Below are 121,569 nucleotides of genomic sequence, written 5' to 3'. Positions count from 1 at the left end.
CCAACCAAGCCAACTAGTAATTATGAATGTGGGGCACTAATGGTCAATGAGTTTCCTTATACAAGATATTGAAATAATGTATGATAATCCATATGGATTTCTACTTCATGTTAATATTGGAGCTAAAAATGGAAGCTATATGGAATGCCATGATTGTAGGGAGCCATATATCCTTAAGATTGGTAATATGCAATTTCTGTGGATGGGATTTCACTTACTGAAGCTCATTGCTTTGTGTTGACATAAAGCAACATATCATTGCAAGTTCATAATTGAAGCATCATATGTACACATTCACAAGTTTTGAAAAATGAAGAACCATTGAACAAAATGGAAACTTCACTAGAAAATGACATGGAGATACAATGCAAATATATATCAAGTTAGAACCTTTCATACGACTCAAACAATTTACCACTTTCCAAGGGTCCTAATTTAATATAAATATAAATAATAGAATAAAAATATAAAATTAGGTCAAGTGATGAATAGCTAGAGTAACGATTGACCACTTCCAAGAGGTTCGAATGCCATGGTGGAATGCAAAGGGGCAATTGGGGGAGGTGTGTGTGTGTGTGTGTGTGTGTGTGTGTGTGTGTGTGTGTGTGTGTGTGTGTGTGTGTGTGTGTGTGTGTGTGTGTGTGTGTGTGTGTGTGTGTGTGTGTGTGTGTGTGTGTGTGTGTGTGTGTGTGTGTGTGTGTGTGTGTGTGTGTGTGTGTGTGTGTGTGTGTGTGTGTGTGTGTGTGTGTGTGTGTGTGTGTGTGTGTGTGTGTGTGTGTGTGTGTGTGTGTGTGTGTGCACGCACGCACGCAAGCGAGGGAGGGGGGAGTATAGGGCAAACATGAGTATAGGCCTACCCTGCAAGTATAAGACAAGATTATTGCTTTGAGAGAAAAGCTAAGGAAAATGTCTTTTGCCAAGGAAGAACTTGGAAGAGAGAGATACACTAAGAGCAAATGTTTTCTTGATTGTAGGACCCATGCTTGGGAGAGAGAGAGAGAGGGGGGGGGGGGGGGCAACGTTTTCTTTATTATAGAAGCCATATGAGAGAGAGAGAGAGATTGTGATGTCGCAGCCCCACTCACCCTTCAAGAAAGAACCATCTTTCTTTGTTGCATACCAAAACTCTTCTCCTTCTACCATATAAGCTCACGGGGCCTTCTTGTTGATTTGAGATTCCTAGAGTAAAGCTATAAATAATACATAGAGTACATGTAATAAAAATTACTCAAACATGTTAACTTTCTACCATTTGTCGAGAAAAACATAATTAAGAAAGATACACAAATTCCATTGGACATTTCTAAAATCAACCCATAAAGCAACTTGAACAACATTGTAGAAATGTACCCACATGAAAAATACTAAGGGCTCCATGCCTAGATTCTTCCATTGCTTTGCACCAATTTAGGTCAATACTTTGCACCCATGATAGTAACAATAGGGCACCTCAAATCCCAAGACATGCTTCATGCAACAAGAGGGTTCATAAAATGGCATTATATTTGGGTCTCTCTCTCTCTCTCTCTCTCTCTCTCTCTCTCTCTCTCTCTCTCTCTCTCTCTCTCTCTCTCTCTCTCTCTCTCTCTCTCTCTCTCTCTCTCTCTCTCTCTCTCTCTCTCTCTCTCTCTCTCTCTCTCTCTCTCTCTCTCTCTCTCTCTCTCTCTCTCTCTCTCTCGGAAGTGGTTGTTACTTGAGTTATCTTTATTTGTATTCTATATATATGAAATTAGAACCCAATATCACAAGGCTAGTGATTATACCTATATTGATATAAAAGAAGATGGTGAGAACCTTGACTTCAGTTACGTATTGTAGTTGTTATCATGCTTAGCCACTTGTCATCAATGTCAATGATAATAAGTGGATATTAATCCTAGCTAACCCTAGACCCAAATAAATATAAAACCACAATATTTAATTAGGTGTCATTAAATACATTGAAGATTACTTTTGGCCATCCTATTAAGGTAGAGTGTTTGTCTACTATAATAATGAGTGTTTCTCATATTTAGTTCAATCTACTCTTATAAAAAATGCCTCACATATTGGGCTTGGAAGTGATAGCCAAACACTTATTTTTATTCTATATATCAAATTAGAACCCTTGGAAAGTGTTCAATTGCCATTCAATATCGAAGAATAGGGAAATGAGAGGGCCTAGGATAATGATCCTTAACATGTTAGAAGTACAAGGAAATTTTTTCTAGAATTGGTTAAGTCCATATCATATTATGTGTTAAAGGTTGGTCATGAAACGATAAATTCTATTACTATGGTCAACATTGAAGTTGAGCCCAACAATACTGAACTAAGATCCAAGTTGTGTCCTAGTCAGCCATAGAAGAAATGTTTTGGTCTATGTATTCACATTGAAAGTAAACTATACATTAACTTTCTACCTAGCTAGGAACTTTTAGAATTATTATAGGGGCAGATGCATAAATGCCACATACTATAATCATGTACCTAAAGCTTATGTTCTTCCTTCTTGTATTATGAGATCAATTTAGAAGACAATCAGGCATGGATCATTTACCATCATTTTCAGATTCATCTAGCCAAACAGTACACTATCAAAGGAAAGTCCCTAAAAATAGCCAAGGTTACTAATAGAAAAGTTCACAAAGGTAGATGTATAGTGTACCCAAACATATGCTTAAGCACTAAAACTTCATTATTATATTTTAGGAATTAAGAAGATCAAGGCTCCATATGTAAGAATTTCTCTTGAAAACACAAATTCACTAATTACTACCGTATTTACAAAGTCTAGGTTTTCGATATACTACTTATGCTCAATGTTGCAATATGGGAACAATATGGGGTCACTTTAAATTCAAGCGCAACAAAAGGCGCAATAGCTACAAACCCATTAAAATTAGTAATAAGCTTGCAGTGTCTACTACAAAGTGTCCAGACCAACTGAGTAGTTGACTATCAAGTCTTATAAGGTATGTCTTTGAGTCCACAGCATTCCCCATGCAGGATCATTAAAAATATAAATTTTTATCAAACCAAAACACTAGTTGCTAGGACTCATACTTTTTATAAGATATAAACCTTCTTGTTATTAGGTTGCATACTAAGCTTGATGGTATAGAGGGAACACTACAATCCCTTAGTTATTACAAACATTATATTTTTAAAGTACCTTTGAGATAAATTCCTATAACCATATAAGCAAAGGCCATGTATTATTCTTCCCAATAATTATATCAATTCAGCTCAGATAACTAGCTCAAATAAATTGTTTATAACAGATTAGTAGCACAGTTCACATGTTTCAATTCAACTCATTTTATAATAGCAACGCTCACATTATGCCCAAATCCATCTGAAATCCTAGTACTTCAAAAAGAGCTTATTGCCCCAATTTATGTTCAAGTAATGCTAGACTTAGTAATTATATCACATGATCCAATTATGCCCATTAAAACCTAGGTAATTACTTGAAAATACCATAGAATTATTACATGCACTTTTGTTATTTCATAGGTACTTACAGCTATAAGAGAAATGCATCAATACATGTTGCTTGACTCAATATTTAGCACCATCTCAAATGCCACTATCCTAGTTTTTCATACAACATGCCAAAGTATTTCCACCCTACTAAAGACATAATCTTTTGAAAACGAAGGGAATCAAAAGGTGCAATAGCTACAAGCCCAACAAAAGAACTAATAATTATATTAAAACATAAACTATTTACTATGGTCAATATTGAAGTTGTGTCCCACAGTATTGAACTAACATCCAAGTTGTACCCAGCCATAGAACAATTGTTTAGGTCTGATGTATTCATGCTGAAATTAAACTATACATTAACTTTCTACCCAACCAAGATCTTTTAGAATTATCGTAGCCACATATGCATAAACTCCACATACTATAATCATGTACTTGTGGCTGATGTTTTGCTTTCTATAGTTAGGATTACTAATAGAAATGTTCATAAGGTAGATACATTACACTAGCAAAACTTGAGGGAACAATTCTATCACATTCCTTTGAGCTGGTTTTCTTCGTGAGTGAAAATATTATCTTTTCTTCTTCTAGATCCAAAAGGTTAGGATCAATAAGAGGAATAACTTTCATCTCAATAAACGTAGATGGATGAGGGATTAAAGAAAGTCCATTGACTTGCTATAGCTTATATACAATACTAGGTAAAGAAGAGATGTAGGACTCAAGGTCAAAGACATCTTCATAGCTGGGAAGAGATACCAAAAGCCTCATAAGATAGTCAACTAAAGAATTAGACTCTTTACTGGCTTTTACTAGGAGGGAATCCAAAGGTGTCATGTGAAAATCTAGGTCTTTAAAGTAGGTTGAATACCAATGGGTGATTGTTCAAGTTCTATGAGAATAATACCATAGTCCAATTTAGCCAATGAGGGGATCCAAGTGTTCTACATGTTTGACAAAAAAATGTTTAGAAAAAAACAAAAACTTCTAATCATAATTTATAACTTAAATATATATAATATTAACTTCCCTTCAAAAATTTGAACTATACATATTTAAGAATAAAGTATGGCAATATTACTTAGAAAAGAGACATCAAATTATACAATCGCTTAAGAGAAGTTTATATTGATAAGCAAATAAAAATCCAATAGTCTAATACAATCTCCCAAATTTTATCTCCATAGACAAAGTCTTGGGTAGCTACAATCATCACCGCCTAGTATTGCAAGGTTAGTAAATATACCTAGATCCATATAAAAGAAGATGGTGAGAACCTTTTGTTCTTATACATATTGTCCATGTTCTCATTCCTAACCACTTGTCATCAATGTCAACAATAACAAGTGGATACCAATCTTGGCTAACCCTAGACCTAGATAAATATAAAAACACAACATTTTTATTAGGCATAATTCAATACATCAAAAAATTCTTTTGGCCATCTTGCAAAGATAAAGGATTTTTCTACTAACATAGTGAGTTTCTCTCATATTTAGTTCAATCTACTCTTATAAAAAATGCCCAACATATGGGCCTTGGAACTAATAGCCAAACCATTATTTCTATTCTATATATCAAATTATTACCCCTAGGAAGTGTTCAATTGTTGCTCTTACCATTGACCACTTATGTCAATTTTATTTTACAATTATTGAAGAGTAGCAAAATGAGAGGGCCTAGGATATTGATCCTAAGCTCCAATCAAGTCAATTTAAGATGTAAGAATTTCCAAGAAATTTTTCATAAAATTATTTAAGTCAACCTAATTTGTTGTGTTAAAGAATTGTCATGAAAACATGAATTCTATCACTTTGGTCAATATTGAAGTTGTGCCCCATAGTATTCAACAAACATCCGAGTTGTACCCTAGTCAGCCATAGAACAAATAATTATGTATGTGTATTCATGTTAAAAGTAAACTATACATTACTTTCTACCTAGCCAAGAGCTTTTAGAATTATTATAGGGGTAGATGCATAAATTCTACATCCTATAATCATGTGCATGAGGCTTATCTTCTATCTTCTTGAATTATGAGATCAAATTAGAAGATAATCATGCATGCATTATTAATTACCATTTTCAAATTCATCTCATCAAGAAGTACACTACAAAAGGAAAGTCCCTAACAATGGTCAAGGTTACTAATAGACAACTTCACAGGGTAGATGTATTATACTAGCAAGGCTTGGGGGAACAATTCAGGAGACTCTATTAGACTTTATTGGATTTTTATCTACTTATCAATACAATTTTCTCTTAAATGATTGTATAATTTGATGCCACTTTTCCAAGTAATATGTCATACTTTATTTTAAATATATATAGTTCAAGTTTTGAAGGGAATTAGTTATATAACACGCACACACACACACACACACACACATCCATTATCCCTATCAACCTCTAGCCAAGTTAATAATATATATATTTAAGTTGTAAGGTATGTTGATATGAATGTTTGATTGTCAAAATTGGAGAACACTTAGATCCCTTCATTGGTAAAACTATGCTATGGTGCTATGGTCTTGATTTTCATAAGACACTTCTAGATTTTGAAACATGTGCTTTGGCTTACCAATCCCTTTCTACCCTTAGGGTTACTTCGATCAATGATTGGAATCACTCCTACTAAAAGCTTGTAAAGAGTCTAATGCTTTAATCGGCCATCTTACTAGGCTTTTGGTATCTCCTTCCAACATTAACTGTGAGGACTCCTATGAACACAATATTAGTGAGTTTGGGAATCTCCCAATTTCCATTTTTTGAATACTAAAAAGGTGGCACCCAGATAACATGCCCATAAGTTTCTCAAAACCATAGGATGTGACCTATCATTGGAAAGCGCTTGAAAAATGGAATCTATTGAGCTTAGACTGCTTGATTTGGAGTTATAGTGTTCAAGTTATGACAAATGAAAAGATTTGACCACATGTCCCAAACGTATGGGAAATTCCCATATTCCCCAATATGGTGTTTATGGCCTTGAGTTCTATATCTCTTATCTACCTGGTATTGTATATAAGCTATACCAAGTCAATGGTCTTTCTTTAATCCTCTTCCATCTATAGCTACTGATAGAAAATATATTCCTCTAATTGATCCTCACTAGAATTTTATTTTTATAGGGGGTAGCTACAATTAGCACCACTTGACGTTGGAAGGCTAGTAACTATACTTGCATCCATACAAAAGAAGATGGTGAGACCTTTGTCTTCTTATATGTATTGTAGGCATTATCATTCCTAGCCACATGTTTTCGATATCAACAATAACAAGTGGATACAAATCCTAGGTAAACCTTCACCCAAATCATTATACAAGCCTAGTATTTAATTAGGTGTAATGAAATACATCAAGGATTGCCTTTGTCCATCCTATGAAGGCAGAGCCTTTGTCTACTCACATAATGAATGTTTCTTGTATTTAGTTCAATCTACTCTTTTAAAAAATACCCTACATATTGGGCTTGGAACTAAGCCAAACCCTTATTTATATTCTATATGTCAAGTTCGATCCCCTGGGAACTAGTCAATTGTTACTCTTACTATTCAGCACTTAAGTAAACTTTATTTTATAGTTATTGAAGAGTAGAGAAGTGAGAGGGCCTAGGATATTGATCCTAAGGTTCAAAAAATTCAATTTAATATGTAAGAAATTTCATAAAAAATTTTGTAGAATTCGTTAGGTCAATCTAATTTTCTATGTTAAAGGTTGGTCATGAAAATCTAAATTCTATTACTATGGTCAATATTCAAGTTGTGCTCCACTATATTGAATTAACATCCGAGATGTGCCCTAGTCTGCCATAGTACATAAGTTTAGTCAAGACGTATTCATGTTGAAAGCAAAGTAACCTATACGTTAACTTTCTTCCCAACTGAAGAGCTTTTAGAATTATTATAGTGAAATATGCATAAATACCACTGTGCCTAAAGCTTATTTTCTTCCTTTTTGAATTGTGAGATCAATTTAGAAGACAATCATGCATGCATTACTAACCACCATTTTCAAATTCATTTGATTAAAAAGCACACTATAAAAGGAAAGTCCCTAGTGATAATTGTCAAGGTCACTAATAGACAAGTTCACATAGGGTAGATGTACAATGTACCCAAATGAATGTCTAAGTCCTACAACTTTTTTATTACAATTTAGGAATCAAGAATATCAAGACTCCATATGTAAGAATTTGTCTTGAAAACACATATTCACTAATTAAGTTTGGGTTTTAGATATGCTACTTATGCTCAATGTTGCAATATGGGGTCACTTCAAAATCAAGGATATCATAATATGCAACAACTACAAACCCACTAAAATTGGTAATAAGCTCGTAGTGTCTCCTACAAAGTACCCTTACCAACTAAGTAGTTGATGTCCAAGTCTTATCAAGTACGCCTTTAAGCCCATAGCATTTCCCAACTAGGATCATTAAAAAGATAAATTTCTATTAGACCTAAACGTTAGTTGGCCAAGACTCGCACTTTTTATCAGATATAATGCCACTCATTATTTAGATTGCATATTGTCCTGATGGTATAAAGGAAACATTGCGATCCGTAAGATACAACAAACATTTTTTTTAAAAAAATTACTATTGACAAGCAATATCATAAAATCCCATAACCATATAGATTGAGAGTAGGTATCTTTCTCACAATTATCATATCAATTTAGCATAATTTAGCTCAAATAACCAATTCATATAAATTGTTTATAACAAATCAGTAGCACTATTCACATGGTTCAATTTAACTCTGTTTGTAACAACCTAGATTTAACATTCACATTATGCCCACTATCCATCTAAAATCCTAATACTTTAGAAAGAGCTTGTTGCCCCAATTTATGTCCAAGTAATCCTAGATCAAAATAAAAATAAGTATTTTACTTCATAGTATCAAGGGCAGCTATCATTAGTTATAGTTATTATATCATGTGTTCCAATTAATCCCATTAATCACTCGACAATACCACAAAATCATTACATGTGCTTTTGTTATTACATAGGTACTTACAACTGCAAGAGAAATGCATTAGTACATGTTGACCAACTCAATATTCAGTGCCATCTAAAATGACAGTATCCAAGTGTGTCGTACAACATGCCAAAGTATTTCCACCCCACTAAGGACAAAATCTTCTAAAAATAAAGGCATCAAAATATGCAATAACTATAAGCCCAATAAAAGCAATTATAAGTTTATAGTGCTAAGTCTAGAAGTCATACTTCATTGACTCCTAATAAAATTCATGTTCAATGTCTAATCTGGTCTATCTTCAAACCCACAGTATTCATCCACCAGGATTAGTGTCCACACTATTACCTCTTGCCCCAATTAATGTAAAATAAATTTTAAAATATCAACCATGAGGTAATAACATAAAATAACTCACCATATAGAAACCATAAGTAGATATTATATGCCATTTTCTTTATATGATAGGATCCAATTAATCCCATTACACTCTAAATAATCACTTGACAATTTCATGGATTCAGTATATGGGATTTTTTTAGTATACAACTATTTATAGCTAAAAGTGATGCACAAATTCATGCAGCACAACTCTGTACATAATACCATCTAAAATGTCATTTCCCTAGCTATGCGAAAGTATTTCAAAATCACTAAAATGAGTACCTTCTAAAATTCAAGGGTATCAAAAGGTGCAATAGCTATTAGGATCAATGTTATAGTACTAAATCCAAAAGTGATATTGCAACGACTGCTAATAAGTGTTATGTCCAATGTCTAATCATGTATATTATCAAGCCCACATGATCCTTCCACCAAGATGATTCAAAAGACCAATGGCATAGATCCATTTGAACTTCTAGTATCCATGCTATTGTGACAATCATTAGAAATCCTAGTACTTTAATCATCACCTTCTCACCCCAATTTATGTCAAACCAATTATGAAAATGCCAATCATGATATGCAAGATATAAACAACTTACTGCATAGAAACCAAGGGTATATATCATATGTCATGATCCAATTGATCCATATAACTTAAATAACACAAATTCATATGAATTCTTGTTATTTCCCAAGTGTTTACAACCAGAAAAGTCACACATCAATATATGCAACACAGCTTGATGCTCAATATAATCTAAAATGCCAGTATCCTAGCTTGCCACACAACATGCCGCAATGTTGCATGCATAGTTGTTTCCAAGATGAACACATCCTCTTTTGCCAACATCACAAGTAGAGAACAACTCCCCATGCGGTAACATGAAATGATGCACCAAAATCCATAAGCTAGTTTTGAGACATGCCATTATCCATGGCAACCAAGAATGCATCACTAAAAGAGGATACAAAAAAAGCATCACCATCATTACTACCACATGTATTAATCTCCTCAATGTTTGCCTTGCACATCATCCTCATTTACTTTTTTGCCTTCTTGCTTGTTCTTCCACTTGTAGCATTTCTTTTTTCTGTGTCCCTTATTGTTATAGAAGTAGCATTCTACATCCTTTTTGCTACATAGCTTGCTTTTTGACTTGCCTATCACACAAGATTTCCCCTTGGCATTTGACCTTCCCCTTGCCTTCATAAGACCACCTACAAGTGCAAAGTTACTCATGCCAGTCCTAAAAGTATCCCAAGTCTCACACAAGGTAACACAAGAACATGGCCAATTTAATCATGAAAGACAATCTTCTAAGATATTAGTTAGCTAAAAATAGTGCTGAAATCATGGAGGTGATTAGACATTGAAGCTGCCTCCTTCATGCAGAGAGATCAATGAGCTTTTCAACCAAAAAACATGCGACATTGCTGTAGTGGGAGCTCAAGCTCATCCACTAAGACCAAAGGACCACTTATTGCTTCAAGCATTTCAAGTGAGCACAAATGGATATCTCTCACCTATCCAACTCACCTTCGATCCTACAGGGATGTAGTGAGCTTTACCTTGATGCCCAAATGAGTAGCCTCCTCCCTTAAGCAAACTGGTAGCTCCACGATTCGGGATGTGAGCTCAAGCAACCTCCTTAAGCCTCCACCTCCAAGCTCCATCCTCCATAGCTATGCACGAGACAAGAGAAGAGAAGAATAAGAGAGGAGATGATGGAGAGCTTCTTCTCCAAGATCCCTTGCCCTCACATACTCACTCCCTCATACTCTTACACTCCCTCTCTCAAGCACACACAAGCAAGCAAGAGGGAGAGAAGAAGAGAAGAAGGAGAGACCACTTTAGCCACACACCAAAGAATGAGGTTCTCATTCACTTTTTGAGTTTATATACAAGCCCCAAATCCCTTGGCACACATCCCCTTTTTTACATGACCGGCAGGCATCTTGACAAGGTCCTCTTTCTCTATGCCCTTCTAGTTGCCTTATCCCTTCACGTATATCCATTTTAGACTTTATAATTTGCACAAGAGGAAGCATGGTACTCTTATAAAATGAATTACATTGCGCTCTCTACTTTCCTTGCTAGGACCTTTTGTGTACATTGCTAGAATATTTAATGCACCTTGCTAGAATATTTGGTACTCTCCTATATTTTTTTTTTAGCTTGCCTTCTCTTTCACTTTTCTCGCTGGGAAGAATGAGCTTCTCTATTCACTTTTTGACTTGGTCTTCCTCTACTTCTTTTTGAGCTTTATGGTTCATAACATGTCTATAACATTACCCCCCTCCTAGACGAGTGCCAGCCCCATGGCACCTTTGCAGGTCTAAGCTGATGAGGGTTCGGTGATTCGAAGGGTGTGCATGGGGGTTGATGATGATAAGGCCTCATGAGGATTGGTCTTGGGGAGAAGCTGATCACATAATTAAGGTGGTGAAGGCTGAGAGTGGATTGAGTGGATGATGGAGCCTCTAGAGTTAATGGTTTGTATTTACCAGGGAAAGAAAATAAGGTGCAATACCTAGGGGGGATGTTTATATTATCATGGGGTGCATTGTGCTTATACTAGTGGAACTGGGAGTTGGGTCAAAGCCTAGGTTTTTTCCCACACTTGAGGACCCAATTTTTGCCTAAGGGTGGTGTGGTGAGTGTGGCTTAGGGAGACAAGTCTAACTAGAGGGTGACCTCCCTAGGTATGTCCTAGTATGCCGCAGGGCTAATTGGCCCAATGAAGCCAATTCCCCATTTCTTGAATGGTTTTCTTGCAATGATTGAACTTAGCTCCATTTTGTCCTTGCAAATGGGCACCTTGGTTCATTGGCACTCATCACAGTGCTTTACAATTCGTGGTGCATCTCAAAAAAGAGTAGGCCACCATAGTTAAGACTAGAATACCTTGCGGGCCATCGTGTCTCTGCTAAAGTGCCCTCTTACAATGCCACTGTGTGCTTCTGCATGCATCTCATGTTCACACACACATCTACGTAGCAAGCCATCTTGCCCTAACCTATAGAGTTGTCCTGCTATCAATTGATATAGTTGTATTTTAAGGATGAGTTTCCTAAGTCGGGCCTTCTCGATGGGTATTTTAGATAGTCCTTGCTCAAGCACTTAGACTATGTCGTCTATCCAATCTAGTATCAAGTCAGCTCTAAACAAGTCCCCTTTGCTAGACAAGTTAAACATATGCGTGTCAAGAAAGTCGTCTGTGATGCCCTATCTAGCGCTTCTCCTATGGGTATGAAAGACATATGGTCAGCCATGTAGTGCTGCTTCCCTTTGCATACAACCACAGAGAAGTCAAACTGTAGAAGCAAAAGTAACCATCGAGTAATGTGTCCCGTAGCACAGGGTTTGTTAACAAGATAAAGCAAGGCTTGATGGTCAACAAAAAAATGAAAGGTGTAGCCAAAAGGTAATGCCGAAATTTCCTTACAACAAACACCATGGCTAACCCTTCCCTCTCCATAGTGGAGTAGTTCATTTCAGCATCCATGAGTTCTTTGCTAGCAAAGCTCACTAGATAGTCTAAATTGTGTTCACCAGACTGGCACAACACAGCTCCCATGGCATACTTCGAGGTGTCAGTGTGAACGTAGAAGGTTATGGTCTAGTCTGGGGGCTCTTAGGATTGGTGTTATGGTTAGAGATTTTTTCAACGCTTTGTATGCACATTGACATTCCTTAGTCCATTCAAATATCACCAGCAATTTGTCCTATATGGCCTAGGAAGCAATGAATTGCCTTGTAATCGGTTGATGGTGGAAGATCGACGATAACCCTAACTTTCAAGAAGTTGGTGGCAATGACATTCTTTGAGACCACGTGTCCTAGGATGCATCTATGCTTTACCCAAAATTGCCACTTCAAGGGGTTCAACGAGATATGATACAGTCTACATCTTTCAAAGACTGCTCAGAGCTTGTCTAGGTGTTCCTTCCAATTAGAGTGGACACATAAATCGTCAACAAATACCTCTAACTCTCATCTAAGCATGTCTTTGAAAATGGTACACATGAGGCTCTGGAATGTGGCTGGTGCATTTGTTAACCTAAAGGGTATGACTATGTAGGCAAAGGTACCCCACTCAGTAGCAAATGCGATCTTGTGCCTATCATCTAGATGCAGTTACACCTGATTGTATCCAAAGAAGCTGTCCAAGAAACTCTAGGCCTCTTTACCAACCACCCTCTCAAGCATATGCTTAGTGTACGGCAGTAGATAATAGTCTCTTCGTGGTAACGTTGACTTTCTTGTAATTAACGCACACTCTAATCTTTCCATTCTTCTTCATTACAGTCATTATGGGTGACACTCAACCTATGTGCTTGATTTCATAAATGAATCTTGGTCTTAGTAGCTTGTCGATTTCCTCTTTGACAGCGTGAGCATGTTTGGGATTCATCAAATAATGGTCTATGCTTGACCAGCATAGCATCAGGCATCATCAGGATGTTATGAGTCACTACCCTAAATCTACCCTTTTCATCTCATCGAGGGACCAAGCAAATACATCTATGTACTCTCACAAGAGAGAAATAAGAATTGCTTCCTCTTCCGGTCAAGTTGTCAGCCAAAATAGGTCGGGGCATCTCCCCTTAGTTAGATTGACCTCCTTGACTTTGGTGGATCCTTCCATAGGCTCACTCACTTGCCCTTGTCTTTTGGCTCCTAGCAAGACCACTACCCTTTTGCCTTTCTTAAATCTTGTGAATCGTTTCGAAAGGTCTTGCAGCTTTCTCTACTCCTCAGCTTGCAAATCCCTAGGCTGTTTCCTTTTTTTCTCCTTCAACCTTCAATGCCTTTGGTGCGTTTGGTCTTAGGTGGTCGGGGTATCTCAAGATCAATGTCCGAGCTTACTTCTGCCCAGACCTCTCTGTCTTCGGTAGAAGAGGGAGTCTCTCCTAGAGGTCATAGCTCCGATGGCAATTCCGTTCTGAGTACTGGAGCGGCGCTTGGTTGGGCAAGACCTACTCATTCATAATCAATCGTTCCTATGTGCTCCAACCATGTGTGATCGCAATCCATTTACATGACTCCTTTCTTCATTCTAAAGATGCTCTTCTTCTATAGTTTGAAGTCTGTCCGTATTTGTTCAATCACATGCCCCTCAATGGCGTACTCTATCATGTCTCGATCTATTCTTTGCTCTTATTACTAGAGGAACGACAGTCTTTGTACTCATCATCTGAATTGTCCTCATCCAAGTGCTGGTCATCTCCTAAGTCTTGACACTGTGTTTCCTTGTCATTGGTGACTAAGACCCGATTGTACATCAAGTTTAGATCATGCACCTTGGTCCATCACCACTTGGGTTCATCCAAGAGATCCTTGAGTGGTTTAAGATTTGCGGTTGGGTTACCAGCTAATTTGTCTATCAGGTTCCCTAAGATCTCATGGAGATCTTGTTTGTTGTTTGGGACATCAAATGTGACAGAGGTAGGTCGCCCATGCGAGCTTCTAGCCATCATGTAGACTGGTATTGAGGGCCTGTCTCTGGGCTCACCAACTACCTTAGCAAATTGCTCATATTCCTCATTATCCAAGAATGGCAGATCGATTGTGGATAGCACATGCATCCAATTTCATTCATCTTCAAGGCAAGGGATATACTTGGTCAACGGCTTGTAAGATTTTCTAATCTGAGCGTCGCCCTTCCGCATAGCTAAGATGGTGTCTAGTTTGACTGGTGTAGTCTTCTAAGTATCCATATCCACTCTTACCACTATTGTCCGATAAACCAAGAAGCTTAGACCTTTCCCCTAGTCTTCTATGACTCGTGAATTGTGCATCCAAGGTTGGCCTAATAAGATGTTGTAGTCCACTCCCTTCATGACTATGAAGTCTATGGAGAACTTGACTCTTGCAATCTTTAATGGCCAATTCTTTAGCACTCCAGATGGATTTACTTTTTTTCCATTAGCCAATGTGACATTGAACCTAGCATCTTTGATAGATGGGTTACCCAAGCCTTGAGTATTGCATGGCTAAGCACACTAACTCTTGTCCCCGTGTCTGTAATCCCTTTCCATATGGTATCACCTAGAGCTAGGATCAGCAAGATTGTGTGCATCTTTGTGTCTTCCCAGAAAGCATTAACATGCAAGGACTTGGGCATTGAGTGCACACTCAACCTTGGTATTTGATGCACATCGTGGTCTTGCAAGTCAACGGCAGCTTGCTCTATTGATCCTTCCAGCCATTGCTTTAGGTCCTACCATAGCGTCAGATGTTGTCTAGGCAGGTCTCATAAGCTCAACGTTACAAGGGTGGTCACTAGCATCGTGAGAATATTGCTAGTAGCCGCTTGCTTCTCTCCTAATTCTGTGCTCCTTGGCCAATGGCTTTGAGAGGTTTGTTGGCCCGTAGTGTTCAAGCTCTGTTTAGGTGGCACAACGTGCAATGTAGATGTGTCTCTCGATCGTATGGGTGAGACTGGCATGCTTATACTACAGAGATCATCGATCTCGTCTTCTAATATGGGATCTACGTCCTTTAGGTGTTCTTGGGCTCCTTTTACCCACTCCTTGAATTTTTTTATGGCTTCGAGTTAGCGCTTGGGTTGGGATACTCCCCTACCTTAGCACTCCCTTTCTCAGCAATCTTTGGAGTAGATGTCTCTGCCTCAACAACAGTGACTTTCTTTCCAATAGGTAGTGTCGTTGCACTCTTAGTTTTCAGTGTGATCTTTGCTTCGCTTTTCTTCTTCCTTCACCTATCACTTTTCTTTTCAATCGAGGTTACATCGAGGTTCCTAGGCCCTAGCAATGATATGTCAGCTTGCTTTGTCTACACACGTCATAACTTGCAATGGGATGGGTGTGGCCTCCCCATTGAGTGTCTCGACACCAGTCCTAATGAAATTGATGGTACAACTGTTGAACTAGAGGATGGTTTCCCCCTAGGGCAATCAGCAAAGAGGTGGGTGATTCCACACTCAACACATCTGAGATCATCCTTATCTCAATTGACTTGCTCCCTCTTGGGGCAAAATGAAGAGATGTGTCTTGGGTGACCGAAAGTCCAACAAGAAATCAGCTCTTGGGTCTACCCTCCTAAGCCTCTACCTCTCCCTCTTTCTAATGCTATCACCGGGACTGGTTGATAGTCCATGAGAATTGGATTGCCCTCTTCGTCATATGAGACGTAAGGGTTCACATAAGGCTTCTCATCGTTCGGCTCCTCTACGTAGTGGACTAGAGCATCACTTGGTGGATGGATTACATAAGGTCCACGTGGCCTAGGTATGCATGTGCGATTGATCTCCATCCTAGGGATGATTGGCTTGGCATCATTAGGTTTCGGAAGGGCCAATGGGGCTCCTCTCCAAAAGAAATTCAGAGTCTTATTCTCTAGGTAAGGCTAGTTGTAAGGTTGTGAGTATGAGAGTCTCCTCGGCAATCTACAGTGCATGGCATCATGGCCGATCAAACCTACTACAACTAGCGCAAGGTTGGGACCTAGGGTCCTGACACTCAACTGGAATGTGGTTTTTGCAACAATACACGCATTGGACATGTGGGCGCATAGGTCTTCTCATCATCTCTTATAGTCTTGCTAGTTTCATTTTAATCCCTGCTAGCTCCTGGCTTGGGTTAGCACCCTTCTCTTTGTCTTGGTTGCTTGGGCCTGATTATTTGCTAGATGTTTTCACCCTTTCTGAGGTTCTAGATTTGGCTTTGTCTCGATTCAAGCTCCTAGAGCTTCTCTCCTTGAGTTGGTCGTCTAGTCGTATGGCCTCTTCAAAGACCCTAACTAGTGTGTCTCTCTGCAAGCTTCAATTGCTTGCCAAGGCCTTGTGGAGTTCCTCACTATGTATTATATTGATAAACACGGTGGACACTGCTCTCTCAATGGGTCATTTGTTAGGTGGGATTCTCTTATAGAGACTCCACACGTGAGTAACGTAGTCCCTGATGTCCTCTTTGTCCCTTTGGTTGACATTCATCAGCTGCACTATGAGATTATTGGAGTACCCAACCTTCGAGAATCTCTTAACGAAGAGACTCTTGAGGTTATTGAAATTGTTACACTCTGCAGCATCTAAGTTTTTGTGCCACGTCCTACCCTTATCACCTAAGCATAGGCCAAAAGCTTGCGAGCACTGAGCAAGATCAATGAGACCATTAGCCTCGCAGACCTACTCGAACTGCTCTATGAAACTATATGGGTCATTGCTCGGCTGGTATTTGTCTAGTTGTTTCGCAACTAGAAGGATTCTAGATTGGCTCTTAGAGCAATGGGTAACTCCTAGTCCTGCAAGCAATGATGTTGCTAGTGCTATTGCACTTTGTTCTACTACCGACGTTGTCAAGTGTTTTTTTGAAAACTGAAAACCCCTAGTCAAATTGTAGTTAGGTTTGATTTATGCTAGCTTAGTTGTTTGTGTGACAGTTTGTATTGTTGTTTCGTAGTTGGATTTCTTGTGTTTGTTTAGCCTAGGATTTGCTTTTGTCATTTTGTTTGATTTGTTGAGTGTGAAACTTGATAGCCTTGGTCGAGCTTGGTATTTTTTTGAATAGGATGAAGCTTGTGTTTGACAATAGCTACCGAATATTTTGGACAAGGTATGTTTTCTTGTCAAGACTTTTGCACATCACAAGGGATAATGGGTTCACGAGCACTTCACGTTGCACTTGTTGATGCATTGCACTCAGGGGTCGTCTCCTGTTCTTATCAAATACTTCCATGCCATGGGTTGGGATTATGCATGCTTTGCACCATCATTGAGCACTAGCATGGCATGAGGTCCGCTGCAACTATATGCAGTAAATTTTAGATGCACGCGCACATGAGAGAGCACTTGTCATTGAGCACGCACAATTCTTGCACACACTATTTGGGATGCTCATCACAAAGTTAGGAACCTCTGGTTGAGTGTGTAAGGAGGTTGGGTGAGTTAGAGGGTCGTGAAGGACACCACCAATTGTGAGATGGGTTGTTCTTATCTGGTCAACATCTTGAGGACCATCATTTTCTAGAGTGATTGTGAGATTTTTTGGATGGGTGGAGCGAAGTATATCATATCTTTTTGAAAAGAGTTGAGAGGTGAGGATAAAGAATTTTAAATTAATCAAGAAATTTTGTTTGCATTTTACATGACGCACGATCACATCTAGATAGGTTAGGCACGATTCTTCAATGCATACATTATTTTTGTGTGTAGCATCGATTGATTGGTTGCATATCATGGATCCAACATTGCATATTTTTTCAAATCATGTATACTTGTACACAAAGTTCATTTCAAAAAACCATATTCTTGTTAGGACACACTGCATAAAAAACAGGTTCATATCTAGAGAATGCTTATTTTGAAGACTCGAGGATCAAAGGAAAAGATCGTACGTTTTACATCATCAACAAGTATTTCTTGAAGAAAAAGAGGACATGTGTGCTGAAAATGTGTGCAATTACAAGAACAATAGGCCAAGGAAGGGAATAAGTCGTCCAAGATAAAAGATGGAGAAAAATGATGCGATTTACGAAAATCAGTATTTTTGCCCGATTTTGACAGATTTTTGTAATTCTGCCCGCGTGAGCTTGTCGACCGATACATTCCGATCGTTTTGAGTACCCGAACAACTATATTCGGAGTTCAAATGACGAAGTTATAATCCAAACAAGTTGCAAACAGGCATAAAGTAGAAAAAACGAAAATAGTGAAAAGCAGTAGAAAAGCAAAAGCCAAAAGCTGAAAGAAAAAAGCCTAATGTGTGTGAGTCTGGATAGAAAACTATATAAGGAGAGAACATTGAAGAGTTAAGGGCCTTCCCCCTTGATTACAATTGTATTTGGTGAGAGAGGAGAGTGGAGGGTCGCATGCTAGAGTGAGCTCTTGTCATGCCAATTTGGAAGTTGGAGCTTTTGGGTGTCAAAGTGTCGAGCATTGGCTTAAGGTTGTTAAGGTACGAGAATATATTTCTCTTGGTTTGATTTCGAATTATTGGTACTTCCATTGTGTGGTTGTGTGATGCTCTACCTGCATACGGGTTTTAAATTTTTTATGAGCTATAAGAGGCATTGTTTTTAGTCTTGTTTTGTGGTGTTTTATCAAATATCTGAAATTTTCAAATTGAGTTGTGTACTCGACAAAGTCAATTACCCCAACGGGCACTCCTTAACATCTCGCTATCGGGTTGTGAGTGAGGCTTGCTCTCGATCACCGCTCGCGTAACAACGTGTTGTCTATTAGTCACTTCGTGAGAAGATCGCTAAGCATTAAATCCACCTCTAGCACTCTTTCCCTCTCTGCATTTGGTCCTATTCGATTTCTATTTGCTAGGGCGGCTAACACGCGCTGGACTTCTCACATTTCTATTTGCTAGAGCTAACACCCGCGGACTTCTCACATTTCTATTTTCTAGGGCTAACACGTGCTAGACTTCTCACATTTCTATTTGCTAAGGCTAACAGGCACTGGACTTCTTGCATTTCTATGTCCTATCACAATCTCCTAGTCTGCTATTGCTGGTTGTATAAATCTTTTCTTCAACCAAATGTAAGTGAGAGAGATGCTTCAAAGGCATCTCAATTTTATTATCATATTTTGTCATCAACATTTTTAAAGGATATTCTTGAGAAAAATAAATTCAAAAAAGTAAAGAGACAATGCTTGGATTCTTTAATTAAGCATCACTCTTTGGATTTTGAGCTACTACAAAAGACTTTGGATAATATTAGTATTAGTCAAGATACATGTACACAAATTTTACAACTAATGTGAGTAAATATAAAGTAAGATCAACTATGTAATTGTTTACTCCCACCAATGTCATTTATAATGAAGATTATCAGATAAAGAGTTAATGATAAAATGATGGAGGTTTTAGGTGTGCCTTTCCAAATCAAGGCCAACTTCAAGAGCAAGAAGAAAGAGATTCTTTTCAATGAATTTAACAACATTTTTCTTGATCTGCCTGCCCTACAATGTTTGATTATCAAATTTCACAATTTGTCTCTAGAAGAGGCATAAGGAGTAGCTAGGTTAGTGATTAAACTTAATGATTAGTTTTTATGATTTTTCTTTAAAAGAGGCACGAGGAGTAGCCATGTTTGTGATTAAAATCTATGAAAGTGAGATTTTAAAGCATACAAATTTAGAAATAGTATCCATTATCTTGATGTATAAAGTAATTTCATTAAGTCATTGTAGTGATTCAATGCTATTTAGTATTCAATTTGAATATAACACCTAATGGTTAGGAGATTTTGAAGTAGACATAGAGGATTTTGATGTCAAACTTCAATACTTGATGTGATTAAGAGCCAACGAGCAGGAGAAGAGCTATTTGTCAAGGAATTTGGAAACTACAAGGTCGAATAGCATATAGCTAGTGATTTAAAAACACTTTGAAGCATGTACAACATGTTTAAAGGAGCAAACTTTAGATATCTTTGTCTATATTGCATGTCCCTAGCTGCACAACTAAGCTCAACCAACTAGAATAGAGTCCCCCCTCAGGCATATCAAAGACCCACAATTCAAGCCAATTTTAGATATCCATTTGGCCAATACTCATACATGTACACTTTATGCACTAATATAGGTTCAATCATTAAATATAATCAAGGAAAATCCCTACATACTACAATTAAGGATCATGTTGATAATGGATACTCTCGGAACAAAAAAGTCAAAGTTTGGAAAACACTAGATAAAATATTCTTTTATTATCATAAAATTGACTAGAAAGATGATGATCTCAAAGACTTTAAAGACCAATTGAATATTTTCAAAAAGACAATGACAAAAGCTTGGGGTAATCAACACTTTGACTCACTATATGGTAAGAAGTTCTTATGTTTGTATTGTAAGAAGTTACTATGTTTTTCATTGTCTAACTCATGTTAGATTTTTAACTAACTCTCTTTATTTTTTTACTTGTGCAACATATCATATGCAACCATGCTCCATATGTTATCAAACGATATGGAAGTCTATCTTTCTTGTCAACCCAAGGTATGGAAAAATCACATTATCAAGCAAGAAAAAAACACTTTAGGCACATAAGACATGGAAGAGGAAGAGTCAAATCAAATAATCTATTAGAGATATTTCAATGGTTTTATAAACAAAATTGGCATAAATTCAAGCTTAAAGATACAACCACATCGTGCAATACATCATCTTTGGCAAAAACCATACAAATGGCTACACAAAAAAGGAAAGAGGGATATCTAAACTCGAGCAAAGCAAAGATTTATAATATGGTTAGAAACTAAACAAAGAGAAGGCAAAAGATGGGTTTCAACAAACCCTTGATTCTTTATGATCTTTTATCATGTCTCTATTTGTAAAGGAATCCTTGGATTCATCCCACTCAAAAAGGACTTTAGATTTCAAAAAACCATGCTTTATGTAGCTTAGGAGAAGCTTCAAATATTTTGTATCTCTCACATGAGAGAGTAAATAGAAGCTAAGGACTTCAAAGTATCCAGCTCTAGATCCGCTATAACTAGGCATGTAGCCAAAAACCCTTATGGCTTCCTTCTCTACCGAAATTATCTTCTCCATTCCTCTATTGAAAACTTCAAATCCAATGACTTTGCAAATAGCTTTTAAAGCTATCATTGGTAACCCTCAAAACCTTGAGAATCTGTTGTGATAAATTACAACAGTTTGATTATTTAGGCCTCCAATATGGTGGCCAAGTCCTTGACTTTTTTAAAGCTTTAATAGTCTAGAGCCCTTGGCTCTTCCAAGAAAGTTATCAAGATCTTCAATTTCAATATGCATAAGAAACAAAAACGTTTTCTTTGTCATTTGATAAAAATTAAAGTCATTTATATTTACTACCTACTATTAAGCCTAAGAGATCTTAGAAATATCTTTAACACCTTTGGGTTTTTATCATCTTCAAGAAGGTTCTCATAATAGAGATTTATTGAGTTATTTAGCTTCTTCTTTAATAGCTATTTCAATGTGTCTTCATACCCCATGTCCTCAATGCCAAGACTCTTTTGCACCTCTAAGAACTCTTCTTCTGAGGGTAGCCCCTCCTTCTCATATTCCACAATCTCATTGATACATTTGTGCAATACCATGGAGCTATCTCAAAAATTCTCTCCCTCAACATCCAAAGCTGCTAATGAACATGGTTTATAGCTTATGAAATCCTTACCAATCTGAACCCATGTTGCTAGGATAGCTAAACAGTAATCTTCTCTCATATCAAAAAGATGTTGAATGTCATTGAGTAATACATATTTTTTTAGTTGATAAGGTAGGTAAGAAATGTAGGGACACAATCAAAGGGGCCTTCTTCAATCTTTGTACTCAATTCCATCTTCTCTTCTTCTACCTTTGTAATGTTCTAACTCTTGAATATAGCAGGATCAGAACCTACCGATTCTCACAACATCGTCTTAAAACATCTCTACCTTCTTTTTTCAACCTCCTTATCCATATATGCAACATCTTGTCCCTTGCTCTCTTGCCCTTTCTCTGAAGGAGAATCCTCCATATATTTGAAAAACACAAGAAAACCTATGTCTTTGTGAATCAAAAGACATTATTTTCATCCCTATGAAAAAGATAGTTTGTTTCATGCCTTCTAAACTCTTTGTCAATGAGATAATAGTTGGTAGTCATAGCTATCATAGGAGCATTGGTTGCTTAGATCACATCATTAAAATGAACATAATTATCAATTGTAAGAGACTATGCATATCCAGAATAGAACTCTATGTAGTCCCTAAGCTTCTCATCATGATCTCTTAATAGAAAATTAAAATTGATATTGAGCATCTCCCTAATGTACATAAATTTAGATGAGTTCTGTGTCTTCTATAGAAAATCAAGAAACCTGTCATCACAATTATCCTCAAACTCCTCTTGCTCCATTTCCTCAAGTGGTAGCTTTCTCTTTGACATCCCTAAACCTTGCAAAAGTAAAAAATATGAAATCATACCCCTTACAAGTCTTAAAAAAGTGAATTACCAAACTGTATGCCAAAAACCTAATCATTGATGTATGAAGCATGATTTTAGTAGCAGCCACCAGACACTAGGATAATTGAATGGTCATTTTATATGATAGCACATTGGTAAACTAAAAATTCTTATGTTATGCGCTCACTTATGACCAAAATCGATTTTTTTGTTAAGAATCGAAGGCGTGATGTATGAAATGCATTTTTATAAGCATGGAGTCAACCATACTACTAAATTTGTGTTTCATATGGCACATTCACATGCACTTTGACAAACCTAATGGTGGAATAAGACATAATAATAAGTGATATAATTGTAAGAAAAGATGAAATTTTTGTATTTTGTTTTATGTGAGTGTAGAAACAAGTTATTTTAGCCTCTTACCATGTTTGATTTGGTTATATACGGTTGCCTTTGCCTTGGTTAGAGCATAGGAGGGTCTAGCTTCTATTTGATGGAGATAGAAGAGATTACGGGTGAAAATGATTGATGATTGTGAGATGTTTCTTTTAAAGGACTCTCAAAAAGGCATTTAATATTAGAGTCGTTGTCATCAAAATTTGTGTTGAAAAGAACATTTCTCACCCTAAAAGGGGATTCTTAACGTTTTGTTATTTTTAAAGCTATTTTAGCAAGTGAGAACTCTTATTGGGCCTAGAAAAAGTGATTAATGAGCCCATGTTCTACCAAGTACAATGTTAATCAATAATTACAATGCTAACTCGAGATTTAAACCCAACCCCTTCAATAAAGAATTATTTTTATCTTCCCATTACAAGACAACCTCATTTGGAATATGGCAAGCTATTGAGATATAACAAGAGTACTCTAGCAAGATCAACCACCTCTATTGGAAGGAATACATACTCCAAAGTAAAATCTTTGGCAATTAGGTAGGTTTATAACATAAATCTATATTTTTGGATTCCTTTCTAACAAATTATCAGATTAAATATGATCGTGACTACTTAACTTCATCGTTATGCTGAAATGTGACATTCAATGCATATGACTTTCTCATGGCATATGAAACACGAGATTAGTTGCCCTCCTTCCAATTCCATTGACCTAGACTCATTTCGTATGTTTTCTTCTTGGTCCCTATCTCTGGTTGCTTGAAATTCTAATGTCGTATGAAGCACGAGATTACTTGCCCTCCTTCTGATTCCATTAACCTAGAATCACGTTTTATACATTTTTTTCTTGGTCTCTATCACCAATTGCTTGATATTATAATGTCATATGAAACACAAGAGTAGTTGCCTAGTCTCTAATTCCACTATAGTAAACTCATGTTTCATATGTTTTCTCTCTAGTCTCTATCTTTGATGGTAAAAGCTTTGCAGTCTAAGTGATTTGTGTGTACTTTGAAGCTCTATCGTGTGAACGCGAATTTAGTTATAGTGTTCATTGTTTCACCTATCTATTTTCATGTTTCATGCATTTTGTATTGGGTTTTTTTTATATGTCAAATGAAACATGATGTATATGCTTTCATGTTGGTGAATTAATCGATTTTTGTGTTTTATACATTGTTATTCAATTTATTGGTTGATCACTATTTTTCTTATCATGTTGTAGCAGTTGATTTTGTTGAGCTATGGCTAGAACTAAGGTTACTGCAAGAAAGGAGAAGGTTGACCCTAGGAACTTTACTAAGAAGATCCATCAATCCTCTAAGCTATCCAAGCCAGCAAAAAGGCATAAAAGGAGATTTTCACAAGGTGTAAGATGTCTTATGAAAATCAAGAAGACAATGAAAGCTCTTAAAAGAATAATGCAATTGCAAAGCTGCCATTCCAAAGAGTGGTCAAGGAGATATGTGATAGATATAGTCTTGATAGCTTTAGGTTAGACAAGGATTGGCCTTATTTGCATCCAAGAGGCTACAGAGACTTCTTGATTTAGTTTTTCCAGGATGCATACATCTGTGTTGGATGAGAAACTCTATTAGCATAATGGCATAAGTGCCATTAGTAAGTAGAAAAGGAGTTTGGCCAATTACCATCTTAAAAGTTGTGTGATAAGCCCATAGGGCTACCATAAGCTTCTTGTCCCAATTTGAACATGAGGCATAAACATAAAGAAAATCTTATTGGTAGACTCACCCTAGCCATTGGCTTATGGATAATAAGGAGAGGATTTGTAGTGATAATTATAAAGGTAAAGAGCAAATACTCAATAACCTCATTCCGAAAGTGAGTCCTTTGGTCACTAACTTACTCAATAGGGTAGCTGAAGCAAAAAATCACTTGCTTCCATAAGAACTTAGCCATGGTGCAGGTGTCATTATTGCATGTGGCTTATGTCTCAGCCCATTTGGTCATATAATTAGTTGCCACAATGATGTAGCATGCTTGCGAGTATTGAGCAACTGGAATGATAGGTTGTACAAAGTCAATGCCTCACTTTTCAAAGGATTGTTCATCAATGATAGGCGAGAGCTCCATCTTGCCCTTGCCAATTGGAATTTTAGTGTGCTGGTACTCATCACAATGCTTGACAAAACGTGCCACATCCTTGAACAAGGTGGGCCACCACAACTAGGACCACAAAACCTTGCAGGCTAGTCAAAATGGACTAGTAATGCCACCATGGGCTTCTTGAAGCACATGCTCAACTCATTTTCACACACACATCATTGAAGAAGACCATCTTGTCCTACTCAATAATGTTGATTAGCTACCATTTGATAGGGCTGGGTCTTAATTAACAAGCAAGTGAGATGGAGCCTTCTCAATGGGGCACTCAAGAATTCCATTTTCCAAGATAGCAAAAATATCATTTTCCATATGAGGCATGAGATCGGTCTTCAACAATTGGACCTCCTATTGAAGTCTAACAAGATGTGCATCAAGTAAGTTGTCATCTACACCAATTCCCTTTTCTCCACTTGTCAGTAAAGATATGTGATCAGCCATGTAATGTTGCTTTCCTTTGCGCACAACCACAGAGAAATCAAACTCAAGAAAAAGCAATAGCCGTTTGACTATTTGTCTTGTAGCACATGGCTTGTTCACACGATAAAGTAGGGCTTGATGATAAACAAAAAACGTGAAGGGAGTGGCAGGCAAATAAGGTCAAAATTTCTTAACTGCATAAATCATTGCTAAGTCTTCCCATTCATGGGTGGAATAATTCATTTCAGTCTAAGTGAATGCCTACTTGTAAAGATCACCAAAAAGTCCCACCAGGTTGGCATAAAACAGCTCCAATGGCAATTTTGGGTGCATCAATGTAAACATGGAACGTGATTATCCAATCTTGGGATTGTAAAATATGTATAAAAACAAGAGCCTTTTTCAAGGCCTCATTGGCTTCCTAATAGTTAGTAGTCCACTCCCAAAAATCAAGATCGTATAAAGTGGCATGGCAATAGCAACAGCATAGTTTAGAATAAAGCAACATAATATAGCCAGTATGCCTATGAAAGAAGTAAATGCCTTTTGGATTGGTGGGAGGTGACATGTTCTAGAATAATGCCATGCTTTACCCAGAATTGACATTTTAGCAAATTTAGGGATAACTAATATTGCCAACATCTTTCAAAGACAAGGTGAAGCTTGGCTAGTTGCTCGTCCCAACTAGGTATGAACATTTTAGTAGATTTAAGGATAGCTAATATTGCCAACATCTTTCAAAGACAAGGTGAAGCTTGGCTAGGTGCTCATCCCAACTGGGTATGAACACAAAATTCATTGACAAAAGCTTTCAACCACTTGCACAACATGTCCTTAAAGCTAGCACACATCAATCGTTGAAAGGTGGCAAGTGCATTAATCGGCCCAAATAGCATGAGAATGTAAACAAAGGCATCCCACTCTATGGTGGCAAAAGCAGTCTTATGCTGGTCATCTAGGTAAACTTGAACTTGATTATAACCAAAAATCCATCCAATAAGCTATAAGCATCCTTTTTGACCAATCTATCAATCATGTAATATGTATATGGCAACAAACAATGGTCTCGTTTGGTCATTCCATTGACTTTCTTATTGTTAACATATACTCTGATTTTACTATTTTTCTTGAGTATCATAACAATAGGGAATAACCAATTAGTATGCACAAACCCATAGATTAATCCTACCTTCTACAATTTATCTAATTCCTCCTTCACATGTTGAGCATATCAAGGATTCATGGGATAAGGTCTCTACTTGGTTGGTTTAGCATCTCACCCCACAAGGGAATGGTGTGAATGAGTACTTGAGGGGCATTCCTTTGAGATTTGTGTACTTACAAGCAAATACATCATGAAACTCATTGAATAATCATACGAGCACCTCCTCATCCTCCTTGCTTAGGTCCTCAGTGAATAAACACATGTTTAGATGTTTTCCTCTCTTTAGCAAGGTCAACTTCATTTACCCTAGTTGAGCCCTCAATAAAGTTGCTAGTTGCTCCTTGGAATTCACTGGCACCAAGCATAATGACTATCCCATCCCTTTTCTTGAACCTGATGAAGCATTTAGGGAGATCTTAAGTCTTGCATTAAGAGCATGCATCAGAATCTGGGTTCTTTGGGGCTTTCTTAAGATGCTTCCTTCTCAAATGGACTAGCAAGTTCATCTTAGAGCGCAAGGTTGGAGTGGGCTGAGGTATTTCAAGATCTAAGCCAATGCTAGCATCTAACTCAGAATCAAACTCTTGAAATGTCAGTGGAACATCAAGGGGTCGGTAATCTAAGGGTTTAGTAATGAAAAAATAATGTTGGAGGTTAGGTCAAATGTGTGGGACTCTAGCTAATTGTAACCCATGGGTTTTAGGTATTCCAACCATTCTAAGTCAGACTTGACACGGACAAGGCCAAGATCAATGAGCAATGAGGAATTTTTGAAGGATTTTTTGTCAACTACTATAATTTGCTCAATGGTCTGCCCATCAAAGTCATAATCCTCATTTCAGTCTATGCCACTCTCGTACACAATCAATTCATCATCAAAGTCACTTTCAATCTTCAATGTCAAAATCATCAAAAGGCATCATGGAGGCAAAAATATTATTGTGATAACCGAACACAAATTGATGGAGTGCAGTCCAATGCAATATGTGGCCTCAATCAAATCCTCAAAGGCTACTCTCCATAGTGGGAGAATTTTACATAGTTCTAATCTATCCCTATGTGCAAGAAAGCCTTTCTCTGCTTAAATATTTTCAATGGACCAACACGCATCATTACCAAGGTCACAAAAGGAAGGTCTTCTAGGGCATCAAGCATGTGAATGAGAGCATCCTTAAGTCCCTAATGACTTAGACGTTTGTTGGCTTCTTTGTACCCCCCTCCTGGGTAAGCAAAAGCTCCAAGGTGGCCTAAATATGAAGCCAGTCTTGCTCATCCTTAGGGCATGCACCATATTTGTTCAAGGGCTTCTATGTGGGGGGATAAAGGGTATCACCATGCAACAAGTGAGAAATAGTATCCTAGCCAACTAGTCTTCTAGTTATTGATTTCAATGCGCACTTCTCAATTCAGTTTCCCAAAAATACTAGACCATTGCCTCAAACTTCAATTGAATATTACGCATCTAGGGTTGACCAAGCAATAGGTCGTATTCAAATCCTTTCGTGAATACAAATGTGACAAAAAACTATATACCAACTACCTTCACACTAGTCAATCCTTCAACACACCCAAGGGAGGGACCTTAGAACCTCGTGGAGGTAGCAAGCCGCACTCTCTACCTCTTCCTGACATCATAATTAGAACTGATCTATAGTCCATAAGCATCCAATTTCCTTCCTTGTCATAAGAGACATAGGAATTGGTATAATCTTCATCCTAAGCAAGCTCTTCAACGTAGTGAGCTGGTGCATCACTAGAGGGGGGTGTTATGAGCAGGCCCGAAGGCTATGGGATGCCGGATGGGTTGATGTTAGCTTTAGTAGCTTCCAATATCTAATCTAGGGGAACATGTAGAGCCATTTGATGTGTCTTGGATAGGGGAGCCCTCAATTTGCATATGGTGCAACATAGGGGAGTCACCTAAATGATCTACATGTGGATGCCTCATAAGCCATTCACCCACAATTTGTGTAGGTCCTGCTCTGTTGAGAGCATTTAGATGGCAAGTGATTACGAACACAATGGATATACTTCACATTTTAGCGATACGATAAAACCTCTCAAAATGAATCAATCATTTTCAAGAGCTTTGTTGTTGTTTCATCACGTTAGGCATGAGATTTTGAGTTTGGGTGTTTCCTATCTCAAGTTTTCCTCTATTGGATTGAGAGTTAGATTCTAGACCTTTTCCTTTCTTGTCACGAATTCTCTCCTTGTAGATGTCTTCTATTCAGATTACTTCTTCTAAGACTCCATTAAGATTCATGCAATCAAGCAAAGAGTTGCTGGCCAACGCCTCATAGATCTTTTTGTCATGGAAACCCTAGATGAAAGCCTTTGTAACTGCTTTGGCGGCTACTTTTTTTGCTAGCAAAATTTGTTTTATAGCCCTCTCAATTTAGATGCATGATCTCCCATGCTCTATTCATCATGTTGATCTATGTTCATGAGGTAGACAAAATAAGAATGTCTCCATATATGCTTCTGTAAATCTCTTAATGAAGAGAGTCTTATGGGCTACAAAAGAAATCTTTTCAGCTACATTGAGGCCAGTAAACCAAGTATGGCCCTTTTGATCCCCACACAAAGCCCAACAACTTGAGCCTACACAGCATCTCCTAGAAGGTTATTGGCCTCACATCTTGCTCAAATTGCTCTGTGAAGTGGTATGGGTCATTTGCAACATGATACTTGTCAATTTTCTTGGCCACTAAGGTTACTTTGGCTTGGTCTCATTGAGCAAGAGTATTTCCCATCCTAGTCGCAATGTTTGGGCCATGTGAGCTCCTATGGTGAGTAAATCTGAGTGATCAAAGAGTATATCGAACAAGGTCTGTTACGGTGTTGATAAATGAGCCTAATGTTCTAACATTCAAAAGCATGTGCTATATCCTATCCAATTCAAATTTCATGTTTAAAGGTTCTTGCTTCGTATCCATTGTGTGTTCAAGGATCTTGTTGAAAGCACTAGTCCCTTGATATTTAAGGGCCATGAGTTTTGTTTCTAGGTCTGAGTGTGAGAGTCTAGCATAATCAAATTGGGCAGTTTGTTAGTAGTTGTCCAAGGACTCGTAGACATCTTTTCGAAAGAGAGCCTAGAAATGTTGCCTTCTCCTTTGTGCTAAGTTGGGGATCTAAAGTTTCTTGATTTAGAGAGGAGGCAAGAATTGTACGGAAGGGTTCGGGATTATGATTATGTTCCCTAGGAGGGAATTATCTTGCTATCTCCGCAAATGCATACACAAAATCAATTAGAGTCTCCACCATAGGTCTTGGGGTGCTAGGTTTACTTAGGGTTTAGACTAGAAATCATGGCAATGCAATTTTTGGTGTATTTGGTCTCAATGTTTTACCACCTACTTCTAAAGCCCTTAAAGCACTTTTCTTTCAATACATGATCTCAAAAGCCTATAAATCCTTAAGACACTTTGCAACACTTTGACTCCAAATTACACAAGAATGAGTTGTGCAAAAAGCAAGTATTCCTTGTTTCAAAAAAAAAGGTGCTTGTGTGAAGATAGACAATGTGGGGAAGAGTGTTATGAGGGAGGGAGCTAAGTGTAGTGGCCTAGGTGCAAATGAACTTTGAGGAGTGCAATGAACTTGATGAGTGAGCTTTGGTGCGAAGGAACGTATCCTAACCTAGGTGCAAAGGGAGTCTTAGTGCGAAAGAAAGCTAACCCTAGATGGGAAGGACCCTAAGTGTGAATGATTCTTTACTGCGAAGAAGCTCTAGGATAAGGGAACCCTTACGGTGAAGGAGCCCATGTGCGAAGGAACTTCAATGCGAAAGAACTCTAATGTGAAGGAACTAAGTGTGAAGGAACTCTAAGGCGAATAAACTTATCCTAACCTAGGTGTGGAGGAACTCCTAGTATGATCTAACCCTAGGTGTGAAGGAACTCTAGTGCAAAGGAACGCAAGTGCAAGGGAACTCTAATGTGAAGGAACTCTAGTGCAAAGAAACTCTAGGGTGAATGAACTTATCCTAACCTAGGTGCAAAGAAACTCTATTGCAAAGGAACTTGCATGTGAAGGAACTCTAGTGTGAAGGAGAGGCAAAGGAACGAAGTGGATGCATCCTAGGTAGTGCAAAGGGTGAGTGGTGCAAACCTAATGTAGGATAGTGCAAAGAGTAGGGTAACGCAAACTTAAATGTGTAAGGAATTGGGAGTGGATAGTGGTTGTGTATGTGTGGAAGTGAGGAGATGTAGGTGATGTGTGGGAATGAGAGGAGGTTGTGATGTGTTTAGGGTTATGTGTGTAGGTGAGGGATGGTTTGTGAGAGGAAGGGTTAATAATGTGTGGGAGTAAGGGGTTGATGTGTGGTAGTGAGAGGATAAGGATGATGTATAGAAGTCAGGGTTATGTGTGGGAGTTTGTGTTCTTGTAGTAAGAGAAGTTTATGTGAGTGGGATGAAGAGGGTGTTGTGTGTCATGTAGGGGGTAAGAATTTGTATGAGGGGCAAGTGTATAGGAGAGTAAGTCTTGTGTGTGTGTGTGTGTGTGTGTGTGTGTGTGTGTGTGTGTGTGTGTGAATGAGAAGGGTAGTGGGTAAGGGATATGCTAGTGTGTGTGAATGTGTGCAAAAGTTTGTGTAAATATGCGAAGCATGAAGATGTTTAGAGTGTGTGAATGAGGTGTGTGTTTGTGCAAAGGTTTTGGTGTGTGCAATGTAGGGAAGTAATGTTTGTGAAATGAGCTAGTCGAGGTGGATAAAATGTATGAGAGTGGTGGTGAGTTGTTTGTGTGTGAATGTGAATGTGTTTATGCATATGTGAGTGGGTTTTTTGTGTATGGAAGTGAATGTGTTTTGTGTGTGTGTGTGTGTGTGTGTGTAAGTTTGTGTGTGAATGTGCCTATGAAAGGAAAAAAGTAAAAAGAAGGAAAAAACAAAATTAAAAAATAACAATAAAAAGCGACTTACCTTACCAATCAGCCGCCGCCGGTAATGTGCACGCGATGTCGTCGCTAGCGCCCGCCAGCTGCCGATCACCCGCCGGCCCGCCAAGCTGTTACCGCCGCCGTCGCAGCTCCGCCCGCTAGACTCTCCACCAGCCAACCGCCCAGCACAAGGATGCTGCCGCCAAGGCAAAACACAGCAGCCACCGACCTAAAAGCCTACTGTCGTGGCTGCCAGATGCGTCGCCCAGATGAACGTAGTTGTTACCTTCTCCACACCCAACTGGTGGTTCACCCCTACTCCGCCGCCAGTCACATGCCATTCATCATCACCAGCGCCTGGAGCCTGCACGCAACCCCGCCCCCAACAAGTGAAACACCCACAGCTGTCCTATCTTCACGCCAGCCCAAACGCAGTTATACATGGTGGAAGACAACGCGTATCGCAACCACAGGGCACCTATTCGACCACTAGGACTCGACAGCACAGCAATCGATGCAATTCAGTCGGCGACACAAATTTCAGCACATCAACCTGTGACACAAATTTGGGCACAGTAGTCGATGCAATCTAGCACAGCACAGAAAGCAAGATAAGACGTGGATCAGAGATGGAAACGGCCTGGCGTAACCAAGAGAGTCGGCCCATGGATTGACAACTGCCATCGCCAATCCATAGTCCGAGACCGTAGCCTAAAACAATGGTTGGTGGGCGGTACTTGCATGGAGGGTAGGGGTCCTTTCCTCTCTTTGATACCTTAGCCTGGCAATCAGCCCCTTCTCAGTTTAAGGTGCGATGATGGGGAGGCTATTGCCTGGCAAATGCGTCTACAGGCCTGGATGACTCAGCTTATCACAAAAGTAATTAATAATGAAGCTTATCGAACCTGAGGGATCAAAAACCTTTAAAAGTACAAGTGCAACCTCCATCTGAATTCACAAAACCTTGTCTTTCTTTACCGTCTTTTCGGTTGAATAACAAGTAGCAAGGATGCATCATGGCTTAAACAACATCAAGGACTTGAGTTGAGTTTTATTGTGTTTTTCTTTTAGTATTTTGCATTTTTATGGCCTATAGTTTTGGAACAATTCTCTTCTAAAAATGACACCTTCAATCTCTCAATCACATCCACCAAGGTGTAAAATATCAACATACGACTTGTTAAAACAAGAAGGTTTGAGTTTTGTGTTTTACGTTTTGAGTTTTTGTGTCTTTTTCCTACTCTAACAATTCATATCTTCCTAGTCTCAATTCAATGAAGTGGTTCCGTTCAATTTGTCCTTTCTAACATAGCCACATGGGTTTTGGAGTATGCTAGCCACAAATGCGAACCCACCGATGCTATCCATGCTCATGCACAAACCTCCTATTCTATCACACGATAGGAGTGTGAGGCCCTCAATAGTTGCACCATCATCCTAGGTCCCAATAACGAAACCAAAATATTGGCTTAAACACAACAGTCGGGACATTGGACGATCTTATACTCTTTCGAAAGCTAAAACTCACTTTGGTGACAATCTATCACCTTGTCTCTCAACACTCCACTCTAACCAACCATGCATCAAACTCCCTCTACCCAAAAAAGCAAGAATACAAGACTAGCTTTGAGGTGTAACAAGCTCATCTATCTTACCTTCCCGTGTTGTAATGTGAAACCTTGAAGACTCAAAGATAGTTCCATGATCCAAGAATCACGATCCGATGTCACTCCTTCACATTCACCACCAAGCACATTAAGTCAGACTAGTAGAGAATAAGAGAAAAGCAAGAAAACAGAGAGGAGCTTCAACTTCCCTCTGTCCCTCGCCCAACACACCTCACTCTCTTTCTCTAAGTCACTCTCAAAAATGAAAGCAAGATGTTAAAATAGAAAGATTGAATGGTTACACTAACAGAACTTTCAAGACATAAATATGCCAAAAGGATAAATATTATTGAGACCTCCCATCCCTATATAGACACAAATTAGGGTTAGGATTAGATCACCTCTCTTGAGTGGGACCCCGTTTTAGGATTAGTGTTAGGATCTGCACTTCTTTTAAGATTTCAATAATTACAAACCAAGATTTGTACCCTCTTTTAAGCATCCTACCCCCTTTATGAGATCTACACTAGTCTTTCCTTGAAGCATACTTTATCCTTAGCCTATTTAGACCATGCCTATACTAATATTATGACAAATATACATGCATACCCTACACAACAATTGCAGTACATGAGAGAGTCCCCCCGACTCTCACATCCATGAGTATAATGTGATGTCCATAAAGTGCAACAATATTACACAAGTGCCTAAAATAATATAATGAAGCTTCATAAAATAATAATCCTTCCAAAAAATAGCCTCTATAGTTATGTTTTGATCTTTCAATTTAGCCTCTCCAAATACCATTTACAAGAGCGCATTTGACAAGCCTAATACGCATGGTATTAGAGCAAAACAATATGAACAAGTAACCAATAATTCATGGATGTGTTTACTTAATGTTTTGACTTGTAAGCTTAAGAGTGAAAGAGTTATAAATATCCTTTAAAAAACAACCTAAGTGATATGAACTTGGATTGACATGCACTTTTTGCAACCATGGATGATAGAAATCGATCTAGATATACAACCCAAGGGAGATGGCACAAGATATGGGCAAATGTCTTTTGTCTATTCAACCAATACCACATCACTTATTTATTTTATGTTTAGATAGGCAATATAAGTGTTTTGATACTCAATTCAAATATCTATTTTTAGAAAATTCACACGATTGGTCACCAAGTCCTTGAGATTTATTTTGTCTTTCAATAAGTAATCAAAATATGGAACCAAATCATCAAGAACTGACTTAATAGTTCCACAACCCCCAAGTCATTCATCAGATCAACGCTTTACAAAATAGCCACACGTCTACTAGACAAGGAAATTGCTAAAAAAATAGACATTATTCTTGAATGTACGCAAATATCCAACAAGCCTACAAAAGGCACTACAACAAAACCCATATGTAATGTTGTTTGGATACCACTCTGTTTTGTCTTGGGCACAAAACCGTATGTAATGTTGTTTGGATACCACTACAACAAAACTGTATATAGAGCACTTAAGATTTCAAAAGCACAAGCATTCTTGGCCACAATATGGTTTTAGTAGTTAAGAGGCCTTCTACTTGATATCTCACAAGAAACATGACAAACTTGACCAAGCAAATTCCTCATTATAGACTCCAATGATGTTTGATTCTTTCCAAAATACCATGCAGTGAGGCTTGAAGACTGGATCAATATTCATGGAAAAAAAAGCTTTAGTATTAAAATGACGTTCAGTGTTGAGCAAATTAATAATCTTGGTAAAAAGCCTAGAGATCTTTGGAGAAACTTTTTAACTTCAATATCTAGTGACTTCTAGGTCACTTTAGCTATAATATGACTTTAAAAACCTTCAAAATCTACGAAAAAATAATTGATGGTGAAGTTTTTCTATAGGCTTCTAAAAATGTGTTCCATAAACATAAGATTTGACCTTTGTTACCCATCCTTGTGAATGGTGGACTGCCAATTTGTGTGATATTAGAACATCGCCATGCAATTCCATCATCTTGAAGTTTCATCGGTCCAAGTAGTTGAGACTATCAAGTTGCAAAGAAGAGCATAGAACCGTGAGGAGGGGCCCTGTTGAATAGGTGGGCGACAAGGGGTGCTAGGATGTCTCTGGCATGTGATAGTGCTCTGCTACTAGTCCATCATGGTCCTGGGCCCAGGCGTTCCAGAGTCTATTGATGGTGCCGCAAACCATGGTCCATTGTTGTGTTGAAGAAAGTAGATGATGTAGGTCTGTCCTTTGGTGTTTCCAATAGTTTTCACCAAAAACTAGAAACGCCTCTGCATCACATGGGGTGATTTTTGGTTTTTGATTTTTGGTAAAAACCTTCTACCCCTTTTAGAACACAGCTGAGGTAGTTTCTCACTGAAAACCACATGTTATTATAGGAAAGGTCCCAAAACAAAGTCTCAGTCAAACCTTATTTTGGGTTAAGATCCCAATTTTTTGTATATTTTAATATACCAAGCCACCCCTCATGTGAACAGAACAGGTTTTCCTCGAAACCAGAAACCACTGAAAGAACTGGTTTCTAGGAAACCCCCGCACGAGAACAGTTTACTTTTACATTTTCTTTGACGAAAGATCAACAGTTCCAATCGCCAACACGGTTAGTTTGAGAATCACTTTTGCATCTACTTCTACATACATACTGAGTATCTGTAACCAATTTCCACCACCAGCACTACAAAACGCGTATCCTGTACTCCGGCAGTTACCACCTTACAAGAGAGCTGGCTGTGCGCTCTCATAGGTGTCCCCATTTAAGAGTTGGCAATGGTGCATGTACTTCCTGCCTCTGAATTGATCTTGTCTAGTTTACAGGACATCTTTGGGTCAGATTGGTAAAATCACCCTGTAATTGGCCTTGTAGTGCACTTCCAATCATATGTATGATAGCTTGGAAAGAGTCCTTACTCCAGAGAGACAGCCTTATCCAAGTGAATTGGGCACTCACTGGACCCACCTGCTTAACTTCCACCTTGAACAGTTGCCAAACATGACCTCTCTTCTGTAAGGTTCTCAGCTCCTTGCTTGCACCCTTCCTTTTGCTCATCACCCTATGTTGCCACACATCCTACAAGAACTGCTGTGCACTAACAACCTCAGGCATTTCTTTCGCAGCTATTGACATTGCCTTTTCTTCTTCAAGCCGCTTCATACGGTGTTCATCCATCCACTTCCAAAGCCTTTCATCTAGAATCCTCGTCTGCAAAAGCAAAGACCAAAAACATGCCAACAATAAAATGAATAATGCATCTCACACCTGCAGTTGAAGACAAAACTGGATAGATGTTCAAGCTCTTAATTACATGCATAGGTCGTGGAGCTCCGAAAGTGGCAAAACCACACTGCCCTGGCTTAAAGGTGACCCTTCCAGACAATGATATACCATGAATGCCCCAGCGACCTACGTACACAAGGGCACCATACTCATCGATGGGGAGTGGATCAGCCTGAAGACCACAGAGAAACATGTCAGATCTTCATGACTAACAAAATATTATGAATACCCAAAAAACAGCCTATTCTTTACTGCATACACGGATATCAGCAAAAAACTGAAATTGCAGAAACCTGTCACAATCATTCCTTTTGTCAAATGTTAATAACTAAACATCACAAGTGCATATGCAGCCATAGACAGGCAATGAAAGAAAAAAGGAGAGAATAGGAGGGAGGAAGACGATTGAAGCAGAAGAGGGAAAGACAAGATAGATAAGAGAAACATACAAAGGGATACTTAAAGAATAGGTTAAAAGGGAAAAAGACTGGAAGAAGTTGCACTACATGCCCAACCTGGCACATAACTCAAGGCAGATTTGTCCATCTTGTTGTTTTTCTTGTTCTTTTAAGTTGGGGGATGAAGAGGTCAGGCAGGGGTTTTGTGGGGAAGGGGAGGCGAGGAAACATCCTGTGTCAATAACCGAAATTGTCCATTTGAACGAACAAGATGAAACACTCTCCAACGATTGCTGTCAACCCTTCAAAAAGCATTTAAGAAGACCATTAAAGCAATCTCCTTATTAATCTTCTTTTAGGTGTCATTGCATGTGTATGGTCTTTATTTGCAGGGTTTAGCATCCATTTTCATCACACAATAATGTGTGTTGCATAACACACATTATTGTGTGTAAGAGTGCATGTTTGGGTTTGAACACCACCCACACCAGCCAGCATTAAATAAGAGTCCAAGGTTTACGTATGCACCTAGACCCATATATTGAGGCCCTAAGCTTTGGACTCTCATTCTCACCATCTATTCAGTTTGCTGTGTACACAGACACACACATACACACATGTTCTCTCTCTCTCCCCTATATATTGAGGCCCTAAGCTTTGGACTTGCCGAGAACAGTTTGCTGTGTACACAGACACACACATACACACATGTTCTCTCTCTCTCCCCTATATATTGAGGCCCTAAGCTTTGGACTTGCCGAGAAGCAGCCACATCAGGGAGGACCAAGTCTCCTAAAACCATGGAAGAGATTTGCCATAACAGTCATCCTCAAACACGGGCCACATAACCACAGATAACCAAGGCCGAATCAAAAATGCAGGCAGTACGGGTTTGCCAAATGTGCCAAAAAGCTGTCCATCTGAAGGATGATCCTATTGCAAAGTATGGATGGGCCTCTGCTGCTAAGTCACTGAGGTCCACACACAGGAAACAAAGCTCCAAATTCGTCTTGCCAGAGGGCAAGAGATGAAGAGATCAATCGGTGTCTCATCACAAGTAGTGCAAAAGATACTTTGGCCACACGAGACATTGTGGCCGTGTAGAACATCCCCAATAGGAAGACCACCGATGAACAGCCTCCATACAAAAACTTTCCCCTAATAAGGAATCTTGGACCTCCACAATTGAATAAATCTATCCTACCACTTCTCTCTGCTATCCAGAGCATGCCACACTTTATTAGCTTTCTCAATGACCCATATCTTATCCTCTACCCTCTTATGGTAGATTTGACTGACTGACCTTTTCTGAAAATCATCAAGTTTCACAAACATCCAATCCTGCCAACAAGAAGTAGGCTGAAAAGCAAGCAGTGGATTATATTGCTGAAGCTGCTCCTGCAAGGTTGACCACATGTGGCTATAGCCTCTAGGCACTTGAAAGTACTAGCATATGCTACGGAAAGAATAAAGACAAGCCCAAGAATGATAGCATCACATACCGTTTGCAGCCCCAATCTAGCCATCCAATTAAATTTATCTCCCTACAATACTTTATCTGGCCAATCAAGCGGCCTAGAAGTGGCCAACACTTTTGCCTGTAACGAATGGGCCTCCTTTCGAACATCAGGAGGACATCAAACGATAAAGCAAAGAATCTCTTGCCAAGAGCAATCAAATGAGTAAGAAGAAATGACTATGACATTTTAAGAGGCCACGTAGAATTCAGCACATGCCACCAAGACACCCACATAATTGTGCAACCATGGGAGATACTAGTCTCCTCAATAAAACATTTTGCGACATCAGTCCAAGGATTACTTTGCACGCATAGGGCTTGCAAAAGTGCCATTCTCTCTCTTTTTTTTTCGTAAAAGGTAATTGTATTAATTACGGAAAAAAAGTACAAGTTTGCATGATTACAAGATACACGAGGGCTCTAAGCCAATGTGTGTAAAATCCCAGTACCAAGCCACAAAAAAGTTACACAAGTCATGGCAAAGACGCAGAGGAAATTGCCATATGCCAAGTAAGCTAGGGCCTTATAGAGTTCTTCATTGTGGATCATGTTAATGAATATAGTAGAGAGACTACTCTCTCATTAGCTCACTTAGCTGCAATTATCCTCTTATAGAGACTCTTCACATGTGTAACATAGTCTTGTATGTCCTCCTTATCTTTTTGGCTAACATTCATCAACTTACCAATGAGGTTATCAAAGTATCCTTCCTCCGAGAATATCTTGATGAAGAAATCCTTCAACTAGGTGAAGTTATTGCATTCAGTATTGTCTAGACTAGTAAACCAACTCTATCCCTTATCTCCCATGCAAAGACCAAATGCTTGTGCTCATTGAGCGGGATCCTTGAGGTTGTTAGCTTTGCATACCTGCTCAAATTTCTCAATGAATCTGTAACCCCACCATTGAGCATAACGCGTGAAGAAGCCGCAGCACTAATGGTGTAGATCAATCAGGACATCCGGGTACCAAAACCCATAGCAGACATAAGTTCTGCAATGAAAGACTAGTCTAAATAGTCGAAAGCCTTTTCCAGATCCAATTGAATCAATACCACTTCCTAACTAGAGTACCTTGCATAGTCAATGGCCGTTTGCACATTTAAGATATTATGCAGAATGTTGCGGCCCTTAATGAAACCATATTGAAGAGGATGCACAATAGCTGAAAGGTGCTTATGGAGCCGATTCGCCATCACTTTGGAAAAGATTTTATACATCAAACCCATCAAAGAAATTGGTCTCCACTATTGCAACATTGACGGCGAAGGAACCTTTGGAAGCAGTTTGATAAGGCCTTCTTTCCATGAGCATGACCCCTGTTTCCCAAACCTGCTGAAACATAGCCGCCAATGGCTTCACCAGTTGGGTAGCCAAGCTCTCAAAGAATTCATTGGTGAGACCATCCCAACCAGGGCTTTTATCCTTAGGCAGGTGTAACAAAACATCCATAACCTCCTCCTCACAAATATCTGCCTCCAAAGTAGCTTGCATATCAAGTGGAACCTGATGGCGGACCAGATCATAGAAGACTGAGCGTGCATGCGTAACCTGATCAGAAGGCAACGGAGAAGAACCAAGAAGATCCAGAAAATAATTCCTGCACATATTGACAATGGTCTGCGGATCAGTGACCATGCGACCTTCTGAATCCTGGAGTCTGGTCATATTTTCTGGAGCAGGAGAAGCATGCAAGGCGCGAAAGAACTTATAAGTCTGACAAGCACTATCCTGCAAATTGTCAGTCGTACTCATAGGATTTCAACTGAAATTCTTTAATAAGATCAGCCAAACGTTGCGCCAGGGACAGCAGAAATTCATCATTTGGGGTGTCCACCAGTAGCGAACGAACCAAAGCCAGTAAGTCCTCCGCTGCATGTCGACGCCGCTGACAAAGAGAGCCATGATGGATCCCACACTGGCGAGCAACCCGTTGCACATTAGAGAGTAGTCGTTCAAAGGAAGCTGTGCCCTCAGAGGCAAAGTCCAATAAAAATCTCCCAATCAATTGCTGCATATAGCCCTAAAAGATTGAATGCTTCAAATAAGACGAGTTGAAACGTAAAGGGAGTCTATCCAGCAACTGCATAAAAGGTGGAATGGGTTGTGTCAGTATCTCAAGCTGGAGACGGAAATGGTCCGACAAGGCATATTGCTGCAAGACTTTCATTTACAGCATCTCGGGAAGAAATCATCATCCTGCATGATGTACATTCGATCCAACCGCGACCACGTAGATGCATACTGTGCGGAATGGAAAGTAAACCCTGGAGATGAAGGTTGTAACCAAGACCATAGATCTTGCTTAAGTACCGCAAGAGCAAAGGCATTCCACGCCCGACTTTCAAGAGCATCCATCACCGAATGCCCTGAAGTGGACTGTGAAGAGTCAACACACATATTGAAATCCCCCATCAAGAAACCCCTTCTGCCAAGTGACATGGAGCTCTGCAAAGTCTTCCAAAGATCCCGGCGAGCTAAAGGGTCATTCAGAGCATAGAGGCCCAGCAATCATAAGATCTCTCCTTCAAATAATTTCAATTACCACAAAGCGGCCCTTACATCATTTTTAATAAGAACGGGCTGATATTTCTCATGGACGATCATAAGCACACCAGAATAATGCACAGCATGTGTCCCTGTATAAAACAAGCGAAACCCATGGCAATCCACAACTTTTCCTGCTTCATCGTGACTCTTGTGCTCCACCGCACACAAGCCATCCCACTAATTCTCATGCAAGTCATTCCACATGGCAAGTTGCTTATGGCGAGAACAAATGCCTCGCACATTCCACGTGGCTATCTTCATATATCTTTAAAAAGAAAATCAGGAACGAGGCACCGCTTGCCTCGATTTAACCTTGTCTGTGAGAATGTCAAGGACACCGTCATCTAGAAAATCAGCTAACATTGCAAAAGATTTCTGCCGGCCAGCTTTAGAGGTAGATAGGATATCCACTGTCTTGGGGATGGAACGGGGATAACGACGATCCCAGGGTGTAATCACATTGCCTCTAGAATCAAATGCCAACTTAGCAGGCGGGCCCTTGGGACCGTCTGTATATATTTTCCTCGTAGACTGATTACGAGGAGCAAAAGGAACCATAGTACGCACAGCATGTTGAGAAGAGAACATTTCTTTCCTGCGCATATACGTGCGCATGGAATCCTATGACACAGTAGACCCAGAATCCGGCAGGCTAGTATCCAACTTTTTACCTTTCTTTTGGTGTGCCTCTATCCAATCATTGCTACGGGAATCCAAACCGAAAACCTGTTGTTTACCTTTATCCAAAACACTGGATGGCTGGGTTTCCGCCTGTGACGAAGCATCAAGCACCATGTCATCCATGGGCGGCACAACATGCACATTATCTGAAGACGGTTGCCACTCTGGGCATTCAGCCATAAAGTGCCCCAATTTACCACACGAAAAGCAGAGTCCTGCAAAGTTGCCCCATTTCAAGCGAAAATGCAAAGGGTGCATGCCAGAGCAATTGAGGCACAGCCACTCAGGCCTCTTCCTGGCAGTGTCCCATAACATACACAAACGGTTTCTATTCATTGCCCTTAGGCTTGGGGGGACCAGCACCGTTCCCACAACGGCCATGGCATCCTTTAACGATGGCCAATAGACAACCGGGCAATTTTCCGCCTCAACCCACACCGGGCATTCACGTTAAAGCAGGCGCTGAAAGTCTGCCATAGGGCGCCATGGCACAACATGGACCAAACGGCGATCAAAGAATAATGGTAGTTTGGACAGGAGCTCAGTCCGATGCTTCTCAGATTTCAGCAGCACCTCATAGAAGCCTCGAGGCCCAACAAAAATCTCCTCAACACACTCCCCTTGTAGTAAATGGTGCAGCCACTGGCAAATATGGGAAAGCACTGGGATCCTGTCAGTGAAGAAGAGTATAACTGCACGGTCATAAAACATGGAAAAAGAGCGCAGGACAGTTTTCGGATCCACTGTTGCCTCCAAAACCTCTTTAGTTCCCGCGTCCGAAAAAGCTTCATGATTATGCTGGACATAGTCAGCAAGCAACGTATTGACAAATTCCAGCAAATACTCCCAGTCAATCTCCTGTGAATCCACAAAATCAGAGGCCACCTGAGCATAAGAACGATCCTGATGACCGATTGTCTCTTCGGGCACATGCTTGGAGCGTTTGCCCATAGGCTGAAAGTCAGGAGCAGGAGGCACCTCCTCTGTGCAAGGAACCATATCCTCCGGCTCCTCTGTATCAGAATCCGGACCAAGGGCGGCCACCGTTTGGTCAATAAAAGCCATATCCAGACCAGCCATGCTTCTCTCTGAGCTGAGGCGGGACTACGACAAAGGTGAAGGGGCAGGTCGGGAACTGGGCGTCTCTCTCTCTCTCTCTCTCTCTCTCTCTCTCTCTCTCTCTCTCTCTCTCTCTCTCTCTCTCTCTCTCTCTCTCTCTCTCTCTCTCCGTAAAAGGTAATTATATTAATTACGAAAAAAAAGGTACAAGATTAAATGATTACATGATTACAAAAGACACGAGGGCCCTAGGCCAACGTGTGGAAAATCCCCGTACTAATCCACGAAAAAGGTTACACCAATCATGGCAACGACCCAGAGGCAATTGCCATATGCCAGGGAAGCAAATCCTCTCGAGGGAGCAAGTCCGAGTGCCGGATGAGATCTATCTGCCAATGCAAGAGCCCTTTAAGCCTGGCAATGTGTCTTGGTACATTAGAAGCCGAATCAAAGAGAAAAGCATTGCGCGTGGTCCAAATGTGCCAGCATCCCCAGTATATGAAAAAGTGAAATAAGATCTTCATATATAACTGTGGCGGTGTGGGGTACTTTGGGCGCACAAAAACCCAATCGAAAGGAGTTAGTGAGGACCCCATCACTGCGCACCAGATTTACGACAAGAGTGACCAGATATTCTTGGCGAGCGGGCAAGAAAGAAATCGATGTCGGGCCGATTCCGCAGTAGTGGTACAAAAGAAACAATTGCCATTCAAGATTCTACCCTTGGAAAGGGCCGAGGCAAGAGGAAGACCACCAATCATTACCCGCCAGAGAAAGACCTTGCATTTGAAAGGTGTCCTATTCAGCCAGCCCTCCATCACAGTTGCCTTCCACCATGACTGTGATTTCCGCAGTCCCCAAACAGTATTAGCTTTCACACCCAGCCATTGATGATCTTGAATGAGAATATGATACACCTGATTAGTAGAGGCCTTTTCCAGACTCAACCGGCCTGCAAGGTCCCAGTCCTGCCAAGGACGATCCACAGCCAGGGCAGGAAAGGATTGCCTACCCTGAAGCTCCGACAAAAGCTGTTCCCATAAACCACGGTATTCGCGCGGGATCCTGAAAAGTCTCCTAGCAGTTCGAAACGATGCGAGGACATTGCGAGTGGCAAGGGTAGCATCTGCAATCGAAGTCACACCTAAACGGGCCATGCGGTTAAATCTCGGTCTGAGCTGATGTTTGTCTTCCCATGAAAGTAATCTCGATACTGCCAACAATTCCAGCTGAAAGGAGTTAGTATGCAAGCAGTTCCCCAATGGATGCCAACGGGCCTTTTGGAGCACCACTTTCCAAGAGCCGACCAAGTGCAGTAACAGAGAGGAAGAGGGACTGGAAACTCGAGAGTCAGCATTAAGGACATGCCACCAGGAGGCCCGAAGTCGTGTATTACCATGGCGTAGCCCGCTGTCCTCAAGAAAATAACGGGCTATAATGGTCCACGGGTGATGATCCACGCACATGGCACGAAAAAGAGACCAACGAAGAGCCAACATATGAGTTTCAGCATCCAAAATAGCTCCACCACCCATGCGTTTAGGGGTACATGTATGTGACCATGAAATCCACGAAATACCTACCTGCAGTGAATCCTTCTTCCATAACATGAAACGAATGGGATGAGTGAGAGCCTTCAAAGTAGTAGGCGTCCACGGCAGCAATGGCAGGAAATATGTTAGCATTGGCAGCATAATTGTCTAAGCCACTTTGAGGCGGACATGAAATGGCCACGCTTGCGACTTCCAATACATAAACTTCACCGCCAGTTTTTGTGAAATCCACTCCAGTAGTTCCTTTGGCCGTACATCCACCCCCAATGGGTATCCAAGATGCCTTACAATGGAGCCACGGGAAACAACCTGGCCCTGCCAGCCTAATGACTGTAAATCACGCTCCGTGCAACTGAGTATGGCTGATTTAAAGGCATTGATGCGAAGACCAGAAGCCTGACCAAAGAGCGTCCAAACATCTAATGCCTTTCGAATATTGTCCCTGTCCGCCCGCAAAATCATAAAGGTGTCATCAGCCAAAGATTGGCTAATGAAGTGCTGCCCCAAAGGAAGAGACAATCCTGCCAGCTGAGCAGAAGCCGCCATTGAGGATAACATTGAAAGGACCGGGTGAGTCGCCAGGGCAAAGAAGAGAGGACTCAAAGGGAAACCCTGTCTGACCGAGCGTGCAAGGACAAATGGCTCTGTAAACCCACCATTGAGCATAACTCTTGAAGAAGCTGCAACACTAATGGTGTAGATCAATCGGGACATCCGAGTACCAAAACCCATAGCAGACATGAGATCTGCAATGAAAGACCAATCTACATAGTCAAAAGCCTTTTCCAAATCCAATTGAATCAATACCACTTCCTGACTGGACTGCCGCGCATAGTCAATAGCCATTTGCACATTTAAGATATTATGCAGAATGTTGCGGCCCTTACTCTCTCTCTCTCTCTCTCTCTCTCTCTCTCTCTCTCTCTCTGTGCAGGTTCCGAAGACCTGCAAAATCAGGGAACCACCCGGCTGCAGCAACAGGACTGCAACAGGGCTCCTGTGGAGAACAGGACAGACACGCGCAGATGAACCCCTGACGAACAGGGCGTGTGAAGGCAGGCGAGTAGCTGAGAGCGCAAAACCAGGTGACTATGCAACGTTCGAGGGGGGATGTGAGGCAGGACTGTGCACAGTGGGGCACCGTCGCACAGCAGGGGGCAAGCGGGTCGCAACCTGAAGACCACAGCAGACGACTCGACGGCAGCAAGAGACAGGGATGAAGCAGACCTGACCAACACGGGCGTCGGCGGCGAAACCTGCGCCTGCAGCAACAGGACTGCAACAGGGCTCCTGTGGAGAACAGGACAGACACGCGCAGATGAACCCCTGATGAACAGGGCGTGTGAAGGCAGGCGAGTAGCTGAGAGCGCAAAACCAGGTGACTATGCAACGTCCGAGGGGGGATGTGAGGCAGGACTGCGCGCAGTGGGGCACCATCGCACAGCAGGGGGCGAGCGGGTCGCAACCTGAAGACCACAGCAGACAACTCGACGGCAGCAAGAGACAGGGACGAAGCAGACCTGACCAACACCGGCGTCGGCAGCAAAACCTGTGCCTCCACAGGTAGGCGCCCGCACGCAGGCGGACGTTTGCAGGCAGGAAGCGAGGAATGAGGCGCTCTAGGGTTTCCGCTGGTGGCGCAGGGACAGGACACGAACGACGGCCATCTCCACGCTCTCTCGTCTTCTCTCTCTTGCCATTCTCTCTCTCTCTCTCTCTCTCTCTCTCTCTCTCTCTCTCTCTCTCTCTCTCTCTCTCTCTCTCTCTCTCTCTCTCGCTAATCAAGTGGCTTCCCTAGCAGTAAGCCACTTGTTTTAATTAACGCACTGACCTGGGTTCAATTCTCCCCTTTTGTAATACTTATACTAAATAACTGAGCAGAATGTATAAGTTGAACCAAAGCCCTTCTGGTCAACACCATGTTCAACTTAACCAACTAAGCTACACTTGTTTGGTCTCTCTATCTCTCTACCCCACCCTCTGTATCAACAGCACCAGACCACGCCTCAGATCCTGCCCTCTGCATCAGTAGTACCCGACCCCACCTAAGTACCACCCTAACTTCATTCCCTACTACGCCCTCTACCCAAGCCTTGGACCTCCTACCTCGTCCATGCCCGAGACCTGACCTCCGCCCCTAGCCCAACCCTCCTCCACCTCAGTTCTGACTTGTCCTACCCAAGCTTTGACCCACCATGTTCTCCCAAACCTACCACCCCCCGGCCCTGTTATACCCTGCCCCCAGCCCAAACCTCCCTAACCCTATTTCATCAAGCATGGGAGCAGAAAGAAGATAAGACGAGGTGTTAAAAAAACCAAATTCTCTGCTGGTGCAAACAGCTAGCATAGATACCAAATTAGATCATCTTAAAAATGTGCTCAAGTCACTAGTCACTAATACAAAAAAAACTCTACACAACAACATAAACCAAGTGCAACGCAGCCGCCTCCATAAACTAAGTACAACATAGACTCCTCGATAAAATAGCCAAGCTTGAGGTGAAGCCTAAGAGCGGAGGAATTAAAAATCAACTATGATGATGGATATCCCACAACTAAAAGAAGAGATTGCAACATTGAATAACACCAAGCAAGAAGAAGGTGAGATTCAAGAAGACACAAGAAGACACTTTCACTACCTTTAAAGAAGCAATCAACAAAGCAATGGGTGTCAAACCCAACAAGGATGGGTTGACGCTTATGGTGCGCCGTCACACATCTATGTCCTTATCGCTCCTCCAGGGGCTACTCATGCAATCACCATGCCCATGCCCAGTCAGCCTATTCCCACTTTTGGATCCATTATGCACACTTCACGCATGCATGGTGGGCACTCTAGGATTGATATCCAAGTGTACTCCACTCCCCCACCCTATCTCCCCTACCCACATTATCCTTCTTACAACACTACCACTCCAGTTGCTACGGCCAGAATGCCTTCATGAATAAGACTCGTTCTAACGGGACTAATTTCACCACTTGGTCGACCTTCCTATGACAAGCGCTTGAATCTCAAAGTCTTTGGGACCTAGTCATTGGTCTCGAGCCTATGCCAGCTGGCTCACCCTAATCACATCTGTCAATGGAGAGCCCGCAATACAACAGCCAATGTTGAGCTAATGAAGGGTTGCTTCTTGAGTTTCACTCTCAGTTACAACATTTTCCCCTCGCATCTAAGCATTGGGTTTACCATATCGATCTCGACTTTGAGCTTCATGTGTTTTCCATTAAGGAAGGGCATGATCACAAAGTCAAGTCGGCCGGTGAGTTTGCCACTACTAGCTCCCCAAAGCTAGATGATTAATCATGTTACCTTCTTTTTGAACAAACTTCCTAAAAAGTACTTCCACTTCATCCAACACATCATCTTGTTGCCCCAATTGCCAACCTTCTGTAAGTTCAAATGTCATTTTTTGTGTTACATAAGGCTGCATGATCAAGCCCACCACAAGAAGTCCTCCCCACATTTTTATTCTGAGAGGGGTCCAATTAGGGTGACATCCCTTCCTCAAACGAAAACAAAGTATCTAAACCCATCTAGCAACAACTCCCTAAAAGAATAGGTTTTGCACACATTGTCAAAGATTATGCCATGTGGACAAGGAGTGTCATACCAACATCCAAGGTCTCCCATTTAAGACACCACAAATGATCACTACAACTACCTCCACTACTATTGGACAATCCATTGGGGCTACATCTCCTGCTACTGCCCCATCTCTTTCTTTTAGCATAGTTGCTGACAGACGGACAGCCTCAGCAACTCACATCTTTCACTATCCCTCAAAGATCAATTGATTGGTCTACTCATTCCTCACCCATTGCACTATTTGTATCCATTCCAGGGTCTCCTTCTACAACCCACCCTAGACACACTTCCCCACCTCGTCATGCAATTCATTGCAATTCATTAGCAATGACTTGTTGATGGTCGTACGCATTGGTGGTCACACCCTTAGACTAGCACTTCTCTAGGTCTCTTCGGACACCCTCGATTAGTCTAGCATTCCTCTAGGCCTTACTCTTCTGCTACAATCACTCATATACACACATTCATTGCATATCTTTCATTAGCTTTATTCTTCTTCTTTTTTTGCTTTGAAGCATCCTAGTACTAACCTATATTTTGTAGATTCTGACCTCTCTTGCAAGGTTTTGTATTTCAATATGGAGCTAACATGCAGGTTTGCATCAATTTTTCCTAGACTAGAGATATGGGATGCACATTGTTCCTTCATGGTTTCATCTTCCTATGAGATTTGCTCTTCTACAAGCATGGAGGCTTCCCCTGCCAAGGCAGATCGCACAGCATCTCTCTTGATGCTACCATGGCAGTGTCTTCACCCTGGCTCTTCTAGTAGGGATGCTTCATCCTCATCTTTCTAGTTCTAGGTACCACACGAATACCAATATCAAGCTGCTCTTCCCCCTCCGCCCTCAACATTCAAGGTTGAGAGGGGGTTCCTTCCCTTTTCTACATATTCTACGAGATTCGGCACTTGTCTTCGGCATCGACCTCACTTTCCCAATTTGAGATTAAAATATGGTTCTCCTCTTTCCAATACTTGCCACCATGGTCAGCATGTTGGTATGTGCATAGAATGGGACGGCCGAGACAAGACCTCAAGTTGCCAGAATAGTGTTCTCAATTGATTCAAAGCCAGTGACGCATCCTTGCTAGATCGGATATTTCTTGTCATATCTCCCTAATAAGGGAGCAACACGGAACATATTCTAAAACATCACTTAACAGTTGAGGACACCTGAAACTTCTAAACAGGGTAGCATCTACCCGCTCATTTCTATAGTCTCCTTCCTATTGCATATTTCTTTTGGGTTCACATTCCTACAATCTGGTGCCTACGCTTTCCTTGCATTGTTTCCTACAACATCGATGACTATTCCTCCTCTCACTTAGCTCTCCACTTGCAATCCCCCACCTCTCTAACTCTCTCCTCTCTCTAATATCTACTCTCCTCTCAACTCTACATTTTCAATGCTTTCCCCTTCAGCCAGCTCTTTCTCAGCCTATTTCCACTTTCACCTCTCCCATAACATGGCATTATCTGTCCATCCTACACATCATGCCAACATGCTGATAAGAAGAGCAACAACTTGGTCCCAGCCGTTGGCTACAGCAGTTAAAGCAAGGCTACAGCATTTTGGGAGCTCTAAACATCAAGCAACAACATTAAATGCTGTCTTGGTTCAAGCAATACTGAGACCCAATTTCGGGGACACATTCATAGATTCCCTCTCCTCACCTTTCTCTCTCTCCTCTATTGATAATTCCCAACAATTCTCAGTCATTTCCAGCTTGGGCCAAATAGCAATTGAAACAATTGCTGCTGAAACCTTAATTTATAGCAAAAATTAGAGTTTCTCAACCACCTCAAGATCTGTGCCCAATTATTGAAGACCTCATACTTGGTGTAGCAACTAAAGGCAAAGGATTTGCAGCTGATCCAAGAGATGAGCCCATTCTCCATTTTCTCTCTCATGCATGCAAGAGATTTTAAAACCCAATTGTGCCCAAATTGTTGGACAATCAAGGAGCAAATTGATTCCAAGAGGCATTGGCCATTTGGGACAGCCCATTGTATTGAAGATTGAAGAAAATCAGCCCATATCTCAATGTACTTCAATTTAATGCAATACAAGTTAAAGAGATACTGCAAGGGGCACCCACTCGTTAGGTTCAATCGGGTGCTGGCTGTCCAAGATTAATTGGCAATGCTTGTATTTTCAGTTTTGTATTATTGATGCTTGCTGTAATTTGAGCTAAATCAGGTCATCTACCACCCTTGCCAAGAAGGCTGGTTTCAGTCAACCTGTCATCCATCTTCAAACAGATGTTGTCAGCCTCCATCCTACCTTAACCAGCTGTGTTTCACTTCTCAGCCTGCAGTTGACCTATCACAACCTGCCATACGCCATGCTACTTTTGCATTTTCATCATTAGGACTTGATTCAAACCCCTGTTTTTTCATCATCAAATATATGCTTTCTGCTGCTGCAGCTTCCTAACATCACATTCATCACCACAACCCCATCTTTCAGCATTCTGCATCCACGACCGGCCCTTGGTTGCTGTGTGACATCACCCTCGGGCCTCAACTCCAATCACTTCACCTTCATCCTTTCTTGGTATTGCTGCATTCAAGATCTGTACACTGAGGATATCACTCTCTAGCACTCCCCCTCAGCCTGCTCCCATGAGAGTCAATAGTTGTTAGACATCTTACCTCCTTGAACACCCACATCTATAACACTTTCTTCACTCACTAATTTTCAACATTAATTCATTCATCAGCATCCATATCTTTAACATCTTCTTCACTCGCTCATTTTCAGCATTGATTCATTCATTGAATACGATCTCTCCCCCTTTTCTGTGTTTTACATTCTCATTTGAATCCATTGTATATTAATTGTGTGTATGTTGAGCTTAAAAATGCATGACATGCCGATTAGCCTCTTAAACAACCCCAAAACATGCTTGATTAATAAAAAACCCTAAAACTAGGAGCGGTTCGAGAGAGTTTCTATATAAACCCTGATTTGGGAGAGCCCATCCACAACTATAAATAGACAAGCTGCCCACCACTCAACCCATCCCTTTTGTGCAGGTTTCTCACTCTACTGTGCAAATTTCAACCATCAGCCACCTACCATCTGCTGTCCAGCCATCATCAAGTGCAGCCCATCACCATCTTAGCCAGCTATTGCCAACCATCGCCCTACTGTTTGGAGGTCTCCATCTGTTGCATCATCACAAGACCTGATCAGCCTGCATTTTCAGTATCTAGGGCCACGCCACAGGCTGCTACCATCTCTCCCACAAAGCAATTGCTACAATACCTGCGTTTTTGCTGTCCAACAGGCTGCTTACATCAACGAACACCTCTCATATTGTCGCCTAGCAGTTCTCTACCTCGGGTGATTAATTTTCAGCCTTCTCTAGTACTACACTACTGCATTTAGCAAGTTTCAGCCTCCGACTTCTGTCTTTTGGTGACCAACCTACTGCCCTTCATTATCTAGCACTCTCTCATCTCCGATTAGTCGTTACAGCACTTCGGATCCGTCTTTAGTGGACATCACTCTCCCACACTCATTGCTCTGCCCTTGAGTATTCTGTACACTCTTACATTCATTTGCTACATTGATTCATTCACTTCAAAGTTCTCCTTCTCTCTCTATTTGTGTTTGTGTTTTTGTACTTTTGCGTTTTGAGTTTTATATTTTGCATTTAGGGTTTGAGTTTTGCATGTCACTATCTGTGTCTTTGTGTTTTTTTCATGGTCGTACACTCTGTGTTTCCTCAATGCAAACCCTAGCAGTTTCTTCACATGGTCAGAGCTAATGCCCTTGTAAAGAGTATCCTACGGATATTATGGAGGCTTGGTTTTGTGCGAGGCACATGAACGACTCGTAGCCAAATCACAATGTCTTAGTCACCTTCTTCTCGAGACTCCATGATGTCTCATCAAGCTTCTCCATCATTGGAAACCCTGAGAATGCATTATGGACTCCGTGAGGAAGACAACGCCCCACCTTCACAGTTCACCTTCACCTTCTATGTTTTCTCCTATTCAAGATTTTAATCTTATAACAAAGGAGAAGTTTGAAGAGTACTTGCGCATCACGTACAATTGAGCTTACACCTCTCCTACCAACTTTGCTACACCATCTGAACCGGTTAGTTAGGCTAGCCATCTCTTTGATTGTGGAGGACATACGACATTTGGAACAACTCTGACCCATCTTCTTCATCTCATCAGGCCCAATGTCAAGTTCACACAACCCTTTGAGTTGTATGAATCAAAACCCTCTCCTGTTTCTCCTTAAGGTATGCAAGATCCAAATGATTTTCTGTATGTAAACTTCAATAGAGAGGGCTCTCGAAGCAAACATCCTTCATCAAGTATATCTTCATCTTCTATTTCATTTAAGCACGTAAAACTACTCTTCTCAAATCCCTCCCATCCCACCCACTTCTAATCCACACCTCAATTTCCTCTCTTCTTTATTCCAAACCCTAGGATTACACTCCACTTCCGCATCCAACACTCTAGGAGTTGGATCCACCCTCTTTGCTCCTAGTACTTTCTCTTTCTTCACACCAACTTCTGCATACCCTCACTTCACTACCCCTTTGCACCTCAGTACATCGTTAGGGGGGGGCAATGCCACCCTTTAACAATGTGCCTTCCACATAACCCACAAGTAAGCACTTCTTTTTACCCTAGGACGGTAGTGCTGGGCATCCCCCTCACTATCCCAGAACACTCACATCCCCATTCATCGACCTTTCAAACGCAAGGATTCCCATCCTTTGCTTATGATGTGTCATCACACATTCCTTGGGTCACTCCTACACACACACTTACATCTTCTACCCACGTGTCTCTATCCCTCCTCCATGGGCTCCTCATACGATTACCATGCCCATGCTTAGTCAATCCATGTCCACATCTGGATCCACTACGAACACTTTCTGCATGCATGGTGGGCACTCTCGGATTCATGCCGAAGTATACTGCACTCCCCCACCCTATTTGCACTATCCTCATTACACATCTTATCCATCTCCTAGCACTACCACTCCTGTTGCAATGGCCAAGAATGCACTCACAAATAAGACTTACTTTAATGTGTTGAATTTCACCACTTGGTCAAACTTCATGCAACAAGTACTTGAATCTTAGGATCTTTAGGACCTCGTCGTTGGTCTACAGTCTATGCCAAACCCTTGATTAGCTCACCTCGATCACATCCATCAATGGAGAGCCTGGAATCCCATAGCCAATATTGAGTTAATGTAGGAGTTGCTTCCTCAGTTCCACTCTCACTTACAACATTTTCCTCTCGTATCTGAGCATTGGAGTTATCTCATTGACCGATATGTAGCACGAGATCACACTCGGCACATCAATCTTGACATTGAGCTTCAAGAACTTTCCATTTAAGGAATGATCTGAAAATCAAGTTTGCCACTATTGGCTCCTCCAAGTCAGACAACCATTATGTTACGTTCCTTTTGAATAAGTTGCCTAAAAAATACTTCCATTTCATTCAATACATTATCTATTTCCACCCTTCTATGACTTGGAGTGTCAGTTCTTGCATTACATAAGATTGCACGATCAAGTCCACAAGATTGCATGATCAAGTCCACAAGATTGCATGATCAAGTCCACAAGAAATCCTCCACATACTTTAAGAGAGGTTCAATCGCCTCTTCTTTGCAAGTGAAAACCGGAGATGACAAGAATCCACAAGATGTGAAGGCAACTCAAAACAAGGGTGACACCCCTTCCTCCGATAGAATCAAAGTAGCAAAACCCATTAGGCAACAACTCCCTTAGAAAAATAAGTTTTGCACACATTGCCAGAGATTGGGCCATATGGACAAGGAGTGTCGTACCAAGGCCTAGGGTCTTTCTCCTAAGAAGCCTCAGCAACTCACTCTGATTGCCTCCACCCCTACTAGACAATCCAATGGGGCTACGCATCCCACTGCTGCCCCATTTTCTTCCTCTGCCCCAATGGCTACTGAACATGTGTCCGCGGACAGCCTCAGCAAACTATCTTTTTTAGTACTCCTAAAAAATTAGTTGATTGGTCTGCTACCTTCCCACCCATTGCACTTTTTGCATCCATTTCTCGGTCAACCTCTACACCGTCATCTCCAACCACTACTTCACCTCGTCAAGCATTTTATTGGCCACTATGACCTGTTGATGGACGTACGCGACCATGTAAAGCAATTGCTAGGGTTTGCACTGAGGAAACACAAATTGTACAACCACAAAAGAAACAAAAAGACACAAACAATGACGTGCAAAACTCAAACCCTAAACGCAAAACGCAAAACTCAAAACTCAAAAACACAAGCACAAATAGAGAGAGAATGAGAACTTTGAAGTGAATGAATCAATGCAATAAATGAGTGTAAGAGTGTACACCATGCTCAAGGGCAAAGTGGTGAGTGTCAGAAAGTGACGTCCACCAAAGATGGATCCAAAGTGCTATAATGACCAATCGGAGATGAGAGAGTGCTGAATAATGAAGGACAATAGGCTGGTCACCAAAACTAAAGAAGGCTGAAAACTAATCATCCGAGGCAGAGAGCTATCAGGCGACATCAGGAGAGGTGTTTACTAATGTAAGCGGCATGTTGGACAACAAAAACGCAAGTATTGCAGCAATCACCTAGTGGGAGAGATGGCAGCAGCCTGTGGCCTAGCACTAGATACTGAAAACACAAGCTAATCACATCCTATGATGATGTAATACCTGAGAAGATTGTGGTTGAGGTTTTGAGAAGAATCCTTTTCCCCTGTGTTGAAAGGTCTGTGTGATATTATCATAAGCCAAATGCGCAAGAATTGGTCGAGCTTCTTGTCGAGCATGACGTTTGCCCACGAAAACCCAAGGAGCATTCTTAGGTGCCTAATCCTGATATGCAGAATGTGACTTAGGAGCAAGCTCAACTTGAAGTGAATCTGTATTAGCATTCCCGTCCTATCTTGGAGGCACGGTGGAAGGAGTAGACTATTGCGGCACAACTTGGGGTTCACATTCTCACATATCCACCTCATCATCCAAACCATGCTGCAAAACTTCTGGAGCATGATCACATTCAAACATGAAATTACCCAACTAGCCACATTTGAAACAATGACCTACAAAAGTTTCCTATTTTAACTCGAAAACCAACATATGCAATCCTGGCACCTCAAAACAAAGTTTATTGGGTTGAGATTTGCTAGTATCCCAAACCATACAAGCTCTATTCTTATTCTGCAAGGTCAAACAGGGCTCTACCAAGACTTGACCTAGGGATCTCAATACAAGAGCAGGGATGGGAGCAAATGGAGAGACCCCTAGTACTGATGATTTCACAGATGATCATGAGTAAGCCCTCTATACCACATGGGATTATTAGAGCACAAACGAGAGCACCACTCATAATGGTAGAGGCTCTTTTCCTAACAGTTACCTTCCTACATCGGCTTTGGGACTTGCCAAGACAAGGATACTCCCAACTCCATTAGAGTTGTCTAGACAACTAGCATGACGAGGGGATACCGAGTGCTAGTATGCTCAGACAAGGGCATGGTTACGGCTACACTGATTACACATGGATCACCTCCCATAACTACAATACAGCTTGGACTGCCCTCACTTGGAAACCAAGAGAAGCTGAACCGCATCATCAAGATGGACATTATTCAAATACGCACAACCAAGACACAGGTGACACCTACTGAGGATCTAAGGACGATGATGGCTTTCTACAAAAAGCGTCTTCTGCACATATCCCTAGGCATTGTGGACAAGAATGAGGAGAAAAGAGAGAGAGAGAGAGAGAGAGAGAGAGAGAGAGGGATTTGGGAGAGGGAGAGGGAGAGGGAGAGGATGTAATATGTATGAATGAAACTTGAAAGTGAGAGAGAGGGAGAGGAAAAGGTGACACTTAATGTCCATTAAATATTGAAGATATTTAATACCCAACCTCTTAAATGAATCATAAATTCTCTCATTAATCACATTTAGGCAACCAAATTTGGAGGGGTTTTCTCTTTTAAACCTCTTCTAGCAACTTAATCATTTTCTTACGAGTGCCGTTTTGAAACGTTTTTGGACCTAATGTACCATTATGGAGTTATATCCTCCTTATACCAGGGGTAATCCAACTATGAAGTCCATGCTGATATACTCCCATTTCATTTGAGGGATGTCAAGTAGATGGAGCTTTCCTAGCAACTTGACACATTCAACCTTAATTTTTTGGTAGTTTAGACACTCCATGACATACTTGAGTACATCACCCTTGAGTCTTTTCCAATAGAAGCTTCTTTTGACTGTATTAAGTGTCTTACCATAACCAAAATGAAACAAGGACAAGGACAGGGACAGGGACAAGGAGAGGAGAGGAAGAGAAGGTGAGAAAGGGGTAGGGAGAGGAGAGAGAGAGAGAGAGGGAGAGTAGGTTGATTGAAGAAGATAGTGGCTTGAAAGTTAAGCTCAAATGAAGATGGAGGCTGATTTGTGTGATGGGATGGGGGGAGGAAGCTGCCCTTTGAGGTGACGAAGAAAAGGATAAGGGTGTAACAGCCCAAAAAAATGGGGAAATTCAAAAAACTACACCAACAAACATTTTAAACGGTCTTTTTTTTTTGTACAATTCGAACGCACACAAATTGTACAGTACCATATGAAACAGCCCAAAAAAATGGGGAAATTCAAAAAACTACACCAACAAACATTTTAAACGGTCTTTTTTTTTTTGTATAGTTCAAACGCACACAAATTGTACAGTACCATATGAAACAAACATACGGTATCGTACCATACAAAACGTACTATACAAGCACAGAATGCAACCTTGACCAACATACACTGACACAATTCTACCAAGCATCAACTACTCTCCCCACTACTACAGAGCCCTCCTCAAACCGACTGGCGACCCCACCACGGGGGAACCACCCTAGACATAGTCACAAAGAGGTTCACAACCCATCAACCATGTCCAACCGGTCCACGTCCCCACAAGAGGCATCATCTACAAACACAGAGGATACTACACCGTCATCGAGGGCCATACCTCACCACTTCAATTTCTCTATGCTAGATAGACCCATGAGATGTATCTTGGAATGAGAGTGCCTCCTAGGAGATTCCACATTCTATCTGGCTTAGACATCATTTTGTACCTTATCAGCCATGTATTGTTTATTGTTTATTGTTTATTTTCCACTTAGTTAGTAATAGCATTAGATGACAACTATCTTGGGACTTCGGAAAATTCCTTGATTTTTTAGATGTAACATTTTGGTCTCATAGGCCGATTTGGCCTTTTGTAGAGGTTGACATGTCGTTTTTTAGCTTCCTCTCTCTCTCTCTCTCTCTCTCTCTCTCTCTCTCTCAAAAAGGTACTTGGTACATTGCTGATGTATTGGACCAGTATGGCTGCATGTCCTAGTCATCAATTTCATATGGTCATACATTGGATCTTTATGGCATATACTCAGAAATCTTACTGCTCAACTATCAATGCCTATGTTGAACATGCAGGACTGGCTACATGATTGGACATTGGAAAGAGAACAGCTTGGATATTCTCCTCTTCCATTGTGAATTGCCACTGCAGCATCAGCTTGGGCTCCTCAATCCTCACAGGACAGCCTGGATATTGTCCTCTTCAATTCAACTGCAATGTCACCTTGTAGGTTCCTCAATCCTCCCACTTGATCCATCAACGTAAAATTAAATTACTTGGTCTAACTGAACCACTGAAATGGCAGCAAAATGTTTGAGATATATCAGAAAATAAGATACCTAATAAGCAAAAGCTTTTCATTCCTGATTCTTTGTCTTCTGGAATCTTTGCGGTTGTAGAAACCACCTCATGTATTCCTTATTTTAATGCTTTTGTGCATTATAGGTTATGCTTTCAATCTACGCTCATCAAATGGGGGTGGATGCTGGCCAACACTTGGAAACTTTTTTGCCATTGTTTTTTGCTGTCGTCTCACACTTGGGGCTATGCAGGTACATTCTGTCTGTTGAATTGACACTGGTTTATCCCCCAACCACCAAAAAATAAAAAGTTTCATGTCCCTACATTAGGTATTCATGTACAACAGCTACGGTAACTGTTGTTAATATGTGCACCTTGGAACAGCACAATCCACAAGAAAAGTTAATTAAATGCATAGTGAAGCTAAGGCCTTAGTTAAAATGCAACATGAACACTTTGTCTTACATAATTAAAGAGAGAATGGACACTATCATACTGGAAGCCAGCCCAACTCAATGAAATGAGAAATACCTGAGGTATCCGTGGAGCCTTATTGAATATACCCCATATTTCCTCTGCATTGATGTCAAGCTTTTCCAACAAAACATCTGCATAAAACAAGTTATCATAAATAGCATGAAATATGAGTGAGTGCTTCAGGATACTAGAAATACTCTCAACCAAACCTGTTATAGTCTCAACAGCTGAACGATACTCATTGAGTACAGCAGCACATTTTTCTAAAGCAAATCTCATGTACTCATCCCTTAAAGCTTGAACTTTCGGACCAAGCTGAGACCAGAAACAGATTTTTTCAGTAAATATGGCTAGAAGTTATACTGCATAGACTTCTGGAATGCATGGTTTATCCTGCAGGCTGCAACTTACATGTGTTACAAGATCCTGCTCTGTTTCGTAGTGAATCTTCCCAAGAGCAGTCATGCCTGTTTGAAGTATAAGATAATCAGCTGTCATACCAGCTTCTTCCAAAGAGGTGCCAGACATCCAGGATACGTTATCCTTGCCAAAAACCTGCTCCTCAATAACCCTAGCTGCCAAAACAAGAGTACAGGTGAAAAACTAACTGTTGCACAATGTTTTCCTCACAAAAACGTATTAGCTTTTTTTGTTTGTAGCAGCTAGATTGTTTCAAATATATGTAAAGGTCACCGAGCATGGGCCAAACTTGTCAGGACGTTAAAACTACTATATGACCTAAACTCAGAATTTGAAATAGCTTCAGGACGTAGAGAATAGAGACATTGTCTAATAAAAAAATCAAAAGGGTGGCATACGAGAAGGTAGGTGATGGAAAAGTGGCCTAGCCAGTCATCTTCACTTGCAGCACCCTCACTACAAAGACACAAACATAAATTGTGTCACATGCAGAGGGTGCATTGATCCGCCCTCCTCATCACTTTTTCGTATTATTATTCATCTTTATCATCTATCAATAGTTCAGTCATATTGTCCCATTTTCCTGCTTTCATTCACATTTTGGCATGGTACCATCAACACATAGGACAGGGTCAGGGGTTGAGGGTTGGAGGGGATGGGAGCCACATAATATACACAAGTAGAACGAGATTGGGACCGCATCAAAGTGATGGGGACTGTGTCAGAGTGCTAAGCTGATCGTGCAATCATGCAGACCGTGCAGGGAAGGCTGGGCTGCTGCAAACCACAAAAGTGACGCTCAAACAACGAAGACTATTGCAATAACTTGCACAGAAAGAACACCATAAAGCAGAGGTGATACAAGGCAGTACACTTGGATTGTGAAAGACTGAAAGCACAATCAGCACTGCACATAAATGACAGTGGTCAGGACTATTCAGACCCAAAATGCAACAGTATGCACACTCCACAGGCAGAACCACAAGATGCTGGGTAAATTGAGACTCCTGAGCACAGGTCAAAATGCAGTCAGCTTGGACTTTTGGCTGATTGCAATTGCTACATATTTATCAAACAAACAGCACAGGATGATAATGCAAAACCCAGCAGTCCAAGTCCAAACTCAGCAATCAAATGGCAGCAATCAGAGACTATGAAGCTTGGACAGCAAACACAATGATAGCAGTGGCACACTAGTACATTCAGCACACACTTAGAGATCAACACAATACATGCAACAACACCAGCCAATCACAAATCAGACAATCAACTTGTATTCAAACAGACCGTCTATTTATAGACTCACTTCCAACTCTTGTAAGCTTTTCCATTCCTTTTTCTAAACTTTCATATGATTACACTTTTTTTAAAGTAACTGAAGCCACACTTCCATCCATTGTGACTTATCATTGGTTTCTTTGGGTGTATAGCTCTTCCTCCTCTGTTCCTTTGCATTGACAATTGGCGTATGGTTTGCAAAGTTTGAATCTAGCACCACCACTTTACACTTCATCCATGCCTTTTGCCTCTAGATGTGTGCAACAGTCAATAAACTAAGATTTAATTTAGCTACAACGGAAACTTAGGGCCCCAGTATGCCAAGAGTGCTAGCAAGAAGAGGCCTGGATCACAATACATTAATGTAATGACCTTAATACACACGTTTTAATGTTTTTTTTTTTTAATGAAGGCCGCCACCTGCAAAAATGCACCATTGACATCGTCTTCCTCACGCTCATCATCGGCATCATCGAGCATTGCTTCATCTCCATCATCTTCCTCGTCATCACGCTTGCAAAGAATGCGCCATCCCACGAAGCCGCATAGGGATCGATTCGACAAAGGAAAGCTCGCACATGGGCTGAGCAAAGGTCGCTGAGCAGGGTTGTCTCCATACATAGTACGGACTGATCTGTACGGTACGGTACCGTACATATCTGTATGATTTAGTACGAAAAAATAGGCACTTTTTGGCCACTCTACTTTAAGTCTACAACTTTCTTTTTTTCTTTTTCCTTTCTTTTTTTTTTCTTCTTTCTTTCTTATTTCTCCCCCAAGCCTCCCTCCCTCTCTCTCTCTCTCTCTCTCTCTCTCTCTCTCTCTCTCTCTCTCTCTAGCCTCTTCCTCTCTCTAGTTGCACTAGTACCAAGTACGAAAGGTTTGATACTATACCATACTTTAGGTACCGTACCTTACGTATCAGTACCATAAGGTACCAACTTAATGGATATATCTTTCCAATTCGAACTGCACTTTGGGACGAGCTAAATGCTCCTTATATTAATATGATTCTCCCATGAGATTAGGTTATTTGAGATTCAAACAATTTCTCTCAACCTTCTCTCTCTCAAGCCCACACTTCTCTTATTTGTATGATCATGCATGTATGATGTATCTACTCCCATCTATGTAGTTATAAGTTGTAGGTAGCAGTAGCGCATGTTGCCCATTCCGCATTAGGTTTTGGCATGTTACCCTCAAGTACTCATCTTATATGCTCTAATAGCATTGCTATTTAGACTTGAAATATCTATTCTATTATCTTTTGTCTAAAACAATCAAGTTATTTTTTTGTTGAACTAAAATCGTACCGTACCTTATAAAATCTTAAGATACCATTTCATATTTTATCGTACCGTACTGTATCGTACCTTTCGTACCTGACAACTATGTCACTGAGCAATGGGAAAGGCTACAAGCTATATAAAGCCTCGAGTATGAGGCTTATGGGAATCATCAGTCACGCTGGTCCACAAGAGAGATACAAAGAGAAGTAGAGTATAAAGCTCATAAAAATCAGCATCATTATTATTCGTTAGTCACTGCTAGTCCGAGAGAGAGAGAGAGTGTGTGTGTGTGTGTGTGAGGAGAGAGAGAGAGAGAGAGAGAGAGAGAGAGAAAACAAGTGATGGCGACCTGTCACGAGTGGCCTTCTGCACCGCCTTATCGTGCCTTGATCTGTTCCACCTGCGCACAGTCTGCATAAGGATTGCGTGATGGTGATGCTTGACAGCGACCTGACACTCTTGCCTCCTCCTACCCCGCCTTTGCAAAGAAATCTATGAGCTGCCTCTGTGAAGGGCCTCTGTGTCTTGGAGCAACTGTACTCCTAAGGCACATGTCACGAAGCCGTCGTATCTCAAGAAGAAAGAGACCAAGGCATCGCTGATCGGTAAAATCCATGACTCTGGATAGTGGTCCAAATCTGTCTCTAAAGAGACAATGGAAACAACCACGGACCTCATAATACATTGGGCAGCGGCAGATATAATGATCCTTTGTCTCTGGCTCTAATTGGCATATCTGGCATATGCGCTCCTTTGGTGGGATGGATCTATATCTACCAATCTCAATCTCTAGTTGATGTGAGGAGGTGGGCAACTGGCCAATAGTACATCTGATCCCATGGGAAAGGTGGGGTTGTCCATGTATCTCGGGCGAACAATAAATCCATCATCTGTAGTATGAAGGAAATGCTCATGGTAGAAAGCCATCTTTGTCCCTAGCTCCTGCCCTGGCATCAACTATGTCCGCCTGATATCCAACTCGGTAAGATCCATCCTGATGATCTTGCGAATCTCTAACCTGCTCAAATCACGAGATGGTGCATCAAGGGAGTACTAGGAGGGGGTAACTTGTCCATGCTAAAGCCATGCAGCTCAAACCAAGCCGACATCTGTGTATACCAACATGAAGAATCACCCTCTCTGGCAAGCTGCCTGGAGGACTCAAGGGCCAACCGTGCATATCTGTGTATGGGTAAGTCCCATAGGCTATGTATGTACATGACCGATCGGGTGAGGGCCTCTACCACAATCGGTGTAGCTACTAGCTCGGCTCTAATGATCTCATGTGGAACTGAGGCCTTACATCTGATCATCATGGATGTCATGGACACTAGGGGTTTCTCCATCGACCTCCATCTGTCATAAGTGCGCCCTGATCTGCTACGGTGGTCACGACTGGGCCTCCATATCTGTACGCCATAAAGTAGTGTGGATGTGACCAGTGTATTGAAGAGCCATAGCTTGGTGCGGGGTTCTTGGAATTGCACCTGCGAACACATCCTCTACAAACCACCTAGTGCTGTGTATCCACGACTTAGTCTAGTGTCTGCTGCTTCTCGCATAAAAAAGGTGGGCCCTGTGAATAAGACTCCCAGGTATGTATAAGAATCCACATACTCCAACTCCTCAGATACATATGTGAATTTAGGTGCTGATCTCCTGACCCACTGTGGTGTAGTATTAAATACCATCACCTTGGTTTTACCAAGGTACACTGAAAGCCCATTGTCCAAAGTATAGGAGTGTAATGCATCCAAGTGTCTTTGTAAACCCTCTGGAGAGTCAACTATCAATACAATGTCATCTGCATATAAATAGGAGAGGTATCCAAGTGCCAGCTAGTGGAGCTCCTCTATCTCCTTCCTGTGAAATATAATCAGCAATCCCATCAATGTACAGGCCAAATAATGTCGGAGAGAGGGGGCATCCCTACTTCACCCCAATGGTGGAGTAAATAGGTGCCAAAAGGCCCTCAGGTGTCTGGACTCTGCCCACAACTCTCTCATACAGTGCCAAAATATCCCAACTGAGCTCTTTCGGTACTCCCATGGCATGCAATCTATGTACCAGCCTGTCTCTTAGTACTGTGTCAAAGGCTTTGCGGAAGTCCACAAAGCAACAGTAGGTCCGTCGGCCATGGGCTCTTCCCTCCTCAATGATCGCTCTGAGTGTGAGGATGATGATCCAATGTGGAGAAGCCTCTCCTGAATCCATCTTGTCCCTGTGCTCTAAGATCCCACATCTCTGCCCACCTGCTTAACTCATGCTCAAGGATGGAAGCATATAACTTAGCCAACGTATGCCCAACCATGATAGTCCGATAGTTACAGGGTAGAGTACGGTCCCCTGACTTGAGGATAGGCACAATAGTGTTCATGCTCCAGCTTTCTGGTAGGCCTTCACACATGGCTCTGTTAAACATGTAAGCTAGGAATCCTGCCACCAAATCTCTAGCATGGATCAAGTGCTCGGCTACTAATCCATCATGATCTTGTGCCTTTCCTCTGCTAAGTCTGTCAATGGCCTCTCGGACCCTACTTTCTGTAAAAAAAGTGGTGGTCTCTGGACAAGGCTCAAGTGGGCCAGGAAGAGGTGGCTGACCCTCCCCAGTATAAAGACTAGATGCATACTCCTTCCATACAGCGGTGGACATAATAGGTGTGGTTAAGCAATGCTCTCTGAAAAGCCTCCAAGCCTCTCTAGAGTCCTGGCTCAAGAATAACTGATATAGGTCTCGCTCCAGCTGTTCTCTTCTTCCACCATGTGAGGCGTCTAAAGAGTATCTGTGCCTGTCTGTGGATAGTGGATCCCAATGCTATCTCTCTCTGTAGTGCTCTGGTCTCACGGCACTCATCATCATACCAGCTGTTCCGAGGTGTCACCCCGGTGGAGGCTCTCTGTGTGGATCGTGAGTGTGGGAAGGCTACACCTGCAGCGATGTGTAGGGCCTCACTGAACTGTTGAGTCAACTCCTGCAATGGAACGTCGGGGTTTGCATCATGTACCAATCTAAGGATCTCTGCCTCATAGATATCCTCTGTCTCTCTGGAAAAGAGGTATCTCAGGTGTCAGTGAGATGCATGGGTTTGCGTGTCAGTGAATTGGAGGTCGATGGTGAATGATAGGTAGGCATGATCCACTGCAACTCCGAGAAGGCGTGGGGATACTGAGAGGTCCTGGATGTGAGATATCAACATCGGTGGGGCAAGAACATAGTCTATTGTGCAGACCCCGTGTCGGTGAGGATAACATGTGAAGGCGTCGGATAGGGGGTATCTAGCCATGCCATTGAGAATGGCAAACCTGTGTGTTGTGCCCATCTCCACAAGGTATCTCCCATATTTGGTGACTTCCCCCATATCCTAAGATGTCCTCTCCAACTGTAGCTCTGACACATCCTGCTCCTATAGCATCTCCTCAGATGCATCAAAGAAAGACACCTTATGGGAGGCTGTCCTGGCATTAAAGTCTCCTAGTAAGATAACCTCTCCCTCCTTCGAGAACTCCCAAATATCCTCATCCAAAGCCACATATGGTGATTGCCCCTTGGTGGGGCGTATCGGGACGTCATAGGGGGGAAATAGCATATGGAAACATACAAAGTGCGTTCCTCACCACGCACTCTCACCCGCATGTATCTGGCCTGCTCATCTCTGCGGACTACCTGGATCAAGAGGTGTTGAGACAGGCATGCCCAATTTGGGTAGAGGTGGTGAATTTCCTTGTGCATCTTTGGAGATTCCTCCCTCTGGTACTGAGAACCCTTGGTGAGGTTTTGGTGGAACCTTAGTTGGCTTCCTATAATAGAAACAGGGCATGTATGCTGTCGGATACAGGCAAACCTTGCCCGACAAAAATTCGTTTTGAAGTTCCAGGGTTACAAACGTTGGTATATGAGTTGAAATGGGGTACTTTTGCAGGACAATGTTTCAAATGTGACCAGTTGGGCCATTTCATTTCGGAATGCAACCAAAATACGGAGGTAGTGTAGGGCCCTATGGATCAAGATATGGAAATGCAAGACCACCACCCTCGGCAAATGATTCAGCAACCAGTACCTAATCTAGAGTAGCTTCCCCAACAAGGTCGTGAGGAAGGTAAAAAGGATGTTCCTCACGAGGGTGGGGAGCGTCCTTCGATTGCGGTTGGGCGAAATTTGTCTCCTCGAGAAGATTCTTGGGTCACTGCGGTTTGTCGTAATGCTAGGCAAGATTCTCGCTTGAATCCTGTACATCCTCCGCCACCCCTAATCACTCAAACCTTCCAACGTAGAGGTAGGGGGTTTTATATGAAACCTCAATCTTTGCGTACTCCGGTAGTAGAAGATAAAAGGACTTTTGATTCAGCTTTGCGATTCGATGCTCTTGAAAGGCTTGTGCCTCCTCGGGATGTTTTCCGCTCCCAGCAATTGTAGTTTCCTTCTCGAGCTTCAATTGCAGATCTGCAGAGGGCAAATCTTGTAGATGTTATTTGAACTAAAATGGAGAGATTCCAGGCTGCCGAGGCTATTGATGTAAAAGGAAAAGAGAAAGCGATGGTTCAGTAGTTTTTCTTATTTGTGATTGATCATGAAAATTGCTTTGTGGAATGTGAAAGCTATTTCTTCGGACAGCAAGAACTATCGGTTGTGGAAAGTTGTGCTTGCAGGAAATTGGGATGTTTTTGTGATGTGGAGCACAAATAGCATTCTTTGGCTGGATCTTCTTATATGTATAAGGATTATGCGGTCTTTTTTAGTGGTCACGCTCTGCATAAGTCAGGAGTTATGTTAGTTGTCAAATCCTCCCTACAACCAGCATTGGTTTCTCAAGATGCCCATGGCCGATTTCAGATCCTGGAAATATATTATGAGGGGAAGGTTTTGTGGATTGTAGGCATGTATGATCCTTCTAATGCAAGGGAACGTCGTCAACTTTGGGATGACTTGCACTACCTTGTCCTGGCTCGTCAAGGCTTTGTTATGGGTGATTTTAATGCCTATGCTTCTGCAGATCAAGCGACCTCTCCGCAATCGGTTATGGATGATCCTGAGCGATAGGCTTGGGATGCTCTTGCAACGGCATCTTTGAAACAGGACATGTGGTCCTAGATATATCCATCACAAACCGAATATACTTATCGTTCTTTTCAGCATCCAAATACTTGGGCCAGACTGGATAGGATCTACATCTGCCAAAGTGACTCCTTTCTTCCTACGGTCATTGATATGCCGGTGGAAAGACAACATGTTTTGTCATATCATTACCCTTTGGTCCTCAAAATGAGCCACAGACCTGTTCATGCATTCAAGGCTCTCCTTGCCCATTTGTCTCTTCGGTTTAATCAATCTTTTTTACAGCAAAATCAGTTTTTGGAAGGTGTTCAGCAACAACTGATAGCTTCTTTTTGCTCGAAGGTCCTATCTAGAGGGATGGAAGCATGGGCAGTTTTTAGGGATAATGCGCAAGCGTTATCCCGACAATATGGTATTCAGCATGCTTCCTTGTTTCGAGCTGAATTGCAGCATGCTCAATCTTTATTAGCTCATTCCTTGTCTCTGTGTCAGACTGGGGACTCCAATGATGACTTGCTCACTTGCAAAATACAAACTCTTAGCCAGAGCCGAAGCTTTACATGATAACAACTGTCAAACTCATCAATTTTTTGCTCATCTGCATCAAAAATATGCTAGGGAAAATATTGTGCGCTTAAAGGATGGGCAAGGTGATATGGTGACTGATCCTATCTCCATTATTCGGATGACTGTTGACTTTTATAGGGCCTTGTTGGGTCCGCAAGAGATTCTTTCTGATGCTATTCTCTCTGCTCGAACATATATTTGTGACCTGGTTAGTAATCAGGTAAAACCAGAAGGGTGAATTTAATGGAGGCCAATATTTTTGAAGATGAAGTGGAAGAAGTGATGTCTCACTTGCCTCGAAGGAAAAGTCCCGACTGGGATGGGCTTCCTAATGAGCTGTTTTCAGCCCATGTGCAACTGCTTAAGGACCCATTAACTCGCTTGTGTCAGCAAGTGTCGAACTCTGGTATGATGCCTTCAAATTAGAAGATTGCTATCATCAGGTTGTTGCCCAAGGTTCCCTCTTTGACCTCTTTGAAACAATGGAGACCCATTTCAATAATGGGATCGTTATATAAAATATTCTCCAAAATTATTGCCAACTGATTGTAGAAAGTATTTCCGCACCTCATTCATCCACGTCAATATGGTTTCATTAAAGGTCAGAATATAATACACAGCATTTTGAATGTTCAGCTCGGAATTGATTATGCAAAAGCTTCTAGCCAACAGGTTGTTATGCTTCAGCTGGATATTGAGAAGGCATTTGATCATGTTAGTTGGTCATTTTTACGGCAATTAATGTCTACAACGGGTTTTGGGCCCCGTATGATTTCTCTGGTTGGAATTGCCTTATCTCAGTCTCTTCGGCAAGGCTGTCCTCTCAGCCCTTCGTTGTTTGCTTTGGTAACTCACCCGATCCTCTCATTATTGGATAAGTTGGCAGCTCAAGGTGAGATAGTTGGCTTATCTCTTCCAAGCCGTGAGCGGCTAGTGGACCGATCTTTGGCAGATGATTCTTTTATGTTCCTTAAGGCGGATCATATTAATGTCAATCGAGCAATGGTAGCCTGGAATCTTTTTGCTTTGGTATCGGGTCTTCACATGAATACTCAGAAATCCACCCTTCTCTCCTGTACGAAGAATGATCTGCAGGCCTTGGGATGGAATGGAATTGTGATCCCAAGGGGCAATATAACCAAACACTTGGAATATCCTATTGGTATGGAGGTTGCTCCCCGTGCCTTGCTGGATTGGATGGCCTCTCGAATTCATGACAGGTTCATGTACTGAAATCTCAGAGTTGGCCTCTACATGTTAGATTAAAAGTGGCTCAATGCATTATGATCAGTATGATTTCGTTCTTTCTGCCATTGCTTCCTTGGACTAAGAAGTTCCTTTTGGATTTGGTCCAGCCTATCAGATCTATGCTGTGGAAAAAGAAAGGCAATCGTTTGGGGCAGGTATGGATCTCTTGGCAACATGTGACCACTCCGAAAAGGATGGGGGGTGCAGCTTTGTTGGATGTTAATTTGCATATGGCCACTTTGAGGCTATCCCTTTTGCAGAGTCTATGTATTTAGTGTCATCCTTGGTCAGATATTGCCAAATTCTTCATATAAAAGACTGGCATCTCTCATGGTAGCACGGTTATTTATGCTTCCTAGGGGCATGCGCTTGATTCTACAAGGCCTATAAAGGGGTCTCCCAGTCTTTTCTCCTTTCTCATTTGATTGCTTCCTGGCAGGAGATGCTTCATTTTGCAATTTGGCGTCCTCCGGATATTCATAAGGAGGAAAATTCGCTACAAGGAGAAATATTAGCTTCCTCAAGGTTGTTGGATTGGCCACAAAAAGATTTGCAGTGAGACAAGTTTAATCGGATGGCTAGGTTAGGATTGAAGACAATCCATGATAGTGTTATTACTGAGCAGCCCTACCTTTATTCTTTTAGGAGTATTTGTCAGTACTTTAGGGTGCCTCGTGGATATAGGAACATTTGGTCGTCCATACAGGACAGTCTTCAGAGGTTCTCTCCTTTACCTGCGTTATAGTCATTGGATCCATGGCGTGACTAGATGTTTGTGCTTCTTGTTGACTTTGAGAAAATATCAACTAATCAGATATATCATCAAATGGTGGAAGCTAAGAGATAGGCCACGGGGAAAGTTAATAAGTTCTAGCATCTCAGGGATAGCAAAAAGAAGTGGCAGGAAAGATTTATCCAGCTTTGGAAGTCTAAAGTTCCGTGTCAGGGTAAAGTGTTCATGTGGAGACTACTCATTAGGGATCTTCCAATGGGAGAAGTGCTCCGTGCCCGAAAGATCTCTGCAAGTGTACTACATGTGATGAACCCACGTGTGGTTCCCGATGACTCAGCACCGCATACAAGTTTGTTCGTGGATTATGGGAAATATGTCCTCTATGCCCTCTTTGTATTCAGATTGTTCCTACCTATTCCATTTCCTTAGATGGACAGCCCTGTGGCATATATGGCGTACTCGCAATGCCTAAATTTTTGATTCAGCATCGGGCATCCATGGGCATCTGGCTCGTGTGCGCGGATTGGTGTTATGGCAAATCTTTTCTATGATGTTAGCTAACCTAGTTCTTCCGAATATTGATGCTTCTTGGCTGGTGATTGTTCGCTCTACTCCAGCTGTTCCTTCTACGTGATTTATTAGAACTGGTCATGTAATAGGTTGTTCTGGTTGTTCTGAGAGCCTGCATGCCTCATGTAAATATTATACAGAGAGTGAGTGAGAGAGATAGAGTATGCTGACTTGATGGTCTGATGTAATAGAATGTAAGAGATACAGAGAGAATGTTAACCTGCTGGTATGATGTAAATATTTACTACTTAATTCAATTATCTTCACGAAAAAGAAAAGCGTATGTGTGTGAGAAAAGATGGCAAGAGAGACTGATAGAGGAGTAAGAGGGAGAAGTAGAGAGAGAGAGGAAGTTAGAGAGAGTATGAAGAGAGGAAGATAGTTAGAAGAGTGGGAGCTAGAGAGAGATAGAGAGAAAAGAGTAGTAGAAAGAGAGAGGAATAGAGAGAAAGATAGTACTTGGATTATCCTTTCCTTCTAGCCTTGATACTTCCTTGCTTTGCCAAACGCTAAGTATCCCATTTGCCTCACCAAGCTTTACTTCAAAGACATAAGTTTTGGAGGTACTACAAGGATCCAAGAACAGATAGAGCAAAGACCATGTCATGGGGACGTGAAATTTTGAGATGCTTTAATCTTGTTGATAACATTTGATTAAGTTATTAATCAAATGTGAAAGGTTGGTTAGCACATGTGATGCACATGGTAGTTATTTCATGGTAACAAGCCAAGGACCCTGAGGATGTAGTGGGTGCTAAAGGCAAAAGTTATAATAAGTTATGTCTAAGGTGGTACTTGGTATCAAATTTGAGCCTAGACTAATTTATTGGTCACTAATATCAATGGTGATATTAGGACTAAGCAAATTTTTAATTAATGCCAATCGATGAGCTAATAACTAGTCAAGGATACTTGGAAGACAAATTGGCCTAGTCAATTTCATTATTGGCTAGTGAAATTAATTTTCTGAGCACTAAAGTAATTATCAAATTAATTTTCAAAATTACTATTCTGAAATTTATTTTAATAAGCTAGATAATGTTGAAAAATGGGATTAGAAGGCTGCCACTTGGCAAAACTTGGCCATGCAAGTGAAAAAACGTTTTTAAGGACTGGTGGAAGTCTATTCCAACCATTGTGAGAAAGGAGGAGGCTGTTAAAGAGCAAGGAGAGACTATTGATGTGATTTGCAGCCTACAGCATGTGACAACAGATTGGAGCCCTCCAAGAGCAAATGACAACAACCAACAGTCCTTTTGCTGCAAATGACAGCACATAGAATGGGGTAGTAGTCTTTTTGGTGGTCCTAAGCTATAGGTAACAACTTCATGGCTGTTTAAGCAGGGTAGCTGTAGTTTTTCAATGTTTCTCGTAATGAAACTCTAAAAATTCTCTCTCTACAACATTCTCTCTCATCCCCCATCCATCTATCAAGTTATCTTAGCATTTTCCAATAGTTTGAGCTACTAGAGGAAGAGATTTCAATCAATCTCTACTGCAAACCATCGTTACCTAGAACAGGGAACGGGAACGGGACCCCCTGGAATGGAGGGAACGTCCAAAGGTCGGGGAACGGGAACGAGGGGAACGGCACATGTCTTAAGTGCCCCAAATATGCCCTACATGAACCAAATTGCCCCAAAGAATGTCTCTCTAATTACCCCAATACCCCTCAAAGCTTGAAATTGACCCAAATGTTCCAAAATTGACTCAATTATCCCCATAGCTCCAAATTGCCTTGAATTGCCCCAATTATCCCAATTTCCCTTGAAATTAGACAATATAAATGGATGAATACCTTGGAATTGAGAATAGGCTGAAATTTGATTGTGATTTGCAAGAGTTGATAATGCATCAAATTTGAACGTTGTAGGGACTCCTAATTAGCTTGTGGGTTGTCTTGACACTTTGAATCTTCAAAGAGAGAGAGAGAGAGAGAGAGAGAGAGAGAGAGAGAGAGTAGTGTGTGCACATTAGGCAATGGAGATGGGTGAATATGTGGTAGAAGGAGTGTGACCCAAGCAAAAAGAAAAAACCGAAAAAAATGTCAATTTTCGATCAACAAGCTTGGAACGGTTGTTCCAAACAGGAAACGGTAGGGAACGGCAGGGAACGTTCCCTGGCTGTTTCACCTCCTTGGAGGGTTTGGAACACGTTAGGCCATTCCTATAGGCCAGAACGGCCGTTCCCTGTTTCTATGTTGTAAACCCTAACTTACAGTAGAAATTAGGGTTTTGACAGCTACCTCGGGATGCATGCTCAGAATTGAGAACCTAGGACTTGAATTCCAACAATTGAAATTGAGGAATTTCAAGGAGATTCAAGAGGCCAGTCAATCAATATCAACTTTGGAGTTGAATTTTCTGTCAAAGAGCAGGGTGAAAGTCAATCCCCAAGCAAACCAAGGGGCAAATTGGTGTGGAGACTTGCTAGTCAGTTTTGATAGCAAGAGGCACTTGGATTAGCAAAGGAGATCAAAGGATCTCAGTTGTACTCCTTTCATTTGCAATATAAGATAAAGAAATACCGCAAGGGGTGCAAGTTTAGGGCCAACCGGTGTTCAATGCCCGAGATTAAATTGATAGAGTGTGCATTTTCAGTTTATGTGAATTTTGTGCTTGCTATATTTAGTGCTTAATCAGGCTATTTACCACCCGATCCGAGGAAAAAAAGACTGGTTTCAAATCATGTTAAAAGAAATTCGCTTGCTACAATGGCCCCAAAGCCATGAAGAGTTGGAGTGGAACAAGAGGTTGCATGTGTAAACAAAGTCCCATCCACACCAACATCTGTTCAAGTGCCTTTAGATAGATTCAAAGGAATTTTTTATTAAGTCAAATAATTGATTGATTAATTGATTGATTGATTAGTTTATATCTAGTTAGATATCGTTAGTACTTGCAACATGACAAGTAAAGAGTAGATTCTGTTCATGTAGTCAAGATCCTTAAATTATTGTGCATTTAGGAGGGAATTACAACTTACAACATCCTTAGGATACCAAAATGAATTGTCCATTAGGAACTAATTATGATTATCCCTTAAAGGACGGGATTGCTAGGAGTAAAGATAGATGCCTCACTCATGCATGTTAAAGTGTTGCATACTAATCCGTTATATCATCTAGGAGAAAAGCTTATTACCTTTGAAAAGTACGGAGGGTTGAGAAGTATTATACCCTAAACACTAATAGGACTATTATGCACTCTAGGAGAAATAAGTTGTGGATTGTATCTTCTCTTGTAAGATATTCAAAGGAAAATGTTTTGGTTTTCATGAAATGTTCTTAAACATGCTTGCTACTTGGAAGAAGAGATGTTTTCCTAGCTAGGAATAGGTTGACTGCCTTGTTTCTAGATTTTAGAAAAGAGAGACTATATCCACATGGGTGAATTCTTGGATACGCCCTAGATCTCCCCCAAGGCTAGTGATGGAGCCCTTCACCAAGAGGCTAGATTTTTCTACTCCAAGTGCTAGTACCGACCTCAGATGTAAGAGGTCTCTCCATATGGAGGATGTTAGGCTAGGAGGCAACGAGGGTGCCAGAGGGGCTTGTGAAGAAACTGCTAGGGTTTGCACTAAGGAAACACAGATGTACAACCACGACAAAAACACAAAGACACAGACAGCGGCATGCAAAACTCAAGCCCTAAATGCAAAATGCAAAACTCAAGCCCTAAATGCAAAATGCAAAACTCAAAACGCAAAAATATAAAAACACTAACACAAACAGAGAGAGAAGGAGAACTTTGAAGTGAATGAATCAATGTAGCAAATGAATGTAAGAGTGTACAAAATACTCAAGGGCATAGCGGTGAGTATCGAAGTGTGACATCCACCGAAGATGGATCCAGAGTACTATAACCACCAGTTAGAGTATATCACAGGGTATAGAAGACCAAAATGCAAATCATCGGAGGCAATAGGATACCTCGCAACAACAATGGAGATGCACGAGGATACCGGCGATGGCTGAAACTGCCAAACGCACCACAAGAGGTGTCAACTGGAGCTAGCAATGGCTGTCTAGAGCCAAACGCGGCAGTGAGAGAACCACCAAGCAGCAAGTGGCAGCTGGAAGGGTAGTCGCCAAGGGCTACAGTAGCATATGGAATGGTGGCAACAATCACAAAGGTTGGACAGCCACGTTGAGGAAGGCTGATGGCGAAGATCTTCACGTGAAAACAAAAACTTTATGGCCTTACAAGTCATTTTGACCTCTTGCAAATGTTAATACATCATTTCATTTCATTCCCCTATCCTAACACACACACACACATGTATGTGCAAACACATCTATACATGTACATATTGTATGTTCATTTATTCATGTTTAAATTTATTTATTTATTTTGTATGTAAAAAGTTACACAATTCTTGTGTGTACAACAAGTGCATGTGCCAACTTGCATAGAATTTTGTCAAAGAAGTTGAAATGTAAAAGTACAATGGCTCCTTTATTTTTAAATATTACATATCAAACATCCACTTACATTTTTGCACTGAGGTCAAATAGAGAATAAAGAACGTTCTGTAACACAAGGCTTGGTCATAAAGTTCATATTAGGTCATATTTTCTACCCATGACCAGACGCACCAAGGGGGACTTACCTGTCCACCTGAGGCGCAGACGGTTACGGCAGGATGAGGCTAAGCGTCCCAAGGATGCACGATCAGAGGAACAAAGAAAGCCGCAAGACCTCCCTAAACACTTTTCTAAATTCAAAAGAGGGGACAGAGTAGTGGTTCTGCTAAGTGCCAAGCTCCAAGGGCAAACCAGCGAACCAATCGAAGTACATAGAAGCTATGAGGACTAGATGGAAATAGCCTCTATTTATAGATGTGAATAAACCCTCCCAAATTAGGATTTCACAAAAACTCTCTCGAATTGCACATTGATTTTGAGTTTTTCATTAAATAAGCATGTTTTAAAGTTGTTTAAGAAGCTAATTAGCATGGAATGCATTTCTTGGCTCAACAACCCCTCTCAAGCCCAAAACATGGCTAGAAAGGAAGGCCAACCCAAGTTTACTGAAAGTGTTCCACCTTAAAGCAACCAAGGCATCGAACAAAGGGTGCATGGTGGCTACCAAGTGGCCTACAAAGACTACAAAGGCAATGGATATCTTACCAAGAGAGTCCAAGTAGTCGCCCAAGAGAAGACAAGACATTGGACAAAGGGTGCTCATCGGCTGTCCAATGGCCTACCAAGTCTTGCAAAGGCAGATGGAATCACAATGAAGTGTGTGGAGTTTTTTTCTTTTTGTGAATAAATAAATATAAAGGTGTTTGGAGAGATGGGTGGCAATCAATTAAGTAACTGTAAGATACGGAAAAATGAGAAGAGATGGTTAGGTCCAACCCATCACAATATAGACAACAAGCTACCCATCCACTCGAGGGTATCAATAATGATGGAAGGGGTGATGAAGGAATGGTGGTGTGGTGTAAGAACCTCTGGTGGAGATAGCTCACAATCCACCCCCCAAGGGTGCTCTACACAATGAGATGCATAGTATACTACATGCTGAGAATGCTCATGCCGTAGGTGGCACTTGGATAGTGTCGCTTATGGAAAAATTGTCCACTTGCCCAAGTGCCCTTAACAAAGATGATGAAATCATGCAATGCAAAGGAGAAGGTACAACAAGGGGGATGTCAAAGACAAAGTGCTGAAACCTAGAGAATACCAAGAAGGATAGCAACCCCCTCTCAACCGTGGATGTCAACATAGTTTCTTCATATGTTTTTCATACACATACGCATACAGGTATGAAAGTATGAAAAAAGTATGTTTCACCGGTACTATTTGAACCATATGTGACCTAAAAATTTTACATGTTTTTCTACTAGTATACATTTAATTAACCACATTTTCCCATGATGCGCACACATTTTAAAATACACATTATAATGTGAAAACTTGACAAAATTTGAGCCATACATGACCTGAAATTTTAACATACTTTTCTACTAGTATACATTTAATTAACCACATTTTCCCATGACACACACACATTTTAAAACACACATTACAATGTGAAGACTTGACATACCAAAGACACATTGTGTAGACATTGTGTAAGCCTGTAGACTCACAGTAGACATTAATTTAGTCCAACACTAAAAACAAAACCCTGCAAAAGAGATGAAAATCTACAAGTACAAAGGTGAGTAGTGAGATACTCCAAAAAACAAAACTAAAATGAAAAGCTAATTGAATGAACAATGCAATGATACAAATATGTATGTGTGTGTGAATAAATGCGGCGGAATACTTAAGAAGGAAATCCAAGGATAAAATCTTGTGGGCCAAACTCAAAAGCCTAAAGATCTAAGAGTGTGAAAATGGAGAGAATCTACATATATGGCCACCATCGTATACGCCCACTTGCAGGGCTTTGCCAATGAAACGCTTGACGAGGTGGTGAGGTAGTCCTACATAGAGGTGAATGTGATGTAGATGCCTAAAGTGCAATCGGATTGGTACTAACAAACCAATCAACTAATCCTTCACTAGTAGTAGTGAAACATATAGGTTGCTAAGTTTATCCACATGCCACATGTCCAATAGCCACTAGGGCAAATGGCGCAAATGGAGCAGATGGTGCAACAGTGGGAGGCATAGCCCCACTAGACTGGCCAGCTAGAGTGGAGGTAATTGCGGCAATCTGCTATGGCTTATAGGTGAAAGGACTTGGGCCTTGGTAGGACACTCCTCGTCCACATGGCCCTACCTCTGGCAATGTGTACAAAACCTATTTTTCTTAGGGAGTTATTACCAGATGGGTTTTGTTTCTTTGGTTGCATCTAAGGAAGAGGTGTCACCTTTTCATTGGCTTGCCTTCGCATCTTGCAAGTTCTTACGACTATTGGTTTTCCCTCCCGAAAAAGAGGCAACCAATCCCCTCTGCTCAAACTAAGGCTATATAGAGGGTTTCTGGTAGACTTGATCGTACAACCATGCGTAACATAAAAACTAACACACAAACTTCTAGAAGGTCAGCAATCTAGGTAGTGAGAAATGTGCTAGATAAAATGGAAGCATTTATTAGGCAACTTGTTCAAAAAGAATGTGACCTAATCATTATCTGACTTTAAGGAGCCAGTAGTAGCAAACTCAGCGAGCCGGTATTCGACCACTAACTTGACTTGTTCAAGAAGAATGTGACCTAATCATTATCTAACTTTGAGGAGCCATTAGTAACAAACTCAGCGAGCTAGTATTCAACCACCAACTTGACTTTTAGATCATCCCCTTCCTCAATGAAAAACTCCTGAAGCTCAAAATCCAGATTGATACGTCGAGTGTGATATTGCACCGCATAGCAGTCAATAAGATGACTCCAATGCTCAGATGTGAGGAGAAAATGTTGTAACTAAGAGTGGAACTCGAGAAGCAACCCCTATATTGACTCAACATTGGTTGTGGCATTGCAAGCTTTCCATTGACGGATGAGATCAGGGTGAGCTAATCAAGGGTCCGACATAGACTCTAGACCAACGATGAGGTTCCAAAGTCCCTAAGATTCAAGCACTTGTGTTCCATGAAGTTCGAACAAGTGTTGAAATTCGACCCCTTAAAACGAGTCTTATCCCTAAAGGCATTCTTGGCCGTTCCAACAAGAGTGGTACTGCTAGGAGATGGATAAGGTGTGTAATGGGGATAGGGTGGATAGGGAGGATAAGGTGGTAGAGTGGAGTACACTTGGAAAGTAATCCCAAAGTGCCCACCATGCATCACGAAGTGTGCATAGTGGATCCAAATATCAGCATGGGCTCACTGGGTATGGGCATGGTAACTACATGAGGAGCCCATGGTGGAGGGATACGAACACGTGAAGCAAAGGATGGGAATTCCTGCATAAGAATGACGCAATGAATGTGAGATGACATACCAAAAGCAGAGAATGGAAATCCTTGCGTCTGAGAGGTCAAAGGAGCTAGGTGACTAGGGGTAGAAAGGGGAATGCCCATCACAGCCATCCCAGTGAAAAATGATGTGCTCATTGACGAAAAGGTGGAGGGAACTATAATAAAGGATGGAACGCCCTGTAGCAAGGCCCCATGGTGCAAAGAGGCTTAAAGATAAGTGGAGGGTACAATGTTAAAGGGTGGCATTCCCATGACCGATGTACCGTGATGTGAAGGTTAGCCAAAAGAGGTGGATGGGATGGAAGAGATTTGAGAAAAGTAGCTTACATACTCAAATGAAACAAAAAATATAGATACACTTTAAGAATGCCTGTGTCAAGAATCCCCTCCATTGACGTTTACATACAGAAAATCATTCGCAAACTGCACAACTAAAAGAGAAATGAGAAAGGGTTTTGAGTCATACAACTCAAAGGGGTTGTACGAACCTGATACTAGACCTGGCTGAAATGAAGAAGATGGGTTTCTAGTCGTCTCAAATATCTTATGTTCTCCATGATCAGAGAGGTGGCCAACCTCACCAACCGGTCCAAATGATTTAGCCACACTGGTAGAAGGGGTGCAAGATCAACTATATGCGATGCACAAGCACTCTTCAAACTCCTCCTCTATCATGGGATTGAAATCTAGAATAGGAGAAAACAAAGAAGGTAAAGGTAAAGGTGAAGGTAAAGGTGGTGTGTCATCTTCTTCGTCGAGTTCATAATGCCTCCTCAGAGCCTCCAGTGATGAGGAAGCCTAATAAGACATCATGAGGTCCCAAGAATCATTCGTGTGCCTCGCATAAAATCTAGCACTCCACAATATCCACAAGATACTCATTACAAGAGCACCAGCTCTGATACCATGTGAAGAAACTACTAGGGTTTGCACTTAGGAAAACCAAAGTGCACGACCACAACAAAAGCACAAAGACACAGACAATGATGCATAAAACCGAAACTCTAAACGTAAAACGCTATTGTGCCGCTATGCGAACACAGTGTAAAAAGCTCTAGAGTTCATCGTCATCTGGCTTTCTTATTGATCTACAAACTCAATGTCATCTTAGTCATTAGTGCTAGTATCCATGGTATAGACTAGTATCCATGGTATGGATGGTTCAAAATTACTAGATTTTTGAACAAGTTTAGCCTATTTTTAATATTTTGGATACTATTTCTTGTAAATATCCTAAAAAGCTATGAAAACTTCTAGAATAGGGTAACATGCAAAAAGCAAGTTGCTTTTTCAACCAATTTTAGAGATTTTATGCAAACAGGATTGGCGAAACCGCGTGTGTCGCAAACACAGTTTACAGGCAGCAAATAGCACTCTGAAGAACTAGAGAAGAAGAGGTGATTTGAGAGATTTTTTACCAGTCCTCCTAGGGTTTTACCCCCCTTTCGGAGCCAACAGAACCATCAGATTTGAGATCTGAGCAGCAAAGAAAAAGCTAGTGTTTGATGCACGTTTTTGGTCTACAAGGGAGCTGTAGAAGATCTAATGCTTGGAGATTGCTTCTGAGTAGTGCCAAACAAGGAATTTGTTTATCTTCTCAGGTTCTATTAATACATAGTGCTTTGATTCATTGTGCTTTGTCTTTAACTTGTGTATCTCTTGTCTATTCTTTTTCTTTTCTTCTATCTCCCATTCTCTACTTCCGTCAATCTCTAATCCCCACTAGATATGACCTTTCGACTAAAACCCCTCTGACATTGGTAAACTTGATGTGAAAGGTCGTCAGAAGGAAAGTCAGGATGGGAGAACCTCCAAGCACAATTTCTAGTGATGTTTTGCAACAGTTAGTGCAGAATATGAATATGCTTATGCAACAACAAGTGATGCAAACTTCTACTCAAACAAAAAATGTTGTGATAAATGCTCTGCTAGCAATAGAGCGTGAGATGAAGTTATTTAATGCCACAAATGTATCTACATATTTGCATACCAATGCTCAAAAGATGGAGTTCTCTGGGATGGCTCAACTTGCATGGAGTCAGTATTTTGTACGGGTCATTGTACGTGAATTAAAAGCCCTACCAAATTATACATGCAGGATGTTGACTGGGGAGCTTTCAAGAAGACCCTCAGGGTAGAATTTTACATTGAAGATACTAGTTTGATTATACGCAAGACTTTCCAAGAGTGGGTTCTATAACCCAATAAGAGTCTTGTGGCTATAGAATTATTAAGAGAATTTGAAAGTCGATTTGAGCAATTAGATCTTGCAAAACAGCAAGCTCTTGCAAGTCAGAAAATTGAATTGTTTCTACAAGCAGTAGATCCTAAGCTTCAAGAGAAGCTTGATGATTTACTAGAGGATCGAACTACAGAGACAAGTCTTAAAACAGAGTGGAGGTATGTTAAGGAAGTTGTTATTGCACTGGTGAAAAAGCATAGAAGAAGAGAAAGATTGTATCTAGCTTGTCCACTTTTACAGGCAAAATAGTTGATGTATCCAATAAGCCATCCACTTCTATGGCTAACCCTATAGCTGCACCTGCTTTGAATTTTGGAAAGGGAGGTATGCAAAAGTTGTTGGACAACATGGCTGTCGAAAATGCTTATGCGGTTATACATGCTTCTACTTTTTGTCTACAGTTGGATAGAATGTCTAGCCAAGTGACAGTTGGTCCGAAGACTGTAATATAGACACATGCTTCTACTTTTTGTCTACAATTGGATAGAATGCCTAGCCAAGTGATGGTTGGTCTGCAGACTATAATATGGACACATGCTTTACATACAACTAAAAAGAGAAAAGTTACTAATAGTGAAATGTCTCATGCACGGCAAGACATTCGTGACATAATTGGTTGGGAATCATCAGTAGATGCATATTCAACAAAAGTGTAAAACACGGATGTACTTGTGAAAATGAGATGAAGATAATGCAGGGACATCTAAGAGAGTAAGAAGAAGAAGTGTGGATCCTTCTAAAGTTACAAATCAACCACCTTCCGAGCATGTTATGGAAAAGATTGGGTAGGAGCAAAAACAAGATAGCAAGCAAGAGAGCAAAAAGAATGGCAAACAGTCGAGGTACAAGTTGCAATCTGATGTTGAGACAGCTACAGATGCCTTGGAAGATCCTATAGTGGAAGAGTCAGCCATTGCATTTGTAGATTTTCTTAATGCATCTGAAGAGATTTACGAAGCTCGTGTTTTACGTGATGCAAGGACTCAATGGAATGATTGGTGAAGTGTTGGATGCATATGATTTGCAGAATACAGTTATCGTTTCTGAGACAATTCATGAACTCGAGGATATGCCTTTAGAGGATATTAGATGTAATACTCCACAACTGGAAAATGTTTCGGATGCTTTGTCAGAGGCCTTGATAGGCAATTCAAAGATGCTTCAAGATATGGACTGCTTCACTATTTTTGGTGATGGTGAGAATGTGTTGGATGCAAGTGAGGCTCAGTTTATGTTTGATATGGTATACAATTGTCAATATGTTCTTTGGACATGTATGATGTTATAGCATTGTTTGCTTAGCAAGAAGGATTACAATGGGTTGAAGCAGCTGTAGAGACAAAGTATAAGACGGTTAATAAAAAGGTGAAACCTATTGCTTTGCCACTTTCACCAGAAAGTGAGGGTCTATATGAAAAAGTGTCAAGCCAGCTAAGCTTACACAATCCTAAAGATATAGGTCATCACTTTACACCTGAAACATTACAGGAATTGAAAGTTGGTATAGAAAGGTTTCTTTTGCCTGCTAAAAGAGATTGTTTTATGCAAATGTTGGCTAGGCATGGAAAAGCATTTGCATTTCAGCCAACTGAAAAAGGATGTGTGAATCCAAGTATTATCTCTCCTATGGTCATATTTACTATGCCACACGTACCATGGAACTTGAGGCCTATTCCAGTGCCTAAAGCTTACTTACCAAAGCTAATGGATTTACTAAGATTCACTCGAAGATCTTGGAGCCCTCTTCAAACCCGTATTCAAATCGTTGGTTTATTGTATCCAAAAAGAATGGGGCTTTCAAGACATGTAGTTGGTCAATAAAGTGACTATAAGAAATATGGGAGCAGGTCCTGTGGTTGATGAATTTGCAAAGGCTTTTGCAGGCAGAGTGATCTATTCTTTGGATGATCTTTACTCCGAGTATGATCAATTTTAGCTTGCAGTTGAGAGCAGGGATATCACAACCATGAAGACTCCCTTGGGGTTAGTACGGATGTGTACTCTCCCACAGGGAGCAACAAACTCAGTGGCATATATGACAAATGCTATGAATAGGATACTCAAGGATTTTATGCTACAATTGACAATGCCCTTCTTGGATGATGCTCCAATCAAAGGGTGTGCAGTGGATGAAAAGAATGAAAAGACGGATGCTCATACAGACAGTTTATTGCAGACCATATTGTAGATTGTAAAAGGAGTTTGATGCATCTAGAAGAGGTGCATTTAACTCTTTCTCGACAAGAGCGTGTCTTTGGAGTTGAAGAAGTTTTGATTGTTGGGCATATATATGGGCTCTATGGGCGAAGTCCATCACCAGCAAAAATAGATGGGATTGATAGAATACAAGATATATGCACGAATGTATGAAAGGTGCATAGATTCTTGGGTGCATATATGTTCTATTTGATATGGATTCCTCACTTTGCACATGTAGCCGATGCTCTACATCAGCTCTTGAGAAAAGGTCAGAGATTTCATTGGGAAAGGAAGCATCAGAAAGCAATGAAGAAATTGAAGCAGCTCTTGAAATTTGCTCCTACATTGAGAAAGGTCGATTATTCACATGGAAAGCCTATCATTATTACTATTGATACAAGCCCAATTGGAATTGGATGGGCAATTGGGCAAGATGATAAGAAAGGGCAAAGATATGCAATTCGCTTTGGTGCTAAAGTATTGACTCAATGACAAAGAAGGTATCCACATGTAAAAAGAGAATTATGAGAAATTATGACAGCCCTTAAATGTGATAAGGAATATTTTATGGGTGCTCGCGTAGTCATTGAGACTGATTGTTTGCCAGTATTGGATATGATTACTAGTTGTGCTACCCCGAACATTGCTATGCTCCGATGGATTGCATACATCAAATCTTTGAACCCTAAATTTCAGCATATTGCAGGAAGAGATAACCCAGTGGCAGACATGTTATCTCGGGCACGCTATAAGAATAAAGATGGGATGATGGATGAGGAGGAAGTTGATGACTTTCTTGCAGCTGAAAATGACGTTGTAAGAGTGAATTTAGCAATGCAAGGAGTTGCTATAACACTAAGAGAAGCTTGGACAGCAAAGAGAAGTCACTTTAGATGCTATGTATCTTGTGTAGAAGTGTTTCTGGAAGACAAATATACAAGAGAGTGGCTGAGAATTGGTCAATACCTCAATACATTAACAAAGAGAGACGAGTAGTCGAATGAGGAGTTCAAGAAGATCAAGAGGAAAGCCTATGGATTTTTCTTAAAAGATGGATACTTGTGGAAACATGCTAAGAAGAAACAGGATATGCCATTGCGAGTTTTGGGTGACAGAGCTTCACAAGTAAACGTTATGCAAAAATTTCATGAAAGCTTATGGGCTGGCCATAGAGATGTTTAGGATACCTTTGCAAGCATCAAAGAAAGATATTGGTGGCAGGGTATATATAAGGATGTTGCTCACTTTGTGGAAACATGTACGATATATCAAATGTATTCATCTATGAGACATCAGGATAGATTGCAACTCACATATCCATTGTCTCTTTATTTTAAGTGGGTGGTGGATTTAGTCACGATGCCTACAAGTCTTTGGCAAATGAGATATCTTGTACTTGCCCGTGAAAACTTGATTAATCAAGTGAAAGGGAGAGCTCTATGTACTAAGACAACAAATGCAGTGAGTACTTTTCTCTTAGAAGAGATCTTTTGTCGATATAGTTGTGTGGGAAAAATTACAGCAAATAGGGGTGAACTGGATGCAGATAAAGCCCATGATTTCTTTGCACGGCTGGGGATAAAGCTTGCTTTAACTTCAGCTTATAACCCTAAAGAAAATCACAAAAGTAAAAGAGGTCATCCACCTATTGTAAAGGCATTCGCAAAAGCATGTGAAGAGAAGGTAAAAGAGTGGCTACGATTGCTCCCTTATGCTTTGTGGGCTGACAGAACAACTCATAGTGTTGTTACAGGATATATGCCAATTGAATTGATGTATGGTCAAAAACCTATCATGCCGATAGAAAAGATGACAGTCACATGGAGTGTACTACCTTGGGAAGAGGAGTTGAATCGAGAGGAGTTGTTGGCCTTACGTATTAGACAATTGGAAAGAAAGTCAGAAGACATAGAGACAACAGTTGCAAAGTTAAGCGCAACAAGGATACAGAATAAGAAACGGTTTGACAAAAGACATAGATTGAGGCCAAGAACCATACAAGATGAGGATTGGGTACTGGTTTATGATACCAGTTTAGACAACCAGCATAGTGCCATGTGTAAAGTTTCCAAAAGATGGTTTGGACCCTATGTGGTAAGACAGGTGTTTGATAATGCTACTTATGCATTAAATGAGCTGGATGGGACAGCTATAAAACTTCTGGTAGCAGACAAAAGAATCAAATTATTCAAGAGGCAGAAATCTACTGCCCATGAGTTGCTAGAATTGAAAGAAAATAGTGGAGCCACGATACAGAGGCTAGCCAAGAAGATATGAAAGATAGAAAAGTAAAGGATATGATTGCAAAGGATGAGGACTTAGAATCTAGTGACAACTAGGACTTTGGCATATACCGAAAGATGTGCAGATTCAAAAGGGGTGGATGTCGTGCCGCTACACGGGCACTGTGTGAAAAACTCTAGACTGCATCGTCATCTAGCTTTCTTATTGATCTATAGACTCAATGTCGTCTTAATCATTAGTGCTAGTATCCGTGGTATGGATGGTTCAAAAATACTAGAGTTTTGGACAAGTTTAGCCTATTTTAGATATTATTTCATGTAAATATCCTAAAAAGCTATGGAAACTTCCAAAATAGGGTAACATGCAAAAAGCAAGATGCTTTTTCAACCAATTTTAGAGATTTCATGAAAAAAAAAAGAATTGACAAAATCACACGTGTCACGATCGCAGTTTACAGGCAGCAGACAGCACTCTGAATTGGAAGGAGTGATCTGGGAGGTTTCTCAACAAGTGTCCCAAGGTTTTATCCCCTTTCGAAGCCAATGGAACCATCGAATTTGCGGTCTAAGCAGCAAAAAAGAAGCAAGTGTTTACAAGGGAGCTCCAGGAGATCTAATTCTTGGAGATTGCTTCTGAGTAGTGTCAAACAAGGAATTTATTTATCTTCTCAAGTTCTATCAATACATAGTGCTTTGATTCATTGTGCTTTGTCTTTAACTTATATACCTCTTATCTATTCTTTTTTTTTATTCTATCTCCTATTCTCTACTTCCTTCTATCTTTGATCCCCGTTGGATATAACTTTTTAACTAAAACCCCTCTGACAATGCTGAACTTAAAACTAAAAAATAAAAAACCACAAACACAAACAAAGAGAGGGGGAGAACTCTGAAGTGAATGAATAAATGTAGTAAATGAATGTAAGAGTATACAGAATGCTTACATGCAAAGCAGTGAGTGTCGAAGTGTGACATCCACCAATGTGACGAATCCCGAGAGCTGTAACCACCAATCGGAGTGTATCAAAGGATGTAGAAGACCAAAACATAGATCACCGGAGGTGATGGCTGAAACTGCCAAACGTAGCACAAAAGGTATCAACTAAGGCTAGTGATGGCTATCTCGGGCCAAACCTAGCAGTGGAAGAAGTGCCAAGCAATAAGTGGCAGTTGGAAGGGCAGTCGCCAAGGGTTGGAGCAGTAGACGGAGTAGTGGCAATAGTCACAAAGGCTAGACAGTCATGTGAAGAAAGGGTGATAGCCAAGATCTTCACATAAACACGAAAAATTTGCATAGAAGAAATGAGGACTGAATGAGAGTAGCCTCTCTATTTATGGATGTGGATAGACCCTCCCAAATTAGGGTTTCATAGAAACTCTCTCAAACGACACACTGATTTTGTGTTTTTCATTAAATAAGCAAATTTTGGGGCTGTTTAAGAGGTAATCAGCATGAAATGCATTTCTTAGCTCAACAAGACTCTCACCGTAAATCCCTTAGGTGCTAAGAACCAGCCTAACCTCTCTGAGCCTGAGATGGTCTTCCTGGAAGGCCCTGATACTAGATAAGGATTGATTGGTGGATTGTACCCATGTATGGATATCCATGTACTTTGGATACATGTCCCAGTGTAAGAAACAAAATGTCGCCACAGCAATGAACCTTGGAGAAGGTGCGTATAAATATACTTGCAACTATTTTTAAAAAATGTTTGAAATTGTGTTTGTGTTCGTACCTAAATCACACAAATAAACATTGTTTTAAAGAGCTATCCCCGACGGGTCTCACCAAAGGCAAAGTGGTCTCGGTTAGGAAGGACCAAACATTAACTACCCCAACATGTCGCCATTAGAACCCAACTAATGCCGTTTTAGGGGGTCAGAATTGAGACTTTACCCTATGGATAAAGAGATTGACACGCATCACTCCCCTTCGTTTCTCACTCTCTTTAAACCAAGTGTGGCAATAGTCCACTTCAGCTCAAGGGATGATAGCAATACAATTACTCCAAATGTTAATGCTAGATGGCTGATAGGAGACTATAGCTTTTAAATTAGATTCCCGTTTTTCAAGTCAATCCTTGTAGGGTTGAGATGAAGCTTTCGCTACGAGGTAGACTCAAGTAGCTCAAGATTATGAATGTCTGATTATTCTAATGAGTTCGGGGTGGCAATAATCTTGATTACTTCTTGATGGGCTACTAAAATATGTCTTTCAAAAGATTTTTCAAAATCTTCAGATTCATCATTGCATTTTAAAACATGAACCATAAGATATTTGTAGGAATCTTTCCCTCATATGAGTGCACATTTAAGTATGTGAACACAACCTTTAGTATGTGTAGCCTCACACCATGTGGACACACTTTGTGTGCATTGAAAAAGGGTCAAACTAGTTGGGTGTGTGCCCCACCTACTGACTAAGCCACAGGCTGCTCTCAACGACCGTGACTAACGAACTCCAAAACCAAATCCGCCTTGAAAAACTTCTATTTCTCCATAAACTCCATGAAAAACACTTCCATGTGGATCAAGATCACTGCCAAAAGATAATATTGTGCCCTCAAGACAGAGAAAGTGCTGCACATAGCCTGCACAAAACCCTAGACAATCTAAGCTGATAGAAAGACTTCATCCTGCCACTGGTGCCAGACACTTTACCTAGCCTTGCACGATGCTGACCAACTCCAATCTATGTATACAGGAGAGAGAATATAGCCAATTCTTCCGGGTAGAACTTCAGCAAGAAGAGAGAACATTGCAATGCATTTCAAACAGCCATGTCTGCTATCCTGGCTGCCACCATTGCCCAGAAAGTTGCCTCCTTGTTGCCAGATGTTATCACCCCCTCCTCCAACTGCCACGATCACCCCTAGATTACCACAATACACCTCATAAATGCCACAATCAGCCCTTGCATGTTTTCATCTTTTTGCATGTTCTTCCCCACAAGAGGCATAATTAAATCTAAAATATTAAATCCAATGCCCAAGCCCAAATTTTGGCCCCCTGCCAAAATTTAACAATTTCATCCATAGCTTCACACTAAGGTTCAAAAAGCCCCAATATATAAATGTGCACTTTACACCTGCACATTAAATATTTAATTTATTCTGCAGCTCACGATTGAACCCTTGCCACTAATGGACCTGCCCACGTCCTGCACAACCTATGCAATGTCTTGCCTGCCCAAGGAGGTTGGAGTTAATTACATATTGATCCTAAATTTGGAAGAACAGTCTGGTGATAGCAAGCATGTGAATTCACTTCAGCGACTCTTTTGGAAGTTTTCCTTCCACTTCCGGATCACCTAGAAAGCCATGTCAATACATTGCTGGACAACCACAAAGCAATGTTAATTCCCACTTTCCTACTCTCAATTTGTGTACATCTTTCACATGATCTTGTGAGAGTCAGAAATACTTCTTCACACTCTCAAGGTGATTGTCACTGAGCTCAGCCCTAAGGGATTTGGGTTGAGCAAAAATACAATCCTTGAGGGGTTCACCAATCTTCAACCTTCAACTTGTCTCATTTCTTTTGTGTGTCTTTGGATGTAATCTATTTCTGAATAATTGTCATATTAAGCTTCAAGTGTTCCTTCTTTTCATTTCTTGAAATGTTTAGTCATGAAATGAACAAAAATTCTACTTGTTAGGCAGACCGATCAACAAATATATATGATGGTGGACAAAGCTCAAATCATTTGAAGAAGGACCAAATCAGAAAAAGCTGGAAAAAGGACTTGAAGTGTTACTTTGTAACCTTAGTACACATCCCAACGCATTGCTGTTTCACCAGAACTTTTCACTCATATGCAATCCTTGTAACTGTTGTCTAATCTACTAAATTTGAATGTAAGAATCCATGCATCCAAACTTACAATGCTAGTTGAAATTCCAAGGAGAACAAATTAGAGCCAAAAATAAAACCACATACATGCACAGGCTCGGACAATTGAATTGACAAGATCTGCTTTTTTGACATATGCTCTCCTCCGGTGTCGCTCATATTCCATGTTGGGCGTGGTATCCATAAATCTGATAGTTGTCTGCAACAACTCCATAATAAACTCAGCAAATCATCACAGCTAAAAACACAGCTCACCTTATTTAGCCCACAAATTAACTCACCTTCAAGAAAGGTCTGTGGGGATTGGGAAAATAGCACTCTAACACAGCTATTGCAGCTTCTCTATAGGCAATCCTTATTTTTGACTCAGTTGAAACATCAAAATCCTCTTCCAGTCCTGTTTTAAATTGGCCTTGTTGCTGGAGAATAAAATCAAAACTCAATCTTTGCCTTGAAAAGTGTGCAACCCAGAACTATTTGTCAAACAGCAACCCCATTGCCAAGCAGAGAGTACAGGAGTAGCCTGCATACTATAGAACTTGCTAAAATCCCACAGCTTCAACAAAAACTTTAAACAATTTACATGATCTAGCATCTCTTAGAAGATGGCTAGAGCATTCACTAACTTACTTTTACTCCATTTTCCTATGTCTGTTAACTCAATCTCAAAGGTAATAAATGTCCAGGAAAGAAAGCATACTCTTTTCAAAGACTCTGCTAGTTCGTCCATTTCAATGAAGTCTTTGTCCTTTCTTGCAGCTAATATAGATGCCTCATTCCTGTTGTAAAAAAGAACAAAGAAGGATAGTGACACCAGCTTCACACAGACAAACCCTTGCCAAATGTTTGTTCATGGTGTAACAGACAATAAACTAATTTGAGCAACAACCCACCTCACCAACAGATGTAAACCTCAATTACACACATTTCAGAACAAGGACTTCAACTTACAAAACGTTTTGTAGCTCTGCTCCACTATAATCTTGGGTTAAAGCTGCTATTTCTTTGAGAAGACTCTCTTTTTCAGATTCTGACCGCCAACCCTTATTTTTTGAATGAACCTGCAGGTCAAGCAAACTTGTTTGAGATGCAATTCCTACACTTGTAAAAAGGCCACGAATGCTTTTTGTTATTGCATCCAAAAAAAAAGAGAAATGTAAGACCTCACAGTGCACAAAAACAAAGAGAAAACGCAAATTACAGGAGCATATATTGGTAATGAGTATCTGGATGAAGTTGATGATCTCATTGGTCAAAAAAGTAAGTGACTCTTTCCCATAGTCACTAGCCTAAGAGTGGTTACAAAGCCCTGATAGGAATCAGGCAATCCATTAAGAGTGACGGAAACAAATTGATTATCCAGAACCACTTCGTCAATATTGAGTGACTGCGCTTAAATATCCTTGATGTTTGTTGGATATGATCCATATCACCTCCTTCCTCCATGCAACATGCACTTCATTGCACACTTGACATACAAAAGCAAGCTAATCTCATGTGTGCTTGATTGTCTTGCACGATCTCTGTGGGGAATAACACCTCTCTTCCACTAATAAAGCAACAAGGGCATGCACTTGGGTGTACGACCATCCCATCGAGTTTGCTTTTGAGTGGGGCGCATAATAGTCCATAGAAGATGAAGATGAAGATGACTTGGCATCATGAGAGCCACCTGTCACGAGGACGTGAAAATTTGATGCTTTGCTTATGTTTAATTGACATTTGATTAAAAGATTAATCAAATGTGCAATTAAAAGATGCACATGTGAGGTGCAAGCTACTTTTTCACAGTTGAAGACCGAAGGACCCTGTGAAAAAGATGGGTGTCAAAGGCAAAAGTTGTAACAAGTTACACTTGTTAGATTCTAGGCGAATTTTGGTGTCAGTTTGCCCCTAGGACCATTAATAAGCCATTAAGTATCAGTGATGACACTAGGGACTAGGCATTAATTAATGGATTAATGCTTGTCCAAGGGTCAATTAATGCATGGGACCAATTTGGGTTGCAAATGGCCTAGTCAATTAATTTTTGGATGGGCAAGGTCAATTTTCTGGGCATGGATTAAGGGCTGAATTAATTTTCAGAATTAATTAATTTTGAAAATTAATTAAATGGCTGGAAATTGCTGAAAATGGATTAAGAAAGCTGCCACTTGGCAAAACTTTCCGATGCAAGTGAAGGAAAGGCTAAATAGGGCTGAAGGGAGAGGGAAATCTCGTTTTTAATCTCGTTTTTTCATTTTGCAGCTGTTGGAAAGAGGTGTTGGACTATTGCTGCCAGCTTTTGGGGCCATTTCCCAGCCATTGGAGACCATTTTGGTGATGGAGATTGCATATTCTTGACCTTGGGAAGCTGGCAATTGCTGCTGATGCACTTTCTCCTGAAGATCACAGTCTCTAATGCTCCTATTGTTGTCGGTGCAGCCGTTTGGGGATAGTGCAACAAGGCAGCAACTCATTTTGATCAGTTCTTCGCGACAAATCTCAGAATTTTCTCTCTCTACAACATTCTCTCATCTCCTTCAGCCTATGCTCAACCATTCTCAGCAATTCTCAGCCATTCGAAGGAGATCTCAGCCATTTTTGGTGGGTTGATCTGTAATTTCTGCAATAAACCCTAATTTACTGCAGAAATTAGGGTTTAGCAACCACCTTGGGATCCGTGCCAGAGATTGAAGGCTCAAGGGATTGAAATCAGCAGCTGATAATTAAAGATTATCAAGGGATTTTAGGAGCCAGCCCATCCCAAGTTGATTTGGGGCAGCATTTGGCCAGCCAAGGGTCAAATTGGAGAAGAAGTCCTGGGTGAATCAAGGGGCAAATGACCCAAAAGGCTTGCTGGTCATTTATGACAACAAGAGCAATTGGTTAGCACGAGGAGAGTGAAGAATCTCAAGTTGTACTCCTTCTAATTGAATGAAAGCAAAAGAAATACCGCAAGGGGCGCCAATTTTGGGGCCAACAGGGTGCCTACTGTCCAAGAATATTATAGTAAAGTATGTATTTCATCTTATGTGCATTTATTTATTGTTGTAACATGTGTGGCTCATCACCTCCTATGGGAGGAGGAGGGGTGGGTCTGGGGGGGATCACTTGAACCGGGGGGGGTGCTCAGTAGGGAAAGTGGTGGGGGGGGAAGGCAAACTTCCTGAGGCTTCTGCTAAACCCTAATTCCTGCTCTGCAGATTAGGGTTTACAACAGAGAAATCCGAGATTTCTCAGCCTCCAAGAGTCCAAATGCTTAGATCTTCAGAGTAAGGCTGTGAAATGACTGGGAGATGAGAGAGAAAATTCAAAGTTTTGTCGTGAAGAACGACTCAAAATCAATCAAATGCAGCTCTTGCCCTGCCACAACAGCATGTAGATGCAAAGAATTGAAGAAAATCAGTCATTTACTGCTGCTGCCCTGTCTCAACGACTTGTAAGTGCTGTCACCTACTGTCGATTGGTCTTCTTCTGCCCCTGGCTACCTTAGAAGATCCTCCAATGGCTACAAATAAGACCAGCAATCTCTCCTCCCTCTCTCTTGCAGGAGGCTGAATAATAAAAATGCCTCTCCAGCCTCTAAAGACGTTTTTCAGTCTTACATGGGCATTTTTTACAAGTGGCAGCATTCCCAAATGGTTTTTCCAGCATTTTTCATAATTAAATATTAATTTTCTGTCTTTAAATACTGAAAATTAATCTAATAATTATTTCGATGCCCTAAAAAATAATTTGACTAGCCAGTAATTAAATTGGCTAGGCAACTTCCATTCCCGAGTGTCTCTGCGCCATCTTTGACCATCAGATTGGCATAAGGTACCATTAAACGCCACTTCTCTAGTGTCACCACAGCTAACACTTATGGCCAAATGGATGACCTAGACCAATAGCTCGCACTAGATACCACCAAGTACCTATGCGGCATAACTTATAGCAACTTTTGCCTTTGACATCCCGTGATTTCTTCGGATCCCGAGCTCGTAAATTTACTTTAACCCAGTTGTATCTCACATGTGCAACATTTACTTAATCATGTGATTAAAAATTAATCCACATGTTAAGTGAGGTTTCAAAAATGCATGTCCTCATGACAGCCCTCCCCCTTGAAATCCTTGCAATTGTCCTTGATTGCACTTCCAAATGCATCAAAAGCAAAGTACTACACTGGAATTTCCATAGGGCATCATAGTCAACACAACATTGCGCACTGCTGTTCAACCATTCCTATGCCCAATATATGCTGAAAATTACCAGCCAACATAACATAGCATAAGACTCACAAAGAATCTCAAAAACATTGCCAGATTATCATGTGACATGTCCATTTCTTATTAGCTCAACTCATCTAGCAAAATCAAACTATAGTATAGCGAAAACCAAGCATAAAACATGGCTAAAACATCAACGGCATCATAACATATGGTATTGTTCATGGGACTAGATGTAAACCATTGATAACTGAGCATAATCTGATCATAAACTAATCACCTGCTGATCTGAGAACTGATCACAAATTGCTGCAAATGTGACCCCAAACTAATCACAAACTCATTGCAAAAAGTAACCAGCAATCAGTGCAAAAACTGATGCACAACTGATCCAAAAAGAGACCATAAACGGTTCTCAAGCTGATCAAAAACTGAGTTGAAACTTATCAGATTTTTTGTCTCAAAACTTGGATGCATGCTGAATACATCCAAGATCCACTACATACGAGAGCTGTCCATAACTGGAGGAGGTTGTTGGGATATAAAGGCCCGGTAACCTCCGTGTATATAGTACACACACATTGTACATGTGAACGCACTCTTTACGTGCCCTAAGTATAAATACATTTTATTATTTGTGTACCAACACATTGTTGGTACACTCTTATCGTCCCAGACTTTCACTCTGCTCACACTCTCTCCAGCCGTCACACTCATACGCTCACTCTTGCTCGATCTCAAACTCTCTCGGCTGTGTCCTTCCAGTTCCAACAACTGGTATCAAAGCTCAAGGTTCTGTGTACACTTCCCAACTCGAACGCAACCTTCAGCAGGCAAGCGACAGGCAGAGTCGACTGGTAGCAGACATGACAGCTGGGCAAACTGGGAACGAGGCGCTGGGCGAACTAGGAACGAGGCGGCGACTTGTCCGGGCGGTGTGTGACTAGGAACGACGCGACATGCAGGTGACCTCTGCGGGCGGTTCCGTGACGGGCGACAAGCAGGCGGCGTCGGCGGGCAAGCATCGGTCAGACGTGACAGGGTCACGTGACAGCTCGCGACTGGACAGGCGAGCGACCTGGCGACGTGGACAGGCGGGCGACATGACGCAACGGGGGTCAACAGACCCCCTCCCCCGTTAGTTCCTTTGGTTTTTCAAAAACAAATCAAATTTTTTTCTAATCCCCTCATTACCACTTGCCATTGACGGGAGTTCGCACGCCAGAAGCACAGATCACAAATCTGTGAGGATTCCAACCAAAAATTTGGGGCTTTTCTTAGATTTGATATAATTCATGCTTGTCATTGACTTTTGAGTCAGAAATTGCAAACATCGCGAGCGGTAACCTCAATTAAATTGGGGATTTTGCCAATTTTGTCGAAATTTTGCATTTTTGGGTAAAATTTCCTGACATTAGATCCCAGATATTTGTGGCTTTTCATGTATTGGCAAAGCTTTACTCGGCTGGGTCAAATTAACTGACATTCATGCAATTTTGGACTTGAAATTTTGGGGATTTGCCCAGAATCTTGGTAAATTTCTGCATCTTTTGCCCGTGCAGTGGCTGATCATTGTATAAATAGCAGAGATTTATTTCTGGTTGAGGAAAAACAGCAGGGTACTTTGCTGGTTCAGCTTGTGCTTCCGCAGATTAGTGCATTTACTCTTGTGTTCGTGATAAAATGGCTGCAACTTCTTCCAGTTCAGACATCAAGAGTTTGATGGAGATCAAATGGTTTGATGGTCATGGCTTTGACCTTTGGAAAGACCGTATGCAGGGCATTTTGTTCCTGAAGGATTGTGAGGATGCTTTGCAGGAAGATAAACCCGCACCAATGTCTGATGCAAATTGGGCCAGAGTGAATAAAAAGGCTGTGGCTTACATAAAGATGGGTGTCACTGATGACATTTTGACAGACATTAAGGGTTTAGACACAGGTTAAGCAATATGGGAGAAGCTGAAGACTACTTATGAGATCACCACACCTGTTAATCACGTGCATTTAATGCGCAAGTTGGTGAATATGCGACTAGATGAGTCAAAGCCTGCAGCTGAGCACTTGAGTACATTTACAGGGATTCTAAATCAGCTCAAAGATGCAAACTTGGACTTTGATGATAAGTTGAGGGCGATCTTTTTAATCATGACACTGCCGGACTCGTGGGAAACCTTGGCGGTTTCACTCAACAATAACCCCAATCTCTCATATGATGGGGTGAGGGGTTCTATCTTGAATGAAGAAATTAGACATATGTCTAGTGGAGAAGGCAGCAACTCAGCTTATAATGTAAGAGGCAGGGCTGAAAAGAAAAATGCATATGTAGGGCAGAGAAACAGGAGCAAGAGTAAAGGAAAGGATAAGAGTGACATTATTTGCTATCATTGTGGTCAGAAGGGCCACAAGAAACCTGATTGCAAGTACTACAAGAAGGAACAAGAGAGAAAGAAGAATGCAGGAGATAAAAAGAAGAAGGAAGAAAAGACGGATGCATTGGAGACATCCAAAGGCAAAGAAAAGGCCAATGTGGCCTCCAATGTGGTCATAGAGGAGCTTTCAGATACGGAGGCTGATGTATTATGAGCAGTTGATTATGATGCCCTTGTATGTCGCATGCAGGATATGCAGATTACCAAGGCTGATGTGATTGATGCACTCTTGTCAGTTGATGATGGTGTCACTCAGACTTGGATTGTAGACTCTGGTGCCTCTTTCCATGTAACTCCTTGCTTGGAGTGTTTTGCTATGTTCAATGCAAGCAGTTATGGAAAGGTGTACCTTGGAAATAACCATGCTTGCAGCATTGATGGGATTGGCACCGTACACTTGTCTTTAGACAATGGTCAAGAGCTTGTGTTGAAAGATGTCAAATATGTGCCTGGCAGTAAAAAGAGTTTACTATATGTTGGTCAGCTTGACTTGCATGGCTACACCACACTGTTTGGTGGTGGTTTGTGGAAAGTAAAAAAGGGTTCCATGCTGATTGCAAAAGGAACCAAGAAGGGCACATTGTATTGTTTGCATTGTAAAGCCTTGAATGGCAAGTTTCTTGCAGTTGCTGAAATTTCGGCCACTTGGAGTTATGGCATAAGAGATTAGGCCATATGAGCCAAAAAGGACTTGATGTTCTTACCTCTCTGAAGAGAGTTGATGGAAAAGGCTCTAAACTTGATTTTTGTAATGAGTGTCAATTTGGAAAGCAAATAAAAATTTCCTTTTACTCTAGTGTCTCTCGTAAGTCCAATGTCTTGGAGTTGGTGCATTCTGATGTATGTAGTATGCCCGTGAAATCATTGGGTGGTGCTGCATATTTTGTCTCCTTTATTGATGATTGTTCCAAGAAGATTTGGGTGTACTTGCTGAAAAAGAAAAGTGAAGTGTTTGCTGTTTTTAAAACTTTTCATGCATTTGTGACCACTCAGATAGATAGAAAGCTGAAATGCTTGAGAACTGATAATGGGGGTGAGTTTACATCAATTGAATTCAAGTCATTCTGTGACTTAATGGTATTAAGAGGGAGCTTATAGCCCCTTACAGTCCTTCTTCAAATGGGGTGGCTGAAAGATATAACAAGACTTTATGTGAAAGAGTGTGGTGCATGTTGTCCATTGCCAATCTCCCTCATGCATTTTGGGGAGAGGCACTCAAAACCGCGGTTCACATTTGCAACCGCTCTCCAAATAGGTCCTTAAATAATGGCATCCCTAAGGAGGTTTGTTCGAGCAAATCGGCCTCATATGACCGTTTACGTATATTTGGCTGTGATGCTTTTGTACATGTTAGGGATGAGTTGAGGAACAAACTTGACCCAAAATCCACCAAAGGGATTTTCATGGGCTACGGTGATGAGGGTGAATTTGGCTACAAAGTGTGGTTACCTCGGTTCAAGAAAATTATTCGCAGCCGTAATGTTGTGTTTAATGAGGCAAAATTTCTGAAAAGCTCTTTAGCCTCTAATGAAGATCTGAAAAATGTGAAATTTCAAAGTTTGCAGCCAACCATAACTTCAGAAATGAGCCTCAAGGTGCTGTACCACAAGCTGAAACTGATGATCAACTAGTTACTTTTAAGCCAGATGATGATGGACAGCAAACACAGCAACAAATGAATGCTGAAAATAATATACCTCCTGATGTAGACCCAATTCCTAAAAATGTTGATCATTGGGTACGCAGGTCTACACGCATAAGAAGGCAACCACATAGGTTTGACCCCTCCTTGCATTATGCGATGCTTACAGATGAGGGTGAGCCTCTTACATACAAAGAGGCCAAGTCATGTGAGTTCAGTGGTAAGTGGGAGCTAGCTATGCAAAAAAATATTAAATCTCTATATGCAAATGATACTTGGGATCTTGCGTCATTGCCAAAGGGAAGGAAGCCACTTCCTAACAAATGGGTGTACAAAGTCAAGACAGTTGATGGGAAACCCAAGTATAAGGCAAGGCTAGTTGCCAAAGGTTATGCACAAAAGAAAGGGATTTACTTCCAAGAGATCTTCTCACCTGTTGTGAAGAGGACCACTTTAAGTGTGCTTTTTGCTCTTATTGTTGTTTTGGATTTAGAGCTATGTCAAATGGATGTAAAAACAGCTTTCTTGCATGGTGACATTGATGAAGAAATCTACATGAAACAGCCCAAGGGCTTTGTAGTTCCTGGAAAAGAGCAGATGGTGTGTAAGCTAAAACGCAGCTTGTATGGGCTGAAGCAAGCACCACAGCAGTGGTACAGAAAGTTTGATACTTTTATGCTATCTCATGAGTTTACACGCAACCATGCAGATCATTGCTTGTACATGAAAAAATATACAGATGGCAGCCCCATTATACTTGTTTTGCATGTGGATGATATGTTACTAGCTAGGAAAAGAAAGACTAGCTTGGATGCTCTCAAAAATCAGCTGAAATCAGCTTTCTCCATGAAAGATTTGGGAAATACATAGCATATTTTGGTCAGGAGGATTCGTAGAGATAGAATGCAGAAATTGCTGTTTTTATCTCAAGAAAAGTACATTGGAAAGGTATTGGACAGATTTAACATGGCTGAAGCTAAGCCTTTTGGGGTACCCTTACCTCCTTATCTCAAGCTTAGCAAAGCCAACAACCCGAAAGATGACGTGGAAGCAAATGCTATGAAGGGAGTTCCTTATGCATCAACTTGTGGCTCTCTTATGTATACTATGGTTGCTACTCATCCAGACATTGCTCATGCAGTGGGAGTTGTTAGCAGGTTTATGTCAAATCCTGGCAAAGCACATTGGGAGGCTGTCAAGTGTATTCTTCGATACCTTAAGGGTACACAAAGAAAAAGTATTTACTATGGGCAGGGTGCACTTAGTTTGCAGGGTTATTGTGATGCAAACATGGCAAGTGACTTGGACACTCGTAGGTCCACCAGTGGGTATGTCTTTACAGTTGCTGGTGGGGCTGTTTTTTGGAGTTCCAGGTTGCAGAATATTGTTGCACTAAGTACCACTAAAGCTGAATACATATCAGCTACTGGAGCTTCTAAGGAAGCTATATGGTTGAGCAGACTTGCAGATGATCTCGGCATGTCTATAGGTACTGCAGTTTTGGGATGTGATAGCCACAGTGCTGTGTATCTAGCTAAGAATGTCGTGTATCATTCACGCATAAAGCATATAGATGTGCGATATCACTTCATCAGACAGATTCTGGAAGATGGTCAAATCACATTGACCAAGATTAAAACACAAGATAACCCTCCAAATGTTCTCACTAAAAGTCTAAGCAAAGCTCAGCACGAGCATTGCATTCGACTAGTGGGAGTTGGTTAGCTAGAGGTTCATATCGGACCTTTAAGTGGAAGGTTGTTGGGATATAAAGGCCCGATAACCTCCGTGTATATAGTACATGCACATTGTACATGTGAACGCACTGTTTACGTGCCCTAAGTATAAATACATTTTATTCTTTGTGTACCAACACATTGTTGGTACACTCTTATCGTCTCGGACTTTCACTCTGCTCACACTCTCTCCAGCCGTCACACTCATAAGCTCACTCTTGCTCGATCTCAAACTCTCTCGGCTGTGTCCTTCCAGTTCTAACAGAGGGGAAACGCTACCTCCCCCTTGAGCATCAGGCAATACTCCGGACCCTTGCTTTGCTGAACCTGACGGAGCCCGAACTAAAGTCGGCTCTAACTAAAAGGAATCTAGGTAAAGCTGTAACAACTGAGGATGGTCTGCCAAGTCATCCTCTTCCATCCATTTGGCATCCATTGGTGAATAATTCTGAAATTTCACCAAGTATCTCCTAGAAACTTTACCTTTGACCTTTCTTTCCTTATGTACCAAAATCTGCTCAGGTACCAAAATCTCATCTAGTTCCTCAACCTTAGGTTGAATTTCAGCAGACATATCCTCTGGCACATCATCATGAAAAGGCCTCAACAAGCTAACATGAAAGATGTTGTGTATCCACCAATGTGGAGGTAATTTCAGCCAATATGCCACATCATTGATCTTCTCCAACACCTAGAAGGGCCCACAGTATCTCATACCCAACTTTGGATACAATCTTTCTCTTCGTTTCATCTTTTTCAGTCTTGCCTTTTCGAAACGCAGCAATACATAATCACCCTCTGCAAACTGCAAAGCACGTCTGTGGCAATCAACTGCCCTCTTTTGTTTTTCTTGTGATCTCTGAAGTGCATATTTTATCTTTGCATAGGCTACATCCAAGTTTTCCACATAACGATCAGCCTCAAAGATTTTATCCTTTGTTTGTAGAATAGGTGGTACCTTCTTGCCACCCTCAACCACCTCAAATGGAGCTTTGCCCATAGAACTATGCACTATGTTGTTGTAAGCAAACTCAGCCAAGGGCAAATACTGCTCCCATTGTGTCTTGTGGTCTAAAACATAGCACCTCAAAAGATCTAATACTGTGGAATTTGCTTCCTCAGACTGACCATCTGTCTGTGGATGGAAGGATGATGAGAATTTCAGCATGGTACCCATATTCTCAAACAAGCCCTTCCAAAATAAGCTGGTCATCCGGGGATCTCGATCACTAATCATTAACTCCGGTATACCATGATACTTAAAGATGTGCTGCAAAAACAATCGTGCCATATGATTAACCTTTATTTTCTTCCTCACTGGAATAAATGGGCTTGTTTGCTAAACCTGTAAATGATAATCTATATCCCATCTTCAGGCAAGGGCTGCAATAAACCCGGCATCTTTTGCCTATCATGCTTTACCTTCTGGCATACAATCCATGTCTTAACAAGCTGTTCTACATCATGCCTCAAAGCTGAACAATAAAAAAAATGCTCCACTGCCTTAACCGTGGCATCAATACCTCTGTGTCCTACATACGGAGAAACATGACTTTCAATGATAACTCTAGGCCTTAATTGCTTTGTGACACATAGTCATCCACGCATCATCAAAAATCCATCTCTTAGCACAAAGTGTTCATACCTTTGGCCATTGCAAAGCTGATCATAAACATTAGCAAAGTCCGAATCAGTAGCATATTGCTCTTTCATGGCATCCAACTCAGTGTGATAAACCATACTGACGGCTGAAATTTGTGGCTTACGTGACAGTGCATCAACCACAACATTCTTTTTACCATCAATATGTACAATCTGAAAACGAAACATAGAGAGAAAGTTTGCCCATCTCATATGCTTCTCTGACAACTTTGTCTACATCAGAAAGTACCTCAAAGTTTGATGGTTTGTCTGCACTGTAAAATCAGTCCCCCAACAAATAATGTTGCCATGTAGACAGTGCATGAATTACAACCAAGAGCTCTTTCTCATAGATCTACAAATTCTTTTCTGCACCATGGAGAATTCAACTCTCATAAACAATCCGCCATCTTGCATAAGAACAGCCCCAATGTTGTTACCACATGTATCATATTGAACTATGAATGACTTCCTTAGATCGTGCAACACAAGCACAAGATCTGAAATCATCTTTTCCTTCAACTTTTCAAATGCTGAAATTTCCATTGTTGTCCATCTAATGGCACATCTTTCTTCTGCAAGGCACACAATGGAGATGCAATTTCAGCAAACCCGCGTACATACTTCCTATAGTAAGAACATAAACCTAAGAAGCTGCAGATCTCATGCACATTTCTCAAAGGTGGCCATGATCGCATTGCTTCAACCTTTGCAGGGTCCATTCGAATACCATCAGCCGATACAATATGCCCCAAAAAGTGGATTTCATGTAAGAGGAATTCACTTTTCTTGTCATTGATAACCAGTCTATGGTCGCGCAGTTCCTTAAACACAATATCAAAGTGTCTTCTATGCTTTGCCTCATTCTTTGAATAGACAATCATGTCATCAATAAAGTGCCCATAAATCCTCTATGTGGCCCGAAAATATGATCCATCATCCGATTAAAAGTGGCAAGAGCATTTGTGAGTCCAAAAGGCATAACAAGAAACTCATACAATCCAAAAGATGTCCTAAAAGCTGTCTTAGGCACATCTTCTAATCTAATGTGTATCTAATGATACCCACTTTTCAAATCTATACGGCTAAATATGGCTATCCCTTGCAATCTATATATAGCATCATCGATCCAAGGAATCGGAAAGCAATTATTTATTGTCATCTTGTTCAGAGCATGATAATCAATGCACATACGCCATGAGCAATCCTTTTTCTGCACCAAAAGCACTAAAAAAACAAAAAGGAGATGAGCTGGGCTGAATCAACCCTTTTTCTAATAGCTCATTTACCTAACTCATAATCTCCTCTTGTTGGGCTGCACTAACTCTGTAGGGTGGCTTATTAGGTAGCCTACTTCCAGGGATAAGATCTATGCCATGATTTTCTGGCCTTTCAGGCGGTAGCTGCTCTGGAAGTGGCTGAGAGAAGCAATCAGCATACATTTTCAAAAATGACATGCGATCCTTTTCTAACTTAGACATGTTCCCAACATTCTCACTATCATCTTTATCCTTGGTAAAAACCAAGTACGCTAAAAGATGATTTTTCATTACTTTAGAAATGGCAACTGCAGATACAACAAGGACAGATTCACCTTTCAACTTTACATCAAGTGTGAGTACATTTCCCTTATACTGAATAGTGATCTTTTTTGTACGAGAATCAATCACTACATGCATACGATGACACCATGGCATACCAAGCAATACATCACAACCCTTGAGTGGAGCAATGAAGAACTCTTCATTGTCCACATATCCTTATATATACAATCGAAGCTTTCCAATGAGCGGTGTGACGAGCTCTGCATAGCCTTTACATGCCATTCCAACTTCCCCCATGGGTCCCATCTCATCCCCCTTGATGCCTAGACAGGCGGCCATGTCAACAGAGATGAAGTTGGCTCATGCACCATTATCAAAGAAAATCAATGCATGTTGATCCCTACTTTTGCCCCATGCTCTGCACAACTCAGTAGCATCATCATTGGGCTGATCACTAACAACATTGGGCACCAATCCCACTGATATTTTAGGCTTCTTTCCTTTCGAATCTCCCTGATTTTCTGATTTTCTAGCTTGCTTCCTATTGGGACAGTCCCTTGCAATGCGACCCTCCTGTTCACAAATAAAACATTTATTTACAGCCATTAATTCCCTACGTTGTGCCAATATTTTCGAGCCCTTTCTTTGTTGTTTTGGTCTCTTTTCAAGCTGATTTTCAGATCTGCCCCTTCTCTCAGCCTTAAACAACTTTTCATTCGGCTTCTCCCCACTCTCTAGGAAGCTCAAATCCTTCCCACGCAACAAGGCATCGGCTATAGCAGCAGTCTCTATAAGCTGAGACATGCTAGACACGGTGGATTTAAAGAAAAAATCCCTAATTCCTTTGTGCAGCCCACAAACATATTTTTCCACTTGCTCATGAAGGGGTATGGGGCAATATGAAGTAATAGGCAACAATGCATCCCAAAACTTCCTATTATATTACTCCAAATTCTTACATTCCTTAACATCCAGCTTATGTTAAGCTGTCATGATGTCCACCTCAAAGGTACTTGTCAACCAATTCGATGCAAACATTTACTTAAATTTTACTCACGTCGATGGTGCTCTACCTTGCATCAAAAGAGTGCACCACCACTATAACGCATTCCCTTTCAAGAAAGTGGCTTCCTTTCAAATCTTTGAGGACTCGGTGAAGTTCCCCTTGGAATAGGCTGCATCAAATTGCTGAATGAAAGTCAAAGCTTTCAGCCTATCTTATACACCACTAAAGGACTCAAACTTCACTCCTTTTCCACCCTCATCATAGTGTTTTGCTACCCCTTTGGGAGTCAAGTTGTCATACACTTGCTGCTACAAAAAGGGTGCATTTGCTGAATTTACATCAAAACCAACGCCAAACGGAGCATTTGCATGACCAACATTCATTTCTTGAGCCCTATAAGCATTCGGGGGTACAGATGCAGTACCAAACATGCTACTTTGTGTCCCACGCATCAAGCCAATGCTGCCATACATAGGGTTTTGCATATTTCCAGCCATACCCGAATACATTGGCCCTTGCACTCCATGCATTGGTTGTTGCATACCATAGGGATTTGTACCATACATTCCCGTATGCGGTCCTTGTCCAACCATTGCATGAAAAATCGTGCTTCCACCAAAATATCCTGGCTGTCCAAAATCCATTGGATTGGCACTTCTGTGATGGCCTTGCATTTGCATTCCTTGCCCCATAAGTACCAACTGTTTTATTTCATTAACATCTTTAGGAGCTTCAAATGAAGGGTTTGGCATTATCTTTGGTGCAACTTGTTGTCCCGAAGGTGTAGAAGACGTCTTCTTCTTCTTGCCTTTGCTATCCTTCTTTGGAGCATTCAAAAATCGGGTAAATTAAGGATCCTTTGCTAATTCAGCAAAGAGATTTATTGTTGCCCTCATCCAATTCTTGAACTGGTCATCAAATTCCTCTTCACTTTGCTAGTCATCAGTCTCCTTATGCCCTGAAGGCTGTGCATCTTGCCCAACAGCAACATTTTCAGCTTACTGTCCATAATTTGAGCCTTGTCCAAGGTCAAGCATTGCATTTCCTTCATTCCCATGTGAGCGTTCATACTGCGAGGCATCATCATTGCTTAAGTCCATCTCACCGTATAAAGACATATTGCTGTAATTTCTCACTTGAGAGTAAAAATCAGCACTAGCACAAAGCTTTGACTTGCTATCAGGTGCCTCCGGCCCACCAAATCAAGGGATTGAGTGGTGTCCCAGCAACAGAACCATGTAACCAGCCTTCCTTCCGTGCATGGGTGGTAAATCCCTGATTACAACTTAATTACAGCAGCAAACAATTAATGCAAATCTGAAAATACAAATTTACTTATTGATCTTGGACAGTGCACTCCCAATTGGCCCCGAAATTGGCACCCCTTTCGATATTTCTTTAGCTTTATTGAAGAATAAGTTGATTTACAATGGGATTCTCCCAATCCCTTTCGGTATTCCAACTCCCCTTGCTGTGATGAATCACCAGCAAGTCTTTAATCTGATTTGCCCCATGATTCGGGCAATCAATTGGCCTTCACCCGCTTTGATGGAGATGGAAAATGCCCCAAATCAATTATTTACCGGTTCCTCCACTTGAATAGGCTAAAAACAGCCTCAGCCCTGTTGAATCCAAGTCTTGGAACTTCCAATTTTTGGCACGCTTCCCAAGGCTTCTACTAAACCCTAATTTTTGCTCTACAGATTAGGATTTACAACAGAGAAATCCGAAATTTCTCAGCTTCCAAGAGTCCAAATGCTCACATCTTCGGAGCAAGGCTGTGAAATGGCTGGGAGATAAGAGAGAAAGATGTAGAGAGAGAAAATTCAAAGTTTTGTCGTGAAGAACAACTAAAAATCAATCAAATGCAGCTCTTGCCCTACCACAACAACATGTAGATGCAAAGAACTGAAGAAGATCAATCATTTACTACTGCTGCCCTGTCTCAACAACCCATAGGTGCTGTCATCTGCTATTGATTGGTCTTCTTCTACCCCTGGCTACCTCAGAAGATCCTCCAATGGCTACAAATCAGACCAGCAACCTCTCCTTTCTCTCTCTTACAGAAGACTGAATAATAAAAATGCCTCTCTCCAACCTCTAAAGACGTTTTTCAGTCTTGCATGGCATTTTTTACAAGTGGCAGCCTTCCCAAATGGTTTTTCCAACATTTTTCATAATTAAATATTACTTTTTTGTCTTTAAATACTGAAAATTAATCTAATAATTATTTCAGTGCCCTGAAAAATAATTTGACTAGCTAGTAATTAAATTGGCTAGGCAACTTTCATTCCCGAGTTTCTCTGCACCATCTTTGACCATCAGATTGGCATTAGGTACCATTAAACGCCACTTCTCTAGTGTCACCAGCTGACACTTATGGCCAAATGAATCACCTAGACCAATAACTCGCACTAGATATCACCAAGTACCTATGCGGCATAACTTATACCAACTTTTGCCTTTGACATCCCGTGATTTCTTCGGGTCCCGTGCTCGTAAATTTACTTTAACCCCAGTTGCACCTCACATGTGCAACGTTTACTTAATCATGTGATTAAAAATTAATTCACATGTTAAGTGAGGTTTCAAAAATACATGTCCTCATGACACATTCTGTCCATCATATCTTCTCTCCAATCTCTCTAGTGCCCTCACACCCCTTCATGGGGACATTGCGGTTTGTGGTTCATGACTGTCTTCGTCATCTTCCTTGTACTACGGCTTGTTCCCTTGTATCACATTCACTCCATGATTCAGATCTTCATCATTCCATTCATCATTTCTTTTGACTACTCTTCTCTTCTCAATGTTTGCCGAGTTCACTCCGTGTTCCTCTCCACAAACCTTACTATCTCGTCGGTACGCCGTCTTTTGACATGGTATCAGAGTTGGATCTGCTCAAACATAAGCAAAGATCCTCCACTCCAGTGAAGGCAAAGACCGGTAATGGATTCGGCATTCACTTCTCTTCTTCTTCCACTGCATCAACACCTTACCTGGCGGCTGCTCTCCACTGCACCTGCTGTTTTCGGCCTGCGTTTCAGCCTGCTGACAGCTGGCAGCTCCTCTTTGCTGTTGGGGGCTCAACCAATCTGCTGGTGGCTGTTCTCTGCAACCTGGCAGCTCTTTTTGATTTGCTGAAACTTGCTTTTCCAACTAGCAACTGCTCCTCAGCCGGCGGCTCCACCATACTGCTATACCCTACGTTTTTCTACTGGCAATTCTGCCCAGTCCGCTGGCGGCTCAACCTAGTCTACTAGTGGGACTTCCTAACTACTGACGGCAGACCATCACCTACTTCTGTTGTTGCTGAAAGCTACATTTGCAACTGGCAGCTCTTCCAAGTCAGCTAGTGGCTACTCCTGTCTGCTGGCTATAACCTCTTACTGCTGGTAGCCTCCTCCTCCCACTGGAAATTCACTTCCAGCCCTTCCACTACCCTCCCACCCTAGGCGGACATTGTGGTTCATGGTTCGTGGCTAACTATTAGCGATTCAAAGACTGGTCGGACTGGTCGGACTGACCAGTCGGATTGCCACGTGGCAGTCCGACTGTACTGCACCAGTCGGCTGCATTTAATGCAGCCGACCTGCCTATTTCTGGCGCCTATTTTCTGGCTATTTATAGCCGATCTTCTGCAGTCTTCCAGCCACTTCTGATCGCAGGTTTCAGGCTGGAGATTCGTGCAGATTACGTCTCTGTTTGCAGATTTCAGGCTGGAGATCGTGCAGACTGCAGCGGACTTCGAGGTGAACAGCAGGTTGCATCGTCGAGGTGGAGACACGCAGTCCCGTGCACTGCGCCCGTGTACATATCTGCATATCTTTGTATACAGCACACTTTATACAGCAGATCTTCATCTTCCACTGTCTCTTTCTCTCTCTTCTCTCTGCGTTCTCTCTCTCTCAGTCTTGGTCCCACGCTTCCGCATCGCTACACTCTGACATGGTATCAGAGTAGTGAAGAAGGGCTGACTGAGTGAAGAACCAACCTGAAGAGGAGATTCCATCGCGACACAAGGCTGCGTTTCCAGCGTTCGAGGGCGAGCGGGAGGGCTGCGCATCGGAACAAGGCTGAAGTGAGCGTGGGCGCGTGGAAAAGGAGTCCAGTTGGTGGATTTGCTGCTGTTTATTGCTGTTTGAAGAGGAGGAAGGCTGAGTTTTCAGCTTTCAAGTGCAGGTTTTGCTTTTTCATCGCCTCCGGCGGGTGAAGAAGGTTTGGGACGCGGAACAACGAGCCCTAGCAGGCTGCGTTTTCACAGTCAGAGGGGGCTGCTTTTGCGTTTGTGAAGGCATTATAGGTGAAGATGTCTACAGAAATTGACTTGGAGTTCCAGACGATCATGGACCGGAAGGTGCCTATCTTACCGGCTCTTCCCGCAGATCAAAAGCTCGATGGCGACAATTACCGCATCTGGCGCGTGATGATGTTGGCTATCCTTGAGTCTTACGATTTGGCGGAGCTTGTACAGGAGGAGATCGACCGGCCCTCAGTGAGAGATGAGTCCAAACTCTCTTCCGATGCTCGTGCGGAATTAGCCAAGGCACAGTCTCACTGGGACAAACTGAACGCCCGGATTCGTTCTTTTCTTTTCCTGTCTTGTACTACAGCCGTGATAGCCCACATCGAGCACTTAATGGTGGCTCGAGAGATATGGCTGGAGCTTGACCAGATGTATAACCGGATGACCCTTATGAAGCGGGTTTCTTTGGTGGTGCAGATGCGGACCTTGTCCGTGAACAAGTCTTCTTCGTTGCGGGAGCACATCAACACGCTTAGACAGCTTCAAATACAGGTTCAGAATGCAGGGAAGCCGATTTCCTCCGAAGACATGGCAATCACACTCTTGTCCCAGTTGCCGCCACGATTTAGTGCTTTCTACTCCGCCCTTATTGCTTCGGGGCGAGAGTCTACTCTTCGGTGGGAAGAGTTGGTTCCTATGGTCTTGGACCAAGAGGAACAACTGAAGGGACAGCATGCTTCCAAGTCGGAAGCCTTGACAGGTCAAGCCTCTCAGAAGAAGGAGAAGGACCAAAAGAAGAAGGAGGACAACAAGTCAAAGAAGGACAAGGAAAAAGTATCCACATGCCATATTTGTGGTAAGACCGGCCATTGGAAGAAGGATTGCCCCGACAAAGACAAGAAGGACACCAACAAGGACATGAAGGATTCTGGAGCGGTGGCTGCACCCTCATCAGCTGCGTTTCTTCATCTAGCAGTCATTGAGGACTCTACACCGAAGGCTTCTGATGCTGCGATGACAGCTCCCCAGGCTCGAGAGTGGATCGTTGACAGTGGTGTCTCCCGACACATGACTCCTTCATCAGTTAGTGTTGCCCAGTTGCGACCTTCGCGTGGGCAAATTCTCATCGGAGATAGCTCTTCGGTGTCTATTGCAGGACGGGGTGAGATGCAGCTTATTCCAGATGGACGTGGTGGTACCCATACCTCAAAGGTCTTGCATGTGCCAGGTTTAGGGTATCATCTACTTTCGGTTCATAAGATTTGTTCACTTGGACTTTTGGTGGAGTTTGACAGTGATTCGGTGCGAGTCCTTGATCGTGGGTCAAGGAAGGTTCTCTCATCAGGATATGAGGAGAACGGCATCTACAAATTGACGTCTTCTACCGCCCTCCCTACTCTTCTTCTTACCTCTCAAACACAATCAGAGCTATGGCATGCTCGGTTTGGTCACCTCAACTATGATTATCTTCGGAGGGCGTCACGTGGACAGCTTGTTCGAGGGTTGCCAGACATAGTGGTGAGCCAGCAGCCATGTGTCTCCTGCATTTGTGGAAAGCAGCATAGGGATGCAATTCCCAACAAAGCTTCGCGGCGGTCTTCTTCACCGATGGAGCTTGTATCTACGGATCTTTGTGGCCCTATGAGGAACGAGTCCTTGAAAGGGAGCTCGTACTTCATGTTGATCGTAGATGCCTACAGCAGGATGACTTGGGCCTATTTCTTGGCGTTGAAGTCAGAAGCTTTCTCCCACTTCAAGGATTGGCTTCTCTTTGAGGAGAACCGATCAGGCCAGCGATTGAAGACCTTGCGATCCGACAAGGGTGGTGAATTTGTTTCTAATGAGTTTGCTCGTTTCTGTGCAGATAAAGGTATTCACCAGGAGTTTGCTAATACCAACACTCCTCAAGAAAATGGCATTCTTGAACGGAAGAACCAAAGTGTGATCGAGATGGCGCGCACCATGATGGAGCACCGACAAACACCTCAGTTTCTGTGGGCCGAGGCTGTGGCTACTGCAGTTCACATCCTTAACCGATCCCCCACTTCGGCCGTTGATGGGATAACACCTTTTGAGGCTTACTTTGGGACTAAGCCCGACGTTTCTTATTTTAGGGTTTTTGGGTGTGATATCTATGTTCACATTCCCAAGGCTCGTCGTGATAAATTTGAAGCAGCTTCCCGAAGACAGGTGTTTGTTGACTACAGCTCTCAGTCCAAGGCTACCGTTTGTATGATCCCGTCAAGCGGGATGTGTACACCAGTTTGCAGATTTCAGGCTGGAGATCGTGCAGACTGCAGCGGACTTCGAGGTGAACAGCAAGTTGCATCGTCAAGGTGGAGACACGCAGTCCCGCGCACTGCGCCCGTGTACATATCTGCATATCTTTGTATACAGCACACTTTATACAGTAGATCATCTTCCACTGTCTCTTTCTCTCTCTTCTCTCTGCGTTCTCTCTCTCTCAGTCTTGGTTCCACGCTTCCGCATCACTGCACTCTGACACTAACCTCTTCCTTCTTCAGCAAGGCACACTAGTACCCATGGCTTCTTTACCAACCAATGACCAGTCTACTGGGTGCTCCTATTGTGACATCAGACACACCACCGATGCTTGCCAACTTCAACCTTTGCTCCACACCCCCCCCCAAAGTATATGTGTCTCCCACTTGGCACTACCTATGCCACCTCTCCTTTCTCGACCACAAAGATCGTTCTACATCTGCTATCACAGTACTATGCTCAAGGCAATAAGACGCATCCAATCCGCACTAAGTCCTTTCGAGCACATGGAGAATTGATTGGCACTACGACCTCCTATAGATCATCGCAATGCCAACGGCAGTCTTCTCCTACCTATTTTCAGGTACAGTGACTATCACAACCCACGGTTCTACAATCCGCTCCATCATGAGACACTGATTGTTTGATATCGTCTCCTCATCAATCTGCTTCTTCGAGAGACAGTGGCTCCTCTCGACTCCTTCCTCTTCTTCTGCTTCCTAGTACGCTCCATTGAGAAGCAGCGACTGTTGCCCACTCATTGCTCAATCTCAGCCCCACCCTTCTCCACCCTCGCCTCCTCAAGTTCGAGAGGCCACCTCTGGGAGTTCTTCACCACCGAGATACCTTCTGCATGACCGGTAGCACTTCCTTCATCCTCAGACATTTCGGAGTCCATGAACCATGAGCTTTGGATTCCCTATCTACCTCATAGGGGGGTGATCTTTCTATGCCCTCCGAAGGGGCATCTACATCTACTACGACTTCAGAGGGGGCTCCTATTCCTCCAATTTCAAAGGGGGTCCCCACCCACCGCTCAATCCTTCGCACACCTTGGTGGAGGCCTTTTACCTTCTTCTACCCTTGGATAGCTTCCTTCTAGCGGTCATCTCACCTATTGATACCCAAGATCTCGAGGATCACCTAGATCAGGGCCTTGGAGGTTTAGCCGCAACTTGGTGATGAGGCCTTCGTATCCCTTCCCACATGGATGCATGGAGCTAGTGGCTTCTCTCCCGAGGTTGAGTTTCAGGTTTTCCAGTTCACTCTATCTACTGTTCTTTACTGTAGGTTACCTTTCAGGTGGAAATCTTGGATCTTAGGGATCCTCTACATCTCCTTTCTCCTCTTCGTCTTGCCTTGGTCCCTTGGTCAACATGGAGCCAACTCCCAAGTACGGATATATCCTTATGGTTCTCGGCACCACACAAAGTCCGACATTCCTTCTATGCATTGCATAATTTCATCATCTTTGTACTAGGGCGCTTGGGCAAGTGAACAATTTCACTACGAGGGACACTGTCCAAATGGCACCTACTGCATGAGCATTCTTCAACCTATAGCATTGCATCTCCACCTCACTCTTCTCTTGTTCCTCTTTTTGGGCCTGAGAGGGGGTGTTGAGAAACCCTTCACCTACAATTTGTGTTTTGCATTTTGTATTTAGAGTTTCACAATGGACAATCCCAAAAAGGGCCTAAGTGCCCACAATGGGACACCACCCTAGACAATCTCTTGCCCATTTATAGACTGCCTCTGTCACTCATTCTTTACAGCTCATTCATTCAATCTGTCATCTCTTTTCTCCAGCCTCTCCACTGCCCTCATACCCCTTTAGGAGGACATTGCGGTTCGTGGTTTGTGGCTGTCTTCATCATCTTCCTTGTGCTATGGCACCCTTGTACCCTTGTATCACATTCACTCCATGATTCAGATCTTCATCATTCCATTCATCAGAGTTTCTTCTCTCTTCTCTTCTCTTCTCTTCTCAGTGTTTGCCGAGTTCACTCTGTGTTCCTCCCCGCAAACCCTACTGTCTCGCCGGTACATCGTCTTTTGACACACTGCTATGCTAAACAAATTTCAGTCTCCGACTAATATGTTTTGGTGACCAACCTGCTGCCCTTCACTCCCTCGTCTTCAACTAGTACAATACTTGGGATCCATCTCCAGTGGATATTACTCTCCAACACTAGTGATGTGCCCTTGGGCACTCTATACACTCTTCATTCATTTATAGTTTTCATTCACTTCAAACTTGTGTTCTCTCTCTCTTGCTTGTGTTTGTTTCTGTGTTTGAGTTTTAAGTTTTGCTTTTAGGGTTTGAGTTTTGCACATCTGTGCCCGTATTATTGTGTTTCTGTCATGTTCATACACTTTGTGATTCCTCAATGCAAACCCTAGTAGTTATTCCACAATTTCTTCACAGCTTGCTTGGCTGTCCAAAACTAATTAGATTGGCACTACCAAAATGGCCTTGCATTTGCATATCCAATCCCACTCGTATCAATAGCTTTCACTCATTACCATTATTTGGTGCAACTTTAGGCTGCAATGGCTATTCTTTGGGAGCTTCCTGCTGCCCCAATGGCTTCAAAAGATTGCATCTTCTTCTTGCATGTACTCATAGCCACAAGGGACGCATGGGATACGAAGGACCCAACTTGAAATGTGGGACCGGACTCGAACACACCCCAAGACGTGGGCGTTCCCAAGCGACTTGGGGTCACAACAAGACGCGTCCTGAGATAGGCAAGGACGGGGCCAACCTTATGGGATGTGACTCACGATGCCACATGGCAAGGTTTATAACATGTACCCATCGCTCTTAACATTGACGAGTTGTGTATTTTACACTGATACCACCTGTGGTTTGCCTGTCAAGACTCAATCCACCTACCCGAAGCGCCACTATCAAAAAAATGACTAAGAGAGCAGAGAGACTATAGGGTTTGTGGGGAGAAACACAGTGTGTATGGCAAACACTGAGAGAGAAGAGAAACTCAAAAACACAAGAAAAACTCGACGATAATGCACTGAATCATGTTGTGAGAAGAAAAGCTAATTCAGCAGAGCCAAAGCTCAAAAGATGATTGCACTATCCTGTCTCACTCAAGCAGTAGCACCTATGGGAATCTACACAACGAAGGGAGCAAAATGTAGTTCTCCAAGCAATGACATTTGAAGTAATCATTGGAAGGAGAAGGACAGCTATCAAGGGAGAAAACCACAATCCTCAGATGCCATCAGAGATGAGAAAGATGATCACCAACTGTCGAGGGAGCAAAGCACAGTCCTCAGACGCTAGGAGATGGCCAAGGCTACAAATGCAAAATACCAGAGACCGCAAGGCTGCAAACGCAATTGTCTAATGAAGATGAGCTATAAACACAAATGAGATCACTAATGCCATATGTAGTGCACTATCGCCAAGTGCAAGGAAGCTGACGCCAAGATGGAGGAGGTGATGCCATGCAAGGGGAAGGCCTCCAAACAGCCAAACACAAGTGACACAAGTGGTGACACTGCCTGGAGATGGAGGATGCTGACACCAAACTGATGGAAGATGACGCCAAGTGGAAAAGGCCCAAATGCAAGCAATCTAATGCCGTCAAGTGGGAGAGAGAATGTCACCAGCTGTCAAATGATGACACCGGCAAGGGAGAGCCTCCAAATGCAACCTAAAAGGTGAAGGAAACAAGGCGCCTAAAGGAGAAGAGAAAGGGTGGCCACAAACTGCAATGTCCTCTAGTAGGGGTATGGGCAGCAATGGTGTGAAGAGGGAAGAGTGTCAGAGTGACGAAGAAGGGGGTGAAGAATGAATGAAGTGGTGAAAAATGTATGAAATGACAATCTATTTATAAGCATAAATTGTCTAGGGTGGCACACCACTAAGTGGACACCCGCTAATGAAATGACCAAAGTGTGGATACTAGCCCTTTTTGCAGCTGTCAGTGCGAAACCCTAACTAAAGCATGTAAACTAAAGAAGTGGTCTCTCAACACCCCCTTTCAGGCCAAAAAGGGATGAAGAAGGAGCAAAGAGAGATACAAAGAAGATCTAGAGGATCCCAGAGATCCAAGATTTACACTTGAAAGGTAACCTGTAGTAAGGAATAGTAGACGGGATGAATTGTAGAACCTTACTCCACCTCGGGAGAGAAGCCACTAGCTCTATAACTTCATGCTGGAAGGAATTTGAAGGCCTCGTCACCAAGTCACAGCTGAACCTCCAAGGCCAAATCTAAATGGTACCTAAAGATCCTCAATATCAACAGGAGGAATGACTGCTTGAAGAGAGCCATTGCCAAACAATAAAGGCTGGGGAAAAACGGTAGATGATGCCAAATCCGCAACCTATCTTCGCCTTCTTTGATGGAGACGATCTCCATGGCTCACTGAGCATCTCTAGCTCTGATACCACGTCAAAAAATAACTAAGAAACCTGAGACATAGTAGGGTTTGTGGGCAAAAACACAATGTGTATACGGCAAACAATGAGAGAAAAGAGAAACTCAGAAACACAAGAACACAGTGATGATGCACTAAATCATGCTATGAGAAGGAAAGTCGATACAACAGAGCCGAAGCCCCAAAGATGATTGCATTGTCTTGTCTAACTCAAGCAACAGCACCTGTGGAAATCTGCACAATGAAGGGAGCGAAACACAATCCTCTAGACAATGGGCTATCGAAGTAATCACTGGAAGGAGGACAGCTATTGAGGGAGCGAACCGCAATCCTCAAATGTAGGCAAAGATGAGGAAGAAGATCACCAATTGTTGAGGGAGCGAAGCGCAGTTGTTAGCCACCAAGAGATGGCCAGGACTGCAACACAAATACCAGAAGCCACAAGGCTGCAAACGCATGTCAGATGAAATGAGCTGCAAAAACAAATGAGACCGCTAATGCCAGGTGTAGTGCATTATCATCATAGGGCAAGGAAGTTGACGCCATGCTGGAGGGGGCAATGCCAAGCAAGGGCAAGGCCTCCAAACAACCAAACAAAGGTGGTGACATTACTTGGAGATGGAGGATGTTGACGCCAAGCTGATGGAAGAAGACGCGAAGTGGAGAAGACCAAAATGCAAGCAATCTGATGCCGCCGGGTGGAAGAGAGAATGTCGCCAGCTATCAAATGATAACACTAGCAAGGTGGAGCCTCCAGACGCAGCCTCAAAGGTGAAGGGAACAAGGCACTTGAAGGAGGAGAGGAAGGGTGGCCATGAACTACTATGTCCTCCAGTAGGGATATGGGAAGCAATGGTGTGAAGAGGGAAGTGTGTCAAAGTGATGAAGGAAGAGGAGTGAAGAATGAATAAAGTGGTGAAGAATGAATGAAGTGGTGGCCTATTTATAGGCATAAACTGTTTAGGGTGGCGCACCATTGAGTGGGTGCCCACTGACGAAATGACCAAAATGTGGACACCATCCCTTTTTGGGTTTGTCAATGTAAAACCCTAACTAAGTGTATAAACTAAAGAAGTGGTTTCTCAACAACTACTGCCCTGGTCACCTCTACCATTTGCGCCACCTCACGTCCTCCAAGCTCCATACAGTTGACTATCAAGAGCAATCACATGTGTGATGTGACTAGGTGCACAGACTCACTTTAACTCCAATGGCCACCTCCAAGTAACTTGCGCCACCATTAAATAACTCAAAAGTCAAAACTATTGAATGCCCTCTTCGAGGTAATGATTTGACCATGTAAATTTTATGAACACCCGATGATGTATCCACTTACTCCCAGGCTCCCTTGCATCTCTCTTTGCTCTTGCCTTGGCTTTCCCTCCTCATGAAAGAAACCTTTCTTGTCAAAACAATGTGACGAAGACAATAGTGATGAGGCAAAAGAAGCCAAGACAAATTGGGCTTCATAATCTAATATCTGCCTTCTAAGAATTCAGTCTTGTTAGAACCACTCGAAGAGGAAATGCCTACTCTTAAGTGTAGCTTGATATTGAAATTGTGTATCTTTGTCACAGTACTTTCTTTCCTTTTGATGATGATGATGAGGATTGTGGGATGGCACAAAGTTATGAGGAGTTACACACATTATGCATCACACAATGAAATAGTTATTATTCTCCTCTACATGCAACCACATTTGTGTTAGATCTTGAGTTTCAGGAGAGTCATCAAAATAGGGATAATGAGATTGTAGTTGGTTGGATGACAAACTAAAGGAAGATGCTCCCGGACTCTGATGAGAGACACAAAATCAAAGATAGCCTTGTAAGGTACAAATCTTGTCGTGGCATATATAGTAGTGAGGATGCACAGGATGACAAGCACATAGAGTTGGGGATGCCTTATGGTGGGAGGACTATGGAGCCAAGGGGCCTGAGTTGCAGACATTTGCTATCGGTATTTTGAGTTCTATTGTGAGCTCCTCTTGTTTGGAGCTCCTATTCACATATTGCTTCAAAAAAGCGAAATAGTTTAGGTGTACAAAAAGCAAATGACTTAGTATTTGTGAGTGCCAATTTGCGCATGTTGGGAAAGAGTGTCATTGCACCTGCAGACCCATTTGTGGTATGGGAGAAACAACAGGAGGACGAGTAGGAGCAACAAGCAAAGCATACCAACAGGGAGATCCCCAAGAGGATGATTATGTCATACATGAGATGGAGAATTCTCCTTTAAATTGACGATCAAGATACAAATTTGCAATTCTTAGTTCCTAGTCATTTGACATCACTCAGTTTGTATTGTCTCAACTTTCTTGTAGTCTTCAATGACTACCCTGAGTAAGGAGTACTCATCCTTGAGTATCACTTCTACTCATTATTGTTGCTTGTATTTATTCTAAGTTCCAACTTCTCATGCCAAAGTCACCATTTGGCATTGTCACTTCTATTCTTCGATTTGAGTATTCATTGTTCATTTAATAACTGTCAAGTTTTAGCTTTCAAATTTCATGACTCATGTACTATTTTGGTCCCTGGAATTTAAACTCTTTTATGCCACATTTATGATTTTAAAAAGGTTGTTAGTTAAGGTATCATATTTGTTTAGTTTCATTATAAAGTATTTCGATTATATCTAGAAAATATATAATTATTAGGTCCCCATCCCCTTACCCCCCGATCCCCTATCCCCTGTCTCCGATGACTATGCCCTTCCTATCCTTTGATCAGATGGTCATTCACATCATGTGGCCTAGAAAGACCTGCTTCTTAGTCAACAATCACATTTTCTCCTTGCTATCCAGGCTGTGAGCCTATTCCAAGATTAGGCATTGCATTTTTCCCTTCATTATGTGCATTTTTAGAATGAGATGCATTATCACTAGTTGATCCCATCTCACTCTAAGAAGGCACTGTTGCTGTAAATGCTCAGCTGAACACATTTCAGCACTAGAACAAAGCTTATGACCTTCAATCAAATCCCTCAGACCCACCAAGTCAAGGATGGGCATTGGCAACACTCTAGGTCACCACCACATCCCAAGGTTGGGGTCCCATACCACCAGCCCACAACATCCTGGTAGTATACAAATGCATTGGCCAATGGCCAAGATTCCAAGAGTGGTGACCACACAATGATGTGCACAATAGAGTCTTGAGTCCTATAAATAGGACTCGGCTGCCCTAACCTCAAAGTGTCCTTAGTGTGTTCACACTAAGTCACTTCATGACCACTAAGACCAATGCTACTAGCACCTATCTAGATGTCCAAGGATATAACAATAAGGTAGAGGTAAAAATAGATGAAGAGATACCTTTTCCAATGCAATGTCAAATATGTGAAAAGGGGGTGCCACAATGGAACCAAGAAAATTGTTGTAATATATTGCACAACACAAAATAAAAGAAGGAGAGACTACAAGAAAAGAGAAAAAGAAGAATACTGCAAAGAACTCAGAAGAATGCTCAGGAAATGGGATCCATATATCTAGATATGAGATTATCAAATACAGCAGCGTGTCACCAGCTGATGTGGGCACTGGCACTGGCTCCCTTTCTCCAATAGGACCTGCAAGTAACTATGCTGACAATGACTAGGGAGGGAGTAATGGACAATAAATAGGCCACAATCACCAAAAATTCGGCCAGCTGAATTGTTTTATCAAGCACTAGAAAAATGTACAAATAAAATATTGTGCTGAACCCACTAATCCACACACAAACTCACTCATGAGATGACTAATCTGCCAAAAAAATTAAGGACTACATCCAAATGCCTTGGGACAGTCTTACTCCTTGAATAGTGGAGCAATGTCTAGTCCCATGTACAGACAAAGTACAAATAAGTTTCACAAAGGATTAGTAGGATGCAACAATCTTATTTCGTGTACTTCACAGAAATATGCCGCTTTCATAGAAACTGCCAGGTCTCGTTGAATATTAGGTGGTGCATTTACAATAGATAAAAAGAATTTCTTGTTGAACACAAGGCTTGGAAATAGCCATCAGAGCATAGTATCAGGGGACGGCCGTCCTACCCCAGGACACAGGGATGCCGTCCCATACAAATCTATTGCGGGAGTGTTAAAGTTTCCACCCTTTTTTTCCAGCAAAATAAATATGTTCATTATCTTTCTATCTTTCATTTTTCTCCCGCGTACCCACAAGTACAATATTGGCAAACTCTCACAAAAAATCAGCCTGCATCTCTCTCCCCCCCCCTCTCTCTCTCTCTCTCTCTCTCTCTCTCTCTCTCTCTCTCTCAAATGGAAAACACGACATACACATACTGTGTGACAGAAAACATACAACCACACATCCTATGCACCACATCACATGCATATATCTAGTGAATATGAACTCAAATGTTTAACTCATGTATGTAATTCCCTTCCCCATCTCATGTTTCTATGCACCAACAGAAATCAAATTGATTAGTCTAAGCATAGAGTTGAGACTGCTCACAGTTCCTCTCTTATGGCTCCTTTTAAAGCTGAGGCTGATCAAAGTTCTTTTAGAACATATCCAGTATGAAAATGCAAAGAAAGATTAACATACCCTTAATATTGAAAGCCTTCCTTCTTCAGTGGGAAGACCAACACTAACCACCTTATCAAAGCGACCTTTTCGAAGAAGGGCCGGATCAAGCATGTCAAGCCTGTTTGTCGCTCCCACAACTAGCACCTGCAGAAAGGTTTTGAATCAACCTACCTTGAGGTAGAAACAAACTAAAACTTGAGATTTGACTCCTGCGAGAATGTGAAGCTCTTTTTAAAGTGATTAACAATCATGACCTGAGCATTTGAAGTCTGAAAGCCATCCAGCTCCGTAAGAATTTGAATCAGTCCTTGCTCTCTTTCAACACCTCCCTGAGACACTTCCAGCACTCAATAATGCTGACAAGTAATGACCTGATAAGTTCAAGCAAGAAAGCACAAAGCAATTTACCCCTCCAACATCTGGTCCACCACGTTTGGCTCCTATGGCATCTATCTCATCAATAAAGATGATTGACGGTGCAAATTGACGAGCACGAGCAAACAAGTCTCGCACACGGGCTGCTGCTACACCTACAAACATCTAAAAGCAAACAAATGTACTACTGTTGCTGGCACAGATCAGCTCAAACAACAAAAGAACCAACCCCATCTCAAGCAATTCAATGATAATTTCCACACAGTGTCATTCTGCATAACTAACCTCCACAAATTCAGATCCACTTGCAGAAAAGAAAGGGACTCCTGCTTCACCAGCTATGGCCTTAGCTAGCAGTGTTTTGCCAGTTCCTGGGGGTCCATAAAGCATAACTCCTTTGGGACAATAAACACCAAGCCCTGTAAACTCCTTTGCTCCCTTCAATATCCTCACAACTTCTTGAAGCTCACGTTTCACATACTCTTGACCCGCAAAATCATCAAAAGTCACCCCTGTACTTTCTTCTGCAGAGATAAACCTTGCCCTACATAAATCCACAACATCCAGTCTCGTGAGCAATATCCTCACACAAAGATTGACAATGATAATCATAAAACAAACAGAGCTTACAAATCCACTTTGCAAGAAATAAATATGAAAACTTGCTGGTCAAAAAAGTGCTTATCCAGTAGCAGTCAGTGAAAATAAGAAGGATGAGAAATCATAGGCCAAACTGCCAGTTTTTTTATATCCACTGAGTATCTGTAGGCTGTGGGTAATACAGTTTCCTCACTGAAGATAATTCAAACTCATCTATGTCAGCTTAATTCTAATGCCTTAGAGATGATGCCTAAAACTGTTTCCTGTCACGTGTCATTTTGACAGAAGTGATGTATCTTCAGATCCATATTTATCATCTTTTTTATGCTTGCCTGGTGATTTGATCTTTGAGATCCACCTCCCACAAATGTGGAAAGCTGGAAATCTGAAACATGGTATTCTACCTATAAGGCACTGGACTCTAACTAAAGCTCCATGGCCCTGTATCTAACTAGGGGAAAATGCAAGTTGTACTTTCTGACCTTGTCCATGTGCTTTCTTATCTTACTGGCAAGAACTGTGTGCTCTTAACATGCAGAAGAATCAGTATTACACACAAGTCCATGAAATCCTCGCTAAGGAAAATGTTAAGTTCTACTTACTGACCCTAAGCATGAGCTTGCATATCTTACTGGCAAGAACTGGGTGCTCTAACATGCAGAGGAATTCGTAAAACACAAGTCCATGAAATCCTTCACTAAGATATTTAGGCATCCATAAATCTGAAGCTTGTCATAACCTCATTACAGGTCAAGTTTTAGAATCTCTTTTTGCTTTGTCCCATTCATGAACCATGTCATCCATGTGTTTCCACATGCTTCCCACATCGAAGCATCATACCCAGCGTTACATGACAATGTGTGAAAGATCCACCTTAAAGCTACACATCAGTTATTGCATGTTGATCAATGAAAAGTAAGAAAAATAGACTACACAATGCATCCTAGAGATGTGAGATATGGGAGCACCACCTGATGTTGCCAAGTCCAAAAAATCAATCTAACAAACAAATGCCAAAAGTAGACGTATAAGTTATAGGAAAAATTTGGCTCACCTACTTTGACCAAGAGATCCAAGAAAGTCTCCGTCACCAAAAAGCTTGAGACGTTTTATTTTAGGCCTTTCACTTGGGTCTCTAAGCTTGTAAATAGGATATAGCTTTTTGTGAATCCACTTGTAAAGCGTATAAGCAAGAAGTAGACGCATCAACCACACAACTACTATTACTAAAGTTGGGAAGATTTGTGCAGCAACTGTCCTCGTATTGATCAAGTCGATGTGAAACAACTGCTGATGCAGCTGCTGCCAAATATCATTCCAACCATCTGCAGGCATGAGCTTAACTTTATGCCGCTTGAAAATTATATGTTTGGTATCTTTGTCTGTTTGAGTAGATTTCCCATCCTCTAGATAATGTGGTAAGATGACTGCAAAGGCACAAATTCATTCAGGTAACAGAAGAGAGAAGTTCAGAAGATCCAAAACAGCATGAAATAAGGCTGATCAAGGCAAAAAACCACCTGCTACATCATGGCCTGCATCCCCATACTCCATAAACTGAACTTTCTTGGCTTTGAGGAGTTTCACAAAGTCACTGAACTGTATATCACGAGCTCGTTCAGGATCCCAATAATTGCCCTTGGCCTTTCCCTGTAGTTTTGCCAGAAACTTAGCCCATTCTATGCTTTGAACAGCTTCCAATTCAGCTTGATGAGCTGCTTTCTCTTCCGCATCCTTTGAATGGTTCATGCGCTCCCTTTCTCTTTCTCGTATAGCCTGAACCAGTTAGTTAAAGCAAATCCTATCATTTTGTGTGCAATTCATGTAAGACCAGTATGCAAATCCGTATGGACCAATGTTAAGCATCATAAAATATTTATGATGTCGAATCAACTCCAAAATCTACAAATTTACTCATCTATGCATTGGTTCACAAGGAAAGGATGTAAAAGATTAATAGTAAACCATCAAGAGTGAGAGAGTTTGAGAAAATGTTCAAATTGCAACCTGTTTACTCTCATAAATACTACTAACATGCGATTGAGGCAATGTGACACGGAGATATGTCGAATCGTTGAAAACATGTGCACGCTTCTACCACGACCTCCAAATAAATGTTTGCTTCTCGTACATTTTCACAGTGTTACTAACAGAATATGCAATAACAAATTGTACAACTAGCATCATGTCATTACCGAAACGTAGTCCGAAATGGCAATACACAATATGATGACAAGAGAAGCACCTCAAAAAACTGCCGGGCATCGTCTGCTTTTTTGTCAATTGTATTGTCTATCGTGACTTTGCCTGTGTCTGAGTGTATTGCTCGAGTCCTCGGAAACGGTGGACGAGACGCTCTCCAAAGGGCCAGCTTGCGAGTGAGAAGCCTCCTTCCTCCGAAGAGTCTACTTCCTCTCCTACGCGACAAGCTTTCTGACTCGGAGATGCCTTCTCCCTGCAAGGCGCATCGGGCGAGACACGCTCGGCTGCCACACACCATCGCAGCCTGCATTGCAGAAGACGGCTACGTAGCACACCACAAATTGGCCAAGCAGACCATATCAATTTTTCTCAGTATAACTCAAAGCAAAATCTCTCTCTCTCTCTTTCTCACATAAACATTAGATTAAACCTTCAAAACTTGAGGATTAATTTGGTATATCCATGTTCATTTTTATAAAGTCTAGACTAGATGAGTTCCTCTAGGATAAGGGAGCCAATCCTAGAACGAGGGCTAGTAATAATACACTTTGTGAACACTAGCAAGGGCCAATAAAGAAACAATAAGAGGTTTTGGTTGTAAGGAGCTGATATCCAAATGGTTATATATTCGCCCCTTTGTGAACACTAGTAAGGGCCAATAAAGAACTAATCGAAGGTTGGTTGTAAGGAGCCGACATCGAAATGGTTATGTATTTGCCCCTTTGGATACATTTGAAATTTTAAAAAGCCATTCTTTGTGCACCCCTCGGCATTGGAAGCATCATGACTTCTTGGATCTTTCATGCTTAAGTAGAGTGCATCAATTGCACCTTGGCATGACTAAAGGAAAAGAGATTCATGTGCCTACGTCTAATGCAAGTGATTGGAGCTACATTCTAACTTTTGTTAAAAACATTATTTTGTGCAAGGTTGTGTCTGATCTCATTGATTTAAGTTCTGATGATATG

General features: G+C 41.5%; 1 protein-coding gene and 1 pseudogene across 1 annotated transcript; both read right to left on the bottom strand.

Annotated features, from left to right (window-relative positions):
• Positions 1-35,045: 35,045 nt before the first annotated feature.
• Positions 35,046-121,019, bottom strand: EMB3144 (AAA-type ATPase family protein). Its single transcript, XM_087685564.1, has 16 exons — positions 120,645-121,019; positions 119,920-120,175; positions 119,454-119,826; positions 118,085-118,343; positions 117,833-117,964; positions 117,679-117,753; positions 117,443-117,568; positions 88,706-88,815; positions 88,455-88,533; positions 88,036-88,173; positions 87,842-87,953; positions 58,597-58,760; positions 58,395-58,500; positions 58,240-58,316; positions 36,663-36,806; positions 35,046-36,559 (listed from the first exon to the last, which is right to left on the bottom strand). Exons 1-16 carry the CDS (start codon positions 120,909-120,911, stop codon positions 36,428-36,430), a joined length of 2,550 nt encoding a protein of 849 aa, XP_087541690.1. The 5' UTR covers positions 120,912-121,019; the 3' UTR covers positions 35,046-36,427.
• LOC148042105 (uncharacterized) lies at positions 63,150-64,707 on the bottom strand (annotated as a pseudogene).
• Positions 121,020-121,569: the final 550 nt, after the last annotated feature.

The sequence above is a fragment of the Lygodium microphyllum genome, chromosome 1 (assembly GCF_053477565.2).
Source record: "Lygodium microphyllum isolate KBCC chromosome 1, Lygodium_microphyllum_v1.1.10, whole genome shotgun sequence".
Classification (NCBI taxonomy): domain Eukaryota; kingdom Viridiplantae; phylum Streptophyta; class Polypodiopsida; order Schizaeales; family Lygodiaceae; genus Lygodium; species Lygodium microphyllum.
This window is presented reverse-complemented; position numbering and strand designations above follow the sequence as displayed.

Bases quoted from the DNA above. Each gene is read 5' to 3' on its own strand.
- EMB3144 (XM_087685564.1), bottom strand. From the start codon at position 120,911: ATGCAGGCTGCGATGGTGTGTGGCAGCCGAGCGTGTCTCGCCCGATGC. The intron at 117,965-118,084 runs GTTAGTTATGCA...GTTTGCTTTTAG, and splicing joins GTGGATCTGAATTTGTGGAG to ATGTTTGTAGGTGTAGCAGC. The intron at 36,807-58,239 runs GTATTTCTCATT...TGTGGTCTTCAG, and splicing joins AGGCTCCACGGATACCTCAG to GCTGATCCACTCCCCATCGA.